Here is a 144,179-nt window from a genome sequence, read left to right on the forward strand (position 1 = left end):
CATCTTCCTTGAAAGCCAATATACGGACAGCAATATTGTTTTTAAATTATTAATTCATTATTGGTGTAGATTGCAAACCGTCATGGCTTACTCCTTGATTTGATAGATATTGACCGTGGGTGGGTGTGTGTGTGTGTGTGGGGGGGGGGGGGGGGGGGGTGTATCCACGTTCAAACCGGGGACCCAGAACAAAAGGGACAACGGGTCGACGGTTGCTATCACAAAGGAATACAATGGGGTCCACGGTTGCTATAAAAAAAGAGTTGAACAAAGGAGGGTCCCAAAGGCAGGCGTTTACACATTGTGTGTGTGTGTGGGGGGGGGGGGGGCTTTTTGAAATGTTTGTTTTACTTGACAACTTTTTCAAAACACTTAATACAAACTATTAAGAAACTTTCCTTCTGAATAACTGCCCTATGTGTCAAGTCTCCCGCGATACAGATTGCAGGTGAGCTTTTTTTGAATTAGCAACTGAAATAATAATTGCCTTTAGTTTATCTAATGAGCAAGTGGAAACAAACTAATGTACGGAGTACACCACCAAAACTTGTCATTTTCGTAATGTCTGTTTATTGCGTGAAAATGGAACTAATTAAAAAACATTTTTTTAACACGATTTCATCATACTTGTGAACATCAAAATACAAATTACTATGTACAAAAACATTAACATCTAATAACATGGTGATTTATGATACATATGATGGGCATTTATAAAAACAGCAATTACTTGTAAGGCACTTGATTATAATGATGTTTTACTACCACCCACCCACCCCCCCCCCCCCCGTCCCATAATTTTTTTTAGAGTAATCATGTGTAAATCAACAGTCCGAATACTGTGTAGAAACCAGACAAAGATAATTGTTCAAGTAGCTGTGAATAAGTACACCCAGTGCATCTGTTGAAAAACAACTTCAGCTGAAGTCAAATATTGAAAAATTAATGGTGGATGTCATGTGATGTGTAAATGGGATATGAATTGATAAAATACTCATTTAGACCATTCCCTTGTTTACAAAAATTTTGACCCTGTACATGTACATACAAAGACTTTTCCTGAATTGTTTTCAAGCTTGAGTTTTGTCAAAATTCAATTTTCAAGAAAACTAAAACAAAGATGGTTAAAGAAAATGTGGAGTTTTTAAACAAGTACATGTAGATGATGTCAACTTATACAACTTGTAGACGATATTTACTTACAATACTTGCAGTTCATGTCACCATAAAAATACAGGCAGATCATGTCACTTGAAAGTGACCTTGTGCATTCTGGGAAAAGCCTGAAAACTAAATCTTTTCTCTGACTGGTCATGCAACAAAAATCCATCTTCTGTCATAACTACCATAACAAATTAATATTCATATTCATTAATATTCAAATGCAATTTATCAAGGAACTTTCATCTCAAGAATCTTCACTCCTTACAGTCCAAGCTTCTCAGACCAATCCCATCCTCAATGTGTAGGAGATCTGGGATCCACACCAAAAGGAGACGGCATCTGGCGTAACCATGGAGAGTTCCGTCGGTAGCCGAATTCTCCGTTGTATCCGAAGTTTGGCTTTGCATCTGACAGGAACTGACCATGTCCGCTGATTTGATCCACAGAGTGTCCGGCTAGAAAGAAGTCAGAGTTGGAAATAAATGATTAGATGAATACAAAATGGGACAAGGGTAAGCACACATCCATAAACATATTTTTTCACAGGACTCAGAAAAGTACTGAGTATACCGTGCTAACACACATCGGTGTATGGGTAAAAACCAAAATTAATATTCTTTATCCCCGATATCTATTATATCGTTGCGGTACCCGCTGCCAAAAACATAGGATTCGAACTGCCTCTAGCTGCCGGGCAACCTCGGTAGTCTAGTTGGTAAGACACTGCTCTGGAATTTCAAGGGTCGTGGGTTCGAATCCCACCCGAGTAACATGCCTGTGATATTTTTCCACAGGACTCGAGATAGTACTGAGTATACAGTGCTAACACACATCGGTGTATGGGTAAAAACCAAAATTAATACACATAAACAGATCACATCATTGTGTAAATTGCAATGGGAGACATTTGGGACGCTTGATGGCAGCAGACTTACCAGGTAAATACTATTGTTCTTGGTAATAATGATGAGCATGCTCATTAAATAGTAGGTCTTCATAGGGTCGAGATTTCCCTAAACTTTTGGTTTTGTTTCCACGCTTCAGTCAGGGCTGCCCTCTCTAGGCTGTGCCCCGATGTTGTCTTATTAAAATATGAGTTACACCAACTTCACAATACATCTTGAGCCACAGTCACACCTGTGTCCAAGAATAATATCCATAGAATTGTCTGGTCCCCTCACCTGTCCCTTCCTGTTGCTATACAGTTCAGTTTTTAGCTGAAGACTTTAGTTAAAAGCTGAACAGGTTTATAATGTAGTTCTTAGCTGGATAGCTTAGTTCAAAGCTGAACAAGTTTAGTACTAAGCTGAACAATTTAGTGCTTAGCTAAACAGGTCAGTGCTAAACTGAACAGCATAGATCTAAGCCAAACGGTTGCGTCCAAGTTGAATAGTTTAGTGCTAAATTACGCAAATATTTGTGAGATTGGGTCTATAGTTTGCCATTGTATAGTTGAGAGGTCAGGGGAGGGCGGGGCTGGTGTGGGGAGGGGTTAGAGGGCTGGGATGTCTGGTTGGGGAGGGGGGTCATTCAATACCTCTTGCTGATCCTGGAGCAGCATTTCTTGCATGTAGATACCGGTATCCAGCCCCAGATTCAATAAATCTGTCAATCACTGGCCCATCAATCGAACATCCACCTTTGTCCTGAAATAGTAAAGAGTAAAGATCAAAATTGTTATCGTGATATCGCATGTATGCCGGGACACTTCAGTTCTCAAGAGGGTTTTGTGTATTATTCAAGCCACTATCTGGGACTGTACATTTCCAATGGAATGTAGCATAGAGGTTGATTTCAAACTGTCAATGACGTGTGTTTAAAGCAAACTTTCTACAGGGAGATATAATGTGAAATTTGTTTTAAACTTTTTTATCAATCACCTTGTTTTAAATACAGTAACTTATGCCTTTGATTGAACTTGTGTTGCTTAAAGGATGGGTCTGTGTGCGCATATACATCCAAATGACGCCCAACCACGTCACGTCTAGCACATCCCTCGAGTACAATCCAAGTATGGCAACCTCCTCTTAGTCATCCTTCTCGTTTTAAGTACGTTGCAAGGATCATAAGGTCCGTGGTCAGAGGCCAGAAGGTTATGAACATTGCACAATAGTCTTGGATTTATATGGGGCTGTTTGATCCGCTATTGTCTACACAAAGAATAGTGTACTGAACCTTAAAAAAACACGTTGCCTTGGATCGGTCGAGTTGGTCTTCGAAAAGTGTTCTTTTATCGTTTGTTATAAAATGCATATGGGTAGAAAGATGTTGTAAAAGTAGAATACAATGGTCTACACAAATAAGCCTTCGAAATTGGGTGGTTCTCGTTTTACCTCGTCAACTAACATGGTCAGCCATTTATGGGAGTCAAATTTTTGACTCTCATAAATGGCAACTGTGTTAGTTCGCGACGTAAAAGGAAAATCACGCAATTTTGAGTGATACTTGTGTGGATCGTTATATTCTACTTTTAAAACATCTTTCTAACCATAACAAACGGTCTCAAATGTTTTTTATAGACCAACTTGTCCGATCCAAGGCAACGTGTACCTTTAAGTTTTGGGGCTTAAACAACCACAAGGGTAGCCCAAGGGTAGACCCTACATGACATGAGCATCATAACGTCCACAAGTGATTTTTCTAGAAGCGTTCTTTGGATCAAGCATGTAATTACAATAATTGTAACGCTCCAGCGAGGGTCATTATGCCCCCGTGAGCAACCCTCCGGAGCGTTACAATTATTGTAACTAGTAACTTGCTAACAATAATAACAGTTACAATTTTGAACACTGCATTTTTAGATTCGTCCTATTTATACCAATTACCTGCTGTGTTTTGCGCAATGTTTCATCGACCTGTTCTCGCGAAAAATATAACTTGACATGCTTGTCTTTTTGCGAGTTATATGCTGGTATGGCTGGCCCCAGTTTGGGCTGACAGTGAGAAAAGTCCTTGGAGATTGTGTCCACGGCTATACAGTCTAACAAGAAACTCTTCTCCTTCTGAGCGATTTCTTCCGGGGTCGGTTGTGGGGGACCACGGGGCGACTTGGCCGGTCGACCTCTGGGTGATTTCTTGGCTGACTTTACCGATGGAGTCGGGCTCTGGGCTTTCTCAGACGGTGCTGGTGAGGTGGGTGGTTCGGATCCCTTATCAGACATGATGGTTGATTTGGTTGAGTCGATTTGGTTTCACTCTTGTTGAATGCTGAACGTGGTTGTGTAGACCGCTTGTTGTGTCTGCCAATTGTCGTGTGTTACTCGTATGGATTCGAGGTATGATGTTTCTACACTTTCACCAAGTACTTGTTTGTTGTTGTTGAATGTAAATAAGTGAAGTTTTGGTTTCACAAGTTTCTGCTGTGGGAGTCTGTACACTTTGTTGTGACTGCACCTGTTGCATATGGCCAACACTACACCAAGCCTATCAATTAGTTGCTAAGCGACGGGGACTGTGAGGTTGTACGGAAACTCAACACAGGAGGGCGCTATTGCGATTTGCACGGCAATTTTGCAGAGAATAGTGAATTTTATTGGGAAGTTTTTTTTCTCTCTAGAAGTGTCTTTACATTATTATGTATTTGTATGGCAATATTCGCGGTCAGCGGAAGCATTCAATGGACATTGAACAAAAGAAGAATATATCATGACTATAATCTAGCAGTACAAGTCATATCTCTATGACTGATTGGCATAAGTCATAAGTCATAATTATGACGGTTGCCAATCAAGTCACAATAATGATATGAAAATAAGTCACAATGAGATGTTTTTCTTTTTCTCTCTCTCATGTCTCTTTTTGGATTCTGTAGCGGTTTGTGTTGAAATCGCTTTAATGTTTTGCTTTTAGTACAATAATTATTCAGAATTTGGCAAATAACGTTTTTATGTTGGAAAAAATTACTTGGAAGGAATGAAAAAAAGGTAATCATATAAATTATAAAGAATTGACAACTTACCTTGTGTGTTTCATTCTTGCCGAGCGTGGTGAGCGCCAAAACTTTGCGCACCCCTGGTTTTTGGAAGTACCCCCTTGCATGCCAATCTCTGGTTGCATCGTAAGATCGATTCAGCGGTTTGTACTTAGTGACTTGATTGGTCGCCACGACACTGTCGATGTTGTAGCCCTCACGCCGCCCTGCGAGCACCGTCGCAGCCGGGGGTGGTGGAGCACGTCGTCTGCCCGATAGGGTGTTGAGACTACTCGACCTAGGTGAATGCAGTCCTTCGGGTGGGGTGCCTTGGTGTTTGTGACGGGGCGTGGTGTCAGTGCTGCTCCGCCTAGTCGCATAAGCTGAACCCTTCGGTCTTGGGGATGTGGTTGTTTCCTTTAGTGTAACCGGTAGTCAAATACAAAGAAAAACTTTTTTTAAATAGATTGAAATAATTGTCACACGAAGTTGTGTGCTTTCAGATGCTTGATTTCGAGACCTAATATTCTAAACTTGAGGTCTCGAAATCAAAATTCGTGGAAAATTACTTCTTTCTCGAAAACTACGTCACTTCAGAGGGAGCCGTTTCTCACAATATTATTTTATACTACCAACCTCTCCCCATTACTCGTTACCAAACAAGATTTTATGGTCATAATTCTTTTAAGTAATTACCAATAGTGTCCACTGCCTTTAAAAGGGAAAAGATTCTGAACTGAAAGATTATTGTAAAAAAAGGAAAACAAAACTTTCTCGTTGAATTTAACTGTCCATCTCGTGCACCCTAGTAACCAAAGTTCTATAACATAGACAGAAAAAAGTAGCACCGTTTTGGGGATCCCTTTAGCAACCAGGGCCCGATTTCATAGAGCTGCTTAAGCACAAAATTTGGCTTAAGCAAAACAATCCTTGCCTAGTAAAATCAGATTACCGACCAAGACTCCACTCAATTGTTATGCTAAGTAAACAACAGCTAAGTACCAGTCACAAGCAATGCAAATGGCATTACATTTTTGCCAGTAACGTGTGTAAAAACAGCAAGCTATTTTCGTGCTTAAGCAATTTTTTTGCTTAAGCAGCTCTGTGAAATTGGCCCCTGCCAATAATGGATAGGCGCTGACACTGAGAGTCTCGTTAGAATTATAGACCTTTATCATGCTGCCTACATCTTGGTCATGTTACTCGTATCGAATTACAATAATGAATGCTAATAATCATTTTGCAAATAGGAACCAGACTTTGTTTTCTTCCAGCCTCGGTTTGGTGACATTGATATAAATGGTGTAAATTCAAGATGGCTGCACCGTGTTAAAGGTCTACTGTGTGGTTAATCAAGCTTGAACATCAGACGTGACACTTCGAGGGCTCGTGATACGCCAGAAACCCAATATAAGAGACTACGTCATAATTTATTATTTTTAAAAACACTTTACCGGCCCTCAACGCCCGAACCTGCCGCGATAAATAATGATATTGATTTTTGGTTCCACACCTGACATGAGTGATCACCAAATCAAATAACTAGGTGTAATCTTTACAAGTTACAACTAAAGTCAATTTGCCCATCCTTTGTTGCACTAATGCACCGGTAAATACAGCACTTAGAATGTCATTGTGTCGTTAATCCCTGTACAAACTATCACGTGAAGATTCAACCGAAATGTCAATTAAACAAAGTCAATTGAAAACCAAACAACTCACTAGGACGGCTGATTGTATGACGAAAAAAAGATTTTTGAACACCTTTTCAAGAGAAAGTAACAACTTGTTGTTTTATCCAAAATTGTAGGCATAATCAAATTTCAATCTGAATAATAAACCAGTGGCAATCCTCCGGAGGAAAGTTCCGTCTAAAAGGGCAAAATAGATATAATACACTGAGAAAATAGCATTTGGAGAACCATAAAACTAGTCACTTGTGCTTATTTCAATTGCCTCAAGAGAAACAACCATTCAAAGTGAACACAATTTCTGATAATCAGTATTGTTGTTTTTCGTAGTTTCATTAAAATGTGAACAGCAAATGTGAAAACTAGATGATGGGATTGATTCAAATCATTTTGCAAAAACAAATGAGTACAAAAATCAGCATAATGGTTGACTAAACGTAACTTTATCTTTTACAACAACTGTTTTGTAAAGGAAATTGTGGCAACGAGTCTTCTTTTAGGCAAAAATGGGTCATTTTATTTTGTTTTCACATTATTTTTGGGAGTCAAAATAATGTGCTCAGAGGGGTCAATATATGAGTTTTTAAAAATTCACTTTTTTTTTTTTTTTTTTGAGAACAATGGTCCAAAATCAAAAACTTTTCTTTATACCACAACCCACGAACTGCATTGTGAAGCAGCCACGGAAGTGCGTAATCTTCAAGAGTTACAACTTAGCAAGTTTGTCCTTCTATTGTGCCACTAATGCATTGTTAAATACAACACTCAATATACCATTGTTTGATTAATCCCTCGACAAACTACCTCAGCATGAAAAATACACCAAACATGTCAATATAATGTATGTTACAAGCATTATGATGGTACGAATATTCTGGTAGTTGTCTGCAGGTGTCCTCATTATGCTTATTTTAAAACAACTGTTATATTATGTTTTAGCTTGCCTTTTTTACAGAAATAACTACTTATGACGAGAACAAACTCACGTGATCTTTTGGGGAACAAAGGGTACATGGTAAAGAAAAAGTAGGCCTACGCCGGTTAAAGAGGGCTTCAAATCTGTGAGCGGGTTTATAGCGGTTATTAATTTTGTATTTCCATAAAATGCTTTTGAAAGTAAAAATGACTGCTCTTGAAAATAGAACTACTTTTAAAAATGAAATTGAGATGGCAACACTGGGTTTTCGTTGAAAAAGAAAAGTAAAACAAGAAAAGAGGGAACTAAAAAACGCTGAAGTGCCCCCAGAAAACAAAGTGTCACAAGATTATACGAGAATATAATGTAGAATAGGTTTTAGGTCAAATTCGACAAAATGAGCAGCCAATTTTATTTTCATGCGTTCGAATTAAAGCTATTTTGCCTCTCCGGTTTTTACTGCGTTTCAAATTCAGAATTCGGCCATTCAATTTCGTTTTGAGTCGAGTCAAATTCCTTTAGCACTCTGTTCAATTTAATAGCATACCGTCATTCTTTTTCGTGACACATACGCCCCAAGAAGCGTCTGCGAATTTGAATGCTGCTTTGATGACTTGTTAAATTGAATGATTATTTTTGTTAAATCGAATGACGCAACATTGACTAATCATAAAACGAAATCGAATTACCCTTTTCAGTAGCATTCGATTTCATGCGAAATAGAATAGGCTGGTGGTTAAATTGGCTGCTCATTTTCCGAAATTGACCGAGAAAACCTATATTAGAAATATAATCGAATGATAAATGAAACTTTGGTACCTTGTTCGTCAACGTTGTACGAAGTAAAGATTGGACCATCGGTGACCGGAAGTAATGCCTTGCATACGGATCAATCTGAGCATCGTATTTAGGAATGATGTCCGGAGACCATTTATAGCGTAACTTCTCCACCAGGATGCAATCAAGTTTGAATTTCTCCTCCAACTCTTTTAGTTTCTCCTCTGGAGGATCAGGGAGGACCTCACGCTGTAGAATGTCCCTATGCCAGAGTGGACTAGTCATGATGACGTGTTGATGACGTTGATGTGCCATGGTAAATTGAGTTATTTTTTGTTTATACTGCAATCGGTATAAATAACAAATTTTTAATTCTGAATTAGTATCTCCAGTAACAAATTCCAAACACCAAAACCTGCGCAAAGGTGAAAAAAAGGTTTAATTCAAGCCACAAGCCGACAATAAGGCCTGTAAAGTTATTAGATTCCAATATTTATACCAAAGTTTTTTTTTTAAAGCAAACGCGTCAACTAACTATACTAAATTTATTTCCAGCGGTGATTTCTAAAGAAAACGAGCCAAGCAATGAATATTTCACTGATTAGCTTTACAATAATAATTGCTTGATTTAATGTATGCAATATCAACTAAAACCAAAAACAGAATGTTGAACAACTCTTGATTAAAATTGTTGTGACTAAAAAATATGTAAATGACGCAAGACATACAACGAGAATCATATCTGTATGCCGGGATACTATGGGGAAACGTACATGTACTTTTTTTGACTATTATACCACATTCGTTTTAAATTTGTGATTAAAAACCAGGCGTTTAAAATTAGGTCTACAACATGAACAATTATTGTTATGATTTAAAAATTGAAACATCGCAGCCAAAGGCTGAATTGCGTCTCAAACCAACCTGAACTAGGCCTACATAAAAACAAAAAAAAATTATTCAGAAGAAGAAAAAATATTATCAAATCCGAGAGTCTCGAAATAAATAACTTGGAAATAATTTCAACACTCACCTGAGGCAGAGAAATTAGTGTTGAACTTGTCCACACTTTGACCGATGACCACTGATCAGATCTGCCACTGATGAGCGCCCGAGGCTAGCGAATCATTGACGGACACTTGACAACTGTTACACCACAGTAACATCACCTTGTTATTATTTCATCTCTCTATTTGCAGACAACATTATAAGTCACTCACCGAGCTATAGCCCCGATCACTGTCACCCCCTTCCTCCGGTCGCCACGCAACCAAGGCACGCTAAAGTTTCGTTTACCCAACCCGACCCTTTCCTTCCATGACAAACTTTTTTAAAGGCACAGGGTCCATTTCACAAAGAGTTAGGACTAGTCCTGGGAGATATACAAATTGCATGGATAGTCCTAAGTTAGGACGAGTAACTGGTCCTAACTCGAGATAGGACTAGTCCTAACTCTTTGTGAAATCCACCCCTGGACACTATTAGTAAACCTCAAAATATTTTTTAGCATAAAAACTTACTTGGTAACATTACAAGCAATGGAGAGCCGTTGGTAGTATGACACATTGTGAGAAACGGCTCCCATCTTAAAGCACATTAATTTGTGCAACAAGGGTATTTTTCTTTCATTATTTTCTTGCAACTGCGATGGTCAATATTGAGTTAAAATTTGCACAGATTTTTATTTAATTGGATGCATGTTGGGATACTGGGATACACCAAGTGAGAATACTAGGTGGCAATTATTACAAAATGCGTCAGTTCCTTTAAGACGGGTGAAGCCCCCCCCCCTCCCTATCTCCAAATCGGACACCGTGACAAATCAGACACCACTGTTTGAGTGTAAACTGTTTCTATTGTCCGCACAGAACTAACAAAAGAAGGGAGTTTTGTTGTGTGTAGAAACAAACGAAAGAAATACTTTTATTTACGGGAAAATAAGAAAAGTTTACTTATGTGCAATACCATAGGGTGTTGAAGGGTAGATTTTGTTAGACTTTAACGCTAGGAAGTGTATGTTACAATTGGGTATTATCGGTCGTTGGTAAACCGATCGTATTCATTTATACTGGTATTGGTGCAGGATATTATATTATTTCAAACGAAACAATTCAAGAAAGTAATGTTGGTCAAAAGCATTTCAGTCGTATAACACCATTTTTATTAAATGCAAACAATATTCTGCTAAGAGTCGAAACGTCAGCAGGCCATTGACTATTTTGTTTGCATTTTATAGGTTATCCTTTTGGTTTTAAGCAGTTTTGCAACATCTATTTTTGGTTTTCCTTTTGAAGAAACATTCATATATACTGGGACGCACCACTGGGACGCTCAACAATATCCCCCATCCACACATTATACCTGAAAAGCTTTAATTTATTCAAACCATATACTCAATAGATGAATTTGTTTACAAAAACATCACAATACATTAAACTGCCACATTACAATAATGTATGTCTCGGTTTTCCCCTAACGTATTAAGATACAATTGGTAAAAATTCGTGTAGAATTTTATTAAGTTTTCCCTTTAAGGACTCCGTATGTTGTTGTTGTTGTTGTTTTTTTTTATTTAGACGGAAATCCGATTTCAGTTTGCAAGAGAATGACAGGCCGTTTTCGAAACTACGGATTTTGCTGTCCTTGAGCTTCGTCAGTAATTCCGAAAATGTGTGCTGTCCTATATGAGGCTTCGATCAGCGCCACTTGTGGTTTCAAAACGGCAATGACTTCCCAAAAGGTTGTTTTAAAGACCGTTCTATTTTTTACTAGGGGTGATTATTTTTTGTGTACAGCTCAAACTTAAAAAAAAAAGTTATAATTATTACAACCAGATTAAATCTAAATTTTAGTCTTTAAAGTATTTAAGACGTGAACGGATTATTATACTGCACCACGTTTTACTTTTAAAATGTCCTCCGAGGAAGCGATGTTAAAAATAATGACCTTAGCCTAGCAACTAATAAAAATGGTATTAAAGTCTACCAACTATTAAAATGGTATAGCCCAGAAAGCGCGCCACTTGTTGTGTGTGCAAATACGGATGTACACAGTGTAATCATGGGTCTGCTCAATCTCGAGATTGAGCCGGTAGCCGCGCAATCTCGGGATCTTTAGTCGTGTATTCAGGGCCCAATTTCATAGAGCTGCTTAAGCACAATATTCTGCTTAAACGAAACATCCATGCTTAGTAAAATCAGAATACCGGCAAAGACTCCACTCAACTGTATGCTAAGTAAACAACAGCTAAATACCAGTCATAAGCAATGTATATGGCATGAAACTTTGGCCAGTAAAAATAAATGTGTAAATAAGCAAGCTATTTTCGTGCTTAATCTATTTTTTGCTTTAGCAACTCTACGAAATTGGCCCCAGGGTCGAATGTAGCTGGTACACGCCGGGTATTTTTTCCTACGAAAAGAAGAATGTCTTTTATGAAACGAGTTTTTTGTAACCGATCTTAAACAATGGGTTCAAAGTTGGCATGGATGGTTACTGTTTCCACGACAACCGGATTGTTTGGTGGTTGGTTGCTGTTGTTGTTTTGTTTTGGTTTGGGTTTTTTTTTTTTTTTTTTTTTGGGGGGGGGGATTTTATTTATTTTTGTTGAACCTTTTTTCTTTAAACAAATCTGCTTCTAATGGTTTAATTACACACCAAAATGTTACATTGTTGTGTCATATTAAAGGTTTGTTATGTATAATTCAGTATTTAAACAATAGTTTATGTATAAATGGTTATAATGACATTCCATTCAAAAGAATTGTTCAATTATTAGTTTAAATGAATTTGAGTTATACTCCTATTATGCTTTTCGACAGCTTTAATCCAAGATGTCATCTTATCCGAAATAATGTTGAGTTATTGTTAAAGGAACACGTTGCCTTGGATCGGACGAGTTGGTCAAAACAAAAGCGTTTGTAACCGTTTTTTATATACTGCATATGGTTGGAAAGATGTTTTAAAAGTAGAATACAATGATCCACACAAGTTTGCCTCGAAATTGCGTGGTTTTCCTTCTACTGTGCGAACTAACACGGTCGGCCATTTATGGGAGTCAAAATTTTGACCCCCATAAATGGCCGACGTGTTAGTCGACGAGGTAAAAAGAAAACCACGCAATTTTGAGGCATGTTTGTGTGGATCATTGTATTCTACTTTTACAACATCTTTCTACCCATATGCATTTTATAAAAAACGGTTACAAACGCTTTTCAAAGACCAACTCGACCGATCCAAGGCAATGTGTTCCTCTAATGAGGCCGTTAAATAATGAAACATGACAATTGGTGACTTGAAGTTTCAACCCCGTCGGAAAACCAGTCTCATCTTATACAAAGTACTATCGGCTTCGACCGATAGGCTATACAAGCCAAGAAAAAACAAGAAATTGCGACGTCACCTAACAAGCTATAAGTGATGGGACAACATCAACAAGTTCATCGCCGGGTGTGGCGGGAGTCCGGAGGGGTTGGGTGGGTATAGGTGAGTTGGGGGGCGGGGACCTGCAAAAGAAATGGTTAGAGATCTTCGCTTACCGCATTGCTGTCTTCTCACACTATGTTCTTTTATTCTTGGCAGCATAGACACCTCACAACACATCCATAGATCTTAAATTCCAGTTTCTTGATAGTCAGCCACAAAATTGCCCCGAACGGGCGGACCTGCCTGCATGCACAAGAAATCGTTACAGATCTTCGTTTACCTTGCTGTCTTAAACGCGGTTATTTTAATATTCTTGGCGGCAATATAGTCAGCACTAAACTGCTAAACTGCTGATTCTTGCTGAAGATGGGAGCTCTCTGCGGGCTTGGTCCATGGTCCCGGGTTCACGTTAATTCTTTCTAAGGGTCTATGGTCCACCCCACCGTCATTGGTCTTAAGTCCACACCCAGTTACACACAGCGCCATGTTACTGATTAGAATGAGAAAATGACCCATCATTATCTAGCTGTGCTCGGAGATGTAAAACGAAACTGTTCATTAAAATTTCTGTTGAAAAGTCTGCTTTAAGATACTGTCACCGGTAAATGCTTTCTTGCAAGTGAAAAAATTATACAATGTCAATGTGTCTCGTAATATAAAATTGGCCCTAAAAATGAAGTTCACCAAAAAGCGCCGTCCAACTCCAGTAGAGCGCCGCTTAAGTTCGCCGGGTATACACTAGTACTCCAGTCTGGTATGTGCTCATGTAACTATAGTGAAACTGCCATACAAAAAGAAGGTATGGGCCAATCATTGTATTTTGAAAACAGGTGCACCAAACCTTCTTATTTGCATAATGATGTATTTATAAATCTTCTGTGACATGACTATACTCAGTAAACGGGTGTAATTAGAATGCACTGAATAAAGTCTGCTTCTATAGCCAATGCAAATTGATGACGTCATCATAGAGCTCATTCGAGCAGTTATCTTTTGAAAAGATAAATACTACGAACCTTTACACAAAAAGGCTCAGAAACCCCGCCCCCCCCCACCCCCACACGGCCCGACTGTGTTTTAAAGTTCAAAATCTACGACACTGCCGGGAAGATTTTGGTTAATTTTATACACAGTGGTGTGGTATACGTTGTCATTTCATGTACGTGCAAAATGTTATAAAGAATGTGTAGGCTCACTGAACCCCGCCCCGGCCGCATTTTTTCTGTACATAATTATTATTACCTCTGTCGTAAAAAAAGGGGGGTGTCATTAAATCAAAATTAATCAAGAACATTGAGGATGGCAACTAAACTACAGAAAATGCCCCGGCCCAGCTGAAATTGTTGTTCTTCTAGGATGTAAAATGGTAATGAAAACACCGGTCAAACCCAAATTGCCAACTACATCTACGGCTTACGACTGTTTCTAATGTCATTATTTCAACACATGGAGGTAGACACGCATACACAAACGATCCAGCCGTAACCGGTCGTAGATGCGGGACACAGTCCGAGATTGCGCTCAATCTTAAGATTGAGCACATCGCGAGATTGCGCTCAATGCAAGCGCGCACAATCTCGACGACGCGCGTGACCTCGAGAGGTCACAAGAGTCGAGTCCATGGCGCGGCGCGGAACATAAACACTGTCACTTGGCTATCCGTTCTGCTCAGTGTTCTTCAGTTGTATTTGGTTATATTTCCCCTCTTAGTTTCATCATATTAAATTAACAAAACATCGTCATTATGTCAGGTTTACTCGATAGCTGTGAAGAGCTTTTTGGGACAAGAAATCTGTACGAGATCTTGGCTTTGGTGAAGGGTGCATCGAAAAATGAAGGTAGACATTTTATGAGTGACTGACTGGACTGTAGTGTTGTCGACAATGCTTTTTACCTGTCACACAGCATGCACAGTGTACATGTACATTGTGTTGTAGAGTGTAGTCCGACTCTGAGATTGTATTTTTTTATACCGTGAACTACTACTTGCATTATCAATCGTCATCGTTTACGTTCATCAGGTCTATTTATTTATTATCCAATAATGCGTAACTTCAAATTCAATCATTTGAAGGCTGCACTTGTCAGCTTTGCTCTGTTCACTGTAGTGTTGACCACCTTTGTGACCTAGGGCCCAATTTCATAGAGCTGCTAAGCACAAAAATTTGCTTAGCATGAAATTTTCACCTCGATAAAAACAGGATTACCATACAAATTTTCACGTGATTTTCAGGATAAGCAAACGACAGCTTATTACCAGTAACAAGCAATATACAGCAACTGAAAATTTGGTTGGTAATCATGTTTTTATCAAGAAAGAAATTTCATGCTAAGCAATTTTTTGTGCTCAGCAGCTCTATGAAGCTGGGCCCTAGTAATAACATGAATAACGAGAGAGGTGAGAGGGGAGGGTGCCAGTAAAATCACAGAGGACCAGACTAGACCCAGTAACTAGTGCGCTGTCCTCTTTTTTCCCGAAATTTTATCATCTGTCGTACTATCGCCCCAGTGAAAGCAGACGTAAAATAATGGGGTGCAGGAGAACCAGTAACTGGGGCAATGACAACATTTCGAAATAAGGAGTACATCGCCCCGCCCCCAGTTACCAGTTACTGGGTCTAGGACCGGACCAAATTCTCTCCCAAGTGGATCGTTCAATTTCGGAAAGCATCGCTATTTAAAGTGCAAATGCACTAAGCACAAAAAGCTAACGGACCAGTGAAGGCTGACTGGTCCTGCTGGCTAGTCTCAAAAAGGTTGACCCCCCTGACCTGAGTTAGTTCAATGGCCTCTAAGGCACTTTCCCAACCCTCTAATTTTGACAACTAACATTTACTATATTAGTTTTATTACTTGATAAAAGAGACACGGAATTGCAACTGCTGGGAAAGATACTATAATCTTCTAAAAAGTTACCTGTAATACTAAAAACAAAATTAAATTCTACATTTTAACAGTGAAGAGAGGATACTACAAGTTGTCTCTGAAGGTCCACCCTGACCGTGTGAGCGATGAGGAGAAAGAAATTGCAACCCAGAAGTTCCAGGCATTGGGGAGGATCTATCGGGTCTTGAGTGACGATAATCTACGGTCACTGTATGACGACACAGGTGTGTAACACTGCATGGCATGTTCTAATTTTTGAGGCTTTTCATTATTTTGTCAGGATTTGTTCCTGATTTCACAGTGTTGTGACCAAGAGCAAGTTCGGGTGGCGACCATTTGTCAACCACTGGTCAATGTTCCATGGTTACCTATGCATTCAATACATCCTGGGTACCAGGCAAAATCAACCAATGGTCGACTATAGTCGACTATAGTGCCTCACTCGAACTTGCTCCAAGCTGTAACCTAAGAGCACCAGACTCAAGCTCTGGAATGTCTGATCAGCATAGTGTGGGTTTGAGTCCCGGTCGTGGCACTTTTGTCTTTGAGCGGGAGACTTTTTCATAATTGCTTTGTCAATGAAATGTTGATACTGTGTTCTAGGCTCAGTAGTGCACTTAAAAGGAAACCAGAACACTTTATCGTTGAAGAGTAGAGGTTAACCAGTCTTTCTGGTTCACATATCAAGCACCTTCTTTTACAGGTTTCCTGTGAGCTACAGGCTTGTGAGCTACAGTGAATAAGTTTACTTATGAGTTATCCTTTGTTTCATTACCAATGCCTTCACGCCCCTGATAAAGCTCTCATATAAATTTTAGTTTCCTTCATAAAACTAACCTTTACCTATGAAAAACTGCTTTGCCCGTACTAGACACGGAATCAGATCCATTTCCTCCTGCATCGATAATTTGTTGTATACATTGAACTAAAACAAATTTTTTTCTCTGAATGCGATCAGGTGAAGTTGATGATGACATGGACACGGAACAGAACAAGGACTGGTCGACCTACTGGAGAATTTTATTCAAGAAAGTTTCTGTGAATGATATAAGGGAGTTTGAGAAGAAGTACCAAGGTAGGAAAAGTGCTCATCAACATGGCGCCGCTAACAAAGAATGACAACAAACTATGCAAAGTGAATGCCAAATGATGCGTAAGCCGTACCATACAATTATGGTTGGTGGGGTCAGAGGTATAAGTCATTTTGATATATTGGACACCTTACTAGGGCACTATTTGGTTTAGGTAAGCTTGAAATAGAAAGTCGCATCCCCCTTAAAGTGATCCCGCTGCTGCCGCTTCCCAGGTTGTATCATAAACCTGACTGTTGGCTACAGACTGCAGTTAACAGACAACATCCCAGCTAAAAAAAGCTCTAAGCATCGCCATCAACTCAAGGGGAGGCCTAGCACCAGCTCCTGGCTGGAAGAGACCTAGAGGCCGCCCTCGATCATCCTGGGCCCAACAACTTGTCCGGCCAAACGAAATCTACCACATGTGGCATGAGGCTGTAGGATGTGGACACAGGAGATCGGCACGATGGACCCTTGCTGTCTCTGCGATTGATTGATTGATTGCAGTTAACAGTTGTGTTGCTTCTGACGGGCACCCCAAACAAAGATATTGACAAAAGAGGGAGACCGCCAACATAAGGGCTACATTGAGGTCTCCAGTTCAGGTCCAACTCTTGTAATTATTGCTTTGTTTAACTTAAAATGAATTTAAACTTGAATACATTTTAGGTTCAGAAGAAGAGCTGGCAGATTTAAAGGCTTCTTACATGGAGTTTGAAGGGGACATGGAGCAGATACTGGAGAACGTCTTATGCTGCACAGTAGACGACGAACCAAGATTTGCCGAGATTCTTACAGATTTAATCAACAAGGAAGAGCTGCCTGAGTATCCAGCATTCACAAAGGAGAATAAGAAACAGAAGACTGGACGGAGGAAAAAGGTACTTAACCCTCTTACACTTGGTACTATATTCAGCGAATTGAAAACTGTATACCCAGTTTTTGAAACCATTCAACTGCATGGGGTGTGCATGGCGGCACAACTGTGCAGCACAGAGCTTTCTTTACACTTGTGTTAACGGAACTGTACTGCATGCACTTTCTGCACATGATCTTATAATGAGAAGTTGTTTGTCATGGCGGTCAAGTACACTGGATTCAATAACCGGGTTTTGAGCACGGTCTTAATTCTGTTGTCCAATGCAGTTGTTAGACCGCAGAACTTGCAATCACAAGATTATGGGTTCGAATCCTACCAAGATAACCGCTGATTTCACAATCACTAGAATAATTATTGTAACTGAATCACAATTTCTTGATTGACGCAACTCATAATCATAGACGTTAAACGAATGTTTGTATGAGAGAGATTGGCTGTTGCCAGCTTGGTGTTTAAATCCTCTTGTGGGAGTTTGCAGAGTTCTCTTGACGGGAAGATCATTAAGATAGACAGATTCTTGCGTCCATAAGCAAGCACTTAACCATTATTGCTTCACCCTTTATACAATAAGGGGGGGCATGTTCCCCCATCCCCCTCTTAGTTTCGCCCCTGGTCTCAGGATACAAACAGGGTTGGGCTTAAATTTATGTTATTTATTCTTGTCATCAATAGGCAAAACAAGAGGCTGCTGAGGCGGAGCATCTTGCCAAGGAGATGGGACTCGGACAGGAAAATGGCGACGATGCGCTGAGCGCGCTCATCAAGCAAAGGCAACAATCTCGAGATCAACAGATGGATAGTTTTATGGCTGGACTGGAGGCTAAGTACTGCAAGCCGAAATCAAAGGGCAAGAAAAGTAAAGCGGCAAAGACAAAATGAAAGGAGAAAGTGTCAAGACTCTTTTGTACCAAACCTAAAGTAAAGCGTCGTTTATAGTAAATCTGAGTTGTGCATAAAATGTACAACGTTGGCCCTGAACTTCGCTCTCAAAGGTTTACAGTAACGAACCTCTGTTATAGGAACTGTACACATTTGGTAATTGTCAAAGACCAGTGCTCTAACTTGGTGTATCTCATCATAAGCATAAAATAACAAGCCTGTGCAAATACAGGCTCAATTGGTCATGGAAGTTGCGAGAAAATGATGAAAGAAAAAACACCCTTGCTTGGACGAATTTGTGTGCTTTCGATAGGAATAAAAGATTTCTAGCTAGAAACTCTTTTACTATTTTAGTGAGAAATTACCTCATTTTAAAAAACTACAATACTTCAGAGAGAGTCGTTTCCTACAATGTTTTATACTATCAACAGCTCTCCAATGCTCGTTACCAAGTCAGTTTTTAAGTTAATATTTGTTTAGAGTAATTACCAAACGTGTACCTTCCCTTTAAGGGGCACCTCTATGGGAAAAATGTAAGTTTGTTTTGGAACCTTGCACTTGCAGAGGTCACCACAGTAAAAGCACAGGGCACCATGGCAATTGCTGTGGGTGCCGTGGGTTATTTTTGAGGCCTGTTGGTCGTACAAACTCGAGACCACAGATTTATTTATAAGAACTAGAGGGCACACTGGCCTATATACGCGCTCCGGCATGCGCGCAGGCAGCCATTTTCTAAGTTGACAAAACTGGCATCCCACAGCGTGTGTTTGTGCGGCCATTTTGTAAGTTGAACAAAACAGCATCGCGTAGCGTTCAATAAACACAAACTCCAACGTGTGTTTCACATTCAAGGCGCGTACATAATGGCGCACGCGTGTCTCCTTGCGGTCCCGTCGCCTTTGTGCAAGAAGCATCACCCGTGCGCTCTCTAGTTCTTATATAACTCTATGCTCGAGACTGACTATGTGTTTTGAAAAAAACTGTAGGTGAACTGATAGTCAGCACTTAATGGAGTCAGGAGTCCATACAAGTAATGCTGATAGATGATGTATCTCATGAAATTACAAGTGCGCTTTAGAGATAATGTGTGCACAGCTCAATTGAAGAAAGCATAAAATCTTACGTTTTCAGAAAATTGTAAAAAGGGGGCACATTTCGAAACTGTTTTAAAAGCATTTATTTATAAAAGATAAAATAAATGCTTTTGTTTGGAAATTTGTTATGTGACTTTTGTATGTAACATGAGTCCGCCATGTAATGCAGGGGAATATCCAAAGTCTTTTTGTAAACAAGGTTTGGTCTTTAAGACATGGCAAGATTTCCCAAAATGGTTTTACATAATGTTACTGTAAAAATGAGGCGTCGTCATAGTAGTTGTATACACATGAAGCAGTGCTCCAAAAACTTCGGATAATAAACCTAGATTTGAGAAAGACCATCTTATAAGCTTTCTATTTAGGATATACCTATGCCGGCTGTACAACCAATCCTGCATTAAAAAGACTTATGAAGAAACTGACCAGGTCATATTAAAAGCCATGGCCAAGACCAGGTCATTGTCTCTCTATAGTTCCAGACTAATGTGATAACATGAGCGTTAAAAAATGTAGCTCAAAAGCAAGATTATTTCTTTTATTTAAGATAGTGATTTTCATAAATAAACCAATTTTTGTTTATAGAAAGTAGTTGGTAAAGTTTGGCCGGCAAGACGTGTACACAGGTTTAGGAAGAAAACAAAATCCATTATGTGTACAGTTATGTCTGTTATCTATTTATGAAAAAGGCGAGTCATTTCTTAAGAAAAATGTTTGGTCCAATGTGTTTTGGGTTTTCTTTTTTCCCCTCAACATTTATTTTAATTTAAACTAAAATTCACAGACAGTGTTAATTCACAGATAGTGTTAACGTTTCTAAATAAATGGAGGGTTGCTAATGCTATATAAATCTGCTTGTTTGTTTTCCACATTATATTGATGATAATGAAATTATTACAAATTTAGAGCTGAAAACAAAAGAATAATAATAAACAAAGAACAAAGCATTTAAATTTGTCAAAGCAGTATTTGTTGCATCTCTGAGGGAATTTGTTTGTGTCTTTGTAAACAAGAGTGAGTTTAGACATGGTGAATTTGTCAACCAGAAAATGTGGGTCAAAATTAACTCATTATTTCCAATGCTATTTCTAGTTTGATAAGAGAAAATAAGGAATTGAATGTCTGAATTTTTGTGGGCGGGGACAAACTTATGTGGGCGGGGGGGGGGGAATAAAATCCTTCTCTGTTTTGATCGGGACCAAACCAGAAGTTTTTTATATCACTTTGTTTTCTTCCCCTTTCATGATTGGGCTGTTGGTAAAATCTTTGATCAAAAAAACAACTCGGTCCAAGGGATATATGTAGCGCCCTCTATAGTTTACAAACGTAACAGCTGTACCTTTTGCAAAGTTTTGCACGTAAACAGGTAAAAACAAATACACGGAGGAGGGAAATTCAGTTTAATAAAATAACAAAAATCATTATGTGAGGCAGATTTTTTAGACTGAGTAACTTTAACCCCCCAAAAAATCATGTTGTGACTTGTCTAAAAGACCATGATCGATAGTGACGAATCGGAGACTAACATAACTGTTGACCAATCACAGCTCACCTTTGCGCGGCCGCAAATCGGTTATGAAGCTAGGCTGTTCTTGCAAACTTACTCCCTCAAAATTGAGTAGTAAAATGATGATTTTTGTAAGGTTTGTGACACCACACAATTTATAACCTTTGTAGAAATAAATTCAACATAAATTTTATGATAACCTAATAATTTTTGAATTAACAGATTTAGGAAACTACTGTGTGTCAAACAATTTATGTTTCTTCCAGTCATGTCAGCGATAGAAAATATAAGTAATTCTAAAAAAATACCAGACGTTATTTTTGACACAAGATGTGTACATGCAATTTACATGTATGTACAGCGTACACAAACAATACATGATTATTATTAATAGTTGGGCGTCGACAATGAACGAGTGATGAAGGAAAGTTTGTAAACATCGTATTTTTCAAGGTCTAAATTTGAGGCTTCTGCAAACCCTGTTGTTATTGCGGTTTGGACATTTTGAACAACAATGGTAAGTTGTTTTGCAAGACTCACAAGCTTGTTTTTTAATTTGAAATGAAGGAGTTATCTATCTTTTGAAAAAGGAAATGACTGTGTACAGTCGAGTCAGTCATGTCAGTAGTGTTTACTTCAAATGAGTCGTACATGGGATGATGACCATTGAAATTGTTTGTGTTCTGACTGATGACTTGTCATGCTGTGCGTCGTGGTGAGTCAATAATCAACACTAATAATTTTTAAAATAACAGAAAATCAGTAAAACAGGGATGAGATTGTTCAGTCTTTTGGTTGAATTCAGTCTTTTTATGTCGGACTGGTGAAGAAAACCAGACAATATTATTGTTTTCCACAAATAAAGAAATTGGTCTACTTCTCCAGCATATCCAGTTCTCTGGTGCTTTGGATACTGTTTCCAAAAGCTCATTGGAATTTACAAGCCCAGGGGTTACCAAACAGTAGAAATGGCATCATTTCAACATACCTTTGAATTTGTATTCAAGTTTCAGACTTTTTCGTTAGTAATGACTCTCACCCCTGGTAAAAGTAAAGGGCTCCCAGGTAGATAATTGGTGATTGTCAGTAAACCTGACTCGTACTTTTCAATGGCAGACCTACATGACCTACAGTACTATGCCTAACTTGTTTTACTCCACAAAATAAATTAAACTTTTAAAGACACTGCCACTGGACACTTGGTAATTGTCAAAGACCAGTCTTCTCACTTTTTGTGTATCTCAACATAAAAATGCATAAAATAACAATTCTGTGAAAATTTGAGCTCAATTGGTCGCGAAGTTGCGAGATAATAATGAAAGAAAAACAACCTTGTCATGCTTGTCACATGAAGTTGTGTGCTTTCAGCGCAACTCGACTTCACGCATTGTCTGCTGATCAGAAACACCAGAGCTTATAAAGTGGAGGATATCAAAAAAGTGTTAGCTTCTGGACTTGAATTCATGACAATGCAAAAATGACATTATCCAATTCAGATAGTCAACTCAATAAAATTTGTGTGTAAAAACAAAAACCTTGCGAGCACTTTGTTTATAGTAGAATGTTTTGACTTGTGCACACATTACAGGTAGATTTATTATCATTTTCATTGAAATTATTAAATTAATGCTAATTATCATGCATGATCGGTTAGATAACAATTCCCATTGTTACATCTCAAATCATAAGTCCCTGCGTGCTCAATGCTAAAACCAATTTTTCAATTTTTAACAGTCAAGGTTTGAGGTTTAAGTTAAAGGCTCAAATTTGTGTGTAACATCAAACAACTTTCTGCACTCTGCTTAAAAAAAAAGTGTTTGCGAGGTCAAATATGGTTAAAGGCCTGGAAATGTTTTGTGAAGACCAGTATTCTCACTTCGTTTATATCCTAACACTAATTACAGGCCTGGAATTTCATCTTTGAGCATGTTGAAAAGAGCAAGACCATTTTCATTTTGCAAAGGACACTTCTATTTGAAAATCTGTGTGTAATTCCAGGCCTTTCCTTATTCATGTAATAACAAACCTATGAAAATTTGTGCTCATCAATTGTTCATCGAATTTGCAGGGGAATATTGAAAGAAAAAACACATTGTTATAATAGACAATAAATTTGCATCGGGGATACATTGTTGCATTACTTTGTTTGCTTTCAGATGCATTTATAAAAGGCTTCAGCTGAAGTATTTTCTTATTTGAGTGAGAAATTACCTCTTTCACGTTAGTTCAGAGGGAGCCATTTCTCACAATGTTTTATACTATCAACAGCTCTCCACTGCTTGTTACCAAGTAAGTTTGTATGCTAACAACTACTCTGAGTAATTACCAATAGTATCAAGTGCCTTAGGTCATAAACTCTACTCAATCTTTTTAGGAACATGGCCAGCTTCCACCAAATGGTACTTTAGAGGGACATCATCAGGACCTTAACCACCCTTACTGGATGCATCCATCCCACAGAGCCAACCACTCATCTGGAAACAGGAAAGTGCCTGTGGATTGCCATGGTGATGGCGAAGCTGTCGTTGATGATTTACTTGACAGATCTGGACTGTTTGATGAGCTGGTGTGCCAGATTTTGGATGAAAGTCCCCCAAATACTGAGGCAGGAATAATGAATATTCAGCAGAACCAGCATTTCGATTCAGCCATCAAGGACCAGTAAGTTACAGATTTACATCCAGCCCAGTTACTGGGAACTCTAACTAACAGATCAATTTGGTTGATGCCATTTCTTGGTGCAATCGCTTTTGCTTAATTTACAATAATCCAGGGCTCAAAATTTACACTGGACCATTACTTAGCATTAGGCTTACTTAGTACAGGACTTTCATTTTTGAGAGGGCGAGGCCATTTTCCTGTTGCAAAGGGTACTTCTATTAAGAAAACTTTTGAATGGGCACCCCAAGGCCAAGAACAGGGGCAGCATAGGCCATGAATTCACATTATACAATTAAGAACTACACTGAACAAGTCCAATAGCCAGCAAATGAAGTTACATCCAAGTGAGTAGCACCAGTCATAGTTCATTTCTCTGATCAAGTTTGTAAGAGCCATGTCACAAAAGGCGATTTAGAAGTGTTAGTTTCAGGCAGTCTTCTTAAAACAAAAATTTTGAATTTCAGTTTTCTGAATTTTTTTCCAAGTGGATAGTGAGTTACAGCAAAAAGTGTATTTTGTGCTGCCATTGTGTTCCTTGTGCATGCAGTGCATCCAACTGTGCCATTTCATGTTAAAAAGATGGCATACTGTTGGTGATTTGTAGTAATGATTCATTTTATAACTTATTCCAGGTTTCAGGGTCTGCATATCAGAACTCATGCTGATACTGTCTCTTCTGCCTGGGCCAAAACTAAAGTTGAAAGAAGTCATGAAAGCTCAGTGCATCCAAGATTCCCTCCAGGTTTGTCATAGAACCATTAAATATAGATTCAATGTTGTATGAGATTTATCATTATTTATTACATAAAGCAGTTACGAATTGATGGCTTCTGACTGGCAACCCCGCACATAGACATTGATGAAATAGGGAAACCACCAACACCAACACCTCAGTTGGTAGAGCCCAAGGATGTTAGTCCTGAGGTTTCATGTTTAGGGGTCGATTTCACAAAGAGTAAGGACTAATCCTAACTTAGGACTAGTCCTAGGATATGAAGAACGTATGGCTAGTCCTAAGTTAGGATGAGTAACTCATCCTAACTCTAGATAAGACTAGTCTTAACTCTTTGTTGAATCAAAAATTATTTTAGATTCACCCAATCGGCTACCCTTCTGGCTTATTACTTAATATTTATACCAAAAATCATTGCTAGAGCAAATGTCTTACCCCTAGACATCCACAGAAACAAGTTGTCTTGCTGAAAATGCAACAAAACTCACTGCTAGCATTTATAAAACTAATCCGCTTGTTTTCTTGAGTGTTTTTTTCTTTTTACTTTCAGGGATCACAGAGAGACCTGAGCATCCAGCCTTATTTAGTGAGATGTATCCAGGCATCCCAGCAAATGAAGGCCAACAAGGAAACATAACACCAGCTACTGGTTCACCCCTACAGCAACCTATGGCAGCTGATGCAGAAAACCACAAGAGGATGCAAGATTATTTTCACAGCGCTCCAAACTTCATGAAGGGGGAGAATTCGGAGCCGCACGAATTCAAAGCGAACTTCCCTGAGAGGTCTTTTCAGGGTGTTTTGCCTAATTCAGGAGGGGACTGTAGGAATATCGTTTTTCCTAACTCAGAGAATCAGTACGGTGCTTCCAGGTTAAATCTTACAAGTCAATCCATGGGTAGTGGTCGTGGGGGACAAGATGGCGCTAGGGATACACAAGCTACGGAGGATCCCCACCAGTACTTCAGGCAGAGAACATCCGCAGCACAGCAAGCTCAGCAGTTTCCAAGACCACCAAGTAGATCAGCGCAGCAGTTTCCAATGAATGAACAACAGCAGGCTATGAACTTGCCATTTGCCAATCAGGACGCCAAGACCCACCTGATGCAGCAGATGAACATGGCCAACAACTGGACCAACTTCAACAATCTCTTGACCAAGGGTAATCTGAATCTCCGAACCAACACTATGGCTTTCGATCAAAACCAAATTCAAAGGAACATGAATGCATCTAACCCGTTTGGACAAAACCAAGTGCCCAATTATCAGTTCCCTATGCAGCGTATGCCATCTCCACATCAGGCATCCGGAAGGTATCCAAGTCACAGCCAGAAGACCCCAAGCTCTGGGGGTCATTTTCAAAATCCGATCTTCCCCGTGAGACCTCAAATTCACAATCAGTCTGGGAGTCCAAACATGGCTTTTTGGCAGCAGTCTCAGCAGTGTCAGCAAAATGACAACCAGAACTACTTGGGACAGTTGCACGTTCAACTGGAAGAATGCTACTACCAATTCTACAGCATCGAAAAAGAACGAAAGAAGGTAATTTTTTTCAAAAAGAACTGTTTTGAGGGAGGTTGTTTTATCTAAAACAGGTCATTGAGCAGTGACCTCATTGAGCGGGAATGACGGTGGGCATTATCTTTGTGGTGCATCATTCATTTCTACTATTGAAACCAAGAATGCCTCATAAGTGAACTTAATTCCTCACAAGCCTGAGGAATATTTAAAGTTGTAAATGAACCAGAAACACTGGGGTTTACCCCTACTGTTCAAAATAAGTGTTCTGTGTTGTTTAACGTGTACTACCAACCCCAGTCTACATTGGACCCATGGTTTAAGATCTCATCCGAAGGACAAAACAATAATGGTAAAGTTTCTTGCTGAAGGGAACAAGTGCCACAAAGAAGACTCAAACCCAAAACCTGATGATCGGAAAGACCGAACAAGGGTCAGGTGCTATTAACCAATCAGCTAGGCAACATGTACAATTTGCCTGATGGTGATGGATATACTCAGTGTTGTGTTAAAACTTGTAAATTCTTGTCATAATCTTTGAGATTGGGTGGGGCACTTAAATTTTGAATCAGTGCAAGTGCGCAAAAACAGTGACTAAAGCTTTAGACATTTTTAAACTTAAAAGTTCAGAGGATAACACATAGAAAAGAATATTGAAATAGGGACTACCATATTTTGGCCATTGTCATTGTGCAGACCTAGTGCTAATATTTAAATTTGAATGGTTTGGTTTGGTTTCTTTTCAGACTGAAGTAGAGCTAGCTCGCATGAATCCTGGTCGTCGTATTTCCAGCGCCAACACCATACAGACTCCTCAGTTACCAGATAATCCTACCAGTCTGGACAGGCTGATTGTTGACTTCTATAAAGAGCACAGTAGAGTAAGAAACACAATCTCTTTTTCAATTCAGGGGAACTTAACTTGCGAATCTCTGGCATGGGGATATTAGGGCAGTCTAGTATAAGCCTTGATCAAGGCGCGCCGGCTGGACGGAACGGTTAAGTTGCAATTTGCCTCACTTAGTTTGCCCTAGACTCCAAGCATACCCACGCTCGCTGCTTGGAACTGTTAAATGCAGTCATGCTCTTTACACATACACTGTGAGTATACAGGTGGCCATTTCTAAACATTCACGCCAAGAACTTTAGCAAAAAGAATCCAGGGAAAAGGTGTACTGAGGACTACCTCGCTTTGCATTTTGTGTACAAAACCAATGGTAATGGAGGAGGATGGTATAATACCAACTTTTTTTAATCCTGCTCCCCTCCTCCCCCTCCCATTGTGTGTGACTATTCGTCGTCGACCCTTGATCCTGCTACCCCGAGGCTTTACGCTACTGTTAACAACCATGTATTTTCGTTGGTTATTGGTTGATCTAGAAACTCCTTGCTGTGACATATAAGTTGATGAGTAAACGCACATCATTGTGGAGGTAACAGCTACGAGCGTGATTGGCCATTATAATGAACCCCACCCGGCTTGCCAATAAAACTCCTCTGGAAATCCAAAGTGAATATAAAGAAAAACACAAAAATGCAGCTACAGAATCATCCAGGCTGTTGTCCCCACAGGCACCATGCATGGATTGTGTGCATGTGTGCTGTGTGTGCATGTTGATCGTCCCAATGGACTCTAAACCTGGACTTGGGTTGTTAAATATCATTCTTTCTGCGCGAGGATACTCTACCACCCCCAAGAAAGACAGCCTTCATCGAGGCTTAGTTAATATCAAAAAATTTGACGCAGCCTCATCAAACTCAGGCAGATTAGTGATATTGGGTCAAATAATCATGATTTATTATCCAATTTGGTAATTTGCTGCAGGTCTCTACATTGATGAGTAAGATTGGCGGTCTGTGTGGTGATGCCGTCCACCCACGCATCGATGCATACCTTGAGAACTGGGTCGAGGCGATTCAGGAGGTTAGGCGAAGAGAGGAGCTTCTGAGACGAGGGCCGGGAAGACGTCAGCAGGATGACAGTGAAGAGGCTGCTGAGCACAAAGGTTTGAATTGTTCTTATTGAGTTTGATGTGGTGTGTCACAAAGAAAAATTGACGAGAGTAGGACTCCCTCCAGAAAAGGTGCCGGCGCTCTACCAGAGCCATCTGCTAGCCCTATGTTGGCGGTTTCCCTATTTTGTCAATATCTTTGTTTGGGGTGCCAGTCAGGTTCAGAAGCCATACAACTGTTAACTGCTGTGTAAGATCACACCCAACATTCGATACAACCTGGGAAGCGGCAGCCAGGGGATCACCTGAAGGGGATGCAAATTTTTATTATTTAAGAAATCTTAGAAACCACATGGGAAACTGGCTAGGTAAATTTTAAATGATTTAGGGTTGAACAAAGATTATTAAATTAAAATTTGTACATCACTCCGCTCCAGTGATACCTCATAACTCTTATTGCCAACTTTCTCCTTCCTTCTGATAAGAGAGTCACATGCCTGGAATTTCATCTTTGAGATGGCAAGTCCATTTTAATTTTGCAATGGGCACTTCCATTGGAAAATCTTGAAGTCTTTGGGAAACTTTTTGAAGGGGCAGGACCAGGGGCAACAGAGGACATGGCCTGTGTGGCCAGAAATAAATAACAAACAGTCCCGTACACACAAATTACCAGACTTTTGAACACAGGCTTTGATTCAGTGTTGATTTTGTGTATAATAAAAGTTAACCTCTGATAGGAATAAGAAATGAAAAAAAAAGAAAAAACAGTATAAAATATGTATTTGTAGGAGTTATCAAAAAGTGGAAATTGTGTTATTGCAAATTTTGCTGCAACTTTCAGACCTTTTTGTGGGGAAAGACTCTGTATTATTTGACTACATAAAAAACAGGTTGGGATGAATCGATTTGTCTCAACTCAGACAGTACCTCTTCGGGAATAAGGTTTTCCTTCAACCTTCTTGTCATTTTTTGTAGCTTTATACTTATACAGGGATGAGATTGTTCTGACTTTTGGCTGAATTCAGACCTTTATGTCGGCCTGGTAAAGAAAATTAGGCAATATATTTTTCCACAAATAAAGAAATCCTGCTCATTGGTCTACTTCTCTAGTGATTTGAATACTGTTTCCAAAAGCTCCTTGGAATCTATAACCCCAGTAGTTTTACAAAAGGGAAATGGCATCGCTTTAACATACTTTTTGAATTTGTATCCAAGTTTCAGACTTTTTCAATAGTAATGACTTTCAACCCTGCTTATACATTCTTTTCCCATTCCTTTTATTTTGTAGGCAATGTTTTGGTGGATGTTATTCAGAAGTTGGCCTTGGCGACTCGCTCAAGCCGCACAGCTTTGTGGTGTGCTCTGCAAATGTCCAAAGACAACCTGACTCTGCAGTCATCAGACTGACGCATTGATTCAAAGAACCCTCTCACTCGACTCAAGTCTTCATAGAGTTTAAGTAACTATCCATTTTTAAATTCGATTTTAAGATTGATCCAAACCTGTGAGTTTTTACGCAGTGTGTTTTGCATTTTGTTTGATTTTTTAAATGTGTTGGTGAAAGCCCGTTATATTATTTTTAGAGGCACATTTTCTTGTCATTTTGAACAAAAATCAGTGTTCCAAAATCGATGTTGATATAATCATTACCACAAATCAATTAAAATTGACAAGAGGTTTAACAAAATGTGCCTACAAGTTACTATATGGATGTTCATAATTTTGGTCGTTTCATTAATGAAGTTGATATTTTAAAATGAAATTAACTTATTCCTTTTTTTAGTGATATTCAAAATATGTGTACTTCTTAATGACTATTTAACTATTATTTATTGAAGCATGGGAGTTACCATATCAAAATTGATTTATTCCCTTTCAATCAGCGATTGTTTCAAATTTGTTGACATGATTAGAAAAGAACTTATAGACAATTGATTTAATAAACACAATTTAATAATGAGAAAGTCATGTTTAGAATTTGATAAAGCCTTTCTCCAAAGGATAAAACATTAAGTATTCCAAAGTGGTGTTTGAAGATTGCATGGTGTGGAAAATGAGATAAAAAATAACTTTAAATAGTAAACTTGCAGTCTGTGGTACAACGATGTGCAAAATGTCTTTTGGAGAAGTGTTGGCTCTAAAAAGAGCTGGTGTGGTGTCAACGTTTGAAACAGTATACTCTGCTCATCTCAACGTTTTAAACAGTATACTCCGCTCGCCTATATAGATGAGCAGAGTATACTGTTTGAAACGTCGAGAGCACCCCGCTCTTTTCAGAGCCAGTTACACTCCTAAAAATGAAAATTTACACTTGGCAGTACCAGCAAGTTTACTAGTTAATTCATCTTATGTAATCCAGCAGACATTAACAGGGGGGGGGGGGGTGGGGGAAGGAAGATGAAACACTGAATTACATAACATACGCCATTTTTACACTATGACATTTTACAGTTTTGGTAGATGTTTCTGTGTTAACCCTAACCAAGCAGTGCCCTTTTATAGTGACCACATTTCAAAAAGGCTACTGTAATTGCAATTGAACAAAATGATAACTGTCAAAAGACCGTTTGGACCAGTGGATGTTATTGGGTTTCTTAAGACTACATAGTGTCTTAAATGAACTGTTTTAAAGATATGCCTTCTATACAAAACTAATCAAATCATTATGGTACTTCAAAAGTTTACATTTAATTTAAAATGAACACATCACTTGGATTGTAGTAGTTGTACAATGTTTTCAAACTAATGAACTATGTATATTTTGATGAGAGTTTAAACAAAATGCAGTTCCTGTGTAAATCTGGACACTGGAAATAGAATCTAATTTAATGTGTTTTAGGTTTTTAATCTTGCATTAATTATTCACAGCTTATCCATCAATCATTAAGTTAAATTGTTATGAATTAGTCACATGCCAAAAGAACTAGGCTAACAATTTCCCAATTTCTGTACACCTCCTTAATTGATGGAGTTAGCTGTCTTCGATTTTCATGAAAACTTGAAGATATAAATATCACTGGCTTGCTGTTGTTCATAATTACTCCTTCAGTTATTTCGTCTTCCATGGTTTGATACATTGGTGCTAGAGTTTGCACACAACAATGCAAATGAACTAATAATATAATGCACTTTACATGTAGAGAAGACCACTATGACACTGCTAACCAAAATAATAGTAATACTAAATTTTAATCCCACGAATGAACTATGAGCTCATTAAAATCATATCAAATTTAGTTATAGATGATTAAGGACTCAGAACTTCGTACAATCATGTTTATATAAAAAAATCACACACAAACTAAGCAGGGAAAATGTGTTTGTTTCCTAAGAATTGTCAAGATGTAGGCGTTATACATTATAAGGTGTTGTGATTATCTTAGTATACCCGCTAATGTTTTAATTTACTAGATTTCCAGCAAGTTTATCACACTTATTTAAAGGTCCTTTGGGTAAGGATTAAAGTCTAAAATAAGAAGCAGTAATCATATTTCCACAGGTTTGTTATTTTATGCATATGTTGAGATACACTAACTGTGAAGACTAGTCTTTGACAATTACCGATAGTTTCCAGTGCATTTAAGCTTAATTTTAAAGGTTTAAATGCCGAGATGTTAGCTAAATGGCCCACAATTACATATTTATATATTTTAACAACTATTGACACAATATTTGTCAAGTTTTTTTCTTAGCGAATAGCCAATACTGTCACAATCCCTAAAACTTTCAAGGACAGCTTTCTTGGAACAAATAACGTAGGAGACCAGTAAATCATTAAATTTATGAAAATTCTCGTCAGCCGACATAAGTAATTTTTTTAGAAATATCAAGACCACCTTAAACTAATTTATTTGCCGTTTCCATCGTCCACACCCGACATTAAAATGTTTCACGCGTTGTTTTCAGGTTTTGGGTCAAAAATGTAAGCGAACATAAGAGCCAAGCCAACAATAATGTATTATACCGGAAAAGGGTTGTGAGGTGTTAATCAATGAATGAAAATTAACTGGAAACTTGGCAGAAAGAATGAATGATATTTCGGTTTAATCAATATTGTTACTGGCATTAGAAAGAGATGTTGGATGGAAATTGACATTGTTATTAATTGAGGACAGATACATGAATGATCGTTATATTACACATTGCTATAAATTGTGGTATTAATAATTATAGTTCGCCTGTTTCTCTTTATTGAGAAACACATTGTTTTAGCGTTCAAATTAAATGAGTTACAAATAAATGCGTTAAACTAAAACTTTTTACTTGTACTGAGTGTTCATTTCCTTGTTGGTATTTCATGTTATTTCGTAATGTGCTGACCGGGAGAATAAAGAAAACGTCCACAAGTACTTCAGTGATAAGTTTCAGATTTGTGTCTGAATGCAAATTTTAATGTGGAACATTATTTTCTTCAGATGCCTAATTCTGCTCTTGGATATACATCTCAAAGTGTTAAGATACTTTTCAAAGAAGCTATGACATCTTATCTATTAACCCCAAGTGTTATCAAAGGGTTGAAATTCCGTGAATAACTTTTTACATTAAGATCCTTATTGCAGACTTTTTTTAATCAGAGATGACTCTCACCCCTGAGACGTGTGGACTACCTTCTGGAGACCGGGGGGGGGGGGGGGGGAACGACAAGGGGAAAACAAAAGTTTCCAGGCTGGTAGATTTCTAAAGACCAGGGGCCAATTTCATAGAGCTGCTTAAGCAAAAAATTTGCTTAAGCACGAAACTAGCTCGCTTATTTTACACATGTTACTGGCCAAAATTTCATGCCATATACATTGCTTATGACTAGTATTTAGCTGTTGTTTACTTAGCATAACAATTGAGTGGAGTCTTGGCCGATAATCTGATTTTACTAAGCAATGAATTTTTTGCCTAAGCAAAATTTTGCGCTTAAGCAGCTCTATGAAATTGGGCCCAGGGTGCTCCACGAGGAATTTTGTGTACAAAGTCTGCGGGGATGACAAGAACAGGGACAAAGGAAAGAACAAAAGATGTCTCCACAGGGACATTACTTTATAAAAAATAAATGGAATGTGTGTACCTATAACAAAGCACGGGCTTAATGAAGCATCACTCTTGTACCTTTGGTCCCATTATGGTTTGGGCTACATTTAGACAAAGGCTTGAAACAAATTTTAGGGGGCGCTGTGTTGTGTTTTTCTTCTTTTCCTTATCAATTATTTCAAACATGGATCTCAAAGATTTAGCAAGATCAACTCGAATAAGGATACTTGTTAGAAGGAATGATCCTGCATTGAAAAGCGAAAAGTCCTAACCGTACTCCATACCTCACTGCTGACTTATTAAAGATTCCACAAACAATTGTTTTGGTTAACCTTAATTGAACTTGCCATGTATAGTTTATCAAAAAGAGAGGTCACCCAAATTGCGGTAATTTGATTTAATCAATTGAAAAGGTTTGTAACATGAAAATACAGAGGGAAAACATGAAATTGTCGTTCGAAAAGGGTTATTGGCGTTTATTTTGCTAACCAAGATAAAAAACAACATTGCTGAACTGTTTTATGCAAGTTTGATTTGAATGTAGACAAAAAACACATGGTGTCATTTGAATGCGTACGTTAAACCTAAGAAATCAATTTAAGCTTTGTTTTGTCTTGATTGGACTTGTAGAATGCGCATACAAATACAGGCTGCATGGTGCCCATAAAATGAAAATGGACAGATCGTAGAGGCTGAAATGTGTTAAATTTTGTCAAAGAAAATGTAGTGCCGCATGCTGCGTATACAAGTTATCTGCACAAGGAATAGTAGCCCACAAGAAAAACACCATTTAAAAACTTACAACACCCCCAACAAAACAAGCATTGACAAAGGAGGAAAACTTTCGGGTACAATCATTACATTCTGTGAATTATTGGATGCGTTCGTTTAGCTTCCCTGGGTCGACCCTGGTGTGTCGCTTTTTTTTCTAGGACGGACGTGGGTAATTATCTGCACACGTTCGTCCTAGGAAAAAAAAAACCGCCACACACCGGGGTCGACCCGGGGAAGCTAAACGAACGCACCTATTGACTCTTGGTTTCACAACAACATGATGGTATAGCGCCCTCATGCTGTTGCAACGGTTTAACGCGATTATACAACGGTTCGGTTGTTTTGTGTGATCTGTTGACATTGTTTCTGGTTGACATTTTGGAGAAGCCAGACCATCACCGAGTCTCAGTCATTTTTCTTATGAAATTACTTATGACACACTTTATTGAAAAAGATTTAACAATCAATTCACTCGATATTTTCATGAAGATGCCAGACAAATTAATTAAATCTAATTTAGAAATTCGGCATCAAAAACGTAAACACCTATTCACGGCGCGGTTAATTCATTAACAAAGGACTATTGTGAGCGTCATGTGTACAAAAGTAACGACAAAATGATGATAAACATGTTATTCAAGTAATTTGTAATGTCCGGATGGCTGGCGTTTTACCTCTTCACCCCGGTCGGAGTGTTGTGTCACTTCAAGGGGTGGATGCAGGGGCGGGAAAAGAATCCGGGGGGGGGGGGAGTATTACATATGATAAACATTTCTATTGCACAAAGTCACAGAACGAGTTTTTTCCAGCTGAAGTTCGACAATATTGGAAGGAAGCCATTGGGCTCTATTGCAATTAAACAGGAAAGCCACAGTTCGAACAATAATAGCACACATAATGTTTTAGCCACAGTTTTTAATGTTAAAAATAAATCAAAAAGTGTTGAATTTGTATGAAATAAGCAGCCAATCATGGGAGTTGGTTTTACTTTCATTGTAAATTCATTTGCAAAAAAAAATGTTGAATTTGGTTTTAAACATCAGTAGTTTTAACAAGATGTTTTATTAACGTTCAAACGTTCTGTATAGTACCAACAATGGGAAGGTCTAAACCCCGCCCTTAAAATCCTGGGTGAAATGAAGTCGAGGGACGGGGCTGAAGGCTGGCTCACACATGACGAATAAGGGGCTGCGAATCGCAATTTTGAATAGGCCGCCAATCATCGTGTGTTGCCTTCAAATTGTCGCTGACGAATCCGCTAGCGACCGCAGCCAGACGGGCATTGGGTCCTTGCCGCTACTACTATGTGAACCAGCCTATTATTATACTGATTGTTTTTGTTGGGTTTGGGTAAAGGATTCGGGATGAGTGGTTAATCACAACTTTTAAAGTTGTCCACAAGGATGTAATTTTCACGTATGAGATCATCGTAAAAAAAAGGGACAACTCCAAAAATAAACGGGGAAAAAAGAGCAACACATGACCTACTTTATTCTGTCACGCCTCATTTGCTGGCTGCTCTCGAGCTTGTTTATGATTAATTTTGCACTTTTAGCTGGACGATTCGCATGAACTGGGGAAAACAATGAAGGCGCAATTTTCAAAGAAACATCAAGACATGACAAACGATGCATGAACTGGAGATGGATGCACACATCATTGTAATGCACGCAAAAAAAAAAAAATGACGCAGTTTGTGAATATTTTTTTTGACTCTCCAAAAGTATATTATTAATCCAACATTTTTTTTCTATGTGTATTTTGTGGTCAGTGTTGAAGTAAAAGTAGGCCAGAGGTGTGTGTTTTGCGCCGGTTGGCCACTTTTCGCTGGTCGTTAGCGCCTGCCTTGTCGTGCTTTGTCCTTAATGACTGTATTTGACGCTGGTTCCGGTTATGGCGCGAGTTCACCTTGAACGACGATCCTCAACACCGTTGGCACAGTGTTGCTAATGGCTGAATATACGTTTACTAGAAACGCAGAACAAGACGTGAAACAATAGAGGTTTAGCCGTTGCAATTAGGTTTTGAAGGACGTCAAAACAGCGCTTTGTTTTAGTCAGCGTACGGTGGCCCATATACGAGGGTCGAGAATAATGTTGTTGTTATTATTGTTGTTGTTGTTGTTGTTTTTGTTTCGTGTTTTGGGGGGTCTGTATCTGGATCTTGATAAATATTCTCAACGCTCAAATTAGAGCAGAATGAGAAAAGAAGATGATGAAGAAATTTCAGTTTTAGATGTGGGAGGAAAACCGCAGAGAATTATTCCAGGAAAAAACCCACACAGTCAAGTAGGGACTGAAAACCCAATCCACACAGTGCCCCTGGTGGGAAACGAATGGGGGCGCCAGAGGTGGAAGGCGAGGCAAGTTACCACTACACCAACCTACATCAACCTGGTCTGAGTTGCATCACATTGCTTCATGACTGGTGTTTAATACATTTTCCCTTTTCAATCAAGATCCACGTAATATTTTTAATTCAACATTCGAAATTGTGTTTTTCAATATGTGAGCGTTGGTGGTCTTTAAGTTCACGCATGCGTACTATAGCCCTTTGAAACCGAGGCTTCGGCTTTGGATTCGGCTTCTGCCTAGCTTGGCCCCGCGAGTGTTTTGATATTTTGCGCACGCCTTGCGTATACGTGCTCTGGGCTTCAGACGAGAGAACGGAGCCTGAAGCCGAATCCAAAACCGAAGCCGTAGTTTCGAAAAGGGCCTTCACAAAAATGGCCTTTTACAGTTCCTGCCTACGCCATGGAAAAATAATTCGTCTTCAACAGCTTACAGTGTGACTTTAATGCCTTTCTCTCTTCTTCTTCTTCTTCTTTTTTTTTTTTTTTTTTTTTTTTGTGTGAAGAAGTTCCACGAAGAACTGAATCGTAAAAAAGAGAGAACAAATTCAATCAATAGAAGATGTCTTTAAAAACTAAGCCTGAAACAAAAATTATTCAGTCACAAAATAGGCCTACTTTTAAAATATAGGCATGCAATACCATAAAAACACGGCTCCGGGCAATGGAAAATGGCAATACTTCGGGGGAAAATTATTGTACTGTACAAAATCAAAAATGGATTCTTTCCAAATACAAACATGGATATCTGATTGTAGGCTTTTATTGAATTATTGTTCATCTTTTATGAAGGTCAGGGCAATTTCACGGAGTGCCTTCAACCGAATTCGGAAAGGGATAAATTATAGTGGTGAAGGTTCGGCCGGAGTGCTCGTGTTGTTTGTCGATAACGTGTAGGATTAGAATGATAATATTATTGAGTGCATGAGAGAGGCTTGCATGTGTTGGGGTGGAGGGGCGGGAGGGTGGGGGCGAGGCTGAAAATTATAAGCTCTAATCACTTAAAGGCAGTGGACACTATTGGTAATTACTCAAAATAAATGTTATCTTAAAAACTTTCTTGATTACGAGTAATGGGGAGAGGTTGATAGTATAAATCATTGTGAGAAACGGCTCCCTCTGAAGTGACGTAGTTTTCGAGAAAAGAAGTAATTTTCCACGAATTTGATTTCGAGACCTCACATTTAGAGTCACGAAATCAAGCATAAAGCACACAACTTCGTGTGAACATGGTGTGACAAGGGTGTTTTTTCTTTCATTAATATCTCGCAACTTCGACGACCAATTGAGCTCAAATTTTCACCGGTTTGTTATTTTATGCATATGTTGAGATACATCAACTGTGAAGACTAGTCTTTGACAATTACCAATAGTGTTCAGGTCTTTAAGTTGAAATCTAATTAATTAAATACAACATCAACTATTTCAAAGGTGTGTCTTGTAAGGTGTTTTTTTTTAGGATGGGGTTTGTAAGGGTGGGGGTGTCGTGTTTCTTACTAATTTGTGTTCGGTCGAGAAACGTGTACCCGTTCAATTATTTCAATTTCACTCAAGAACGATTGATATAAATCAATCGATTTAACTTTTAAAAGTTACAATAGAAACACTTCATAATACTGAATGTCAAACCTTTAAAGATGGTCAAAATCAGTACAACCAATTACAAGTTGAGGAATGATTTTTTGTTACGGCAATGATTCCAACCGTCATATTGCCTATCACAGTGATTGATATATTGACATAGCTACCCCCCCCCCTAAATAAAAACAAAACAAAAAACAGTACATTAGATTCCACAGATTTTGATATCATTAAAGGCAGTGGACACTATTGGTAATTGTCAAAGACTAGCCTTCAGAGTTGGTGTATCTCAACATATGCATAACATAACAAACCTGTGAAAATTTGAGCTCAATCGGTCATCGAAGTTGCGAGATAATAATGAAAGAAAAATAACCCTTGTCACACGAAGTCGTGTGCGTTTAGATGGTTGATTTCGAGACCTCAAGTTCTAAATCTGAGGTCTCGAAATCAAATTCGTGGAAAATTACTTCTTTCTCGAAAACTATGGCACTTCAGAGGGAGCCGTTTCTCACAATGTTTTATACTATCAACCTCTCCCCATTACTCGTCACCAATAAAGGTTTTATGCCAATAATTATTTTGAGAAATTACCAATTGTGTCCACTGCCTTTAATGTTTAGAAGTTGAAGATACTATTATTAAATAGGTTCCAAGAATAGGATGTACAGACAACTGTACCAGTTGTAAATTAGGCAAGTTCACATGATGGATTGGCTAACTATCGGATATTGAAAAGGTATAGGCAGCTCTATGTTAAACAGTGATTCCGTCAAAACAAAAATACGTCATACAAATGAATTTATTAATGCCACAGTTCTTTCACAGTTCTTTCCAAAAAAGAATGTAATGTAATTCCAATCTGAAACTGCTTCATTGCTAGTGAAATTAACGAGCATGGCACCTGTTAGGAGCTATACACATTTCACTGTGTGTGAAACCAGACGAAAAACAACAACAAACAGTTAAAGGCAGTGGACACTATTGGTAATTGTCAAAGACTAGCCTTCACAGTTGGTGTATCTCAACATATGCATAAAATAACTAACCTGTGAAAATTTGAGCTCAATCGTTCATCGAAGTTGCGAGATATTAATGAAAGAAAAAAAAACACCCTTGTCACACGAAGTTGTGTGCGTTTAGATGGTTGATTTTGAGACCTCAAGTTCTAAATCTGAGGTCTCGAAATCAAATTCGTGGAAATTACTTCTTTCTCAAAAACTATGGCACTTCAGAGGGAGCCGTTTCTCACAATGTTTTATACCATCAACCTCTCCCCATTACTCGTCACCAAGAAAGGTTTTATGCTAATAATTGTTTTGAGTAATTACCAATAGTGTCCACTGCCTTTAAACTAAATTTCTAGGTATCAGAACCCCCAAGAGTGGACACAGAACCCCAGTACCGGAATGTAGTGCGAACTTTAGTGATAGTAACAAGTTTGGGGAAATGATAGATGTACATTGCTTGGCGTGTACTCATTATATAGTAATGCGCAACCCCTTTAAAGGAACACGTTGTCTTGAACCGGTCGAGTTGGTCTTTGGCCGTTGGCCATTGGCCGACCGTGTTAGTTTGCAAAGCAAAAGGAAAACCACGCAATTTCAGGGCAAATTTGTGTGGATCATTGTACTCTACTTTTAAAACATCTTTCCAACCATGTGCATTTTATAACAAACGGTTACAAATGCTTTTTTATGCTGCCAACTCGTCCGATCCAAGGCAATGTGTCCCTTTAACGTGGAAAACAACTAGTTTTTGCTTTTCTCAACAAATCCATAGCAATGTTATCAATACAAATGTCAACAATTTACTTTAATATTATTCCCTTGTCGTCATTTCTGCCATCGTTGTCAAGATACAACGTCTTCACAATATTATTGGCGTCATTGTCACTACGGACGATGACGCGCAACAGTGCCGAGGCTGATAACAAGTGATGTATGTACATCATTAATTATCAAAGTAATTATTCTCTTTCATTACAACTAAAATTGATCACTACCTTTAATTGGGGTGCATCACTGCACCCACGTTGGATATCACCTAATCAAAATGAGGATACCAAAGGCCACCATTGGTGGTATCCTTTAGACATCGACATCCACCCTCCACCATGTTAACATGAAAACAAAAACAGGCCTAACTTCCGCACTATACTGTATAGCTACTTCCTCCACATTACAACTGACTGGTTTCAGCATGGAGGTATGGAGGTAGGTTTCATTAACCAACCCTTACGAATAAGACATTACACAACAAAAACAACTTCAGCAATGACTCTGTGTTACAATGTACGCGAGTGCCTCTTGAGTGATATTACTAGAATTTACTTTGACCGTACCGTCATGAATTACTTCCGGCGTTTAACAAAGGCCAGTTTTTTCAATTAAGATCGCCTTAGATAATAGTTAGGTTATTTTTCGTGCAGACCCGAGACACGTCTAATAAAAACAGGTCTCGTTTTTATTAATTAATGTTACAAGCTCAAAGTAGTTCTTTCATGTTGATTGGCTTTCAGGAGAGTATGCTCTGGGTTTTGTTCCTTTTCTAATGTCAATAAAAAACTCAACAATGGACCTGGGGTGGATTTCACAAAGGTAGTCCTAACTTAGGACTAGTCCTAGGCAATGCTAAGAGATAGGACCAGTCCTAAGTTAGGATGAGTAACTGGTCCTAACTTAGGACCAGTTCTGTCTCTAAGCATTGCCTAGGACTAGTCCTAAGTTAGGACTACCTTTGTAAAATCAGGGCGCAACTTGTGCCTGTTCCTGGCTATGGCCGCTGGATGCGCCGTAACACCTTGTAATGTGCTATATAATTGGGTCTCAGAATTCATCACTGCAATAACCTATCTTTCTGAGAGTTTGTATATACTCAGCGCCTTGAGTACCTTGTTTTGTAGATAACGTGCGAGAAGACTTCAATATTATTATTATCTTCATATAGAGCTATTAAAGCACGTGACACTTAGTCAAACCCCCCAAAATCATACAAAGTGCTCTTGATAAAAACGTTGAAAACATGTTTCTTAATTACAAAACAATAGTCAGGCTTGCGAGAGAATATTCACGATGTGAGTTATCCACTCGGCCCTTCCGGGTTCACCGGGTCTTTCCGGGTCCTTCCGGATTCTTCCGGATTCTTCCGGGTCCTTCCGGGTCCTTCCGATTCCTTCCGGGTCCTTCCGGATCCGGCTGATCCGGAAGTTTCCGGGAGGGTTACGTAACTCTTTACGTCAACGTCATCATTAGCAATCACTAATACCACTCTTCAGTATACACCGTGAATTTTAATTTCAGACTTCCACACTTTTCATCAATCAAGAGATTTTCATCTGGGGCTTCGTCTTATGAAGCCATCCTCTCATTTTAGAACACTGGTTTACAAAAATGTAATCGAAAAAAACAAAAAAATCGGAGCGTTGCAGTATCTTCGCGGTTTTTGTTTCGTTTTATTACTCATTTTACATATTCATGTCCCATTAATTTTGTGAGATTTGATTTTATAGGCTTTCGAGTAACCATTGTTTTGGTTTACTTGTATTAATCCTGGTTATTTAAGAATGGGAGGTTTTCTTGTCATCTAATCCCAATAGTTATGTTTGCATTGGTAACATCGGTTATGTATTTTGGTTTACAAATGTTCTGGTTATCTGAAGATTGTTAAAGGCAGTGGACACTATTGGTAGTTACTCAAAATAATTATTAGCATCAGTTACTTGGTAACGAGTAATGGGGAGAGGTTGATGGTATAAAATATTGTGAGAAATGGCTCCCTCTGAAGTGACGTAGTTTTCGAGAAAGAAGTAATTTTCCACGAATTTGATTTCGAGACCTCAAGTTTAAAATTTGTGGTCTCGATATCAAGCATATGATAGCACACAACTTCGTGTGACAAGGGTGTTTTTTCTTTCATTATTATCTCGCAACTTCGACGACCGATTGAGCTCAAATTTTCACAGGTTGGTTATTTAATGTATATGTTGAGATACACCAAGTGAGAAGACTGGTCTTTGACAATTACCAAAGGTGTCCATTGTCTTTAAAGTAAACATTTGTTTCTTGAATTGGTGTATTTTTGTTAAAATACTGGCCGAATAAAGTTTCATAACAGTACAATACGAGTGTACTGAAAACTGATTCAAACGCCAAGCAATTATTTTACGTAGCTCTTCCTAGAGTCAACACTTTAGTCAAACAGATGTGTCTTATGTCTTTTTATTTTTTTTCCATAAAAAGAAGACCTTTACAAAACTACGTCTTGAATTAACATCTTGAACCGGAGTTTGGGCTGTAAAACACAAAATACATACAATAGGTCTATGTCATAGCACACACAACACTTGTGCATGAACATAATTGTAACTGAGAAATAAATTCAGGAAGTTACATGGTAATAGTTTAAACCTGAAGCGATATGCACACCATAGCGGAACTACCATCATTTGTATGACAAAAAAAAACCTGCAGCCTTCTTCTTTGTTTTCAATATTAATTGACAAACGAAATAAAGAAACAATACTAGTTTTTCTTGTCTTAATTACCAGTTCTCCCAAATTAAAACAGAAGAAGGATCATTTTGACAGTGTTCGGTGATTAACCAGTAGCGCTTCCTAATTAACCATGACAAAAACTAATTATAATGTCAAAAGATCGTTACATGAACTCCACGCCAATGCACACCATGAGGTCCGCTCAATTAAACTCGATGTTTTTGTTGGCCCGTTATCAGCTGCCAGCAGTGCGCGTGGGAAGCGAACTATAAGAAACTTCGATACACAGACGGGTAAAGATATATATAATCGGCATACGGTATTATTTTATACTCAGATACCAGCACTAGTCGATGAGATACACGTATGATTTGTCATTACGCTTTGGTGACTACTGCTTGAAACTCACACACCGGGAATTTCGAAAGTATTGTCTTTTAATTGCCAGCGGTCTGTCCGCAGATGTAAACTCGAGTGTAGGTTGTAGCTTCAGCAGTCGAATTACTACTTCGTTCCTTCTCCCTAAAATTACAATTTTATAAATCAAGTGTGGTGCACAAAAGAGGCAGGCGTGTGAAGGCCACGTTATAATAATAATCGGCATGCAGCTTAACTCCAGTTTCCACCGTAACAGGTAAGTGTTTCAGTTGTTACTAACTAGGGTGTGCACAATACATGAATATAATTATGGTGTAATTATAGTAATCCAGAGATCTCGAATTACACTAAATCCTTGATGCAACAATTTTACTGATGTTTTTTCACCAATATCAAGGTTAGAACCTTGGCAATTATAACCCGATTAATTTGGCAAACTGCAACCCCTTGTAAGTAGGCCAACCATTCAAGCACATCGGCCATCGCAATTATTCGAGCTTGAAGACCAGTCTTCTCACTTGGTGTATCTCAACATAAATGCATAAAATAACAAACCTGTGAAAATTAGAGCTCAATTGGTCTTCGAAGATAACTATGAACGAAAAAAACACCCTTGTCACACAAAGTTTTGTACTTCCAGATGCTTAATTTCGAGACCTCAAAATCTAATTCTGAGGTCTTGTTGTGTCATTTCGCCATAATAATTTGTATTGTGACATGACACTTAGGCAATTAAGATTGATTCGCACTTTAAGATCATTTAGCAGCTCTTTGTGAAATCGAGCCATGATCTTACCTTGGGGGAAAACGCGACTTAAAGGAACACGTTGCCTTGGATCGGTCGAGTTGGTCTATTAAAAGCGTTTGAAACCGTTTGTTATGAAATGCATATGGTTAGAAAGATGTTTTAAAAGTAGAATATAATGATCCACACAAGTATCACTCGAAACTGCACGGTTTTCCTTTTACGTCGCGAACTATCACGGTCGGCCATTTATGGGAGTCAAAATTTTGACTCCCATAAATGGCCGACCGTGTTAGTCGACAGGGTAAAAAGAAAACCACGCAATTTCGAGGCATATATGTGTAGATCATTGTATTCTACTTTTACAATATCTATCCAACCATATACATTTTACAACAAACGGTTACAGAACGATTTTCAAATACCAACTCGACCGATCCAAGGCAACGTGTTCCTTTAATTAATGAGATGAAAATATTGTCATGACCGTTTGTAAAATGTTGGGAACGCCTGGTTCTGAATTGAATACGTCAGTTGCAATGTAGTTTAGTGGGTGGTTAGTTGCTGAGAGTTGGGCCTAGGCTAGGCCTGTGTGAACTTATTGATGCTAATTATGATAGGCTTAAAGGGTTTGGGTACTTTTTCAAAATGTCCACAGATTTACATTAAACTTACAGGGTTTGAAGACAATGATAGTGGAAAGCTTCCCTTCAAATATTACTAACTGAGGTTGTGTAGTTTTTGAGAAATGAGTAAAACAAGTCAAAATAATTTTCTTCTCAGGAAGACGCAAACTATTTTAGCATGTAAAATCCCATTAACCAGTTATGATATTACACCAAAACCATAGCATAACTGGCTAACGTTTTTACATGCTAAAACTGAGACGAAAATTATTTGTTTTACTCATTTCTCAAAAAAATCAGCACCTCAGTAAGTAAAATTTCAAGGGAAGCTTTCTACTATCACAATCTTCAAGCTGTGTAAGTTTTATGTAAATCTGTGGACGTTGTGTTTTGTGTTTTGTTTCTTATCATATTCACTAACGTTCTTAATTTTTGAAATCGGCTCATGAACTTAATATTTTGTTCCATTTGCTCATCGAACGTCTAGATGGTATCTTTCTTCGCCTTCCACATGACCCCGGTTCGAATCACGCCGGCGCACCATATGTTGATAGGGTTTTAGTTCCCGTATACCTGCTGACTGCGTGAACTTTTCCATGGAATAATCCTCTGGGGTTTTCCTCCACATTTATAGCTGAAACTCCACTCCTTGTCTCTTTCCATTGAGTTATTGGTATAACACAGTGATTAATATAATACGAGTGTCCTTGGCTTCACAACCAGAACTAGTAAATGAAATTACAAGAACAAATCAAGCCATGGATAGCTTTGGAGTATGGAGTTATTCGCTTCAAAGTGTTTTCAACTTTACTGAAATTGAGTTGTGAAACAACAATCTACATGTGATGGATTGGTAGCATATAAGGGCGTTGAAAATGCTTCTCTTTTCGGGTGTTATTTTGTCACCCTATCACGGAGGCAAGGGACTGCTGCGCAAATCCCCTTTGCGCGTTTCCAATCTTTGACAGATCGGTCTTTCGAAACTAAGGCCGTGTTTGAATTAGTGGCTACGGCCGCGGCTACGACCGTTGCCATGGGTGTTTCTAAGGGCGCCCTATACTTCAATGCATGACGACGCTGCGATCCGGCCGTAGCCGTAGCTGTAGCCGCCAATTCGGATACGGCCTAACTGAGGCATGCCGCGTGTATGACTTCCGCAATGGCTTAGGCTGAATCGCTTATGAGTCCTTGTTGTTGAGGCAAGCAGCCATAGCCAGCGTGTGCAATAACTTTGGACTAGAGTTCATGTTTACTTGTATAACAGACACATGTCTTGTACAATAATAATATATATATATATTATTTGGTTTGCGGTAACACCATGTGTAGGCCTACTTGCCAGGTAGAGTTTGTTCTTAGAGAACTGTCTTGCTTTAATTATTCTACAACCGCGGAGTAGATTGTTCGGGTGTTTGGGAGACTTCTCAGTTCTGAAAAGAACTGTCCTGCTTTTTAACTATTGCCCGGACGGATGGTATAGAAAATAGGCTGGGACTACTACTTAAGCTTATAAGATCGTACTTAAAGGAACACGTTGCCTTGGATCGGACGAGTTGGTCAAAACAAAAGCGTTTGTAACCGTTTTTTATAAAATGCATATGGTTGGAAAGATGTTTTAAAAGTAGAATACAATGATCCACACAAGTTTGCCTCCAAATTGCGTGGTTTTCCTTCTACTGTGCGAACTAACATGGTCGGCCATTTATGGGAGTCAAAATTTTGACCCCCATAAATGGCCGACGTGTTAGTCGACGAGGTAAAAGGAAAACCACGCAATTTCGAGGCATGTTTGTGTGAATCATTGTATTCTACTTTTACAACATCTTTCTACCCATATGCATTTTATAAAAAACGGTTACAAACGCTTTTCAAAGACCAACTCGACCGATCCAAGGCAACGTGTTCCTTTAACTGTACTACCGCGGATTCAGTTCTTAAATTGGACTTAACGTTTCGACTACCTTGCTCTAGTCATCGTCTGGAGACTGAATGATAATGATGGTACATCCCCTTTAAATCTGACACGCCGCATGAAACGATTCAAAGTGTACCACCACCTTTACACTACATTTAAAGAAAATGTCTGATTCCTAAATGTCTCATTATACAAAGCCTACGGAGCGTTTTCCTAACCCGTGAATCAAATAAGTTATTTTTGATGAAACGTGTATTTATTATTAATTCACAGTTTATGATTGGCGACTTAGCTTTCTAACCGGAAAAAATACGCTCAGGGGCAAAATCGAATCATTGATTTGATTACATGCCGGTATTGTTTGTTATCCCTGGTTCACCATTGCTTTACACATGAATAAGTAACCAGCTTCATATAAATAATCCCATCAACCTTTGCCCAATCGTGAATAAGGAGTGGCGGATAACAAACGTCGGATTGAGTAATTCGTGACGCCAGAAAGAAATTATCTCAACAAGTGACATATTATTGTTTCAAAGAAATAAATACTTGGTCAAAATTACTTTAACGCAGTGCAAAAAAACACAGTAGTAGTGCGTAATTCGTGACGTCAAAAAGATCCCAAACATGTGACCGATTGCGCAACACACTCGTTATTATCTCCAAGACAATCGCCTTGCAACCAACCCTCTTATTAATGAACCTCCAATAAAACAGGAATTGCGGTTAAGGCACGTCAGATAAACGTTATTTGTGACGTCAAAAATGTCTCAACGTGTGACCTTTCGTGTAACACAGTCATTACGGCCTCCAAGAAATAAATAGTAAAAATCTTCATTGCAGAACAACCCTCTAAAGGAACCTCAGATAAAACATAGATTAGGAACGTCAGATTGCGTAATTTGTGACGTCAAAAAATCCCAACATGTGACCTATTCAGTCGTTGCTGTCTCCGAGAAATAAAAGCTTGGTCAAAATTACTTCACTGCATTGAAACCCCCATAATGAATATCCGATAAAAAAGAACAACGATTAAGGAACGTCGGTTAAAAAAAAGGAATTGCGTAAGTCGTGACGTCAAAAAGATCCCTATTGCGTAACAGCGGTCGTTATTTTCTTTTATAAATAACTATAACATGGTCAAGATGCATTGATTCTTACAACCTTCTTAAGGAGGACACTCTGGACCGTCATCTCAGGTCGCATTATTAAAATAATGTAAGTTTACGTACTCCACTCCCAATCCGTGTTTTTACATCACCCAAATTGCTTCTCCAGTGACTCTCGAAAAAATAAAAAATAAACCACTTCCATCAACCCCAGCTCCTCTTATTGGAAAACTCGCTGCCAGTGCGTGGGGAGAGTAGGCGAATTTGAATATTTTGATAAAGTAAAATTAATATCTAAACAAATTCAATTATTGAACCCATCTCAAATTTAGCTGTGGACAAGGACACCATTTCGGGCCAAGGCACTTTATTGATTAGAGAGACAATTTTTAGATAATTATATGCCCTACTTGAAGATCACGTAATACAAGTAATGGATATTGTAGCACAGCTTACTGTTACACTAGCGGAATGTGTTCTACACATACACATACACCGTGTCAATGTAGACATACAGTGCGAGAGGGAGATTGCAAACAATATTTTCCACCCCTTTATCGTCGCATCGTAAAGAGAAAACAGTGACCTAAGGCATTTCTGGGTACAGCTTTTCCAGAACTACTAATTACAAATTGTGACTCGGGGTGTGTCGACCTTTACAATGATTATCCTAAATCGAAGTGCCGTGTTGAAAGAAAAAACCTCGGCGCCCCTTTGCTTTTACAAATCGGGGAAAAAAACTCCAAGCTAAAAATGGGATAATGGGTACAGTAATTTGATGGAAGACTTTGGCCTTACGGTTAGCACAAGGAAATGAAACACGGTAACTTCTGATTGTATGTTCACGGTCAGGTTTATCCCGCGTGACGCATACAACATAAATATTACAAATAAATAAACAATAATCATTAAAACTTTGTAAATCACGCTTATTCTTGGCTGAAAAATTGTTTTAATTCATCCGTAAGCATAAGCAAAAGTTATATCGTGTCGTCTGGTCCGTGATTCTACTTTTGTTTGACTCTTTGCGGGTTTTTTATCGATGGTTTCTGAAATTATTTTTTTCAAAACTAAAATGCTTTCACTTGCCATTATACATTTTACTCCTGCTACAATTTTCTAATTTCAGTGTGTTTTATGTTTTATCAATTGCTATTGTATTAAATGAGCAGTGTCTTAGAGGAAACACTTTTTTATTTGCAGTGGTTTTTTATATATATTTTTTTTTAACTCTGCCCTGAACGGCCTTTGTCCAAACAAAAATGACAATAATTAAAATAAAGAAAAAACAAAGAGGAATCTATAGTCTCTACTATGCAGTTTAATTTATTAAATTTCTTATGCCATCTTTCGTTAAACTGCTTACACGAATAGACTTGTAATAGTGTGTTTGTCATGCCAATATTATTTTTTATGAAATATATACAAGGTTAGCTAGAGTACGGTTTTGAACAGAGAATTATATTTCCAGTTTTCGAGAAATATAATTATGGGATTTTCAGGCAATCCAATTAGGCTTATACACTCAAACAAACAATTAAATAAGTGGTAAGGCACCTTTTTTCCTATGCAATTTCGAAAGGTATTTCGTCTACAATTTTTAGTGAAAAGAAAAACAATCTTGGAATAAAAAGAAAACAGAACCGTGCATAAATTATTTATGTGCCGTTTTCATTATCTTCCGCATCAATATTTGACCAGTTTCATCATGGATTACTCTTGCTTGAGCCTGATCATTTCACAGGAGAGCGAACAGCAAATTAACACCAATAAGCCACACATGTCTTTTCGGTGCTATCATCTTCATAAAATTAATAGTCTCTATTCTTGTTTAAAGGCACAGGACACTATTGGTAATTGCTCAAAAACAAATTTAGCAGAAAAACTTACTCGGTAATGAGCGATGGAGAGCGGTTGATAGTTTAATACATTAAATATTATGACCACTCGTGGAATTAGTTCGAGGTTTGTCCTTTAGGATGGTCGATGTGTTTGTGACATTTGTTCCATGAAAGAAAATTACCTTTGCGAATGCTTAAGGCGTATTCTCCCTCCTGACACTGGAGACTATTGGTAATTGTCAAAGACCAGTCTTCTCACTTGCTGTATCAATTGGTCGTCAAAGTTGCGAGATAATAATGGAAGAATAAACACCCTTGTAAAACGAAGTAATGTGCTTTCAGATGCTTGATTTCCAGACTTCGAAATCTTATTTTGAGATCTCGAAATCAAATTCAAATATTTTAGTAGAAATTACTTCTTTCTCGAAAACTACGTTACTTCAGATGGAGTCGTTTCTCACAATGTTTTATACTATCAACAGCTCCCATTACTCGTCACCAAGTAAGTTTTTTACGCTAACAATTATTTAAAGTATATTTACCAATAGTGTCCAGTTAAATGCATTCTCTCTTAAAGACCAGTTGAAGGAAAATGACGACAAGTGATCTTTGCTAAAAAATTCAATTAAAATGTGTTCACCGACAAGGAAGTTGAGTTCAAATGAGGTTAAACAGTTTTTAATTGTAAAAAAGTCATACCCTTCCGCTGTGCATTTTAGAATAACTCTCGACAGTTCCCGTGACGTCATCACTTATGCGACGTCATTTGTGGGCGCTCCAATCGGCCTAACTGCTTTGTTGCAATATAGCAACTCCCACAGATGACGTCAAGTATTGTCATTTTGACGCATGCCGTCAACGGCCGAGGTGTAGCTAGTTTCCAAAACAAGTTGGGGCCTAATTTCGTATCGCTTATTTACGAAAAATCGGAAGTGTATTGTATAGGCCTACATTATCAAAATTAATGACAAACAAACACTCGGACTCATAAACAGCTGTAAATAGAATTCCCGTTCAAATCTTCTTTCGCTCCACAAGTAGGCCAAAGCTGTTAAAGTAAAAAAAAAAGAAAAAAAAAAAAAGTGTTTTTTACTTTCGCTCAATAAAACCAAGTTAGGATCTTGGTTTTTAAATTCTACATCGACTGCATGTTTTTTAGCAACCTACCGGAGTCCCTCGCGTTTCCTTTTTACAGATTGTTCCCCCTCTTAGTGCCGTATAAACGCACATTAACTGTTCCCATAAAAACACAATCTATCATATTAGTTTATCTCATGGTATAAATAAAACATCTGCGTCTGAATGTATATCAATTTACTTTTACAAAGTGCATACAACTCTAATAAGGAATGTTGTTTGAAAGACAATTCACCCTGATTTTTTACTATTATACTCTCGCGCTCCCATTTTCAAGGAACTGGACACCTTTGTTAAATGTCAAAGCCAGTATTCTCACTTGGTATGTCCCAACATATATAAAATAACAAAGCTGTGAACATTTTGGCTCAAGTCATTTAAGCTGCAAGAGAATAATGACAGAAACTGTCGCACTATTTGTGTGCTTTCAGATGTCTAAAAAGGGCTTTAGGTTGTTTAATATTTTTAGTGAGAAATTGCTACTTTTTCAAAAACTACGTTACTGCAAGGCCATTTCTCACAATGTTTTACGTATAACATACTATCAACAACTCTCCATTACTCGTTACCAAGTAAGTTTAAATGCTAACAATTATCTTGAGTAATTAGCAATAGTGTACAGTACCTTTAAAACCTCAGCTCGGCTTAGACTGAAAATGATGATACCAGCTCTCCTCTAACTGTAATTTTAACATAGGCTCGTCGGGCCTCGTAATCATGTTAATAGAAGAAACCTATGAAAACAAACCACTGTATTCCGGTGCAGTAGCAGCGATAATGCACAAATGTTTCCACAGGTGGAGAAGACACAATGTTGTGTAGGCTGAGTTTTTTTTTATTCGATTAGCAAGGGAGGATGGCGATGCGGTTTTTAAACAATATTCCCTCCTAATACTGCTCTCCAAGCTTCGGTTCGAGATGGGATGATAATTACTTCCGAATATAATAATTTTCCCTTAATCGGACGTTTAGAATTCGAAAATATTTTGCTAGTTACGCAATTTGTTATAAAGATCTGTGTGATGAAATAATGTAAAATTTGTTGCCCGCGTGAAGCAACTACTATTTTTTAGGATAATCTTCGAAATTACAGAATTCAGAGACATGTGTTTATATTTCATTTTGGGGGCCGATTTCAAACACGTAAGTATGAGAAAATCTTGCTAGACTTATTCTACTAATGTAAACATAGCGAGTCAATCATGACCAATGTACTTAGTATGTTGGCTCCTGACCCTTTTCCACCAAGTAGTTTTTGTTGTGTTTGACGCCCGTATGAAACTGGCCCATCGAGCAGAACCAAATTTGAGTAGATGGTAAGCAGAAAGGATGAATAAACATATCTTAATATTTGCTAAGCTAAACGACGGAGCACCATATCTGCTAATTAATTTGTGAGAGCTATAAGGACATGTGTGTGTAGCACAGCTCATTAAGGCACTCACGTGTGAAACTTTCAACTTTTAGAATTGATCTTAAAGGCTGTGGACACTATTGGTAATTACTCAAAATAGTTATTAGCATAAAACCTTACTTGGTAACGAGTAATGGGGAGAGAATAATGGTATAAAAGATTGTGAGAAATGGCTGCCTCTGAAGTGACGTAGTTTTCGAGAAAGAAGTAATTTTCCACGAATTTGATTTCGAGACCTCAGAATTAGATTTTTAGGTCTCGAAATCAAGCATCTGAAAGAACACAACTTCGTGTAGGGGTGTTTTTCTTTCATTATTACCTCGCAACTTCGACGACCAATTGAGCTCAAATTTTCACAGGTTGGGGTTATTTTATGCATATGTTGAGATACACAAAGTAAGAAGACTGGTCTTTGACAATTACCAATAGTGTCCACTGCCTTTAAAACAATATTGTTTTCCGTCCTAACCCAAAATGACTGTAGCTACCGAATCCTCAAAAATCGGTCACTCTTAAAACCCATTAATGTTTGGACCACTATTCTCTGCACGTCCTTATATTCATTAACTGGATTAAGTTTTCCTTAGTACAAGTTATTATATGTGTTCTGAACAATGTTATTACAATGTATTGATTGATGTTGACATGAAGTAAATGTATCTGAAATGAAATGAAAATAGTTGAGCTTCAACCGTTCCAGTCCAATTCAAAATGAAGTACGTGATCTCATATTGCAAAATGTCCCTTTTCTAGTCTCTTTAATTGACTTGCATTCTATTTACAAGACAAACGTTCAACAGTTTCGTAGAATCTCATGGGACTCGCTTCTTTGAAATAAATTATAGTTCACTGCAAAATCTCCGGTGTTAAATTGAATTTCTTGGTATCTGCGTGTGACAAATTAACACAGATACGATAATGGGATGGGTGGGACACGACATAATTGCGGACAACAGTTGCTAACACCAAGTCAGTTCTTGTCATTTGTTGATTTTCACGACTGTGGGAAAATTAACTACAAACAGACAATGAATGATTGCACTGTAATTTTGTATAATATGCTATATGACAACGCTTTGAAATAGGGCTTAGTTATCATACACTGAACTTACACAATATTATTAATTTCATTTCCAAAGAAAAATATTAAGATTTTCACAAACCCTCTTCACAAACTTTGCCCTCTGCAGACTAGAAAATGGCCACATTCATTTAAGCTTTTATTGCATAGTTCCCTTTTGCCTTGTGATAAGTTACAAATATTACCGTGAACCTTTTGCTTACCGTCGGAACAGGTTTTGTTTTCGTCTAGATTTTTATTGTTTTTATTATTATTATTCTTTACTTCCGGGTCAACTGGAAGTGGGCCCATATCTCAAAAAGTACAAAGCCAATGTTCAAACCTCAGTTATAGACTCTTAGGCAATAAATATTATTTTTGGAAAACTGTGACCCCATGTTGACCTCTACTTCTAGGTCAACCGGAGGTGGGACTATATATCAAGATCTACACAACCAATTTTTTTTTTTTACTTTTTCAGTTTCAGACTCCTTGGCATTGCAGATTAATCTTTGGTAGCTGTCAGCCCATGTTGACCTTTACTTACGGGTCAACCGGGAAGTGTGACCTTATAATCAAGAGCTACACCACTTTTTTGAAACCTTTTTTCATTTATAGATTCCTTGGGCAATGAAGCACATAGTCCAAGCAAAACAACACGGAACAGCTTCGTGTTTGTTCACAAACACTTAATGTCTAGTTTATGTTATCTCCATTAAGGCTAAACTCAGATCAGCGTCCGGCACTGCTTTCCATGGACGCCCTCAGTACAAAACTTGTATTTAGTATAAAACAAACCTTTAAAAAAAAAAACATTAAATAACTTTATCAACATTTTAAACAAGGAAAGACACCATGATATCCTGCTTGTTGGAGTAATCATGTTTGTAATTTTCTGTAAATTATACGATTAAATTTATTTTGTTCTGTAAATACTTTACGTAAGAGGACATGGAGCAGCATAGCTTCCTACAAAAATAATAATACCATTACTATAATAAATAATAACAAACTGCACAGCAGCATACCCACCGCATAATTATACGCAACTTCATTCTGGAAGTATTATTACCGTTAGTGAAACACAATCGATCGTTGAGATATCGATTGCGAGAAAGACAGATATAGATGTTTCTTTAAGGTATAGTTCATTTTCTTTGCCGTAGCCCATACATGATTTGATTACGACGTACGGCCGGTAAATTGGGTTCCCAGTTACAAGCCCCTGGTAAATAAGAAACCTACGCATTTGGGAATGAATAGCTACTGCTATTATAATATGCTAGAGTTAAATTATAATATGGTTTTATGAACAGAAATTTGTAAATATCTTGTCGGATAAGATTACCCATGGGGGTCAAAACAAATGACACTGTATTTTAATTACAGGTGTAAACCTGTGTTTTGCCCTTGATGAAGAATTAGTTATTCCATGGGTTTACTAATGATTGGGAATTGCGCTCACTATCAGTTAAACTTAAAACTATTGTCTCACATGGAAGCAGGCGAATTTTAATCGTTGAGCAGTCCTGTTTAAAACAAAATTGTCAGGCCTTAATATTTTTAGTATCATTTAATGGCGGAAGTTTCTTAATTTGTTGTCTTTGTTGAAAAATTTACGATGTTTTTAAAAAGGTGGCTCAAAGGTCATGTCCAATTTTCTATAACCATGTACTTATTTTCCAACAATATAGAAGCATGTCCATTAAAACGGAGTCGTTAATTCATTCTTTCGTCTATTGCAAGAAACCGTTAATGTTAGTAACCATATTAGCCAACGAACTAGTAAATTCACATTAGTAATAAACAAAAAAGGGACATTAACAGCTTAATATTGTTCTTCAAAACATGTACCGCAGTGAACATTACAATTTAAAATGTTTTTTAGTTAATTAAAAACAAAATTATAATTTTTTATTAAGGCTTTAAAATCATACAAGGCCACCATCTAAAACGACTAATCCCATAAAATATAATTTAACAATGGCCATGAATTATTGACTTAAAACTCAATTAAGAAAATACAAACATCACAAAAAAAGGACAGCCCTATGATGGGTAAAAAAACCAAAATAAACTCCATAAAAAATGTAGGCCATAAAACGAAGAAGGTCATATTGAAAACGAGGCAGGTACCAAAACAAAAACAAACAAACAAACAACGCCCCCCAAATAAAACAAAATATATATATATATAATAATAATAATAATAATTAAAGAAAAAAACAGAAAAAAAAACAATAAAACACTTTGAAACTTAATTAACTGTTCGCCTTTAAAGTAAACGGCGAAGGTCTTGATTGTCAATTTGTTCAATTTAGACAAGTCTTTCTCTTTTAACCCGTAGTGTAAACACAAAACCATGTCAACTCTAATTGTCGAGGACAGGTATATAAACACCCAATCAAATAAAGTAACAAACAAACTATTTGAATATTCATTTTGCCCTTTAAGTACATTGGCGAAAGTCTTTGATTGTACATTTGGTTAATTTAGACCAAGTCTTTCTCTTTTATTCCACAGTGTAAACACAAAACCGTTTTAACACTAATTATCAAGAAACACCCAATCAAATCAATAAACAAGCAAACTATTTGTAAACCGTTATATAACTTCTCGCCCTTAAAGTGCATGGAGATATTCTTTCATCGTCAATTTGTTAATTTAGACAAATGCTTTCTTTTAACCACTCAGTGTAAACATAAAACCATTTGTAACACTCATTGTCCAGTCAGCATTGACCACTCTAATTAGCAACAAGGGTACAAAATAACAATAAACACATTATTACCGCATCTGTTGTCTTCAGTCAGTCGTTAGCAACTGTTAATACAATAATATGGTGTGAATTGGAGCTTGCGGCTAATTAATTGCTCATTACAACCTGTCGTCATGGGTTAAGGACTGTAATTAAAGGTGTCATTGTCCGGGGAGGTATTGCGGGGAGAAAGAAAAACAGAGGTTTGTGTTCCCCTTTGTGAGGTTTTCCTTCGCTTTCTCTTATTGAGTGAGTTGTTATAGAATGACACCCATGTATCAATATGTCTTGTTGGAGTTAATGACAATTAGTAGAATATTGCTAGTTATGGAAACAATCATTAAGTTCAACCCGGAGGCAAACTGATTAAAAAGATCGCTCCATAGTGTATAATTCCCCAGTCAGATATTTGTCAAGTATTGTCAAAGTCCAGGAAGCTATTAAGGTTGAGGGTACAAAATCTCTTCTTTTTTTTAAATGCGTTCCTCCCGGGACTAAAACTTAGTCACTGATGAGTTTGATTTAATAATCACAGTTTTGTTAGAGGGTTTGTGTGGTTGTTGACATTGAAAAAAAGAAAAACTTTCCCTAAAACAATGATGCCATCAATATCTCAGACCCATGTTGACTCGATTATAGAATCTAAAATATCGAGGAACATAGTACTTGACTTGGTTGTTGTGCTCAGCTAGTTTGTGTGCTTAAGCAGCTCTATGAAATCGGGTCCTGGTCTAAAATTGAAGCATGAACTACGTCTAGACAAGCGATTACGTTCCCTTGGATATCTACAGCAACGGGCCACAGTCTTACTCAGCTAACTTCATAAAACAAAACTTTACATTTCATGAAATATTGTACTCTCTCTAGCTTAAAAACGTCAAACCCTTCGAATAAACAAAACCCGCATAAAATACACAATATATGACTAAACCCTCTAGGGAAACAGATTTATGTCTGAATGTAAAACGTGTCATTTGGACGAATGAAATCATTGTTCATGTCATTTCGATCTAGAAATTGTCAACTTGAATTTATGTTTGTTTGTCAATGATCTGTCATGGTCGTGTTTGCCATTACAAGCGTGCACGCGCACCTATGCAACCACTCGTTACGGAGACGACTCGACCTTTGGTTTGAAAAACAGATTGATTTTAGCCGTATGCTGTCACGTATTTTTGTGGAACGACTTTTACCTTAACACGTACAGAGGGAAACAAATAATCGAATGCTATTTTCTCAACTTTGACTGTCTCACTGTAGGAATCGATTTCATAGTAAAAAATATAACTCCTTGGAAACGAACGTTTAAATGGTTCAGATGTATTTTGATCAAATAATTATATAGAGTGAATGATTTATATTTATCAGAAGAAGAAAAAAATCAAAATTGGCAGAAGTTAAAGCAGCTTTTCTTTCATGATAATTTATAAAACGGAATTTAGAAGAGCATGCTGTTTGTTTTGGCTTTTAAATTGGTGTAACTTAAGATTTTACCAGCCCTTGACTGCCCTAAAAACTCAAGGTCTTATTCTTTTGAAATGTGGAATGTTAAGAAGAAGTCAATGAGGAATGTTCAGAGGAAGTCAATGATTGAAATTCACTTTTACCAAATTAAACCAAGGCTTAAAATGGAAAGAACATAATTTGGTTTGGGAAGAAGAAATTAGCTCTAATTCTCTTTCATAAATGTTAGTTTTGCATCGGTGATAAAGAATATAATTTGGCTGTAACCACCCCAACGCATTAAGCATTGTACACTTTCCCCGAGTTCTGGGTGAAACAAACCAACAGGCAACTCGGATTCTATATTTCCCCTTTTTACTATAAACCAAATACAATCAGCCCACGAAAAAATATCAAATCGGAGGATACGGGGGCAGTGATAGCAAACAACGGTGACTTGTGGGGACTTTCGATTTTGTTCTCAAATTTTGAAAATGTTTCAGATTGAAATAGTTCTCTGCAGGTTTGCCACAGTCGACTGTTTTGACCCCGATCCAGATTCAACTATTTGTGGGTGGAAATTTGAATATCCAAATTGTAGTACTTTTAAAGACAATGTACACTATTTGTCAAAGACCAGTCTTCACAGTTGGTGTATCTCAACGTATGCATAAAATAACAAACCTGTGAAAATTTGAGCTCAGTCGGTCGTCGAAGTTGCGAGATATTAATGAAAGAAAAACAACCTTGTCGCACCATGGTCACACGAAGTTGTGTTATTTCGAGACCTCAAATTCTAAATCTGAGGTCTCGAAATCAAATTCGTGGAAAATTACTTCTTTCTCGAAAACTACGTCACTTCAGAGGGAGCTGTTTCTCACAGTGTTTTATACCATCAACCTACTCCCATTACCCGTAATCAAGAAAGGTTTTATGATAATAATTATTTTAAGTAATTCCTAATAGTGCCCACTGCATTTTAGGGAATCCTTTCACAAAATAGTTAAAGGAACACGTTGCCTTGGATCGGACGAGTTGGTCTATAAAAAGCGTTTATAACCGTTTGTTATAAATTGCATATGGTTGGAAAGATGTTTTAAAAGTAGAATACAATGATCCACACAAATTTGCCTCGAAATTGCGTGGTTTTCATTTTACTTTGCGAACTAACACGGTCGGCCATTTCTGGGAGTCAAAAATTTGACTCCCATAAATGGCCGACCGTGTTCGTCGACGAGGTAAAGGTAAAACCGTGCAATTTCGAGGCGTGTTTGTGTGGATCATTGTATTCTACTTTTAAAACATCTTTCCAACCATATGCATTTTTTAACAAACGGTTACAAACGCTTTTCAAAGACCAACTCGACCGATCCAAGGCAACGTGTTCCTTTAACACTACCGATGCTCTTCATTTAGTAAGTAAATTTATGGCCATATTTTTTAGGAGTATTTGCCAATGTACATAACCCTTACTTTAAATTCCTTTGTGATAACAATAGATGTGCATTTTAACAGAGCTTCATCACAACAACAAAAAACGTTTTAACAATCGGAAACTAACAGAAGAACTAATTGTTAATTTAACTACATTGTTTGGACTTCATTGTCAAACGCCCACACCCGCCTTTATGAAAAGCGAGTCGATATAACAATAGAGAGGAGTTGACGTAAATAAATACTTCTTTTTAAAATACAAGGGTCATAATATGCCATCTAAACACGTCGTGTCTAAATGTGGTGACGTAATAGAGAAGACAATAAATTGCATTTGTCTAAATATATATATATGTTTTTGTTTTTTTCTTCTATACGGAAACCTTTCTAACGAAACACTTCTTTTCAGAAATTGCCCCAAGGAAGGTTAGTTACAAACACCTTTCAGGCCATGGTCAATTTAGATGCTTGTTTGTTCGCATCAGTGGCAATTTGTCATTATCTGTGGTCAACACAGGGGCATGGTCTGTGCACTTGCCTTTAGATCCACGTAGTGTAGCATTTAGAGAAACCCCAATATTGAAGTATGTTATATATACAAGATCAAAATCGCCTTATGAACATGTCATTGTCTAAGTCCCGCCATGGGTGGTTGGTTCCATTGTCATTGTCTGAATCTTCAAAGGAATGACCATATGCATTTCATGACAAACGGTTTCAAACGCTTTTGAAGACCAACTCGTCCCGATCCAAGGCAACGTGATCCATGAAGACGAGCAGAGAATACTGTTCGAAACGTCGATACCACACCGGCTCTTCTCACGGCCAACACATACACACAACAGAGATTTACACATGGTTTTTCCCGCAAGTTTACATTTTACTTAAAGTTTCTTCCTAAAAAAATCATTTTTATAAAACTGAGGCTGGTCCCTCCCTTGTAAATGAATATCACTTTATGTTACGGTTAATACCTACATGGTAATAGTAACGTTGGACATCATGATCCTTGATATAAAGTATACTCAGCCCTAGCTTATAACGGAGACTAAAAGTTTAAACTATTATAGTTCTCATGTTTCCGAAATTATAAGAACAGTTCGCTGAAAATTGTTTAGCTCAGTCTGAATCAACACGTGACTCGTGATGATTGGTCGTATTGTTTGTGCTCGTTCTCGAAATGTCGCGCACATAATTATAAAGCTCATTCCAGCGTATCGACTTTTACACTTGGCGCTGACCAGTCAAGCGTAATGTATCACCACAATAGAGTCTAATTTCCTGCTGAAATTTGAAATGTAAAAAAGACCTATATATTGCAGTGAAGGCCAATTTATAGCCGGGGAAAAACATCCCAGATATAGGGAAGAGTAGAAGCTCGGATAGCACGAATTGTTTTAGAGGGGTTGGGGTGTTTTTCCAGGGTGTTTGCGTCAACACTGGTCCCGTACAGGTGCGTTCCAACCTCGGCGCTATATCAGTTGTAATGTGAAACCCAATAATGTCTTATTGTGTTATCTTCTATTGTCTTTATGTCTCCGGATCTGTTACCGTTTCACAAGTCACGTTTTTTATTGAGTTTATCGTGACAGTAAGAAGCTTCTTGTGCAATTTCTTCTATGTTAGATTTGCGATGTACGTGTACTGTTTTATTCTAAACACAGCTGTCGCAATAGCTTAGAACATTGACGTCGGAATAACAGGTGAGCGGCTGGCAACTTTTGTATTTTATTAGGAATGTCCCACATTCAACCAACTTATTACTTAATAACCCCTTTTCTGTGTGTGTGCCTTCTGAGAAAAGTTTGATGTTTGTTCTTGAGTTTGATCTAATGATTGGAAGTTCACTCGCTTCTTTAGAAAGAACTGGATTTAAGTGAAACCTTGTTTAAAGTAGTTAAGGAAATGGTGGATTTATATTTACGGAACATTTAAAGGCACTGACTATTGGTAATTATTCAAATGAATTGTTATCATTAATACTTTCTTGGTAACGAGCAATGAAGAGCTGTTGATTACATTATCAGAAATCACTCCATCTGAAGTAACGTAGTTTTTAAGAAAGAGGTAATTTCTCACTCAAATATTAAAAGACTTCAGGCCTGAAGCATTTTATAAGGCATCTGAAAGGACACAAAAAGTTCGGGTTTTTGTCTTCGTTATTCTCTTGCCACTATGGAGACCAATTGAGCCCAAGTTTTCACAGGTCTGTTTATACTGTATACATATGTTGGGATACACCAAGTGAGAATACTGGTCTTTGACAATTACCAAACGTGTCCAGTGCCGTTAAGACTTTAATGAACAGTTATTTAACTTGCTATGTAACCTTGGGAGCGACACTTGACGACAAACAAAACTACTGGGTACACTACGAAGTTAAGAGCAGTACTTGAATGTGTGAAAACACAGGTGGCCTTTGATTAATTTGAACCCTTTATTAATTGTTCTCATGATTCTAAAATGACAAGCATTAAGGAGGGATTAGCGTCCGAGGTTGTCTGGGGACGAGGCTGAAATCCAACTTAAGTGTCACTTGAAATTCATGTGAATAACATGCAACGCGGACTAGACATAAATAGGGGACACTGCTCGGTAAAATGGCAAAAGTTAAAAGTTCATACGGGCAAATGTTGAATTATAAAATACAATCATTATTATTGTGTATGATAATCTTTATAGCAAGGGATTTAACCAGCCTCTGGCCAAATTAAATCTCTGAAAATGCGTGTGGCATTACTACAGTCCGTGGATCAATGTATACAATGCAACACACCGTCCAAACCCACGTCTCACGCAATTGTTCAGAAGTGACGATAATTGTCAACGTTTTTTGTTGTTGTTGTTTTTGTTTGTTTGTTTTGGCCCCAAGGTATGTACATTTGAAATTTGTCATTAATTTGTCTTCTTTGTCTGTTTTTTTTTGTAGCAATTGTTGTTTGTTATTTGTGCCTCGTGAACTTTAAGTGTTTTTTCTGTATTTTTGACTAGCTTTCCTTATATCTTTTTGACTTGATGTAGAAATTGTCCGCAATTCAGCCCTTTGCTGCAATGAAATGTTTAATGAATAAATCATCAATGAGTGAATGAATGGCTGTTTGATTAAATAGGGAATGATTATTTCATCAACAGCAAATGATGTTTTAATCTCTGTTAATACTGTTTCAAGATGGCGTTTTTCTTCCAGGAGTTTATTGTAACGGTATTACCGGGGGAAACTTGTACATTGGTTTTAATCCCAAAGTGCAATTTCATCAGTTGCCATGGTTTTCCCTTTTTTAAACAGTAAAAAAAAAAAAATAATAATAATAATAATAATAATAATAATAAACATTATTATCTTTAAATAGTTTAAATGTGTAGGGTAGATGGCCTTAGCTTTCGATCCAAACCGGAAGGCAAGCATATATAGTTCATATTTCCAACCCCATAATGCGTTTGATGCAAAGTAGGAGATGACACTTTCCATGAAAAGGAGTCTAAAATCACAACATATTAAACACAAAATGGTATCAGTTTAAACACAATAAAATCAGTTTTCTCCCATTAAACCCATACTCACTGACACTTAAAGTGTTTTTCTATTATATTAAACTTCATGGGAGTGTACGGGAATTTTAATATGGAAAATATTGAAAAGGAAAAATAGGTCAGGACTCACTCTCACGGATATAAAGGGCAGTCTACACTCAAAATGTGTTTTATTTTTCTGCCCCCGGCGTTGTCGACTCGCAATGTGGGTCAATAATGGCACAATGATTGATAACCTGTTCTATCTTAATGGACTTTACTTTGAATCCAGTCTTCATAAAGTGTCAACTCTGTCATCTGGGTGATGTAAAAGGAACAGTGTTTGACAGTAAAGACTGACCTAACACCCTTTGGAACGCCACCTGTTACACAAATAATGACATTCACTGTACGAAGCTATTTGAATGTCCGATGTCCAATAACAAAACATAGATAATAGCTGTACAAACCTATTTGAATGTCCAATGTCCAATATTGAAAAAGCAAGATTGATATTCGCTGTACAAACCTATTTGAATGTCCAATGTCCATTGTCGAAAAAGTAACACCGATATTCACTGTACAAATCTATGTGAATGTCCAATGTCCAATATCGAAAAGCAACATTAACATTCATTGCATAAACCTATGTAAATGTCCAATATCTAACTAACTTTAGTCTCACACAAAAACAAAAACGGGGCATGAACGGAGCTCGACTTTATCCGTTATAGCAATTTGAAAACACTTTTTACACTTTTTTTACTAAGATGTTAAACTGCTTTTGCGTATACATATTTATTTTTTCAAATTTATACGAATTTTTCAATTGAGGACCTTTTGATCATAATGTCTATTATAGTTTACCTTATAGTTTGACCAAACAATTTTTATAAATATATAAATATAAAGAGCTGATAATTATGGATGTTTTGTTATTGGTTTAACAAAACCCATCCATTATGAAGTGAAATTTTACAGCTCGTTGCGTTTGTTTAATCGGGCAATCGATTCCTGGTGTGTGTCCTCGCACACTAAAATGTCAACTTCATAATTATAACACGATCACTTATGTCTTCGTGGATGATGATTGTTTCCAGTCCGTTTTGGGGTTGAACTAATGACCAGACCAAGGTCTTACTGTGTTTAATTAAAGACGGAACAACTGCCTTTGAATGTCCAAAATGTCAGAACTGTCCTAAATGTTAAAGGCACTGGCGTATTACTAAAAATAATTGTCAGGATAAAAACTTACTTGGTAACGAACAAAGGAGAGATATTGGTAGTATAAAACATTGTGAGAAACAGACTCATAGGTTTTGAGAAAGAAGTAACATAAGTTTTGAGAAAGAGGTGATTTCTCACTCAAATATTAAAAGACATTAGCCGAGGCCTTTTATTATGCATCTAAAAGCAAGTTGTGCAACAGGGGCGTTTTCTGTCTTTATTCTCTTGCAACGTTGATGACCAATTCACAGGTCTGTTATTTTATGCATATGTTGGGATACGCCAAGTGAGAATAAAGGTATTTGACAATAATTACCAAACGTGTCCAGTGTCTTGGAACAGCGAATGGCAAACGAAGAGCTGCGTGGTGGAGACTTGCCAAGATTGAGTGAAAATGTCAGGGAACGAGGAATGAGAACTGCTGGGCACTGTAGTAGGAGCATGGAGTCTGCATCAAAACTGTGTTTTGTTTTTGTTCTTCGTTCTTGTTGTTGTTGTTGTTCTTGTTCTTGTTCTTGTTGTGAGGTGTTGTTCTTGTTATTGTTTGTTAACGTACATTTTGTATATAATTATGATATATCAAGAGTCAAGCAGGGACACAGTACGTGGCGCTTGTGTCCTTAGATACAAAAAGTCATCAGAAATCAATATGAATAATTGTCCTTAAAGGCAGTGGACATTAGACTAGCCTTCACAGTTGGTGTATCTCAACATATGCATAAAATAACTAACCTGTGAAAATTTGAGCTCAATCGTTTATCGAAGTTGCGAGATAATAATGAAAGAAAAAACACCCTTGTCACACGAAGTTGTGTGCGTTTAGAGGGTTGATTTCGAGACCTCAAGTTCTAAATCTGAGGTCTCGAAATCAAATTCGTGGAAAATTACCTCTTTCTCGAAAACTACTTTACTTCAGAGGGAGCTGTTTCTCACAATGTTTTATACTACCAACCTCTCCCCATTACTCGTTACCAAGTAAGGTTTAATGCTGATAATGATTTGGAGTAATTACCAATAGTGTCCACTGCCTTTAACCACATTAAATATTCCTTGTGCACTACAATGGTTTGGAACTGTACAGAGAAGAAGACTAAACTGTCAGTGTTTTAATACATACTAAAGAGTTGTCTTATTTTCCGCATAGACTGCATACAAATCTCCCGAAACACAATATAATATTTCGTCAAAATTATGGAATTACTAGGATTTGCAAACCTGTTCTTTATCATGGGATGCCGAATAGCTATTTTCCCCGGCAAAAACAGGAGAATTTTCAGCGACGAATCCAATTTAGCAAAGCCGTGCCCCCGGCAGCATTTGCTTTATTGAGAAGCCCGGGCCCCCGCTTGGTCTCGGCTTGAGAAAATCACATGGGAGAGACGGAACAAGTTGTCAGTAATACATGATGGCGTGTAATCGCTGACACTCTAACCAAAATGGGGTATAATTGCCGCGGTTGAAAGAAACTGTCATGTATTCGATATAGTAATGTTTAATAATAATAACCGTATTTATAACGTGCCTTTTTTCAAATGATACAAAGCGCCAATTATTTTACTGCAAGGTGAGTGGGACGAAGTTTGAATTATGAGACCTAATCCTTAGCACTACTTTGTAATGGTTTTCAATGTGCTGTGGCGCAATATGCTGCCGATCCAGCCAGGAACACCGGGGCGAACCCCTTCTTGTTTCCATAAGTGCACTGGGTTCTTTCAAACGTGCGTTACACAACACACGGGACCGACGGTTTTACGTCCCATCCGAAGGACGAAGCAATGGTTATTTGTCTTGCTTAAGGAAACAAGTGTCACGACTGGGGCTCAAACCCACTCTCTGCTGATCAGAAACACCATAGTTGAATTCGGTGCTATTAACCTTTTGGCCACGACACTTTACATCTATAATAAATGGGTTGGGTGGTTCTGAAAAGAACCGTAGGTTTCAAATCCAACAAACGGTTCTTTAAAGAATCACCCCAACTCATTTTTTAGAGATTGTTATTACATGGTATTACGGCAAACCTTACGTAATTTCACCATGCAAAGTTTCCAATCCTACATGTCGTGTACTCGATTGCCTTACATGGTATACGGTGAGCTTGAGAAGGTAGTTTTTACGGGGGTAGCATTGCTTGACCACCCCCTCACTTTATGCAGATCGATTGTATTGATAGCTTGCTTCTGACAAAAAAAAAAGTTAATTAAGTGTGGCGAGTTTAACGCTTGAAAGAAATACGAATAACGCTTCAATGGAATATGAATAGCGAGTTTTGTGTTAATGAATTAATTAACGCGATAAGCTAATTTTAACTTGCTAAGTATGGATTGAAAATTAGCTAATCACCAAAAATAGCCAGGATAAAAGTTGAATGAACTTTGAGTGCAACGTCATGAAGACTCTACGATGGTCGAAACGTCGGGCCATCAACAAATGTTTGCAGTTATATGTCCTTCAAGCTAGTTAAGCAGTTTGCAACAGCTAATTTTCTTGTCTTAATTATGGTTTTCGTCACAATCAGCACCATGTATCGCTCATCCCTATATGGTGTTTTTGCCTTACACGGAGTTTTGTCAAAACATTGTGCATTCTAGCACATTATTTAACCAAACCCTGGTGTCTGGGGCACCGGAGTGTGGGTTCGAATCCCGGTCGTGACAGTTGTGTCCTTGGGCAAGACACTTAACTATAATTGCTCCTCTTCACCCAGGAGTAAAAGGGCACCTGTGAGGGTAGAGATTGTTGATGTGAATGATTAACAAGTTAAAGTCACATTTGGCTGCCGGTGTGCGTATCCCCAATGAGTCAAGTTCTTGTCAGGATTGCTTACGGCAAAAATGAACAGGTTTTAGTGATAATAGGGTAAGATAATTGGTAATTGGTTGAAGTGCACTCTCAATGTTTATAGTATATAACTGTACATGCAAAACTTCAAAGCTTCAAAAACAATTGTTAAGGGTACAAAACAACCACAAGTGAATGAACAAGATAGTAATAATAGTGTAAGACGCTTGGATAATTGGTTGAAAAAGGCACAACTAATGTCAACAATATTCGTGTGTAAGTTTTTATAGATGGAAACATCAAAGCTTGAAGTAAAATTGAGAAGGTACAAAACAACCACAGGTGATTGAGCAGGTTAAAGCAATTGCAGTGTAAGATGCTTGAATAGTTGGTTGAAAAGTGCACAATCGAAAGTCTACAAATATAGGTCAAAGCTTTTAGAGATGGAAACACCACAGTTGGGAATAGTTTTAAAGCAATCGCACAACATCGGTAAGCAGTATTGTCCAAAGGCCCACACTTCGTGTATCACAACTTATATATAAAATAACAAACCTGTGAAAATTTAGGCTCAATTGGTCATCGGAGACGGGAGAAAATAACGGGAAAACCCACCCTTGTTTCCGCACGTTTCGCCGTGTCATGATATGTGTTTAAAATAAATCCGTTATTCTCGATATCGAGAATTGATAATTGTTTTAATGTTTTCCCAAAAAGTAAAGCATTCCATGGAATAATATTTCAAGAGAAGTCTTTCATCATTACCTTCTGTAAACCCTGTAAGTTATTTGTAAATCTGTGAACTTATAAGTTTTGTTCTGTTCAGAAAGTGTCCAATGGCTTTAAGGTACCAAACTACTACCTGGGTGTGAGGATTCAATACGCTTTTTAGTCGTTAATGTTCACTATTAGGATAATTTAAAAGTAGTGTGTATTGGCGTAATCTTTACCATACAAAATAGACCCATACTTAGTTGTAAGGATAACGATGAGGATATTATATCCGTGCAGTTTTGTCAATTTGTCAGTGTCGTGCCACTAAGCAACAAAAGTTCAAATCAGCACGCTTCTTTTAAGTTACTACCTAAACACTTGAGACTTTTATTACAATTACTTTTTTTAACTAAAAAAACCCAAGCCTTTTTGAGATATGAAGAACACTATTAGGTTTGGGTTAATTGTTCTGCATACACCCAAACCAAACAGTGCACTCCTATTGCGTCCGCAAAACCTCAAAAAAGCTAATAGACTATCACTTTAACAAAGTTTTGTTCTGCCTCAAACATTTGTCACATAAAGTACCTGTCAGCTATGTATTGGAACGTATCTCGGCCATCATGCTCGTTTCAATAAATTAATGTAGTGTTTAGAGCAATCAAGGATGAACATTTACATGCATAGCCGCTGATTGCTAATGATAATCGCCTCTTTTTACAATGGAGCTAATCGTCTGTGACGCGATCTTTTTGGGAAAGTATTGCCGACGGTTGTCAAAAACCTTTAATATCCTGCATGTCACTTCAGCCAGGAAAGAGTCGTGTCATTCGTCTTTCCCCTAGATTGTTTTTTAAAACAGACATTAAAGGCACCGGACACTATTGGTAATAAATCAAAATAATTGTTAGCATAAAACCTTACTTGGTAACGAGCAATGGAGAGATGTTGTTAGTATAAAAAATTGTGAGAAACGGCTCCCTCTAAAGTTATATAGTTTTTGAAAAAGAGGTAATTTCTCACTCAAATAAAAAAAAGATTTCAGCTGAAGTCTTGTATTATGCATTTCAAAGCACACAAAGTTATGCAAAAAGGGTGTTTTTCTGTCATTATTCTCTTGCAACTTTGATTACCAATTGAGCCCAAATTTTCACAGGTTTGTTATTTTATGCATATGTTGGGATACACCATGTGAGATTACTGGTCTTTGAGAATAACCAAACGTGTCCAGTACCTTTAAGACAAATTGTTAATGTCTGCAACTTTTTCGTAGCTCAAGATATTTCTTGAAATCCAAGCTCGAGAGCGCAGGAAATTAGCTTTTAATAAATAGTTTTTAACGGACGTTTTTTTTTATTTAAGCGGGATATTTTTGGCGGGAGGATCTAGCGTACCTTTCACAAAAGGCACTCGCTCGCTCGTCCTTTAAATCGTCCGTGCAGTCAACACATTTAGAATAATCAAACTCGTCCGTGCAGTCAACACATTTAGAATAATCAAACTCGAAATCGGGTATGGGATAATTTTGATTAATCTTTATAGTTGGATAAATTGTTGACGCTTGGTTCGGGGTTGGGGTTGATTTTTTGTTGCCAAGTCCCAGTTGTCCCGACACGCCACACAACAAAAAGCACTCTCTCCTCTCTCCACGCGCGCCAAAGTCCGTCGAGACCCACACACTCGGCCATTAACGCCAGCCACAACGTCATGTTTCATCACGTACAAAAAACGATTACCTTTCAATACCAAGGCATTTAACAAAAAGTATCCCCAGCAAGTTTACACGCGCTCCCACGATGCCTAACAGGTTTAGCTGTTTGAGATCAATAGTGAACAGCTCGACAAGTGTGATGGAAAGAGAAGGGGGGGGGTGATTGGATGGAATTTGAAAGCCATGTATTAGATACTCTCCCAGGTGGTTTGTGCTGACAGGTGAATTTGTCCACCAGAATTTTCTTGAAAGCTATCGTATTTTAAAGGAGTTTAAGCCTTTTAAGGGCTGTTTAGCATCTTTCTATTGTTGTTTAATGTTTGTTATGTTTTTATAGACTAAGTGTAAGTAGTTGAAGATTTTTAACATATGGCCAGGGTTATTGGAATCGAAGGCCTTCGGGCTACGGTTTGGGGGTATTTGTTAAACTTTTTTATTCCAGGCATATGTCACTGGATTTTGTTTTGTTTTTATGCCGAATAAAAAATAATAAAAAATAATAATAACATGTAATGATCTTTCACTTGGTGTGGTGCTTAACTGACAACTAAGTATGACCATCGTGTATTGATTTCTGAAATTATTAGACGTCAAGTCGCTGGCTGTAATATCAATCTTCTTGACAAGACTCTTATGAGTGCTTCAGAACAAGATTGAATACATTATCTTATAAAATAAGAAGGTTATGGAAGCACTTAAAGACTAACCAATTTGCATTAAAAAAAATCATAATTAAGCTTTCATAGCAACAACTACTTCATTTACTACGTGTACAAGACGAACAGCTTATCGTCTGATAAACAGTTTTTTCAAGGGAGTGCCATTTGCGGCTGCTTTTTCGCAAAATTTGATCAATTAGTCTGACACCTTACTCGTAAGAGACAATGCACCAATTGTTTAGCATCTTACACAATATTGATCAATTATTGTTAAATATAAGTGATTATTGTTAAATATTTAAAACAAATGGACAATGCTGTTATTGTTTAATACAAGTCTGAACAATTGCTATGTATCTAACACAATTTACCTGAATAATACGTACAAAATTCACGTTTGGTTTTGCTTTATTTCACACAATGTTTAATGTTCACGTAAATATTCGCGACTAATGCACAAATTGTGAATAATATGCCACAAATTTCAAATTTGTACGTAAATGTTAGCAAATTTGGAAAAAAAGTGAACACATTTTAATCTTTGCACGTAACTTAAATGTGGTATGTCCCTTCAGGGCCACCATAACTAACAGAACCACTCCAAATCTCCCTTTTTCTCATCCGTTGTCTTTTTCAGTCTGTACTTTTGTCAAACGTTAAGTAGTTGTCAAGGACAACTTGTGGTTTCAAAGTATACGTAGTTCAAGTTCACTTCCTCAACAATATCCACACAACATGGCCCGAGTAGTTATTGACGTAGAGGCAAAGTACGCCTTTGCTTTTTAGAACTTTTTTTTCCTTTGGAGACATACAATTTAAGCCAACCATTGAAAAATTTCATTTAGAATATGTAGTAGCGTTTTTTAATTACCACCGAATATCTGGAGCGGTTTGTCTATGCAGGAAGAATAATCCGTGATTGAAACACACACTCTGAGAAACGTTTTAAAGGGAAGGGACACTATTGGTAATTGTCAAAGACCAGTGTTCTCACTTGGTGTATCTCAACATATGCATAAAATAACAAACCTATGGACAATTGAGCTCAATTGGTCATCGGAGTTGGGAGAAAATGATGAAAGAAAAAACACCCTTGTTAGACGAGTTTGTGTGCTTTCAGATAGGAATAAAAGACTTCTAGCTAGAAGTCTTTAATCAGTTTTAGTGAGAAACTACCTCTATTTCACAATCTATGCTACTTCAGAGGGAGTCGTTTCTCACAATGTTTTATACTATCAACAGATCTCAAAATAATGCTCGTTACCAAGTCAGTTTTTAAGTTCATATTTGTTTTGAGTAATTACCAAACGTGTACCTTCCCTTTAAGCAAATGCGTTTCTCGGGTAAAATGTTTTTGAATCATTCCCTCTAAAATTGCATTCCTTTAAGGAATTGGTTCTCAAAATGTTGTACATTATCAACAGCTGCAGTGTTTCTTATAATTGAAACGGTTTGGATACCTATCTTGAAAACTACAATCCTAAGAAGGGAAAAATTGTCTCTCAAAATGTTATACATAATCAATAGCTGCAGTGATTTAACCAAAATAAATTGTATTTTATAATCATGCATTCTTTGAGTATTAAAAAATAATAAAACTACCATAAGGTATACGCTCCGCATATGATTTTAACTAATCAAAGTATTGTGTATAATGTTGTGTCTGTCTTCACGCTTTTGGTGTAAAGACGGCACTAAAGATACAAAGCCTCCTCAAAATGGAGATCCTTCACAAATTAATGACAGCCTTTCCAAGTCCGTCTTATTCCCCCGTCGTCACTTCCCCTCTCTCATCTTCCGGTAAATGTTCTCGTTCTACCCCCTTCGAAATCGCCTCCATGCGCGGTGAAATAAGCGCTCGTTAAACAGAGATTTGCACGATACAAGCTCAAACTGAGAGATCTGAGATGATATACAAACTCTCCACGCAATGACCGCACTTGCTGAAGGCATTTTTTTTATATCACATGCGTCTTTACTATTTCATGATAGCCTGTAATAAAAACGACCATGGAGCTTTGATTGGTGTTAACACGGCGTATTATCTGTCTCAAACACAGGGAGGCAACACGCACTGAATTATTCAATTATTTATCCATTTGAACACTTCAGTGTAGAGAAACGAGAGTTAAATTCAAGCGTTTCCTGCGTCTACATCGGTCCCAAATTGAGAGTTGTGATTATAGATAAAAAGGTTTGCCTTTCTCTTTTTGTTCCCCTGTATCTCTCTCTCTCTTTCTCTACTGGCGGGCACTTTATTCTCGAAAGTTGTTGCATCAAGACATCATATCACTCTTTGTGATTTGAATCCCCCGGTTCACCGCAATTTTTGTGTATTTGTTTGGGGGTTTTCTTCTTTATTTCTTACCGATTGCAAAACAGGTCAGGTTTTTTCTCCCTTTCGCCTCGGGTGTTGGTTATGAGAGTGAACGCTTCGAAAACAACTATTGGTTTCTCGATTCCTTTGAGTGCCTATCTGCGAGAAGGAGAAATGTGTTTTAAACGCAAGGAGAAGAGGACCACGTGGGATTTGGCCAAGACGGATTCAAAGGGGACAGACTGAGTAAGGGGAAGGTTTAGGGTAAGACAAAACTGCAATCTATAAAAGATGAGGAGGTTTCGACATCGACGAAAATGCCGAGGTGGGAATGGGGGCAGCATGGTCCAGGCTCTTGTGCCTCGAGGTGCATTTTAGGGGCAGTGCACTCGGCTGAAAATGACTTGAATTGAGCTCGATTCAGGATGATTTACAAAATATCACAGATACATATTTCCTCTGGCTGATTTTTTATTTTGGCGTAAGAACAAAGTTTTTTTGTTTTTAGTATACAGTGCTAACACACATCGGCGTAGGGGAAACAATTAATACAGGTAGGCTATTTACACGGTATATAATTCGTGGGTTTGTTGGTGCTAAAATATGATTGCTTTTAATTTATTTTAACTCAATTGGATTGAATGTGGGTTATTGCGAAATTGAAATCTAACACGAACATTTCAAGCCGTCGTTATTGCGAAAATCCATTCATTTAAAAAAAAAATCACGTTATCTACCGTTTACCTAGAAAATCACGCCCTGGGTATGAATCATACATAAATTAAACATCAATTTGAGTAATGAATAAATCATTTAATGAATAACTTATTGCAATAACTAAATTAATTATTAAATAAATAAATAAAATCGCTATGGATTTGCACTTGGCAAATTTAGAAAATATAATCCTCTGTTGCTTTAAAGAGAAGGTACGTTTTGTAATCACTCTTCAAATCAATTCAATTCAATTCAAGAATATATTTATTTCCATACTCCCATAAGAGAAACACGACAGTTAAAGCAATACATTTTTTTTTAAGGAAGAGTTAACATTAATAAATTAATAGAGTACGGGGCGTTTTGGTAAGCATGAGCTTGTAAAACAAACCAGCCAGACAGACAAGAAAACAAGACAATTAGACAGACAGACAAAGGGACAGATGAACATAATACATGACACAGCGAGTTCGTAATAAAAGCGACAAGATGGCTGAACAGTTTAAGCTGAAAATAAATCAGACATAAGATACACAACAAATTAACAGTAACAACTTTTGGGTAGAAGTAGTGTATCCTTCAATAACATGAAGCATTTTTTAGATACATTTCACTTCGAAGTAATGTGGTTATGGAAAAATATCAATATTTATCTTATCAGTTATTTGTTTAGTTGAATCTGGGAAACGTAACTGTCATACACGTTTCTCACATTGTGTATTCCAATGGAAGACTTTGAGGCACTAGGTGGCAGCAGACTTACCAAGTAAATTTTCATTGTTTAAATAGTTCTGAGCTTGCGCACATTACCGAGAACAATGGATTTTACCTGGTAAGTCTGCTGCCACAAAGCGTCCTGAAAGTCTCCCATTGCGGATTATTCTTTCTGCATGGACATAACTGCTCTAAAATGTGATTCAGTAATTATAATACGCGACAACACCTATTCTACCCATTGTGAACAACGGCGGTTAGCTTGGCAGGATTCGAACCAGCCCTCGTAATTACAAGTCATGCAGTCTTACCACTTGACGAGACGTAATTGTCACTTCAACACAATAGATTTTTTCTGAACAATGGAGCTATATTTAGCTAAAGTAAACAATGGAGCTATATTTAGCAAGTGAAGCACACATAGGATCCCTCTTAATGAAAAAACGTTTGATGTACCACAGGGAAACCGGAAGTTATACTGAGACTTAAAGCGAGATAGCGTTTCATGACCATAATTATGTTATAATATAATATCGGTACTTCAGAGACACTTGTTAATTTTTATAGTGATATTTCAATACCGTTATTAATGGGTTTTATTAAAAAGATATGAACTTCAGAGCCGCGCTAAGTTAATGTTATTTCGTTGAGTTATCCTTGTCTATTTTTACTGATCTGATGTTTGTGTGTAGTTTTAGATTAAAGGCCAATCAACTCTCCTAAATAAATGAAATTACTCATATTCTTAAAGATATCTTGTCGGTCTGGTAGTATGGATAGGAAACCTCTGTTATTACAAATTTTCAGGCCCCTATAGATAACATACCTCTATTATTAAAGGTATTTTAATACAATACCTCTATTATTTAAGGTATTTTGCAAGTCTAAATAATGGATAACATACCTCATTTATTTAAGAGGTTTTTTTCATGCCTATGGTATGGAATCTAAAAGGTGTTTTAGGACGGTCCAACAGTATGGTAAAATACGAATAAGTATGAATAAAGTACCTTGTTTCAAAGGTGTACTAGGTCTAATAGTAAGGGAAAAATGTTAGCAAATTGTTAGATTATAATAATCCAATGATCCAATGGGTTGGGATCAGTAGGTGTTTCCCTGCATACCTTCCGGTCCGAATCACTCAAAACTTACTACCTTTAAAAAAAAAAAAAAAAAAAAAACATCCCCTCCTCCACTAAAACATCAAAAACCACTATTCCCTTACTACGTCTCAATCTGATATGCAGTAATTCTGATGAAATAATTATTGGTTGATGTTTAAACCATAGGCTACAGAAAAATGTCAAATGTGGGATTCATCTCTTTCATTCAACATTTACCGTAACGGTTGTATTCTGCTATATCTTTAACTTTCTTAATACCGGACTGTCTTAATTTTCTGGCATGATCATCTGTTTTAAGTATTATTAAGCGACGGCCAATGCTTTTCATGTATACCACTTGAATGCATGTAGAGTCAACATAAAAGTGTCCTAGATACAACAGCGCATGTCCGTTAAAACAAAACTGTACACAACCCCTAAACAACAAAAAGAACAACGTGCACACGCGCGCACGTCATAATGGGTGTGTCTTTGGGAAAGCACGGTAAGTTAAAAGCGCGCCAACACAAAAGCAATTTGTCTGCGGACACGTGGGTGTCACTTCCCCATCCGCAGTACGTATAACTCGCTCCGTAAGCTGCGGACAGACTGGTCGACAGTGTGCTGAACAGATTGTTTCACGACACAGGTAGAGCATGCGACTTCGCGAGACAAGTATATAGCGCGAGACAATAAAGACATCCTGACTATCATCAGTTTGTTTCTTCTTCTGTCGTGTAGTTCTCCATCAGCTGTCTGGTTTATACATGCTGGGAAACCTATCGTGCTGCTCTGAGAACTAAATCCCCGGGACTTTAGGAATCTTTCTCCGTTCTGACTTCTATGTTGGGTACAGGCAGAGCGGATTGACACACGGGGAGCGTTTTCCTAAACACCACATAAGCTCTGCCAGAGACTATAAACGTCCAGACGGAGTGAATTTGTAACATAAGAACAACTTGGACTCGGTTGCTCGTTCAACGCCAGTTCCTTATTCGGGGTTTGTTTCGTTTTTCGCTTCAGAATGCTACCGGCGGAGAAGTGTTTTGCGTACTGGCTTCTCGTCACACTACTGATGGTGTGTCTTGCAACGAACTGTGACGGTGGTGGGTGCCCCCCGGCCCCGATCAATTGCAACGGTGAAGGGATGGGAGAGATGCGGTGGGGGAAGAGGTCGCTATCAGATCACCTTAGGTAAGTACAATTAGCTTTTACCCTCCCTCCATCTTCAATCACCTATAACTGTGTAATGTTCATGATTGGGTAAATATCAATTTTGTTCCAGGGCAGACGTTCATACTTATAGCATACCGCATTTTACACGCAGGAAATTGTCATGCCCCGGTAAACCTTACAGTACTCGACTAGTATAAACTCTTTAAACTTTGACGAGTTTCAAACTGCCGGTTTAAGATGAAACAACAAGCACTGCATTCTGAATTTGAATAGTGCATCTGAACCATTTAGTCGCCAAAGCATCCTTTAGAAAACATCTCACCAACCTTTTGTAGAAAAGACCATGAAGAAACTTAAGTTTTAAGAATGAAAACCTTTTGGGAAAACCAAAGCAGTTAGGTATAGGGACTGAAAACCCCAATCCACATACAAGGCTCCGGTTTCGGGTATCGAACCGGGGCCCACAGAGGTCAACTGCAGGGACAAAAACCACTAACCCAACCTGACTGCATTTGCACTCTGTTCTTGCTGTATGGTGTATTTCCATCCACATGCAAGGCTCCGGTCAGGGTATCGAACCGGAGGTCGATTTCACAAGGAGTTAGGACTAGTCCTATCTTATGACTAGTCCTAAGTCATATTAAAAACGTACAGCTAGTCCTAAGTTAGGGTGAGTTACTCGTCCTAAGTCGAGATAAGACTAGTCTTAACTCTTTGTGAAATCCACCACGGGGTCCACAGAGCTGAAAAGCATGGAAAGAAACCACTGAGCCAACCTGACTGCCCATTGGTTGCAAAACATCGAGTTCGTTTTAAGGTCATTTTTTTCAACTTAAGAACCACGGCGAAGTGGTTTTGTTTGTAACCCCTTATATACCCTAGTACGGAAGACGATGCCGAGTGCATTTACTATCTTTCTTTTGATACGGGCACGATCGTCAAAAACGGAATGGGTGCTTTTCCCTGCGAGCATCGTTAGACACACGTTCTGTGTATTTTTTCTGAAGCTTATTTTAAGTGACCACAATTACAAATCTCTGAGTACTCTTTGGGGAAAACATACAGCTCTAAAGGTGACCGTGGGCTTGTAATGGTGACCGGTGGTTCGAAATGTCGTCAAATTCAGTTTAAAAAAAGTATTTTGTTGTTGACTATAGTGAGTATATGAGTTGAGTAATTTTCCTCCGTAAAGTAACAATGAAATGGATCTGGTGATGACGTATTTGCGTCTGTATAATTTGACTTTGGAGCCCAAGTTGTGGACGGCACAGCCATTCAGAGAGGATAATTGGGAGCTGAAAAATATTTGGGGTTTTGGTTTCCAATTCAAGTTGAAAAGCATAACAACCAATTAAATTTCAAAATTTTCTTGTAAGGACAAAACACAAAGGGTTAAATCTGAATTCACTATTTTATGTAATATAATCTCCTTTATAAAATTTTGTGACTACATTTCAAAGTCCATATGCAATATTTTTTAATCATTTTTTTACCAATTCATTTCAGCAGATTAAATCGAAATGTTTACATACATTTTTTTCAAATTAAATCAATTTGTTGTATACCGAACCCCAAACCACTAGTAATTGAATCATTGATGATTATTGTACTCGACTGTCCCCGCGCAAATTGTAAAATCAAATGCCACTGGAAATTAAAATTCTGTTTCGTTTTTAAAATTAACAGCAGAACTATAGTGTACCTCAATCTGTATGTATGTTGCAAAACAAACAAGAGCAAATTTAATCAAACCGAATCAGTTAAAAAGCTCCAAGCTGACGACTCGTGCGTGAGAATTAGTGTAATTTTTTATATGTCTTTCCCTAGGCCCTCGTGTAGTTACTTTTTCGGTTTTCAAGTCGTGCTCGCTGAGTCGGTGTTTGTGTGTGTCTACAGGTGCAAACTAAACCACCCATTCCGTTTCGGGACACGGAAAATATGAAGCTCTGTAAACATGCTTTGATAAGTATTAAAGGCACAAGGCACGTTGGGTAATTGTCGAAGTCCAGTATTCGCACTTTGTGCATCTCAACATACATATAAAATAAAATTAAAATTAGAAAAAATGTGAAAATGTGAGCCCTATTGGTCATCGAATTTGCAAGAGAATAGTAAAAGAAAAAACACACTTGTTGCATGCCTTCAGATGCATAATAAAAGGCTTTAGCCGAAGAATTTTATTATTTTATTGAGAAATTACCTCTTTTTAAAAACCTTTACGTTACTTCAGATGGAGCCGTTTCTCCGATGTTTTATACTATCAACAGCTCTCCATTGCTCATAACCAAGTGAGTTTTTATGCTAACAATTATTTTGAGTAAAACACCAACAGTGTCCACTGCCTTTAAGAACCAACACTCCAAAGAGATATGGAAAGTTTTCGATTAAGACTGAAGTGTCTTCGCCGACTTGTCACAACAAAATGCAGTGTTGAAAATGGCGGCAAAGGGACTAGTCGAGTTTTCAGTGTTTGGTCAACAGTATGGTCGTCAGTGAATATTACAAATTGGCATGCGTACAGCGAACTCGTATATGCATACCTCATGCTTCGTGATTTTATCTTTAGACAGTTTATATCTTTAGGATACTTGTATTTGGGAAAACAACAATTTGATTGGATCATTATTATGGAGCACCACGGCCAGTAGCAAAGGAGGTTTTTTACTGTCTTCTTTGTGGCGTATTACATGATACATAAAATGATAAAACACATCAAACGCCACATTTCAGCAAGACTACATTTTCAGCTATAACAAAATAAAGACTAAAATTCAATGTAAGAAACTTGTATATACAAAAAAGGAAATTTCTTTTCACTAAAATTCTATTACGACTTACCGCCACCAATTCTTCCACAAGATCCTTAAAGGTTTAATTGTATTACAACGTCACTCAACTGTGATTGAGTTGTATTCTTGTAGACCATAATAACAATTTAATATTTAGGTTAAACTAGACTGGGCAAAACAGAAAATCAATTACGTTGTGTTTTAAAATTACTGCATCACTTTTTCTTGGATGGCAGAAATTATCAGTTGAAAATGTGGTACACATGGAATTTGAGGCATTGCATGGTGAGGTATCAATGTATACTGTTTAAGGTAACACCATGTGTCGTGCTGGGTAGATTGTGTTCTCTTGGGAAATTGTCTTGCTTTATATTCTACTGCCGCAGAGTAGAATAAATAACACACGGTGTTACCACAAGTACAGTGGTACATTTACTTTCAATTTGAAAAAGGTGCACACTGAAGACAGCGATCTAATTACTTCATACGGTAAGACTAATTGTAAATGTCAAACCAAAACATTAAGATTCAGGACTGTATAGAGCTACACAGATTGTGCAAATGACACGGGTGAGATGAAGCATCCAACGTGAAAATCACGACAGTAGATATCTGGATGTTTCCACACACATGTATAATAGATTAACTTCGTCACGGATGCCGAAGCCGACTGGCTGCCCCCGCGACTTCCTTGAACTGTATTCAATATCCTTGCAATAAATACAAATGAATATCTATTAGCATTTATTACGATTGTAGTTTGTGTTATAATGCCGCCTAAACACGTGGATATGTAAATAGATTTTAAAATTGTTTACTAAAATAACTGTCATCGCAGCCCAAAGGGTGATTTACAACAAGTTTACATTTTAAAAACATTGCAATTAACTGAGGGGACGAATAAGCCACTAGTCATTGAACCATGGGTACATTCTAGAAAAACGAAAGGCCAATAAAAACCAAGTAACAATTAGATAAGCAGGTCATTTTCGTAGACAGCTGTTTAGAAGAAGTTGGCATTTTTGTTCTTTTGCTTTTTGAATACCTCCCGATGAGGCAATTTACAAAATTACATGCTGAATGTTGTGAATAACGGCTACCTCTGAAGTAACTTTGTTTTTGAGAAAGAGGTTTTTCTCAATCAATTAATACAAGACTTCAACTGAAGCCTTTTGTTATGCATCTGAAAGAGTGCACACAAAGTAATGCAACAAGGGTGGGTTTTTTTTTTTCATTCAATTCTCTCGCAACTTTAATGACCAATTTAGTTCAAATTTTCACAGAGTTGTTGTTGTGTGCATATGTTGGGATACACCAAGTGAGAAAACTGGTCTTTGACAATCATCAAACATGTCTAGTGCCTTTGAACCGCATGCACCTTTAATTAATCCGGTGGAAATCCATTCGACATGATGAGGGGGAATAAATACTTTCCAGTAATCAGAAACATAATGCCTCAATCGGGAATTAACAAATTCCCTTTTTTTTTACCAATCATACATTCCTTGAGGGAAACTAATCTAAGCTATTGAGTGATGATCGAACCAGAGCAAGGGAGGGAAATTGCTTTGCTCGCTTTTATCGTGAGTTCAATGACAATTTGTACATTATTCTTATTGTGGACTCCGTAACATTATAGGAATCTAATGGACGATTAAAAGGTATTCATTCCGCAATTGCGCATGTCTTAATTTCAATGAATGTTATACATCTGTTTGTACCAGACGAATGTTTTAAGTCGGATAACTGGGTCGCGAACGGGAGGTTCAGGTCGTGTCAGGAAAAGACATATTTACAGCCTACGTGTTATTGTAAGATTTTCATTATTTCATCCTCCTTCAACTTTTAAATGAATGGCAATGAACATCTGTGGTTAGAAGTCTATCAGCAGCGATAGTGTAAAGTGTTTTGAGAAAATTTAATTTCGAAAGAATGTGGTTATGTAAAAAGGATAACAGGTTTTCTACCTTAACATAAACATAAGAAGCGTTTACCGCTCAATCGGGGATTATACGTCCTGCTTGGACAAAATCACTCTGGATTTTCGACGATATCTCAAAAACTTGACCCAAATTTTTGGTTTTATATTATATTAAAGTCTGATTGTGATCTACATTTTTATAGGATTAAACCGATCAAACGGTTCCAAATACCAAAGGTATACCTTGTCTTTAAGTTAAAATAAAAAACGAAATAACAATGTGTCATTGTCAACGGTTGGAAAGAACAATAAAACCAGGAACTGATTAATCAAATTGCATGATCTTTGTGTCTTTGGAACACGGTTTTTGGTCAATGTAGGAGGTTGGGTAAAAAATTATCTATAAATAATGTATCAATAATTGTTTTCGTTTCATTCGAAAATGAGAACAAGGAAACGCTAAGATTATATTTTCATGACATTTAGGAATAATCAAGGATATTTTCCAGTACAATATACTACTATTAAATGTTATGTTTATTAATGTTATTATGGATATGAGGCTATACAAATACATTAGGGATTACAAAATATATATAGTGAGGTTTAGCGACACGTTACACGAGCAAAAACGTGAACGTGAACGTCAGAAGATTTTGTTGTAAATAATCTCATGTTTTTAGCATTGTGAAGATACCATTTCTCACGTCAGGTCCGTACGTGCAGATGTCATACGTGAGCATGAAATAAGCCCAAAGTGTGACGTCACCTATAGAAACGACACAATTTTCTGACGTTTACGTTCACTATTTTGCTCGCGTTACGTGCAGCTAAATCTCCGTATTATTTTACAAAAAGAAAATCCAAGAAACATTACAGTAAGAGATGAGGTGTACTACACTAAAACTAATATACAGCTGTTGTGTTTGTCGGTTTGTCCTGTTTGTAACTAAACAGAGTTCGTCAGAATTTTTTAAATTTTAAGTAATTTTTTAGATAAGGTCATGGGTTTTAATTTATTCTCACTAGTGTCTGAATGTCAAATGCATTAGGGGCAGGACTTTGCTCTTTTAATGTAGGCCTATCACTTTTGTATAGGTTCGTGTTTTTTTCCCAAACGCATTTAATTGATTTTTGCGTATGCCTGTAATTGCGTGGAGTCCACTGGGGCCCTGGCCTATGATGGCCCCGGTCTCAGCCTCGTTCACTCCCTTCAAACTGTTCCAATTATAGACATCATGCAAGCTCGTCAAATGTAAGTGATTAATGCAAAGTGAAAAGGATCATCCAGGAATGACTTTGATTTCCGGTTTACCTTGTGTTTCAACACGTCTCTGTTGCACCACTTGTTCCAGTAGTGGTATAAGCACGTGCTTTGTAGCACACTTTAAAAACTCGCGCGTCAGAATCGAGATGCATCTTTATGGCTTATATGGTTCATTTATTTAAAAATTACTGCTTCATTGGGACATAATTCATAATCATTAAAACAGAAAATACATTCAATGAAAATATGATGAAAACCCCAAATAAAGACCTGGGCCAAATTTCATGGCTCTGCTTACCGTAAGCACGGAATCGGCGCAAACGGAAGCAGGGAATTCTGTGCTTACGGCAAGCGTATTTCACGGGTTAGCGGCGAATTTGGGCTTCTGCGCGTGCGTACTCCACTTTACTAGGCATTCTACGCTTACAAGGCTAGCGCAGAAATTCGGCGCTTGCACGTAAGCGGGGAATCGTGATCGTATAAGCGCAGAATTCGGCGGTAAGCAGAGCCATGAAATTGGGCCCAGGAAGAATGTACTAAGAATCTTAATTTGCAATGAAAACAAAACAACAAAAAAACAGAAAAGAATATCATTACAACTTTAAAATTTGATTTAAGTGTTAAGGAGAATGTTGTGGTTGGGCAAGGGGCTGTTTAAAAAACTGCTCCCCTTACAGTTCAACCCCAAGTATGATGTGGCTCCAATTGGGGTCGATTTCACAAAGAGTTAGGACTCGTCTTACCTCGGGTTAAGACGAGTAACTCGTGCTAACTTAGGATCAATCTCAAGGTCTGCCTGCTACAGTGCAGGGTCGGGACTCGTCCTAAGTCCCAAGATTAATCCTAAGATAGGAATAGTTTTGTGAAATTGACGGCTGGGTCAGACTGCTCCTCGGTCTAACCTTCTCTATATTCTTGTATATCTCTGTTGTGTGTAATTTAATTGAGCTTGTGAAGAGAAATAAAATAATAATAATAATAATAATATAATAATTCTGATCCGGAGTAAAAATTCATGTAACGAGTTTCGTTGCTAAATGCCAGGGACTTTGAGACTAATCCAGCTTGTACTTCGCATCCATACAATCCCTCAGAAAAAAAATATATACACACTCTCCACAAAGAGGCCTGAGTTTCGTTGCTAAATGCCAGGGACTTTGTAACTAATCCAGCTTGTACTTCGCATCCATACAATCCCTCAGAAAAAAATATATACACACTCTCCACAAAGAGGCCTGCCCATCCTTTTCAGTTGCAAGGTCCAAACACAAGATGGCATTTTATGCCCGGTTGGAAGTGCCCCTCTCATTATATATTTAACACAGAAATCGAACCGACGTTTATATTTCGCACGCTGGAAACACCAAGAGTTCTCAAGCTTCAACAGTTGTGTAAATCCACATTTCACACTAGGATTGTGTCTTGTGAGGTGTTTCGATTACAGTGAGTTGTAAAGAGAAGTAGACAGGCACTAAATGCTTGGAAGGTTTTATGGTCAAAGGATATCAGTTTGAGGTGGTAGTTCTTGTAATACAGGCCTTTCTGCAGCAGAAATAATCTACCATAAAAAAAACCACTTTTTTATAAATAATTTTGTTGGTTTTACCCTTACACCGATGTGTGCTAGCACTGTTTACTCAGTACACATCGGTGTATGGGTATACCTAAAATTAGTATTCCGTATTCACTGTGCAAATAACATCTATTAAACTTGTGTGCTTAAGTCAAGTGATGTCCTCGAATCACGATGGTTCTCCAAGCCTGTCTGTCCCCCATTGCCGACTTCAAATCTGTTGATTCAAATCCTGTGTCTAGTTTGAGAATGTCAATGTCAGTGTAACTTGTGTAAACGTTATTTATTATGGATGACTAAATTATTACGAGAAGTAAAAGTAACCGACGAGCAATTAAAAGAGGAGTATACAGGTATTGGTACAGCTGATAATTGTCGAAGACCGGTGTTCTCACTTGGTGTATCCCATCTTAAGCATAGAATAACAAACCTGTGAAAATTAGGGCTCAATTGGTCATCGTAGTTGCCAGAAAATGATGAAAGAAAAAACACCCTTGTCGGACGAATGTGTGTGCTTTCATGGGAATAAAATACTTCTAGCTAGAAGTCTTTTAATATTTTAGTGAGAAATAATATCTTTCTTAATAACTACGTCACTTCAGAGGGAGTCGTTTCCCACAATTTGTTATACTACCAACAGCTCTCAAATGCTTGTTACCAACTCAGTTTTTAGTTCAATATTTGTTTTCAGTTATAACCAAACGTGTACCTTCCCTTTAATCCGTTGTGTGAATCCGGAGAAAATAGTGAAAAATCAAGCACAACTTGTTTTAGCATGTTTATAAACACACTGTCCGTAAGTTTGATTGAGACAACTCTTGCATTCTATAGGTAAGGTTATACATAGTTTTCTCGAATATTACTTCATTTCAGAGGGACATTGTTCACAGAAAAAAGGTTCCAGTACGACCTTCACAATCAGAAAGAAAAAGAATCAAACAATGAAGGTTTTTATCCTTGCTAATCCTGTATATTTATTGATTTACATGTGAAAACTTCTTCATTTATTCGGCGGTTTTGAAGGATTTTTGAGTTGAAACTATACAATTTCCATGAGACTATCAAATCTATTTGCACAATAGTGTTATTTGATAAGGTTTGTGAGGTTTTAAGGCAAAGCAAAGTATACCTTTAAAAAAATTCAACCGTTGGAATATTTTAATCCTGTGCAAATGTTAACATAATACCAAAGTTTAACATGTGAACATTTCATTTCAAAAGGTGGTAGTGTTGTTAAAGGAACACGTTGCCTTGGATCGGTGGAGTTGGTCTTTGAAAAGCGTTTGTAACCGTTTTTTATAAAATGCATATGGGTAGAAAGATGTTGTAAAAGTAGAATACAATGATCCACACAAACATGCCTCGAAATTGCGTGGTTTTCCTTTTACCTCGTCGACTAACACGTCGGCCATTTATGGGGGTCAAAATTTTGACTCCCATAAATGGCCGACCATGTTAGTTCGCACAGTAGAAGGAAAACCACGCAATTTTGAGGCAAACTTGTGTGGATCATTGTATTCTACTTTTAAAACATCTTTCCAACCATATGCATTTTATAAAAAAACGGTTACAAACGCTTTTGTTTTGACCAACTCGTCCGATCCAAGGCAACGTGTTCCTTTAAGGTATCGTCGAATATCTGGAGTGGTCCACCCAGGAAGAATAACCCTTAAATGTAACACAGAATCGTTTCGTGCATGAAGAGTTTCTCACATTGAAATGTTTCTGAGAAAACGACATTCATGAGATGGAAATTGTTTCTCAAAATGTTTTACATCACATCAACAGCCGCAGTGCTTCTTACACAGTAAAATTTGATGGACATAAACGTTTTGGAATAAATACCAAAAAAGCTATGGTAAAATAATCTATTCCTCCAAAAAAAAGCTACTCATTAAAACACTTGATGCGGGTTTTTTTTTAATATGAATGCCGCAATATTTTGCGCAGAGTAGCCTACAGTGAAAATGACTGGATTTTGTAGTGGAATTGGCATTATTATAATAATAACTATTGGTATAACTACTTGAGATTAAAATAATAAAATATAACGAGACATGATGAGGGGGGAACTACACAGGCCAAATCATTTTATTTTATATTTTTAAATCATAAACCTCATCTTCAATCACTACCTAATGCTCAACCGCACTTTTAAAAACGCAGCGGTGAACCGAAATAGCCTACTAGTCAAACAGCAGCGCATTTCCACTTATTCCCTGATAGTAATCCGTTGTATAATAGAGCCTCCTGAGATGAGTAATGTCTGAATCCAACGGTTAAAATCGAATTATCCTTGAAAGATTGTGTAGGCTTTTCCTGAAATCGAAATAATAATGAACGCTTTATACGTCTCGTCATTCTGTGTTCTTTAAGACGCCGACAGTGACAGATAAAAACCGAATCTTGATATCCCAGTGATATCCAGTTTGTCTTTTACCATAAACCTTTTACCAACACCGTAAAGCTGGTGAAATAATTGAAAGGACTAAAATTGAATTAGCCGAAAAGTCGATGCGCGTGATCGGAGCAGGGTTTTTGTTCTTCTCTTCATTTTACGTGTCATCGCGATTTTGTGGGTGCGACAACAACGAAAGAACATGTGGTTTGATCAATATTTGAACGTCAGATTATCCCACTGGTTCTCCCGGTACATGTTAATTTGGGTTGAAATTAAGTGTAAAATTAGTCTTCTAAGCACATTTCTGCCGAGTAATAATTTAAAAGGGCCGTGAGCAAAACATTAAAGAAGGGTCGTACGTTTGGAGCGTTGATCAACCATTTTGATATAGCAAAGTGAACGTCTGCGTGGTAATTCAAGGAAAACACGCACCATTAATAAAGAAAAAAGATTGCGGCAGTTTGAAGTACTTCTTTTAATTAGTTGTAAAAGAAGCCTCCCCCCGAAAAAAAAAGAATAAAATAAAAAAATCAAAGAAAACAATCAAATACATAAGTATCAATATAAAAAGGGGATCACAAATGTTATCCCTATGTCTCGTCACGTTTTTACGCATTTACAAATGTTTCCATCAGGGTAGATGCACGTTGCCGCTCCTTTTATTTTTTATTTTTTATTTTTTCATTAATAATGTCAAAATCCTCCTCTACTTCAGGACATCCCAACACTCCACAAGACAAACAAACATTGACCCAAGGGCATCCACTCGAAATCAAGAACTGCTCATTGCCTCTACGTTTTACTGATATCAGTGAATGTAGTAAAGATAACACTCACCGATATGCACTGACTACAAGACAACCTACAGATTTGAGGTTAGGGTTCCCAGCTATGCATACAACAATAACATTGCGATGAAAAACCCCTATGGCTTGGCAAAACTTAAATATTAAAAGTGATATAAGATGATCACTTTACTGCCGAGGTTACTGCACGGATGTAACTCCACTTAAAGCCCGGTTCATACTTCCTGTGAATGCGAAGCGAATTTTGGTGACGCAATAACCTGCACGCACCCCCTTTCCAATAAAACTGTGACGCAATTATACTTGCTTCGCACGAAGCATTCGCAGGAAGTATGAACCGGGCTTCACTCGATTTCCTGGTAAAAACAGTTTACCGCAACGCACTTATTGTTAAAAACAAATTGCGGTTTCAAAACTTGCTTTCTGAAAAAGAGAAATTGTTATTGATGTTTGGATACAAATTTAAATTGTCCTTAGTCTGTATTGTTGTTTTACACATTTACCATCCCCTAAAGCCATTGAATTAGCATCGGCCTCCCCTATCCTCCACTCCCCTTAATTCCTTGATCATGTTGCTTCCGTTTATGCCCCGGGCTTTATACTCACACATTACGGTTAGGCTTTGCACCAATGTTGCTCAACACACAAGACTAAAAAAGTAAAATCTGTAAACTATGTCCACCGCCCCTGTGAAACGAAGTCTGAACTTCCACTCTTGCCTGAAATCTGTGTCCTTAGCCGAAAGGTAAAGCGAAGGGTTTCTACATTAATCAGACATGAACTGGCTCAACCTTCGCCAACAAAAAAGTAATGTAATTTTGTCACAGGTGAAAATCGCATCAATGTACGAGAGGGGGAAAAGAAGGAGACGAGTTGCACAAACCTTTTTTTGATTCAACAATGAAACGGAAAATGTAGGTCATGTCTGTCGCACGGACCGAGTTCGGGCTTCGTTTAAAGTAAAACAGAAACTGGGTAAAATTATGATATGAATGTTTATGAATCATCTTGAAGATGGATCCGGTTGGAAGAACAATAAACAGCTTATAATTGTTTCACCAGCTTCAAATTTTTAAACAGCTTCTAGTTTTTGATCACCACAGTTTTCATGAAAAACCATGACAGAGTGACGCTCTAAAGCCACACCAATGCTGCCTCCCTGATTGGTTGTTTAAGCAATGTTTTACACTGGTAAGAAACACTGTTTATGATTGGCCTAACACATCAATAAGACTTGACAGAACATACCTGTGATTGGCAAAAGTTTATGAATAAGGCATGGAACATTAAAGATGCTATGTCAGATTTTTGGCCCCAAACGAGTATCACCCGCTCTAACAAAACAAATTTTTACTTTTACTTTTAATGGTCAGGAACCATGACAAAAATTTAAAACGTTTCTGATAAAACACATAAGAATTGGTCACGTGATATATTGTCGGGATCCCGACAAAAACTAATTTTGAGCACTTTATTTCACACAGCATCTTTAACCTTGATTTGCATGAAGCTGTTTGGTATGCATACCAATAGTGAGATGGGCAATGAACGGCTGTGTGTGTATATAACAAGTTGAATAAAGAGAATTGAACATTGTGCATGATTAAGTGCGCACGTTCTCGTCAAGTATAAAGGACTGTATCAAATTAATTTGATAACAATCTCATATTTTTTAAGGACGCTGTACTCTCAATGCTTTTAAGCCGAGGTTTCTAATGATTACGTGCGATACAATTAAAATTAAAATGTGGTCGAGGTTATGGCGGTTTGTGCATTACTTTGCCCGGTACAGCGCTGAAAAGGGTAAAAAAATTAAAAGGCACAAAAGCGTGTACCATTTTTTTTCTTGAGGGGGGAGGGGTGGGCCCATTAAAAACGTATTTTCCGTCAGCAAAAGAGCGGATCGTGTATTTTTAAAAACAATGACAACATTGTTTAGCTGTTGATTGATTGATTGTTTTGTGCCAATCAAAATAGTCGATAGTGGGTGATCCACAAATGCTATACAATCTAGGCTTGGGCAGAAGTGGGGAGGACATTTTTTATTTCTCTTGAATATCGTTACAGCCGGCATTGATCGGTCTATACACTTGACATCACTCAGCTGGTTGTTTTCCGTGCAAACAAAGTTTCCAAGCCACATAAGCATGTAGTGTAGGTGGACCAATGATTTGTAACCATCTTCCTCCTGTCATTAGTAAGGGAATCTGTTACTGTTAGTTTGTCTCAATTTTCATAAAGCTCTTATAAAGCCCCTTCCACACGAGAGCAATTTAGCAAGGCTCCCTTGCTAAATTATAGTATTGCTCACTGTCCAAGGTCCCTTGTCCAATTGTGTCAAACATTGCTACACCTCCATCCATGTCAATTTCTGTTACTATTAGTTTGTCTCGGTTTTCATAAAGTTCTTTTAAAGCCCCTTCCACCCTTCCACACGAGAGCAATTTAGCAAGGGTCCCTTGCTAAACTAAAGCATTCATGTGAAATTGTACAATCTCGTGTGAAAGGACAAAAATGTTTGTACTGTCCACAAGGTCCCTTGTCAAATTTGTCAAACATTGCCATACATGCACCTTCATCCATGTTAATTTCTGTTACTATTAGTTTGTGTCAATTTTCAGAAATGTAAAGCCCCTTTCACACGATAGCTGCTATGAAACAGAACTAAAAGTGTTTAACTGTCCAGTATCCCTTGCTAAATTGTAGCATGGCTGTACAATTTTACAATACGTACCAATGTCCCTTTTCAACATCCATGATAATTTTTGTTATCTAGTGTCGCAATCGAAACCGATCGTTTTTTTTTTATCTATGATGTTCACCCACTCTGAACTTCTTAAACACAAACAAGGGGGTGGAATCTTCTGTATCTTCAGCCCACACGTTCATTTTATAAAGGAGAGTGTTCTCACAAACATCAGCTGATCACATTTTCAGATGGAATTGGCCTAAACCTTATCCTGGCAAAATGGCAGAGTCCGTGAAACAGAACACTGTGTACAGACGGCAATGTTGTTCTTTCAATCGCGGTGTTCGATCGGACGCCGAGGTGGACGGGTGTGCTAGGCGTGTAGGCCAACTCCACGCTAACACACAGGGCTCTGGCAACTGTTTTAAACTATGCAATAGAAATACCGTGACATTGGATCATCCAAATTGTCGAAATCATACACTGTGAGTATTTGAAGTCTGTGCAAGAACTTTTTGGATTCACAAAAATGTTTGCTGATAGATACCCCTAACTTATCACGATTTGTTTTACCTTCAAGGCAAGCCCCTGAGTATACTTAGTTCGAAACGTTGAGATCACATCGCTTCTTTTCAGAGCTAACACTTATTCCAAAGGAGTGCACGGTTGTGTATCCGCAAGTTTACTTACCATGGCTTTTCAAAGAATTTTCGAGTGTACAAAAGACAACAGCTGCGAACCAACATTTCACTTTTCACCGTGAGGTGTTCACAATGTCCGGGCGTTTTCATCCCTTTGGCGAGGTATGAGCAACATTTCAAGCCGTGTCTATTTAGCGTACCTTGGAGACTGAAGCGTGTACAAGTAAAGATCAATACCTCGATGGCTTGACGGACAGCTGGTTGTTAAGGTTGCTGTGCCAGGGTTACAATGTGCGTAAGGGGAGCTGGGAGCGAGGTTGAGGTACCCCTGACCCAAGTCAGGAGATTTAGAACTTGAGGTCTCGAAATCAACCATCCAAACGCACACAACTTTGTGTGACAAGGGTGTTTTTTCTTTCATTTTTATCTCGCAACGTCGACGACCGATTGAGCTCAAAATTTCACAGGCTTGTTAATTGAAGGCTAGTCTTTGACAATTACCCATAGTTATGTTACCAATGAGCTCTAGAAAACTCTAGACAACTCAAGAAAGAGTGAAAACAAAAACCCTACTCTTTCAAGATTAAGTGTGTTTCTAGAAGGTTCTACAAAGAGTGCAGATAAAAACTTACTCTTTCGAGAGTGCAGATGTATTTCGTGAGTTGCGGAGAGCATAGTTTTAGATTTTTTCCAACCATTTCACTCTGATAAAGTCACCGAACAGATATTTCTTCGACGTAAAGGCAGCTGGTAGTAACCTGTGTGAATATTTTATAAGTTTAGGTGAAACTCTTCCTTTGATTTGAAACCGCAGATTGTCTATGGGTTGGCATGTGCTATAAATATTTAACGCAATAGTTTGGGTAATAACAAATTACGTTTGTTTAATAGCTTTTAACCGCTCTAGAATTGCAAAGGTCGTGGGTTCAAACCCCACCCGAGTAATTACGCCTTTGATTTTTTTTTTTTTTTTTTTTTTTGACAGAGCTCGGGAAAGTACCGAGTATGATAATATGCTTACGCACACTGGTGTTTACTACGGGTAAACCAAAAAAGTTAATAGCTTTTGGTATGTAATAAGTTATGCAAAACAGAATACAGAAAGAAGTCTGCTTAATTGTTGTGGGTTATATGGAATTGATGGAATTGTTGTATCATAAGTTTTTAGACCTGTGTAAGTTCCGGTGCCAGCAGCAGGGCGTCGGTTCGATACCCGGTCGTGACACTTGTGCCCCTGAGCAAGACACTTAAACATACTTTTTTTCGTAACCAAGTTTGGAAGGCAGTGCATTCTACTCTACCAGCCAGGCTCATAGTGGATGTTAAACATCCCATATGTTATACAAGTTTTTTTTTGATGCGTATAAAATCCCCGAACAAAGTATGTCCCCAAATTGACAACATTTATATCTTCAAAACAGTTCGCGCGGAGAACTCATTGAAAACTTAATGATGATAAACAAAAAACTCTGCAAAAAAAATGAATATTATATTCCCTTTATATACAGAATTCAAAAAGTGTCCCTAAAACGGGGGTTTATAATTATACGGTGTGTTTTGATCAATCAGTCTTTCCCGTTGAAGAGTCACTCAATCAACGAGTGAAAGCAATCGAATACCAAGACGCCGTTAAATAGAAAAACCTGGCACCTGCAAAATGTGCATCCCATGTGCACAAATGCTACATCGATTGACGTGCTATTTAAAGGTGTATAAAGCCCTTTTCACACGACAGGGATTTAGCAGGGTCCCTTGCTTAATTTGAGCATGGTTTACAAACTACAGACAATGTTTGGACTGTCCCAAGTGAAATCTCCTGAAACAATCCGTCCTTTATCGACAGTATACAAATTGTTGGTCCACACGAGGTGCAGTTGGTTAATTTTCACATCCATGCTAAAAAATAAACAAGTGACCCCTGCTAAATAACTGTCATCTGAAAAGAGTCATACAGTGCAATTTTGTTCAAACAATTTGGAGGCAACCAACTCACTGACTGCTTATTGGCCTAGGGAACGTTTCATCAGCACAAGACATTCTGGTATAGTGTAACTCGACTCAACCCAAGAAAAAAAAGTGAGCAAGCTGGCGGGTCAATGAATTTTATCTATCGGAGATTGCCTGGAACTGGTTGCATGTTAATTGCCACAATGACCTTAAGTCTTCCTAATCATTGAGTTTTCAGTACGTTCTGCGAAACGTGTTCTCAAAATCTGTGAAGACAGCGAAAAGGTTGTGACGTTATTTGTGTGTGGTTATGCTCACGTTCATAATGCCCTTATTTCGAGCGTTGCTATCAAAATAAGAATTGTGGTTTTAGAGATATTCATATTCCTTATTTTGGAAGCGTTTGAGAAGGGAATAGCTAAACCTATGGGGTTTCGGAGGTGGAAAAATCTTAAAATCAGCGAGATCCCAGCTTTTTTCGCAGTCTACCATTTATAATTTTTGTGAAAAGTAACACTCTATAATTTATGTTTAATATTTACTGATATTAACGTCAACAACGCACAAAGTGTTAAATATTATGGTTGTAAACATGGGTCACCCCTTATAGATGTATTTAAAGGCAGTGAACACTATTGGTTATTTCTCAAAAGAATTATAAGCATAAAGCCTTCTTTTGTCAAGCGTAGTGGGTAGTGGTTGGTAGTATAAAACATTGTGAGAAACGGCTCCCTCTAAAGTGACGTAGTTTTCGAGAAAGAAGTAATTTTCCACCAATTTGATTTCAAGACACCAATTTGATTTCAAGACACCAGATTTAGAATTTGAGGTCTCGAAATAAAGCATGCTGTTCTCTTTTTATAACCATTGTAATATTGCTTTTTCTTGTAAATCTTTGATGTGCAATTTTTTAATACATGTTTGTGTTTGTTCATGTTTGCTGGCAAATAAAATGAAACGAAATGAAATGAAATGAAATCTAAAAGCACGCAACTTCGTGTGACAATGGTGTTTTTCAGTCATTATTATCGGCAACTTTGATGATCAATTGCGCTCAAATTTTCACAGGTTTGTTATTTTATGCTTATGTTGAGATACACAAAGTGAGAAGACTGGTCTTTGAAAATATTATTACCAATAGTGTCCATCTTTAATGGTTTGTTTTATATTTCCCCACAATTCAAAGACTCCGTGTCTTTAGTTTTAAAACCGTCTCAGTACCCAAAGGGGACTCGGTCATTTGATATTGTGTCTCATTCTTTGGCCAAAAAGCGCCAGAGTTATTCTCCTCACATTGTTTATACTCTCAACAGCTCTCCGTTGCTTGTTGCCAAATAAGTTTTTATGCTAACAAATATTTTGAGTAATTACAAATAGTGTCCATGCCTTTGAAACTCTTTTCAAATCACGAGGGGATACCCTATATCCAAGGGAGGCTAGCAGCTGTTACATCAAGATACATGACTTGCCGAGAGAATCTCTCTCCCCCAAACACACTCTAGACTAGAAAATATTAGTGTAGACAAGATTTGCATCAACGACGTCCTCTAGAGGTTTTCCTTCACAAAAAGTGAAGGAAAAGGATTAAAGAGATAAACTTTTCTTTCAGCGGCTTCGAAATCTAATAGCAGAGGAATATACCACGAAACGACAAGCACATTGTTGTCAAAAATTCAGAAGGATGGTATACATCATTATTCTTCTAAAGAGAACATTATAGAAAAAAATACAGACCTGTAGTTTTCAATAAAACCATGATGCAGAAAATCGCATTAAACAGTGAAGGAACAGGATTTGGGAGATTAACCCTTCTTTCAGCCACTTCCTAATTTGGTAGCCAGATGAATATACCATGAAATGACAAGCACATTTTTAGTCATAAAATTGATAGGAGGTTATACATCATTCTTCTTCTGAAGAGTACATTATAAATTAATTTTCGTCTTCTGGTTTTCAATAAACACCTGATAGAGTCAACTTGTGAAATTAATGACAATTCTTTTGACAAGCTCATTTCAATTGAGTCAATCGAAGCAAATAACGGTGATAGAAGTCTAAAGTTAGTCTGCAATATCTGTTGACGTTGACCATAAGACTTAAAAAGTTTGGTGTGTATGGGGGGGGGAGGGGTGTTTCGGGGGATCGGTAGGCCGATCGGTAGGCCAACTTATATAATCATATTTGGATTGAACCTTATACATGTGTTTTATGCAAAAACAAAATTGTGTACTTTTGGAGTCATTTGAAGACGTGAAAAACATCTTCGAATGTTCGACATGGCCTTAACTTTGAGCACCGGACTCAATCTCTGTTGTTTCTGGTCAGCAAGAGTGTGGGCTCGCGTCCCGGTCGTGCACTTGTGTGACTTAAGCAAGATACTTGACCATGGATGCTTTGTCCTTCGGATGGGACATTAAGACGTAGGGTCCCGTGTACTAAGAGTATTTAAAGAACACTTGTCTTGGAAGAGTGGCCTCCCAATGCTCTTGTTTCACCTACACTATAGCAAGCACCCTTGTTTACATGTTTCCTTGGGATTCTACGGTACAATGATTAAGTTCACTTATGTGTCATTCTTGGGTGCATTACCGGAAAGTACTTCACCTTTAAAGGATTTGGGTACTTTTTGTACGACACAAAACACAGTCCACAGATTTACATTAATCTTACACGGTTTAAACATAATGATGGTAGTAAGCTTCCTTTAGAATAGTACTTGCTGATGTGCTGTAGTTTGGATAAAACGAGTGAAACAATTTCAAGAAAATAACGTTCGACTCATGAGTGAACATTGTTTTAGCTCGTAACAACGGATTTACGCGACTCTTCTGAAATCATTGCTCTGTGATTTTCACCTTATTTCCAAAAACTTGACAACTAATGAAGCTGAAACTTCTACAGGTAAATTATATTACATACATCTTCATTCACAGTGAGTAGGGATTCATGTCATGACCAAAAACTTGATCTTCAAAGGTATCAGAATGCTGTAAAATGAGCGATGCTGAACTACCGTCAACCTTCTGACCATAATCGATAAACACAGGCATGTTAGAAATAAGAAACAGCAGAAAGGAATAAAAGAATCCATAAACCATTGGAAACAATGGAATATTTGTTTCATTTATATAGGCTAGTAAAACAGCGACAGATATTCCTAATTTGATAATAGCGTGTTTTATTCTGATTAAAGATCCGCTGCATTGCATCCTGCAGTAATGAGGCGAGCGGCGAACAATGACCGCTCAGATCACTAATAAATTAAAAAGGTATAATTAATATTAATGCTTGTTTATTATTCCAAGGTAATCTCTTAATGATGGCCTATAAAACAAGGGAAATGGACGGAAGTTGATTAATGATGACAAGTATTTCATTAAATGATCCTATAATTTATGGTTAATTAGCATGTATAAACGAGCCATGTCTGCAGGTTTTGCAGACATCATTGAACAGCTTGGAACGTCATGACAAATCCCACATGTTAGAGTAATTTTGGCGTATTGAAACATCTTCTGTCTACGAGAAAATCATAACAAAGTTGTCAAAACAAAAATGAATTAACCAGAAAACGTATTGCGGAGACAGTGATGACTTTACCAGTGTAGCACAGGAAACAAGCGTTATCTTAGCCCCTAAAACAGGTAAAGTAATAAGACAGTTTAAAGGAACACGTTGCCTTGGATCGGACGAGTTGGTCAAAACAAAAGCGTTTGTAACCGTTTTTTATATAATGCATATGGTTGGAAAGATGTTTTAAAAGTAGAATACAATGATCCACACAAGTTTGCCTCGAAATTGCTTGGTTTTCCTTCTACTGTGCGAACTAACACCGTCAGCCATTTATGGGAGTCAAAATTTTGACCCCCATAAATGGCCGGCGTGTTAGTCGACGAGGTAAAAGGAAAACCACGCAATTTCAAAGCATGTTTGTGTGGATCATTGTATTCTACTTTTACAACATCTTTCTACCCATTATGCATTTTATAAAAAACGTTTACAAACGCTTTTCAAAGACCAACTCGACCGATCCAAGGCAACGTGTTCCTTTAATACAGCGCTTTATATGGGCGTCTGAAAGCGCTTATCATACTTCACTTCCAGACAGGTTTTGGACGTTTTTAAATGCCGAGACCCAATTTACGCGCGTTATGCAACAAACGGGACCAACAGCTTTGCGTCCCATCCGCAGAGTAGGTTTAGATGAGTTATTCGTATCCGAAATCGGTATTCGCTAATCTTAGGTATCAAGGCCGAGAGCTTGAGTCTTGTGAGCTTAACCGCGTTTTAGGTTGCTTTCGTTGAAGCAGATTATTGTTTTCACTTTTAGATGTTTGGACAGTTCAACCAGTATGTACAACTCAACATGCGTCTTATTGTGCTCACCGTGCTCTTGATTAAATGAATTTTAAAAAGCTGATTACTTTACTTTAAACCACGACGTACCATAGGGGAATGCATAATGAAAAGGCAAGTTTTGTTTTTATTGCCACGAGTAAAGATTCTTTCGAAACAATTCCCGGACTGCTTTGCGTTACTTGCACATTTCGAATCCGTGCCATGTTCGAGTCTTCAGGAGTCCCAACTAAACCATCGCTAACTTGACAATTGTTTAAATCTTTGCTTGTTCAAGCCGCGTCGCCAATCATGTTTACAAACCTACAAATGATGTCCAACAAAACGACAAAAACAACCACAAAGATACGGAAAAAATAATTGGGTAAATGTAGACCAAAGGCGCCATGCTTGCTTGTCCATGTCTTTAAAACAGGATGTAAAGCAGAACTGATATTTCCTCCTCAACTAGTGAAAATAAATTGGAAAATAAATTTGATCTTGACTGACTAAAGTGGCGATCGGAATTCTTAATCTATCCGTGAATAAATTGAAGGCCAGATGTTTATACCGGTCAAAAAAATACAAGGGCGGAGTTATCAAGACTTGAAGAAAAACAACTGTTGGATATGAAACCATTATCTCTTGACTGTGCGACGAACTGGGAAATAACAGGTCCTCGGTTAGAAAAATAATCCCAAAAGGAGTTATGTCCCCAAATGAAGTGGGGATGCAACCAATTTTGCTATGAAAAAAAACACTAAATGGTTTCAATTAATTTGTCTCTTGTTTAACCTTTTGTTAAATGTCCTTTTAACCTTTTTAAAATATTATATCAAAGTTGCAATTCAATTTTTATGCTGTGATGGCTATTGTCAATAAATCTTTTATCTTTCTATCTATCTATCTATCCATCTAAATTGATCTTGTTTCAAATTCTTCACAGTAGATGGTGCTACAATACTTTTGAATTATCAGATGTTAGCTCGGTGGGATTCGAACCCACAACCTTGTGATTGCACGTCCTGTAGTCGAACGACATGACCACGGTGACATTATTCCTGTGACAATAAAGCCATTAGACACTTTCTGAACAGAACAAAAATTAAAAGTTCACAGATTTACAAATAACTTACAGGGTTTACAGAAGGTAATGGTGAAATACTTCCCTTGAAATATTATTCCATGAAGTGCTTTACTTTTTGAGAAAACATTACAACAATATCAATTTTCGATTTCGAGAATAACGGATTCATTTTAAACACATGTCATGACACGGCGAAACGTATGGAAACAAGGGTGGGTTTTCCCGTTATTTTCTCCCGACTCCGATGACCGGTTGAGCCTAAATTTTCACAGATTTGTTATTATAGACGTTGTGATACACGAAGTGTGGGTATTTTGACAATACTGTTTACCGATGTTGTACGATTGCTTTAAAAGTGTTTGGGCAGGTGTTTTTTTTATGAAGTACACATGCAGAGAATGAAGTCGTGAAGTATATATCAGAGATTGAAGTTTTGAGGGGGTTAATTCGGAATATGGATGAAGCTGTGGCCACAAGTTGAAACCCAACAAGTCCTTATTTTTGCATGGGAAGGTGACTGTCACACTGACATCAAATACACATTCTTGCATTTGTTTAATGAAAGTTTGAGCACATTCGTGTGTATAGAAGAATGGTAATTGTTGAGATATGGTTTGTAGTTTACCATCAACAAAACATGATGTTTTAAAAAATAACATCTCAAACCGAAACCCTACACTGAGTGAAAGAATGTACAATCACACCATGCAATTATCAACACAATAAGACAAATAAACAGTTACCCAAAACGGTTTCATCAATTGGAACAAGCCAAACAAGTGACACCAAAAACCACGCATTACTTAACCACGTAAACAATCAAAAGATACCACTATTTACAACTTCAAGCCCCAATTGGTGTCTGGTTTTGAAGAGTTCCAGTGGGGGATGATGAAGATATCTTGTTATACCATGCTCGATTTACATAACTTGAGAAAGCTTGTCCGTCAATGAGTCGAGACTGAGTGTAGTTTGTCACAGATTTACCTCACCGCCAATAGCAGCGAGACGTTAAGACAAACTCCCGGTGTTGTCAATTGATAATCCTTCAAATTAAAAAAAGAGGGCGAGAGAATGTTTGACTGTTTGTGATATAGAGCGTGGAAAGACCAAGGAGGGAAGAGGGGTTCGGCATCATCACTGGGCCCGGGGATTCAGCTCCTCCGGGCGGGTGGTTGACTGACGATGATTGTCATGTTTGCGCCCTAAATAAACGTGACTTGATGGCTGATCTGTTGATCATCATCACCCGGTAGTGGCGAGGTATTGGGACTCTATATACGCTACTTACATTTTTCAGCTTGATACTTCGCAGTTCATCAGAGGATAGGGAAGAAGAAAGACTGAGTGAGAAGGAGAGATGGGAAGACATGAAATGGAGATTGCTCCAAGTCTCAAGGGATTGACGGAGAGGGAAAAAATCCTCACAAAGTGTCAAGTCAAACTCTACAAAATGCTCACATAAGCTACCAATTACACCATGGACAATAACCTCGAAAGCCTCGGTTACAATTTGTACATCAGAGGGGTAAAATCTTCGATGTTCATACTCCAGACGTTAGTGGCTTATATAATGATGGTTTCAATATCTTGCAGATTACACTTTCTTCGTATTCCTCAGAGACTTGCATAATCAAGTTTATATAATTGAATTCAATGTAGATTGAATTATAAGTCCACAATAGACGTAATATCCGGTTGAAAGCTTTGCATGTCTTAAGGAGCTAACATTTCTATCTCTCTCTCTTTCTCTACTCTCTTTTACTTACTTGTGGTGTAAAGAGTAAAACAATGTTCGAATAGACACTGCTAAAAGGATAATTTTGCTGCTGTTGATTTAGACAGTGCCTGACAATTCGATGTTTTACATCGTTCGTCCTTCGGATGGGACGTAAAGGCGCTGGCCACGTGTGTTGTATAGTGCACTTAAAATAACCCAGTGCACTTATCGAGAAGAGAAGGGGTTCGCCCGGTGTTCCTGGGATGGATTTCACAAAGGTAGTCTTAACTTAGGACTAGTCCTAGGCAATGCTAAGAGATAGGACCAGTCCTAAGTTAGGATGAGTTACTGGTCCTAGATTAGGACTGGTCCTATCTCTTAGCATTGCCTAGGACTAGTCCTAAGTTAGGACTACCTTTGTGAAATCCACCCCAGGTTTGATTGGCAGCATGTTGCGCCACAGCACATTGTAGACCATTACGTGCTGTGTAAAAGGAGGTAGATCTCTTGATTTAAGGGTGGTCCCGCATACCTTGTAGGAAAATAATGTATGTTAAAGCGCCTTCAGCATCACACTGAGTGATGGGTTTGCGTGCTATATCAGAAGCCACTATTATTGTGTTGGTAACCTTAAACTGGTAAGCATCATTGGTTGCGCTTAGCTATTTTTGGTGCTTAAGCAGCTCTATAAAATCAGCCCCTGGTCTAAAAGTCCATTTTAAGCACCTTGTAATATGAGACATATTTTCTGACTAGATTGTCGCCGATGATGCCTATCCGTCAAGTTCCCATGTGATGTCGAGTGATCAGTCATACATGTCCAGAAACTAATAACGTTCAAGCAATCCATTATCTCATTGACATACGTGGTTAACGAAATCAATGAGTGAACATCGAGGCTTCTCACGAAACTTTTTTTGCATACTTTTTTTTTCATGTGTCTGTTTTCTGAACACCTTTCTATTGCAACGTCACAGCCCGAGTTTTTGCCAACAAAGATTGGGAAAACTATGGAAAGCCATTAAGGCAAATCAAAAAACAGGTAACTATACTGTTTGTTACCATTTTACACACAGATTCAAATGTATATCTAGTGTTTAACTTGTCGGAAACAAAACAACCAAAAGATAGGAGGTAGTCAATACAGAATTTTGTCACACAACATCTTTTACCAAAGTTGAGTGTTTTGCTTGCATTTGGCCGTCTATATAACCAGCTCAGTTTGGTTATGAAAAACGGATGGATTTGGCCCATGCCATAAATGCTAGTTATAAAGGCATCGTGACGAGGGGTTCGAATCCCACCAAGACACATGTGGACTTGTGAAAACCACCTGACTATCAAATCTCTATAAATGGGTGGCTAAACGAGTAGAGATAGTTCTTGTAGCAGATGTTGTGTAAATCCCATGAGAGCTAAGGAGGTCTTGGCCCAATGATCGTGAAGTTCATGTGCCATGAGCGTTATTAATAGAATGGTGCTAATTAAATCATACAACTTTGTAATTACTATTATTTTGAACACCCAATTTATTGATAACTGACCCTTTGTTGTCAGCTGATTATTTCAGCGACTTTCGTCTCTACACGTACTTTGTCTGTGTTGGTGTTAGTTTGTTTGCTTGTTTATATGGAGGGTTTTACCCCGTTTTCCCCCTGATTTGGAATAAAGAACATAAACGACATTAAAACACGCTTTTTAAAAATACTATTCTACTTACGAAAATAGTATGTGGAAAATAAATTAATCCAGATTAATTCAAGTATCACCTGTTCCCATTCAAACATCAACCATTTATGACAGCTGCCCTGTAGTCCGTAATATGAGATCGACGCATTACAACCGAAAATGAAGAAAGCCGAGAGGAGGAAACAGAGTAAAAGGGCAATTCATACGACAAAACAGAATCGGCAGTAAAGGTTTTATTAATTCTCGACTTACGTAGGTCTTAGATCTAAGTGGTTTAACCCAGAATTCGTGATTGTCAGGACGGCCCCTTTAAAATGTGTTATTTTGTTATATTGGCCGTAATATAGATAAGAGTACCGGTATAAAACGGTTAAGTTTTAAAGCACGGGAGCATACCTAAGTTAGATCGTTACCTGTAACTGCATCAATGGGATTTCTGGTGATGTGGACATTTCATCTGGAGTTAAAATAAAATATTTGTTCTGTGTGTGGGCTCGACAACCACTTATACTGTTAGCGGTGCTCGCTCAAGAGAGACGAACACTTCTGGAGATTTCCTAGTATGTACATGGTTCGTGTATTTCGCGTATGTTTCAGTTAAAGTGGAATGTATCGAAAGAGTAAACATCTCGGGGTTGGACAAAGAAAAAAATATAGAGCGGGAACAAAGACAAAATTATTTGAGCAGGATGTGAACAAACAACCTCCGTAAAAAAATAGCCAGTCAGTTTTCCTTGTGGTATTTCTTGAAATAATCAACACTCCTTGTGGACTTTTCCTCTTGGTTCGTCAATTGCTTTGTGATGCAACCACTTTTTAGCGGTGCTCGTTTTTAGACGCAACTTCTCTCGAGATCTCGTAATTTAGTTACGAGAACATACCTGATTCGTGTATTTCTGATTCGTGTATGGTTTCATGTTATTGGAATGTTTTGAAATAATAAACAATATGGGTTGAATAAAGACAAATACTAGAGTGGGATTTGAACCAATGACTTCCGGAAAAACAAATAATCCAGTATGTTTCCCACGTGGTTGATATGCTTAAAATAATAAACAATACGTCAATATGAAGTTTTCTGCCCACTGGCAAGTGATTCCGTTTCGTTTCAAGACAAGACAATTATTTCCACTCCAACAGAGAACAAACTAAAATCATCTTACCAATAATTTTGAATAACAATATTATTTGGAAATGGGGACATAGTCATACAAGCCAAAGCTTGTAGTTGGTGTTCCCGGTCAATCAAAAACAGAAATGGATATCATTAACAAATAAACAGAAGTCATCCAATACACGGACGAGGGGTGTGTCTATCGGGGCTTTTTTGTCATATGGCCAAGTTGAGTAAGCAACTGCGTCACACCGAGAAATGAAAACAGAAACAGTAAACGTGTTTCAGCAGAGGGGTTGACTGAGGGGTGTACGGTCATCAGTCTAAGAAAGAGAGAAAGAGGAAGCGAGAGAAAGATGAAACCTCTTGTCTCTTCTTAGAGTGTTATTGCTGAGTGATAGACAGGTACTTGTAAGAAAAGCCCAGTGGTGTAATCACCCCCCCCCCCTCCCTCCCCCTCTCCCTCCCCCTCTCCTCCATGTGTTGAGTGAATCGCTAGAAACCAGTCTGGCCCAGGAGTTCAGACGGCGCAGCTACCGGACCCTCTGTTTCCGATGAGGACCGGGGAGGGAGGGTGTTTGTTCGCGATTGGAGAGGGGGTAATTTGACTGTCTGTCCCGGTCTATCCTGTTGATACAATCCTCTGTTGTTGACGGATATCTATCTTTCGTTACACAACACCGAGGCTCAGCTTCCTGGGGGTAAGAATGCTAAGAGATATCGCAATAATATACCAGCTCAGAGGCAAATGATACAACAGCCCCCTTACGGTATGTTATTATTATTCATTTTAATTTCTGGTCATGACACCGAGGAAACCTCAAAACGCAAACGTAATCACCGTATTGCGTCTGCGCCTGGGGTACCCTGTAAACAAGGGTGTTTATAGGAACGATGTTGTAAGCCTATACTCCTCGGTGGTGTTCTACTCGTTTATGTGCACCACCCATCCAAGTATAAGGGACCTACAGCTTAACAACCCATCCGAAAGACAGAGCACTTATGGTTATTAAAGTATCTTGCTCAAGGGTACAATCGTCTTGACCTGACTCAATACCGTAACGTGGTTCTCCTTAGACTTAAAGGAGTATATCTTTGGTTCTTGGAACCCTTCGATTGTTTCATCATATAAATGTAGATGTACACAATCAAACTAACAATCAATCTGAAAATTTCATTTCAAAAGGTGGTTGCATTTTTGAGATATCGCCGAGCGGCACGAATATGTCCAAACGGGGCCCAATTTCATGAGCTGCTAACCAAAAAAAAACTGCTCAGCATGAAATTTCTTCCTTGATAAAAACAGGATTACCAACTCAAATGCCATATGTTGCATATTGCTTGTTACTGGTATCCAGCTGTTGTGTGCTTATCCTGAAACTCACGTGGAAATTTGGTTTGGTAATCCCATTTTTATCAATGAAGACATTTCATGCTTAGCAATTTTTTCATTCTAAGCAGCTCTATGAAATTGGGCCCATGATAAATAATCCCTAAAAGGACTCCACAGTCTGAGAAGCGTTACGCGATAATGCTTCTCGGATTCAAATGTTGGGGCATAAAACTGTTTAAAGGCAGTGGACACTATTGGTAATTACTCAAAATAATTATCAGCATAAAACCCCACTTGGTAACAAGTAATGAGGAAAAGTTGATAGTATAAAACATTGTGAGAAACGGCTCCCTCTGAAGTGACGTAGTTTTCGAGAAAGAAATAATTTTACACAAATTTGATTTCGAAACCTCAAGTTTAGAATTTGAGGTCTCGAAATCAAGCATCTGCAAGCACACAACTTCGTGTGACAAGGGTGTTTTTTTCTTTCATAGTTATCTCGCAACTTCGACCACCAATCAAGCTCAAATTTTCACAGGTTTGTTATTTTATGTAATGTTGAGATACACCAAGTGCGAAGACTGGTGTTTGACAATTACCAATAGTGTCCAGTGTCTTTAAGAAACGACATTACTTCGAAGTAAAATGTTTCTCAAAATACTTTACATGAAACCATACGCTGTTGTAGGCTTCTATAACCAAAGTTATTCATTGCCATTAATGTGTAAGAGCGATTACCAAACGTATACATTCCCTTTAAATTTTTAATTCGAACCCTTGGTTTGCATGCTCTGCGACCAACAAATCAGAGAAATAAGAAACAAGGTTTGGTTGTTATCTTTTTATCTAAAACACACAGAAAGTTATTATTATTGTGTGCGTTCACCTCGAACATTGTAATCTAGAAATATTTCTGCTACATGCGAAACCAATGTCTGAAATGAAATTATTTCATTCTTACTGTGTTCAGTATTGCATCTGCCCATGAGCTCAGGAGGCCGTGAGAAAGCAATTTTTGTCCTCAATTGTCAAGATTGGAATTCATAACCGTCTTATAATGAGCAATGTTTCACTTGTGTTAAGTGCAGAAAACTTTAATAGAATTCCACGACCAAATGAATTTTGAGAGAGAGTACTAATGAAAAAGTGTAGCCTATATTTTTATCTTCGGGAACCATGAACAACGAGAGAATTGCAAACATGGTTCTATGTTGATACAGAATTCGTTTTGTCTTTTCGTACATACGCAGTGGAGATACTATGACTTATAACATGACATTAACAACCCTTTTGATAAATGAAAATTAGCAGGCTATAGGCCTATTTTTTCTGCAGACTTTTTATTTTGGGTCCGTTCACGAATGAACTTGGCACTTCGCACAGATGCATTTGGCACTTCGCTAAACGTGAATGGATTTGACGTTCTTGTGAAAGAACCAAGAGAGTTTTTTTGCTGTTTTCCGAACAAGAGCAAGCAGCCACTATATTCAATGCAATTGTCACATGTGACTTTCATTTGCCTCTAAATCAGCAATACGTTGACAATAAGCAATCAATTACCCTACCTTAAAGACACTGGACACTATTACTCAAAACAATTGTATAGAACATTGTGAGAAACGGCTCCCTCTGAAGTAACGTAGTTTTTGAGAAGGAAGTAATTTTCCACGAATTTGATTTCACGACCTCAGATTTAGAATTTCATGTCTCGAAATCAAGCATAATTATGAAAGCACACAACTTCGTGTGACAAGGGTGTTTCTTCTTCCATTATTATCGCGCAACTTTGACGACCAATTAAGTTCACAGGTTTGTTATGTTGTGCATTATGTTGAGATACACCAAGTGGGAAGGCTGGTCTTTGACAATTACCAAAAGTGTCCAGTGTCTTTAAACGAAGATACGTCTAGCATGGTTACAGCGCGACTACACCTAGCAAACATTGAACTAAAATCACACTGCCAGACTTTTCCCCATAATACTGGTTGTTCTTTGGGGAGCGGTCCTCTTTAACTTCAATCCAGTTTTCGCGGCACACTAATCTAATCGACCAGTGATTTAGTTCCCAGTCAGGATGATTAAGTATAAGTCGCCGAAGGAAGCCATATAGAGGGTTTACCCGTCTTGCGTGGGTTGTGATCATCACAACCAGTGGGTAGAATTCCTGAATAAGATTACTATTACTAGGATTATTAGACGCTAAGGGGCAAGTATGCGAGATGCGATCACGTAATTATGGAATCTCATTTACGTCTTAATGAACATCCAGAGGTCTAGCCTTTGATAGGAGTGTATGTAATTACTTTTAAATATAATTGATTTAGATATTTGATTCTAAAGAAACCTTTGCAAGTATCAAAAATAATAAAGTGTGTACAAATTCAAAAAATTCCAAATCGGTTTGCCTAAATGTAAATTTTCAAAAGCATGGTGGCCGCTTTTTACTTCTTTTATGTTGTTTTCCTCTTCGTCCCAATTTTGTGTTCAAGCTCAAAAAGGCAGGATCAATCATAAACGAATTGCTCATCTGAAAACAAGTCAGGCTGCTCTTGTTGTTGAAATACTGAAATGAGTTCAGCATGACGAACATCTGCGTTGCGATAATGTCAGTTTCAAAATTACAGCCACCCACATCACCATCATCAACAACAACAACAACAACAACAACAACAACAACAACAACAACAACAACAACAACAACAACAACAACAACAACAACAACAACAACAACAACAACAAAAACAACAATAACAACAACAACAACAACAACAACAACTGCAACAGCAACAGCAACAAAAACAAAAACAACAAAAAGCAACAACAACAGCACCAACAACAACAACAACAACAACAACAACAACAGCACAACAATAACAAAACACCATATGCAGCTTGTGAGTGTACAACCATTAAAGGAACACGTTGCCTTGGATCGGACGAGTTGGTCAAAACAAAAGCGTTTGTAACCGTTTTTTATAAAATGCATATGGTTGGAAAGATGTTTTAAAAGTAGAATACAATGATCCACACAAGTTTGCCTCGAAATTGCGTGGTTTCCCTTCTACTGTGCGAACTAACATGGTCGGCCATTTATGGGAGTCAAAATTTTGACCCCCATAAATGGCCGACGTGTTAGTCGACGAGGTGAAAGGAAAACCACGCAATTTTGAGGCATGTTTGTGTGGATCATTGTATTCTACTTTTACAACATCTTTCTACCCATGTGCATTTTATAACAAACGGTTACAAACGCTTTTCAAAGACCAACTCGACCGATCCAAGGCAACGTGTTCCTTTAATCGCTGACGGGTAATTTGTACGCATGGCCCATCCATTACAAAACGTATTTACTATGAAACAATATTTATTTTAGCTTTTCGACTAAGAGCGAACACAGTTTCCTGTTTTGACGTTCCGGTTTTGACGTTAAAAGCCAATGTTGACGTGATTGAACGTTTTATAATCTCAAAATGAATCAATTATTAAAGCTGAGACGAATGTATTAACATCTTGTGTAATACCCGACAATGGATTCATGGTTTAGTTATGGCTTGTTATTTTATGCCTATCATGGGATACACCAAGTGAGAACACTGGTCTTTGACAATATTACCAATAGTGTACAGTCTCCCACATCAGTTCGAAATTCGTCACATAGTACGTCCCTTAAGCGATTTAGACCCATGCTAATGTGCTCTCTGCAGCCGATTTCACGAAACGCTAGGATTAATCTTATCTCGAGTTAAGGCGAGGAACTCGTCCTAACTTAGGATGGGTTCATTGCATTCTAAAGTCTTTGGATACGGAACATAACTCTAAGATTAACCCTAAGTTTGGAAGAGTTTGGAAAAGTTTGGTGTATAAATCGACGGCTGCTCAAAACTGAACTAGCGTCTCTTAGTCTAGATTTAAGATAATATTTATGTCGCAAACGGGTCATGTCTTGCTTTATATGGTCAAACTTAAGCAGATACTGAAATAATCACAGGTTCGGTTTCTGAGTAGAGGTATTATGCTAGTAAGTGTTTATTAAGCAATATTGTATAAAACCACTTTTTCAATCAACTAAAACGGCTCTAGAAACGGAACTCTTAATTTTGTTGTTTTGAGTTGATTCCTATAACGGTATGACTAACCATGTACTTTATCACCAGCAGGCGACGTTAAGGAGTTACGTTCATCTACAAAGTAGTCACATTACGGCACCAGTATATAGTCTCGATTGCTTTAGGGCATTCGTGAAAGAGATTAAAGTGGCCAATTACGTCTCAGATACATCTAGATGATACCAAATTAAAAGGGTATCCACCAATAATGGGATTCCCTTTACAGTTCTATAAGACTGACCGAGCCTGGCCTCGATTCTACGCACTGGGAACGGTCTATAACTCGACTAAACCAATTTAACCTCTCAGTTTAAACTGGACAGTCTAACAGGCTAATAGGAAGACAATTAGGAGTAGGCATTTTTGGCGGGAAATGTCCTCTTTCCGGAGGTGGTTTCAACTCGAAAAGATAAAGTAGAAGAATAAGAATAATAATAAGAAGAAGAACGTACAGACAAATAGAAACTGGGCCGTAATAAGCGACTAACCGGGTTGCTTAGTAATTTTGCAAAAACATTTTTGTATTTTTGTTTTCTCCCTCGAATGTTTTGTTTTGTTTTGTTTTGTTTGTTCTTTATTATTATGTATATTATTTTTGAAAGAGACTGATATCATAATGTATTTTGTTATTGTGCAATTCTTCGTTGTTTACTGGTGAATAATATGAAATGAAACGAAATGACACAACCTTGTACTTCTTAAGATTTTACACACACCGATGCCTATAGTAGTACTTTCTATATATGGGTTTTAAAGTATGTTACTTCATTTGTTTTTGAAATGTCAAAACTCATTTCCACCCTCGGATATTAGTTAGACACCATTTGTTCTGTTGTCACGTTTTAGTGAAAAGAACAGAAAGTGTTCACGTGCATATTATTTTGATTATTTTGACTTCACCAATCGATAAGCAACCATTATTATAGGCGTCTTCAATTACTACTCATTGGAAAAAAAAATTGCAGAATACAATTATTTTCAATGTTTCTATCGACTTGACACTTGCGCTTTTAATCAATCAATCAATCAATCAATCAACCAATCAATTAAGCATCCAGCGTGTGTATAGAGCGCCATCACTCTATTGCCTATTCCGAGGTGCTTTAAAAATGTGAAGAACAATTTGTGAAGACAAAAGGAGTTCACAGAGATATGACAAGTGCAATGAACTGAAATGCAAACAGATTCGATGAGTTATTTGGGGTTGAACAAATAGAAATTACCGATAGACCTCCAGATTATCATGCCAGCGCTCTACAAATTGAGCTATCTAGTCCCTCGTTGGCGGTCTTCTATTTTGTTTGGAGAATCAAACGGAGGAGCCTTAAAGGCACTGGACACCTTTGGTAAATGTCAAAGACCAGTATTCTCACTTGGTGTTTCCCAACATGCATAGAATAACAAATCTCTGATTTTTTTTTTTTGCTCAATTTGGTAATCGAAGTTGCAGGAGAATAATGAAAGAAAAACACATATGTTGCACAAATGTGTGTGCTTTCTGCTGCATATTAAAAGGCTTCAGGCCCGAAGTATTTTAATGTTTGAGTGAAAAATTACCTCTTTCTCAAAATAAGTTACTACAGAAGGATTCGTCTCTCACAATGCGTTATAAACCAACAGCTCGTCATTGCTCGTTACCTAAGTCAGTTTTTAAACTTACAAGTATTTTGAGTAATTACCAATAGTGTCCAGCAGCCGATTTCACTAAACTTTACGCAACTACGTAAGTCCACTTGCGCAACGCTTAAAGTTGGCTTTTGAGGGCCTGTGAGGAGTCAAGTATACGGAGTTGATAGGGGAGATTATTCCATAGCAATGGGGACAAAATACCAGAGGGAAAAGGAAGAAAACACGAATATAAAATGTGTAAAATGTTTATGAAAGAGTCTGTTGATATCCTAATATATTTTTGTCTGTTTTTAAAGCAGGGACGCCGGAAGCCAGATGGTACGGCCTCGCAGGAAATACCCTGACAGCCAGTCTAACCCCAAATACCGCTTCAGAGAACTGCTTAGAAGGTTTACAAGAAATGCCGACCACTGAGACATGTGAGTCAACTGACCCTATAGGGTCGACATTTTACAAATTCGGTGTGTGTGTGTTGGGGGGTCGAGATTAGAGGGAAGGTCTGGGAATTGTTTTGGTGACAATACAATTTTTGCCTTTTTTAGGTTTTCTGTGGCTGAAATGAAAGCACGCAGCTTAAATTGACACGAACATTGGTTTTTAGAATGTGAATTGTATTCGGATCCTTCGTATTGACCCTTTTCTGGGACATTTTTAACAGATTACGGGTCATGCCGACCCAGTGGGTCAGGCCACACGGAGCCCGGGTCGGACCCGATTTTCAGAGTGTTTACAGTTTTGCCACATATAGTTATTGGTTTGACGTTTCAGAGCAGAGCAAATATTAAATTTTTCATTTTTTCTTTTAAAAAATTGTTTTGTTGTAAACTGTCAACAAAAGAGGAAGTAAACGGGAAACGCCAGTTAAAACCACCTGCACGTTTCGCGCCTAAACCCACGCCATAGCGAGATACCACGTTCACGTTTTATGCTTGGGTCCACTAACGCATTTCGACGGCATAGTCACAAACTCTCTTTTGTGTACCACTGATGGATACCACACTGTTTTGACAGCCAATGGCGTCCAATGAACAGTCTTATGTTAACGTCAGTTAGTCAAGATATGCAAAAGGACGTAAATCACGATTGTTATAGACCGTATTGAATATGACGTCACGGTTCAAATATCTGCCCTATCCAAGATGGCGTCTGTGAGTGTGGGTGGGGGTGTGCGTGCTTGTGCCGTATATCAAACCGAGACATTGCGTGCTGGGTTTTTGTTTCCTTGATGTACGCGGTTATTCAATACGGTCTATTAAGAAGCTCATTTTAGTTTGGTAAAACAGTTTGAAGACCACTGATGCGTCAGGCATTTTCACTTATCGCGCACTTTTAAAATTGAGCGAAGGAAGCAAGTTCTTATGCAGATGCCGTATTAACCACCCACTCTGGATATTGTTTTATATTGATACAAACCAAATTGCTATGATATTATGCGCCGGGTCTTTATTTTAGTACCTGGTACGTCTAATTTTATAGAAGTTTATAGGCAAAACGATGGTTAACAGTTCAAGAATGAATCACCATTTTCCCTTGTGTTTTCAGTTTACTCCGAATTTCAAGTTGTTTTATTTAAAATTGAAAAAAATTAAAGAGTAATTGCACGTTGCCCTGTCTCGCTCACGTACGCATCCATACCTGAACTGCAGCTTGAACTCATCCCGGCACAATCGACTATATTGTTCTGAGTTTTTCCTATTCAGGTTTTTAAATTTTAGGTTTTTTTTCTGTGTCATTTTTGCAGGAATACGGTAGCTGTCTTCATACGATCCCAACTGTTACATCTCCCGAAACATCGCCCCCAAATGGAGCTGGTCCCCCGTGCGATTTCATCAAGACAAACTTCCCCGATATCGCCCTATAGTTCAGTCAGTCCCTTTTTACTTTTAATTTTAACGATAATTTTACCTTTAGACAATAATTACCCCCTTTTATAGTCAGTATACACCTACTCAGAGTTAGATTGAGAGAGCTGCGACAACTTTCGATCAGAGGCCATTTTGGTATCAAAAGATGCATGGGCGAATACAGGATGCCAGACTGGTTACGCATACGGCTTTTCGAGGTATGGTTGACACAGTAGGAGTGCACTGTTTGGTTTGGGCGTCTACAAACAAATATACACCAACCTAATAGTATAATGGTACAAAGTGGTACTGATCAGCAGAGTGTGGGTTCGAATCCCCAGCCGTGACACTTGTGTCATTAAGCAAGACACTAACCATTGCTTCGTCCTTCAGATGGGACGTAAAGCCGTTGCGTCCCATGTGTTGTGTAACGCATGTAAAAGAACCCAGTGCACTTTTCGAAAAGAGAAGGGGTTCGCCCCGGTGTTCCTGGGTGTGGCTGCTGTATGCGCCGTAGCACCTTGTAAACCCTTATAAGGTGCTAAAAAATTGGGTCTAAAAATTCATCACTGCATTTACCTATCATTCTGAAAATAGCTTATTGGGTTGTGCTGCATTTGGACCGAACAAGGCGTCCAGCAAAACGCGTCACAAAAGAAAACTGGTCCCTCATGTCGCAACTCTCTCAACACACAGCTCTGCTCCTACAAATTCCCAGTTTCTCTTTCTTTAAATACTGCGTTCGTCACCAGGAGTAAACAAAATTTACGGCTCAATGCGAAACTCTGCTCCTACAAATTCCCAGTTTCTCTTTCTTTAAATACTGCGTTCGTCACCAGGAGTAAACAACATTTACGGCTCAATGAGAAACTCTGCTCCTACAAATTCCCAGTTTCTCTTTCTTTAAATACTGCGTTCGTCACCAGGAGTAAACAACATTTACGACTCAATAAGAAACTCTGCTCCTACAAATTCCCAGTTTCTCTTTCTTTAAATACTGCGTTCGTCACCAGGAGTAAACAAAATTTACGGCTCAATGCGATAAGAATTATTTCGTGCTTTTGTGTTGAGTGATTGACATTTCACTTCTGAGACGGTGACGCAGGAATTACCAACGCTGGGGTTTTGTTGAGCCAGCCTATCAAGGTTTCTCTTTACAATAAAAACAAACTGCACACAATTTTACAGAAAGATTTTCCTCTTTAAAGGCGATGTAACGAAATAGTAAGTTTTAAGACAAATTATTTGCGCAATATTTTCGCAAATCTCTCGTACACGATTTGATTTCTAACCAACTGAATGTTTAGACCCAGTTCGAATACTTTCTATGAGAGTTGAACATTTTGTTAGTATAGGAGAAGCACTCATTTAAATTGCCAAAAGGGCAAGTTTATTTAATAAAAACAAATTTGAGAGCGCAAACAAAATCTGCTATTAATATACAAAAATATTGCTGAACTTTTTTGTGCTGGTACTTTGTTGTACGGACAAGTTGCCCTTAACATTTATGTCATGGTTTATTTACCATTGTTACCCCCAAAAACTTGCCACGCAGGGAAAACGACGTTTTGCTAATCACACAAACATTTATTAATGTTAACCATTGCTTTGTTATCATAAAGGTATTCAATTAAACACACTAGTGAGGAGTTTATTTTAATCTAGTAGTTCCCCTTTTTTATTTTATCTAGCTGTAAGAATTTAATCTGATTTTATGCTATTATATTGGCCTATCCTTTCGGGCAGGTGCCTACACATTGCACGACTTTTATTTTAATGATATTGTTTTCAAACTTGGTAATAGTAATGTCTGATGATGACGTCAGTAGGTAATCGTTATTCAAACGCACCCCCACCAGTGATGTATCAATTTATTTTTTAAGGATTTATTTTTATAACGACCCGAAATTATTGGGTTTTTATTTCATTCATCAGTTCTGACAATTAAATGTCCAGTGTTTCGAAAGAAACTACGGAGGTGTTGCATTTTAAACACAACAAGCAGCCCGAGATTTTAAATTAGTTGAAATTCATTTGACGAGCCCCGTTAACTTGATCGTTCAATTTTCTTTTCTATTTGCTGTAAAGCTACTAAATATAACGACAGTAAGAAAATCCCACAAAACAAATGACTTACTAAATAAATTAATAAATGTATAAAAGCTTAGACATTACATTCATGCTTACGGCATATCTTTTGGCTTGTAAATAATAATAAAGATATATTTAACTCATTGAATAACAATTACCTCTAGTATAGATAGATTAACCACTTCAGCTAGCATACAAAATTAACTTTATAAATTATAATTTATTTTTAAGCACTTATAATAAGGCAGGTTATTCTTCACAAATGTTGGTTTGTAACTTCGGCGAATTATTTCTCATTCTTCTTTGTAAACGTAGGCTTAAATAGTACAATTTGCTTTAAAATTAAATATCAAGTAATAGTTCCGAGACAATCATAAAAATGTGTCAACTTATTTTGTGTTTCGTAAAAAGTTTTTGGTTTTCCTGAAAAGGAATGTAGGCCCTTTATGTTTGGTAGCACTCTTAACATTAAAGGCAGTGGACACAATTGGTAATTACTCAAAATAATCATTGTCATGAAACCCTACTTTGTAGCGAGTAATGGGGAGAGGTTGATAGTTTAAAACATTGTGACAAACAGCTCCCTCTGAAGTGACGTAGGTTTCGATGAAGAAGTATTTTTCCACGAGTTTGATTTCGAGACCTCACATTTAGAATTGGAGGTCTCGAAATCAAGCACACGCAAGCACACAACCTCGTGTGACCATGGTGCGACAAGGGTGTTTTTCTTTCATTACTATCTCGCAACTTCGACGACCAACTGAGCTCAAATTTTCACATTGGTTTGTTATTTTATGCAGTTATGTTAAGATATACCAAGTGGGAAGATTGGTCTTTGACAATGATCAATAGTGTCCAGTGTCTTTAATGGCGATGAAAACGAGAATCGTTTCACTTCGAAGGAATGTGGTAATGAGAAAAGAAAAAAAGTGTTTGTCCCCCACAATTTGAATCTGAGAAACGTGTCTGCCAGATACGTTTCTCAGAACTGATATTCCAAATACAGATGTTTCTTCCTGCGTGAACTTAACCGCTCCGGATTTTCGGCCGTTTTTCAAACGCGACCACGGCCCAATTTCGTAGAGCTGCTTTAAAAGCAACAAATTTAAACTTGCTTTAATTAAGCACGAAAATAGCTCGCTTATTTTACACATGTTACTGGCCAAAATGTCATGCCATACATTGCCTGTGACTGGTATTTAGCTGGTGTTTACTTAGAATAACAATCGTGTGGAGTCTTGGCCGGTAATCTGGTCTTTCTAAGCAAGGATTTGTTTTCGCTATAGCAATTTTTTGTGCTTAAGCAGCTCTATGAAATTGGGCCCACCTTTTTGAATGAAACTTGCATGGGCGGGCCTAATTTTTATTGTATTATTTACAATTATGTATCTGATTAAAACAATAAAACGGTGCAAAAACCAAAGGTATACTTTCCCTTTTTAAATTTTATCCAGAGTTGCTAATTGAACATTTCAATAGAAGTAAATCTGAACCACATTTCAATTTAATATGAACTTAAATATAAGTCACTTTGACCGGGAATCCATGATAGCTTGATATGTTATCCGGTTGACCCGGAAAAAGTCCTGTTCACGTAATATTCTGACAAGGCATGGTTTGAGCGAAGCGCTGCATATTTGATTGGCCGTCACAACAGACTCAACAAAGACTAACCAAATAAGGATTTGCCAATATTTTTTTTTTTATATTCATTATAATATTTACTGAACATCGCCTAGTAGTCTAGCTGACAACACTGTCCCATACAAATTTGACGTAGTGTAACAAATGAACATCTAAACAAAAAGGTGCATTTGTCAGTAAGTATTGAAGAACACCTCACGACATCAAAGCCAGTGAAACCCACTCTGTCTCAACATTTTAAGCCAAAAAACACGACACCCCGACTCGCTATTATGTAAACTGTACGTCACTTCACGTGTTTATTAATTTCAAAAGTTAATAATATGTGACGCTCAATACCAGCTTGGCATCCATTTAACGGCAATTTTAGATGCTGCTTTCCCAGAGAATATGTAAAAATTAAAATGATTTAAGGCGCGGAATTCTTGAACAGCAATTTCCGGGGGAAACAGGGCAAAATGTTGCCGCGAGTTTCTCAAAGACAACAATCTGTATAATTTCGTAGATGTGTTTCGCTTGAAGATGATCAGAGCATACTGATTGAAATGTCGACTTGTTAGAGCACAGGTTTCTTACCACAACCCCCATAGATCCTCTGTAACATCAATACTTATCCACAAACAAATTCAAAGTTTAGGCTGCAGGAAACTGATGACACAGGGCTGCTTCAGCAACAACAAAATAGCTAAACAAACAAAATGTTGCTAAACCAGAAATAGATAACCAGCCAAACCATGTCTCATACAATATATGGCCTATTCCCTGCCCATTTCTGCTTACTAGACAAACTGTTACGCAATACTGTTTGACTTTAAGTAGTACCATGAAACCGGTGTCTCAGACGTTCAAATATGATCGACGGACCCGCAATTCATCAAATCATTTTTGACATGTTTTATACGATTTGAATGCTCTTAGTGAAATTTCAATTCATTCGTCCGCCATAGAGAGATCTACAGACAAAACACACCAGACCACGTTCGTCTAATTACACCGGATACGTCAACCACTCAAGGTAAATCCATTCATAAGACGGGAATGCTTGCAAAATGGCTGAATCCTCCCACAAAAGCATGTCCAAAGAAGAGAGAGAAAAAAAATACAAATTTGATTGGAATATTTCTCCAAGAACTCTTTGTCTAAACGTGAATACGAGGAACTATAAATAAATAGCAAACTTGCAGGTGGTTGTTTAAGTTTACTATTGTTTTTATTTTTCTAATTTTGTTTCCGTACAGTGGTGATGTGCATTTATATTTATGGTACTCAAACAGACACATTCACATTACATGACATTACAACCACCAAATGGTAAAAGTATTTCCAAAAAGATAACATTATTTTACTTAAAAACAAGACTGAATCCAGTTGAGCTATTTAAACCAAAAACGTTCATTGCCACGAACTTTTACTAACAGTAGATTAAACTAAAATGAAAATCGACATTTTGTTTCGAACAAAAAATCCAAATTGAAAATCAAAACATGAAAACCAGATTATCTTTTTCCAAATCGCACAGGCTAACTACTTTTATTTTATAGTTTATTACACCATGCGAAGCTTCAAAACATACTTAGAGACATTAACATTGTAAAGGAAGACCGAATGTATTTCAATTATTCGATTGGGTTATTTTAGTGAGCTGAGGAATTTTCTTATCCAGGTTTTTGGTTTATCAACAGGGGAGACCAAACGGTATCGAGGGGGAAAAGTGCACCCTTGTTTATAAATTTCCTCCCCTGCTTCCTTATCTCCATTGAAAATTAAATTCACTGCATCTGAATAAATTAACTTAGTCTTCCTCCCCCAATAAACCATAATATGAATTAGAGCGTTTCTCAGTGGAGACAGAAATGGAATTGGGATACCCAGGGGCTTTTAATTTTGTTAGTTTCTTTTTTTTTGGAAGACTTCCAGAATTCAATACAATAAAAGAAATTCAAAACAAACACAGTTTCTCTGCGAACGTTTTCAATTCATTCTAAATGGATTAAACACTTAAAAATCAGGACGACTGTTGCATATCGCATAGGTTTGGTTGCAGGTTCGATTTCACAAATGAATTGTCAATACCACTAAGTTGATTTTATTTTGACGACGTCCTATTTTTTCTGATTGTTTTGGGTTTTTTTTTTTTTGGGGGGGGGGTGTTTTAAACAGGTTCGATTTCACAAATGAGTTTCAATATTACCAAAGTGTTTTGAATGTTGACGGCATCACATTTTTGTCCGATTATTTTGGTTTTTCGTTTACACAGGTTTGATTTCGCAAAATGAATTGTCAATAATGTGATCACATTTTCTGTCTGATGGTTTTCATTACCCCTGCAGTCTGTTTGATTGTTTGTGTACGGTGCAATATGGCATCGTGGCTGCTGACTGTTGCGCAAAGATTTAATGTCTTCAACTCAGTATTTTTCACATCCCATGAACTTCCTTTATGGAATCCTACAGACCTTTATCAAGCTGCCTCCATCTCGGTCATGCTCCTCGTATCCAATAACAATAATGAATGCTAATATTCATTTTGCAATTATGAACCAGACTATGTTGTTCTTCAAGCCTCGGTTTGGTAACATTGATATCAATGGGAGAAATTCAAGATGGCTGCACCGTGATGTTTGTCTATAGTCATGCGCCCCATCAAACAACACTATCGTCACTAAATTACTTCACGTGTTTGAATTGCGTCTTTGATGCTGGTATACTATATTTCCCATTGATCATCCCCCGCAAACAAAAAGTACTTTTTTAGGTTCTAAAATCCCATGTAATAGTTTATTTTCCAAACAGTACTTTAGAACTGCCCCTCTTTCTGCCAGTGGACAAGTTTTTTTCATCAAAAAAAATCAAACACTTGTAAGTTTAGAGACAACTCGGACTTTGACGTTTTGCCCAAGCGGTTAAGTGAAGGGTAAAACATGTACAGACTAAAGGACTCCAGTACCGTAAGTAACGCTAGCTGATCCATGTCAAGTAACCGCCTCCTTCAATTAAACGTGTCATATGAATACGACGTCTATAGCTTTGAGGTTATAAACTAAATGTCATTGATCCTGCTTTGCAAAAAAAAAAAAAAAAAATTAATGACCTGACGTTTCGACCCTAGCAGAGTCTTTCTGGAAGACTAAAATTACTCTTGTTTTCAACAAGCACTGTGCCATCGATTTGTGACCTACGTTAGGTTAATAGTCAAATTCATATTGTGTTCAGAGAGGTTACACTGAAGTCGAGCAGAGTATACTGTTCAAAACGTCGTACCACACCGGCTCTTTTCAGAGCCAACACTCCCTCAAAAGAGATATCACATGGTTGTCTCCACAAGTTTACTATTTGGTATAGTTACTTCTTATTCTTAAAGACCTGCTTGACATGACATTTGTGATGATGTCCATCAGAAAACCAAATAGTCAAGGCAAAAAAAAGATATTAAAGTTTTCAGGCAAACCTTAACTCGGGGTTCTAGGAGCTATTACTAACGATCATTTTATAATTTTTGCATAACGGAAAATAAATGTTTATGAAGAGAAACCGAGAAAAAGTGAGTACGTAACGAGTTGCAGGTTTTGGAATAGAATACTTTACTATCACCCAGTAAGAACTACTGGACGTATACAATGGACCCTAATTCCCAATCGATCTCAGTGTCCCTCTCCTGTACTAGCAACATTGAAGATATTGTATTACTCTTTCAAAATTATAAATGAAATTTCCCCTTTTTTTTTTTTTCTTTTTTTTTTTAGGAACAATACAAGGCAAAACACCTGTAATTACCCATTCACGAAAGAGTTGGGGGAAACGAAGAATTTCCAATCAAGCATGCAGACAGCGATGATTTTTGGGTGTGTGTTAAAACATATGTGAAAAAAAGAAAAAGACAAAAGGTGCCCACAACAACGCAACTTCAGATGAAGGCTTGTTTGATTTCGGAGTGAAAGGCGCAATCAATGCACTCAACTTGAAGGTGTTGTGTAAAGTGCTTGTACAAATGGACACACTTAAAACAACTCCATAGCAAATCAAGCAATGGTTAATTACGATGACATTAGGTCTCTATAAAGGCAGTGGACACGTTTGGTAATTGTCAAAGACCAGTCTTCTCAGTTGGTGTATCCCAACATATGCACATAACAAACCTGTGAAAATTTGGGCTCAATTGGTCATCGTAGTTGCAAGAGAATGATGACAGAAAAAAAAAACTATATGTTGCACTTTTTGTGTGCGTTCAGATGCCCAATAAAAGGCTTCAGGCCTGAAGTATTTTAATATTTGAGGCAGAAATTACCTGTTTCTCAACAACTACGTTACTTCAGAGGGAGCCGTTATCATAATGATTTATACTATCAGCAGCTCTCCATTGCTTATAGTCAGTTTTTATGCTAAAAAAATATTTTTGAGTAATTACCAATATTATCCAGTGCCTATACAACGTTCTTACATTTGAAGTGAGTATCTAAATCTAGTCATGGCTGTCTTCCAAAATCAGTAACAAAAACCTAAATTTACCCTCAGCAGAAACTGTAATAAAACAAGGCATAAATAATGGTGTATGACCGTCGCAGCCCGAGTTTTTGCCAATCTAGGTTGGGAAAACTATGGGAAGTCATAAATTAATGCAAAACAAAAACAGATACAGCAACATTTTGTAACAATGTCACACAAAAAAATCAAAAAACGGTGTTGAATTTGTCGGAAACAAAGCAACCAATCATTTTACCAGTTATTTTACTTGGCTAAATTTTGCAAATTTTAAAATCTGGTCAAATTATTTGAACCATACGAATGTTTCACAACAGTCAGCCTTCAATGCCAATCAGCGCGGTTTTAGAAAGGTCCACACCAACTGCATTTTAGTATAGGAGTTTCGTATAGCTACACAAAAATAGAGAAAAATGGGTTAACGAGCCAATAATGAAATAATGTCAAAGCTTGTAATTTTTGTTTCAATTTATTTTAGTAAGTAAAAGATTCGTAGCTACAAAACAAAATGAAGAAAATATAGGTTAACGAGCCTTTGTATAGTGAGATCATGTCAAAGCTACGTGTATATTACCTTCCTTTTGATTTCCATTCCTTAATTGGAGCAACGGTAAATAAGGGGGGGGGGGTATGGTCAAAACAGCGTCTTTTCCTCCACATTAATTTGTCATAAAAATGAGGCAGAGTTTTAAGAATCGGAATTCCCTGTGGATATGGGTACGTAAATAAGAAGACAACTCAGCAATTAAGAGAGACGAGTGCGTGCTTCGGGTTGTAATTGTGTTCTAAATGAGCAAGTAATGGCTCTTTCATCAAGTAATGGCTCTGTTCAGTCAAAGCTATGAGACCATCTCGATCCCTGGAGTGGTTTGTAAAATGACCACAAAGGGTGAATCTTCACGCATAGTGTATCAAAGTAAAGCTTGAACACATGGTTTTTTCTTACTGAAGACGTCGAATTGATAACCAGCGTTTTTTAGCAGAACGAAAAGAACTTATAATAACAAGATGTTACCGAAAATATTCTGAATTCCATTGCAGATAAAGTTCCTAAATTATTTTTGTGGCTATACTTCATAATAATCATGACCACTAGTCGAATTCTCACTGGTCCATTCACATCACGTGTCAAGCTTTACTTTTGCTGTTTCTAAGCACATGCACAGTAATGCGTGGAGACTATCGCATGCGCAACAGTCACGCACAGGGTAAATACGCATGCGTAATAGTTAACTATCGCATTATGCAATAGTCTACTACCTTGCGCTTTACAATTGTTCGCTCCTGAGTATGTGTATTACACACGTCCAAACAGCTGAAGATGGCGGCACACGTAAATGTCGGAGCTTTTTTGATGAGCTTAATAAAAAAATAAAACTAGAGAAGTACGAGGTATGTGAGTGCGCTCGATTAGCTTCCTCGTGTCAATCCTGGGTCTCACTTCCGGTTCGTCTGAATAGCTTCATTGCGTCATTCTCGTGGCTCATCCGGGTCAGGTCAATAACCTGTTTGTGGAGGGTTCACTTACTGCTGATCGAGGTGCATGACGTCACGACAACAAACTTTCTCAATAGCCCCAATTTTGTTTGAAATTCAGCGAGACACGTTCAGTAACTATGGCATACATGTTTTCGCCCTTAAAACAGCGACTTTGTGAGCTTTGAGTATTTGTTGTATTTGAACACAACCGGGGTTGGCCCGGGAAGCTAATCGAACTCACCAAGTAAAACGAGTATAACATGGTTTGTTCCCAATTAAACAGTTAATACGTAGCTCCCCTCAGTATTGGAAGTTGACAAACAGAAATAAGCTCATAAACCGTACACCTTACCATGTTACAGTTTAACATATATCGATTACCGTATCCAGCCCTCCAACCTATTTCCAAAATATTTCCCGCTACAAGTGTCCAAATTGATTGATTAAATTGATCCTAGAGTTGACGTTCGTATCGGTGACCGGAGAAAATGCCAATCTAATTAACACTTTCTAATAACTTACGTATTCGTAATTTTGAATATCGATTCTAAACAGGAATAATTCGGTCAAACCGGATTAGCCGGATATCAATTCGGAACAAGACGAACTCTGCAAATCTCATATTACCGAATAACGATTCTAATAGCAAGAGGAACTCTGAAAGCCTAATGTATTATCCGAAAATCAATCCTGAACAAAAAATAACTCGGCTAAACCTAAGATTATCTGAATACCAATTCTGAACACGAAGAAATCAACTAAACCTAATAAATGTGTCCTTATTAAGCAAGAAACGTAACCATGGTGTGTCCTTCGGATGGGACGTAAAGCCGTTGGTGCCGTGAACTGTGCAATGCACATAAAACGAACCAAGTGCATTATAGTCGAAGGTACAGAGGAGCTAAAGGAAGATAATGAACGTTGAAGCGCCTTGGGCGTCACCGTGAGACGCAAGTGAGCGCTGATAAGAAACCACTATTTTTATAAACTAGGGTTCAGTTTTAAAATGTCAAAATATTCTGGACCAATCTATGGATGCGTACTAACAAAACATTGCTAGCCCTTTATACGATGCATACGTTATATCAGTGCATAATACAAGAACATATTATCATAAGAAGTCAGTGAATGGACTACAACCTCGTACACCATAGGAATTTCCCCACGCAGTAACATAATCCAATAACGAACCCCTCCCGGGACCGTCCTATCGTGTTTTAGTTCACGCTGTTGTAATGGGTATTGGCAATTGCACAGAGAGCAAAAGCTAGCCATAAGAAATCCAGCAAAAAAACAAAATATCAGCCATGAATGTTTGTTGAAGCCTCCAGTGTGTTTTTGAGTTTTATTGGAGATAGAGGGATGCATGGGGCCTTTCTCAAACCACGGCTTGGGCTCCAGCTCAGGCTTAGGCTCCGCGTGCTGTGTACGCAGAATGCATTTAACCTGCATTTTGGAGCAGCGCGTATTGCACGGATATCAGCACGCGGAGCCTGAGCCGGAGCCCAAGCCGTGGTTTGAGAAAGGCCCCAGGGCTCCTTTCAAGTGTCATAGACCTTTCTGTTGCAACGTCATAGCTCGAGTTTTTACCAACCGGGGTTGGGAAAACTAATGGAAAGCCATAATGCGAATCAAAAACAGATAACCATAGTAGAGTGTAGAAATGTTGCAAATTCGTACTCAACAAATCATAAGAGATATTTCAGCTCATTTATTTTTACAGAAAATTTTGAATTTTGTCACAATTTCTTTTAACACGCGGCTTGACACACTGTTTGATGTCCAAAGGACCAGTTAAAGCAGATCAGAAGGAGCTCATTTTGACCTTAAATTTTGATGAATTATATTTCTAGTAGAATATTAACAGCTTACGTCACCACTACCTTCCGAGTTATGTCACACGAGGCAATTTACAAACAATAAGGCGCGCAACTTCACGTAAATTGTTCACTGGTGTTCACTGGTGCTCGTTTTGCTTGCAGTGCAGTGGTTTGCCTCAGAATAACATGCCTGTGTATAGGTCATTTATAACGTATATTGAACAACTGAATACAAAATGTAAATATCATCCATTGTTAGACCTTAGGTAAGATGCACTTAAAAGGCTTACGTATTTATAACTTAAAGGCAGTGGACACTATTGGTAGTTACTCAAAATAATTATTGGCATAAAACCTTTCTTGGTGACAAATAATGGGGAGAGGTTGATGGTATAAAACATTGTGAGAAACAGCTCCCTCTGAAGTGCCATAGTTTTCGAGAAAGAAATAATTTTGCACGATTTTGATTTCGAGACCTCCGATTTAGAACTTGAGGTCTCGAAATCAACCATCAAAACGCACAAAACTTCGCGTGACAAGGGTTATCTTTCTTTCATTATTTATCCCGCAACTTCGATGACCGATTGAGCTCAAATTTTCACAGGTTTGTTATTTTATGCATATGTTGAGATACACCAACTGTGACGGCTAGTCTTTGACAATTACCAATAGTGTCCACTGCCTTTAATACTGGGGAATCATAACAAGATAGTGTGTTGTATACAGTGACTGCGTGTGAGCTTGATTGAATACCAAGCAGTGAAGAAGTAACAATGAGATGTCTACGCATTTTTAAATAAGCATGTGGAGACATCTTTTGTTCTTTCCTTTGTATACCTTGTACATAACATCTTCATAAATACTTTGTACAAACAAATTCTTGCGCAGTACTTCAATCTTTAGAATTCCCTTGTGGGGACCTTTGATGTTCCCTTTTATAAAAATATATATATACATGTGACTGAAGAAGATTCCATTTGATAATTTTTAACATTTCTCCATTAGGTACCAAATAAACTGCGCCAATAAAGTATCTAAACACTTACAAATGGTCAGATATATCGGAACCTGAAATAGTATGCCAAAAAATAATTATTCATTTCTATTCACCGTTAATTTCTGCACATTTTGACACATCTTGTGTTGCGCTACGATGTTGTTTAGTGGATTTATGGGCACTTGAGTGGCTTAAGGTCGAATTTCAAAAGTTGCAAAAGCCCCTATTCAAGTTAAATCGTAGTATTGTGACGAGTAAGATCAGCGTTTCTTTTGCCCGCCCTTTATAAATGATTTGTTTGTCGCGTTTTGGATAAATCGGTTGCGATGAACATCAGCAATAATTGTCAGTAACCAAGCAAAGGGGTCAAAGATGGGAGGCATACAACAAAATGGGTTAACAGCCAGAATCCCTGATTATGGTAAGACAGGGAAAGGTGTTTCAAGATAACAGGAAAGATGGCTCAACTGACCAAACAGGAAAGAGGACGGATCGTTGGTTTGATAGAAGCCGGTATGTCGATTCGAGCTGCAGCTCATCAAGTTGGAACGTCACCAGCGACGGTCAGTAAAATGGTGGAATGGCTACCAAGCTCAGGGAAATGTGGACAACCTGCCAAGGAGTGGCCGCCCGAGTGTGACTTCTGCAGCAGAAGAAAGTGAACAAGTCCATCAAGCCTGACACCACTCTCGAGGGATTGCGACGCATCCTGATCAGGAAATGAAAACACCTGTGTGTGAGGCTTGTGTGAGTTCCCTTCTGGAATTGGGGTGAATAGGGGCTTTTGCAACTTTTGAAATTCGACCTTAAGCTACTCAAGTGCCCATAAATCCACCAAACAACATCGTAGCGCAACACAAGATGTGTCAAAATGTGCAGAAATTAACGGTGAATAGAAATTAATAATTATTCTTTGGCATACTAATTCAGGTTCCGATAAATCTGACTATTTGTAAGTGTTTAGATACTTTATTGGCGCAGTTTATAATAACTACTCATAATAAAGGGTATTGTGACACGAAGTGAAAAAATCTACAAAATGGCTTCACTCATGGAAAATATAACATCACTTTCTTGAAAATGACTGTAGTTGTTGTTTTTAAATGGTCCATGGCAAACATAAAACAACTTCCAATGGCATCAGGAAATGTTTTAATATCGACCTGTTATACCACGACAATAACACAAAGCGCAAACAAAGATACGGTGATGCAAAATGAACAAACTATATAAGAACAAAACTTACGTCATTATTCAAGATGTCATTTCGTAATTGATTTTGTGTAGGTCAACTTGTAATATTGGCCAATCTTTGCGTCTCAATTAAAGTGTTCAAAGTGGCATGTTTGGTCGGTGATAACTGTATTGTTGGAAGTCTTTGTTATTCTTTATTCTAATCTCAACAATATTATCCAATAATTGTTTACAACTGGCCTGGGATACAACTGGTCAGTTCTTATAGCGGATGACAACTGTCTCTCGGTTTTATACACATTTCCTCCTGCAAAAGGCCGTTCAACTTTAGAATGAATGAGTCTCAACTGTTATTAAATACAGCATAGAGTAAGGAATACAGCAATCTTAATTTAATATTTCATTATACATTAGCAAAACAACTCCGTGTACAAACGCTTTGTGGAAGGGAGTGTATCTTGCTGCAATTTTGTCTATAAAGATTAAACTTCTGAACTACCACGAATGAACTTTTCACCCGGATGAAATCGTCTCACGGAAACAAAGTTCACAAACAAAAACATCAACATTTAATTTAACACCGTTTTTATGTACCTCAAAAGTAGTAGCAGATAGTTCAAAATCAATTTCCAATCGAGAACTTACTATAAACATTACATCCTACCTATAATATGCTTGGATTCGCGATAAAAAAAACGTTATAAGTCTTTACTGATGTTTTAACGCTACGTACGAAGTGTGTACTTGAGAACAAAAGAAGCCCATCTAATGAAAGCACTTTAAACATTGTGTGGACTTACATAATTATGTCCACACAGTGTTACTTACAGTGATGTTGAAGTAAAGGAATATTCTTACAGAACATAGGAATGTCCCCACATGGCAAAACAGCCAAAGGTAAACTGAGGTAAATGCCAGGGCTACACAAAACCATAGGATTAAAACCGAAGATAACACACACAGCTCTGTTTTGCAGTGACTGTATGAACAATCCTTTGTTCAGAAAAAAAAACTCAGGAAAGTAATATTTTACCAAACTGTTAATTTACACTGTGTGGACGTGTGTGTATAAGTCCACATAGTGTCTAAAGTACATGATGTGGACTTTATTTTGTTATCGGGTCCACACTCCGTATAAAACGTTAAAACACCACTCACATGACATTTAAAGTCACCACAAATCATCGTCTTACACAATTAAAAAATAAAAACATCCTACTGAAAGTACAGGGCTGGAAGCTCAGCGATTGACGTTGTCAATTAGCGAGCCCGCTTTAGAATTGCTTTGTCTTACAATTTGTCCACTTCAGAGACTTACAACATGTGAAGTTCACGCTTGGTTGAAGGACAGGTGAAGTTGTTAAGAAGCGTGTGGGGAAAAAACGCACCATTACTTATGCGGAGGAGTTGTTATATAACTATGCGACGTGTGGATTATGTTTGTTACATTTACTGTAATCAAATAAGTTAATTTGACTATGTTTTTCTGCTCACAGACCATCTAAATCCATCTTCAATCCACCAAATAGTAATACACAAAATGTAGTTAAAAATAATCAAAGTTATGGTTTGCCTTTAGAATTGATGAAGACGAGCGTAGTCGACTGCTCGAAACGTCTAGAAAACGTCAACGATACTCCTACAAAGGGTTTTACTAGCAAGTTTACTGGTGAAATAATTTCGTTCCCAAATAATTTTACCATTTACTCACTTCACGCCTTCAGTGGCCACCAATCGCACAAAAAAAACGATTTTCACTATTTTGAAAATTGCTTTAACAAAAAAGCGTTCTTGGTAGAGAAGCATGTGTTAAAAATAACACCACACCGTCTTTGGTTAACTGTGGACAAGGTGATAGATTGTGTGATGTAACGAAGCAGTTGACAAAGAGTGAGGTATAGGCCTAGCCTATGAGCGGATATTTCTATTCATAAAGGTGCCACTGTAACTTTACACAAAAGGAAAGGTCAAAATGACGCACCAACCACAAAGGAACACTATAACAGCCTTCACGATATCAACAGTGAAGGCACCGAGTATATTTTGGTAGTTGTCAAAGACCAATATTCTGACCTGGTGTTTCCAAAAATTATGCAATCAAATACAAAGTAATTTTATGTGACAGTTTGATTCAATTGGTCATCGAAGTTGCAGGAGAATAATGACTGAAAAAACCTTTGTTGCAGAAATGTGTGTGCTTTCAGAAGCCTAACAAAAATGCTTCAGGCCTGAAGTCTTTTAATATTTGAGGGAGCCGTTTCTCACAATGTGTTATACTATCAACGGCTACCCATTGCTCGTTACCAAGATGCTAACAACTATTTTGAGTAATTACGAATAGTGTGCAGTGCCTTTAATGTTGAGACCTTCAGTACTTCAAATGAAGTACAAAATAGAACATTTGTAATAGACTATTACAAATATATTTGGACGCATCTTCCGTGATATTAATGTGTTTACTATCAGAACTTGACGACCACATTATCAGGGGAGAGACCTTAAAAAGATAAAGAAAAACCCAAGAGATGTTTGTTGTTCGACCCCCTTGTTTGAATGCGGTGTATTCCTCTATTTATTATTACTATAAGAAAAACACTTTCTAAATCGGGCACTTTCTGTCTCTAAAAGAACAAGACGTAAACCTCTTCCTCATGACCTTGACATATCGCTCTCTGATGGCCAATTGAAGACGGTTACCAATTGCTTAGAGACAAGTCTTTGTATAAACCGAGGTTACTGACCTGGCTCGTTATAACATCGTATGAGACGAGTTATACACTTAACAAGTGTGTGTGGAGATGGCGTGATGTTAGACTCTATGAGGGATGGTGTGAAACTGTTGGGGAGAAGCACTTTTCAAAATAGCGAAGATAATTCTGGGTATTTTTTATTTATTAATCAAAAATTGTGACAGTTCTCAGAGTGACATGACAAAGGCAGTGGACACTATTGGTAAATACTCAAAATAATTATTAGTTTAAAACCTTATTTGGTAACGAATAATGGGAAGAGGTTGAAACGAAGTGACATAGTTTTCGAGAAAAAAAGTAATTTTCCACTAATTTGATTTCGAGACCTCAGATTTAGAATAGAGGTCTCGAAATCAAGCATCTCAAAGCACACAACTTCGTGTGACAAGGATGTGTTTTTCTTATAGTTATCTCGCAACTTCCGCATTCTCCTGAAGACGAGCAGAGTATACTGTTCGAAACGTCGAGACCAAATCGGCTCTTTTCAGAGCCAACACTTACCCTAAGAGATTTACACATGGTTGTACCCGCAAGTTTACTATTTATTTATAGTTTCTTCAAAGCTTCAAACAATACTTAAGTTGAAATTTGTTTATGAATCTCTCTTTATCAGTCTTTGCACCTATCTTCTACGACTTTGTGGATTTGCTATTTTGTTTCGTAAATTCAAAGAGATATGTCAATTGACCGTTTCACAACTCAGGAAATGTTGCATAACGGAGTAAATTTCTTAAAGCGTCTATTATGTATCCATCAATGTGTGAAATGTTCAAAACGAATTTGTGCATCTGTCTCTTGAGGCTCAGTGAGAAAAAAACGGATTGCCAAACACGTCCCCGTTTTTTGCTGCAAATAAAACAACGAGAAACTTATACTGTTTCATTTCCCATTACAATTAGATTCACTCGAAGAATCAGAAAGGCAAAAACTGTTCATGAGAGATTAAACATCTGATGACCACCCAAGTTTCTTGAAAGAAAAAAAATCTAAAAAGTCACCTAAAAGTAGCTGACGTTTCTGAAATGTCAATGACCTGAGCTTGTTTCTCGTTCGCTCCGGTAATTTAACCGAGAGTGGACTCAACCATAGGTTTCTTTCTTTATTTTACAGAAACTGCACCATTTTTGTTGTTAACTAAACGGAAGCTGCACAATTCTGGCGGAAACATTACAGTCAGCACAAACAACAGTTATTTTTGTTCTCAATGATCGTGAAGACAGACGCAGTGAATCTTGAAATACTCTGTTCTCTGAATTGGTCGTGTTTTTGTGGACAAGCACATTGACTTTTAAGTACACAACATCAAATTGAGTAAGTCTTCGTGTATGGTGCCTATGACGTGAATTTCGTGGTTAGTCAATCACGCGAAATCTTTGGCTGATATTTTTATTGCAGCAAGCTCGAGCAAAAACAAGAGTATAAAAGATGTAATTTCTTTTCATTTTATTATAGGCAATGTTCATTTGAGTGAATGCCATTATATATTCCTATTTCTCCTGGTGTTATTGTTATTTCTGCCAACATTCATGTATATACTCTGATAATAAAGACACGCACATGTCAGACCTTTGGCAGAAATGTCTTCAATGGTTTGGTTCCTGTACTTAAACACACTGGACTCTATTGGTTATGGTCAATTACTAGTCTTCTCAGTTGGTATCTAAACATGTGCACAAAATAACAAACCTGTGAAAATTTGAGCTCAATTGGTCGTCGAAGTTGCGAGATAACTAGGAAAGAAAAAACACCCTAATCACACGCAGTTGTACCGCTCGATTTCGAAACGTCAAATTCTAAATCTGAGGTCTCGAAAAAAAATCATGGAAAATTACTTCTTTCTCAAAAATTACGTTACTTCAGAGGGAGCCGTTTCTCACAATGTTTGATATTATCAATAGCTCCCTGTTTGTTCTTTACCAAGTAAGGTTTTATGCTAACAATTATTTTGAGTAATTACCAATAGTGTTCACTGCCGTACAGTGCACACCACGGTTAATCTCGGAGAACAATAGGAACACAAAACACCTTTATACGATGATCAAACATAACATTGTGCGGGAATGTACCGGATGGCTGCTACATTCAGACACTGAACATTGATGATGTTTATTGAGGTTCGTGTGAAACAAACAAAGTCTCGCATTTTAACGTGTCCACACTTCGTAAACTCGTGAGGCTTGCAGATAGTTCTCTACCAAGCTTAATGATTAGATAACGATGAGCTAAGCAGAGTGCAATTTCATCAAAACTATAAGTACCGAAGTATGCTAATAATATTACTGCGCTTATAAAATGCTACAAATTTGGTAATTTTGCAACAAATAGTTTCTCATAATGTTTTATACTATCAACTTCTCCCTATAACTCATTACCAAGTAAGGTTTTATGCTAATAATTATTTTGAGTAATTAACAATAGTGTCCACAGCCTTTAAATGACAACGGAACACTGTCGTAACAGATGCAGTCAGGTGGCAAAAGTATCACAGATGACAGCACACAGGGAAGGCAACGGATGAATAATAATTACAGATACAAAAAATTAATAGTTTCAATCGAAAAGTTCATTCTTTCATAATGTAAAATATTTCCACCTCGAGTATTGTCAAAATTCGTTAAAAATAACATGTTGAAGCCCCATAGACCTAACTCGCTTAATTTGATTGCCACAATTGAAATAAGCCTGGACTCCCTTGCAAAAAAAATCAACAAGCTGGTGAAAACCCATTTATTTATTTATTTGACTGATAAAAATAGGACTAACTTAATTGACACATCAGAAAGCAATAAGCACTTTTAATTGCACTCAATTAAAACGGGTTACGATGCCTAACAATTAGGTCTGTTCTTCAAAAATGTAATGTGAGTTTGAATTGAATGTGTGTTCCTGTACTTTTGTTACTATTATGGAACTGATTATTGGCAATGGTTTACAGTTTAAGGTTTATTTATTTTTCAAATGTCATCGCAGCATACTGCTGATTTTGCGACATAATTCACAATCGTTAAAAATATGACAATAGTTTATAAAAGCTTTACAGTAGAAAATACATAATGAAAATATGGTAAAAATCCAAAACAAAGGCCTGACAGAAATGCACTTAGAATAATATATTTACAATTACAGACCAGAAAATGAGAGAAATGTGCGCATCCATTTAAAAGTTGCTCTCTGTGAACATTGTTTTCGAAAAATGTTCTCCACGAATTTCATATTTCGATTGCAAATGAAATCAAACTGATCAATATGATGAAATTGTATTAATTGATTGATTGATGGATTTGGTGTATATGTCTATTTACATATAAGGACTCATCAGAATTGGCCTTGGATCTCACGCTTAAAAAGACATTAAAATACAGAAAATAATAGGTAAGTGTTAACAATTAAGGAATATCTTATATTCTATTTGGGATATTATTATGTACATGGATAGCTTGCAGTAAGCATTCTGCTCATTAAGTTTTCTATAGACCTTTATCACGCTGTCACCATCTTGGTCATGTTCCCTGTTTCCAATAACAGTAATGAATGCTAACATTCATTGCGCATGGCACCAGACTATTATTTCGTCCATCCTCAGTTTGGTTAAAATGAGTTGGAATGAAGTAAAATCGAGACGACCACATCGTGATCAAAGTCTGTACAGCCTACTTTTCTACATGTTTTGTATTAATAATTTTTTCACTTGCGTGGATGTCTTTGTTGCTTCCTCATGATTGTTTACTACTAAAATTTCATATTTTTTTTTACAATACCCATTTCATGTTATCTTGCAGTTGATAATAACGTGGCCTTCATCCCGCTCCATTTCGAAAGTTGCTCTTAATTCTCCCTCATTGTTACAGTACTCTATAATTCCAAATCGTATTACAAGAAAAGAAGAGCTCAGTTTAGGTATACGGTGGAAAGAAACCCAATCGATAGTGATTACTCTGCCGGACTTATTATTGTTATGCATGTTCGTCTACTATCTTCCGCCCAACTCATTTGACATTTTCTCCCGTTTGCAGATTGGAATAATTCCTCTACAACAGGAGAGGGAAAAGAGAGAGTAAAGCACAAGAAGGAAATAGGTAAATAAATAATGAACTAGATTGCCAAGCTGTAAACTCTTGTTTGTCAACAGAGAGTTAAGTCCCGTTGTTTAGTTGCAATGGTTTTATTATTTTTTCAGAGGTTGGTGGTATCTTAAAGACACTGGACACTAAATGGTTTATTGTCAAAGACCAGTCTTCCCACTTGGTGTATCTCAACATATGCACAAAATTACAAACCTGTGAAAATTTGAGCTTAATTGGTCGTCGAAGTTGCGAGATATGAATGAAGTAAAAAAAAACACCCTTGTCAAAGGAAGTTGTGTGCTTTCAGATGCTTGGTTTCGTGACCTCAAACTCTATAATTCTGAGGTCTCGAGATCAAATTCGAGGAAAATCACTTCTTTTTCGAAAAACTACGTTACTTCAGAGGGAGCTGTATCTCACAATGTTTTATACCATCAACCTCTCTCCATTACTCGTTACCAAGTAAGGTTTATGCTAAAACTTATTTTGAGTAATTACCAATAGTGTCCACTGCCTTTAAGAAACACACGCTTTGATGTGAGCCTTCCACTGGTAAACACTCTTACTGTTTTCAACCTAAATCCATGCAGTTATCCCCCTGAATAAATATCGCAGGAGTTATGACGTCATAGTGGGTATTTTCATAGGGAAGGATAATTGATTTAATTTGGCGCGAAGGACGTGTGGTTTTTAATTTCAATGACTGACGTATTCTCTAGTTAGTTGGGGAGCCCTTATTCACAACATGATCATTGAAGGTCTACTAACGGAAAGGGAAACTTTTGTTGTCAGATTTTGGTGCTGGTTGTTTAAAGACAGTGGACAATATTGGTAATTGTCAAAGACCAGTCTTCTCACTTGGTGTATCTCAACATATGCATAAAATAACAAACCTGTGAAAATTTGAGCTCAATCGGTCGTCAAAGTTGCCAGATAATAACGAAAGAAGAAACACCCTTTTCACACGAAATTGTGTGCTTTCAGATGCTTGATTTCGAGACCTCAAATTCTAAATCTGAGGTCTCGAAATCAAATTCGTGGAAAATTACTTCTTTCTCGACAACTACATAACTTCAGAGGGAGCCGTTTCTCACAATGTTTTATACTATCAACCTCTCCCCATTACTCGTATACCAAGTAAGGTTTGATGCTAATCATTATTTCGAGTAATTACCAATATTGTCCACTGCCTTTAATGTGGCCGTGCAGGCCTGTATGCTTCGTTTTGGAAAGGACAATGACACCAAGGCTTTTTCTATTTTGGTAAAGGGCACATTATGGGCATGTTTCTACTTCATGTGATTCCAAGGGCACCAAGGCAATGAACAGGGAGCATGGGGGCAATCGCCCGTGTCTACGTGAAGTTTCAGGCCTTACCCTGTATAAATGCTATTGGATTAAGGTGCAACCTTGTAGTATGATCGCTACTGATTTGCAGAAGAAAAATACGTGGGGGACGTGGTGATGTACACCAAAGAGTCTCTCACACTTTTTGTGTAAAACTCATAAAAGGTTCATTCGACAATTATGTCCGGCCTAACCGTTGAGTCCGACCCAATGTGCTCGACAACCATTAAGTCAATCACAGGCTTACTGCCAATGGTTTTTCGACAATTTATGTCACACTTACAGTTAAGTCCGACCCAATGTGTTCGACAATCATCAAATCTAACTCTGGAAAAATAATTATGAAGTCATATAGGCCTATACTGCCTTTGGTCTTTCGACAATTTATGTCAGACCAACCTTTTAAGACCGACCCCCAATGCGTTTGACAATCAAGTCTGACCCACTATACAACGAACAGTTATATAGGCCTAATGCCAAGTGTTTCAACAAGTATGGCCGACAAACCACTATCCACAACCCAATGTGTCCGACAACATTCGACAAACCAAAAGGTCCGACAAACCATGTGTTCGACAAGTCATCGTGTCCAACATATTTGTCCCGTATATGATATTCCGTGTATAGATTGCGTTCGGATCACACATACATGACGCTTATTTTATAACGTTTTGTTTGAACTATTTGCACCCACATTTCAAGATATCTTTTCATAAACTATTTTACATGTTCTCTTTCATGTTTTTAACAATACAAACATGGTCGTTGATACATTAATGTGATTACAGACGTCATGGCGTCAGTGGCGATTAATTCATGTTCAAGTTTATTGGTGATAATGCGCGGGAAACCACATCAAGGTCATATAAGCTTCATCTTTTGCTTCTGAAATTAACAGAAGCAAACAACTAATTGGATTATTCTCCGATTCATATCCTACTGGAACTGGGGCTTCGAGTGAGTTCGAAAAGCTTTTTGAATAGGATAACATGTTTTGATGAGAACGAAAGTACTTGTGTTGTTGTGAGCTGGTTGAACTGAATTTATTCTTTTGGATGTATTTTTAGTACAAAATGGTAGACTTCTGACCCCAGATTGTTAATCAGGTGTTAAAATTCTCTTCACTTCTCTCAAAGCCAATGTATAAAATAGTATATAATGTGTTGTAGTTTTAATTAACGATATTTGTTGTTGTGTTGTTGTTGTCGTTGTCGTTGTCGTTGTCGTTGTCGTTGTCGTTGCCGTTGCCGTTGCCGTTGCCGTTGCCGTTGTCGTTGTCGTTGTCGTTGTTGTTGTTGTTGTTGTTGATTGTTTGTTTGTTTGTTTGGGTTTTGTTACCAATAGTGTCTACTGCCTTTATTGAGAGACAGATACAACTCGGCATAAGCAAATGATGATTTACGCAACCTCGAACTGGAAACTCAAGACGGGTATAAGACACATTAAAATACAAACAAACGAATCTGGTAACAAACGTTTAACAAATAACTGTAGTTTTTATATGTTGTTTTTATTAATCAACGACTTCAAATAATTTTACAGAGTGAAACCCTTTTGTTGATTTCCAGACACATCATATCGACGACAAACTTGGCTGCCCCCATAAAGACAACCTCATAATAAAACATGAGATAATTATGCGCTAGCGGGACGACAAACTGGACATAAGCCTTTTGGAGCAATATTTGGCTCCGAGGGGAAATGAGCACATTCATGGCCTGCGGACACCGTCAACACTTCAAGAGAGGAATCATAGTTTTTGAAACTAATCTCCGGATTATTTGTTGAAACAGTCTTGTTATTTACATGTTTTCTGACGAGTTATACCTCTTTCGTTACAGCGTCTAAAGGTCAGACTATGGTAACTCAACAACCACACGTCACTCGGCACTGGTAAGATTGGTACAATGCGCATGCCTGGCACTAGACTTGACTCAAGTCCCAATCCCGTGCTATCGCCAGAAAACTATTGTTTTGTGATGCTCTGCATAAACCTGTTCCGCATGCACGCGGGACCACAATAGCTACATTTTGACGTAGGATATGCCCATAGGGACCTCTCGCACGAGAAAGGGACTTGAATCGAGTCTAGCCTGGAACCAGCACCACATCCTCTAAAATCAGAAAACAGACAGATTTATGTCGGAATACCTTGATATAATACGAACTAAAACTCAGTTTGACCCGGACACTTATCTTAAAATGAGAGTTTACTTCTGATTCTTCATATGATTTAAGGCATTGCATGGTCAGGTATCAATATATATTTGTTTGCGGTAACACCATGTGTGTATCTACTTGCCAGGTAGAGTTTGTTCTTAGAGAACTGTCTTGCTTCATTCTACTACCGCGGAGTAATTGTTCGGGGGTTCGAAAGAACTGTTCTTTTCAGAACTGCGAAGTCTCCCAAACCCCTGAACACATCTAATATACTTCGCGGTAGTAGAATAAAGCAAGACAGTTCTCTTAGAACAAACTCTACCTGGCAAGTTAGATACACACATGGTGTTACCGCAAACCAAATACATATCCGGATTCTTTGTTATTGACCCATTCCTGTGTCATTTAGAAACAGAGACCGGGTCATACTGATCAAGACATTGGTCAGGCTCCACGTCACCCGGGTCAACTCTAACCCAGAGGATTTTATACTGTCGTTTTATAGATTACTTGAGGCTGAAGAGAGCGTGCTATGTACCAGAAGGTTGTATGATGTGCTGTGATTGTACCCTAGCTACTTTGCGGTACTCCTTAGCGTGGGACTTCGGGCACACCATCTCACACCAGCTGATCGGGATCATATTCACACCTGCAACACAAAATACAAAAAAAATGAAGGAATTTGGCATTATCATCATTTTCTCCTTCACGTCAGGGGATACTTAGAAAGTGATTTCATTTACCATACGGAGACCGAGCGAGCACACAATGTTGTGCAACAAGGATGTCACTTTTCTTTCGATGACCAACTCAGTCAAAATTTTTTACAGATTTGTTATGTTTTGCATATTATGCAAAACATTGAGATAGGGATGCACCAAGTGTGATTACTGGTCTTCGACAACTACCGAAGGTGTCATGTGTCTTTAAGCGCCAGCATGTCATTACGGCGGTGTTGCTAGTCGACCATCAACATTAATTTATGATAATTTATGATAATTAAACCAAGACCTTGCGACCCACTTATAAGAAAAATAATGTCAACAAGAATAATACAATTAGCCAATGCTTGAATAAAAGAGTTCATATATTCCGCCAAGAGTACACGAGTCCCACGTGGTGCCCACCTGTTTAGTTCTATACGACAGCTGAGTACATCTACCCTTAGCCCCTTGAAACAAAAAGGTAAATGAGGCCCGGCTTTGAGAAAGGGGAAATACTAAAAATTTATGTATCATAAATGATGAAGTATTTCATGTGTTAACATAAACTGATGATCAAAAGAGACGTTGGGACCGGGGTTTATGGCCGAGTACCTTCTGATCCTATGATACGATCAAATTAACGCCGTCTGGAACGAGCTCTGCGCGGTCTAAATCTAACAGGTGTGCGGTCGTATAATGCGCTCGGGCAAGACTCGATGCCTAAGGTGTTGAGTTTGGCGCAATTATGGAGGTGTTTTTTTCTCTTCTTCTTCTTCAAGTCTTGGTGTGTTTTTTTTTCTGAATTCCTTTGATTTTATTTTGACTTATCTGTTTTATCAGGGAGAGGGAATTTTACTAGTTGGCGAGGAGGTAGGGCTGGATGCTGTCAGGGGCGATAGGGGAAATTATTTCACGTGTGCACGTACCTGTGTACCTGTCGTGGGTGATGTTATTATGGCGACATGAGATATGCCACATGGGGTAGAGACGTGGGTTTGTGAAGCTGGAATTGAATCCATAGTACTGTTGGCGCTGGGGTTCGGGAGTCTCTTTGGGAGCATGGGAGATTATGGGGGACTTGAGGTATCAAGAGGGAATCTGAGGGAATCTGAGGGAATCAAGGGGAATCTGAGGGAACCAAGGGGAATCTGAGGGAATCAAGGGGAATCTGTGGGAAATTAGGGATCCTGGGGATTACAGGGCCTCTAGGGAATCTGGGGATAATGGGGAAATCACATGGGATCTTTGGATATATTTGGGAATTACAGGGACTCCGTGGCAAATTGGTGTGATCGGGGGATATGGGGGAATGTTTGGGAATCTGGATTGATCTTTGGGTAGGGTTCAAGGGGAATTACAGGGAATAGGGGAATCGGGAGCATCGGTGGGAATATGGGAGCACCTTGGGGAAAACACTGGGAGTTAAAGGAATCTGGGTGAATCGGGGGACTTTGGGGAATTGCGGGCACTCGGGTGAATCAGGGGAATGAGGAATCTATGAGATTTTTGGGAATCGGGGCATGTGGGGTCGAGGAAACTTGGGAAGAATCTTGGGAAATATCAGGAGTTCTTGGAGCATATCGGGAAGTCATGGAACTGTGAAAGCTGGGTGCTAGATGTTTAAATCCCTTTAACACTAATACGCAAATGCTGTGAGATAAATTTTCAGTAATTACAATTATGTAAATAACTCCAGGCCTGTTTACTTCATCGGGTAGTGTTTAACCTTTGGTGATGGGGAGGGGGTGGTGCGTGGGATACATGAATGCCAACCACACCTAGCCTTTCCGTCCAGCCGTCACCTGTTGTGATAACCACTTAACACTTCTACACAATAGAACCTTACCAGCTTCGCTCTGAGCGAGGACAACCCCTAGCTCATTCTCAGCAGTCGACAAGAGATACGACTGAGCATCACCCAAAGACAGCTGCAAGTAGAGACAGTGCTAAGGAAACCCACGAGTTTACGTGCACAAGCAGACATCTTCTTTTCTTAAAGGCACTGGGGTGGATTTCACAAAGAATTAAGACTAGTCTTATCTCGACTAGACTCGAACAACTTAGGACTAGCCATACGTGTTTAATATCTCCTAGGACTAGTCCTAAGTTAAGACTAGTCCTAACTCTTTGTGAAATCGACCCCAGGACACGTTTGGTAATTGTCAAAGACCAGTATTCTCACTTGGTCTATCCCATTAAACTCTATGAAAATTTGGACTTAATTGGTCATTGAATTTGTAAGAGAATAATGAAAGAAAAAATACCCCTACTGCAATACTTTGTGTGTTTTCAGACAGATGCCTAATAAAAGGCGTCAGGCCTGAAGGCTTTTATTATTTGAGTGAAAAAATTACCTCTTTCTCAAAGCTACTTTACCGCAGAGGGAGGTGTTTCTCACAATGTTTTATACAACCAACAGCTCTCCATTGCTCGTTACCAAGTAAGTTTTTATGCAAACAATTATTTTGAGTAATTACCAATAGTGTCCAGTGCCTTTAAAAGCCACACACACATAGAGAAATTAAAAACCAAACAACAGGAAACGGGGGCGTCCAGTTCATCACAATGACGCTCATGCGTCCATTACGTTCAGGTTACACACTCGGTTGTGGCTTCGTGGGAAGGGTACAATTAATGTGCTTTGTATATAAAATGGCCATGTTGACACTGACATCCCATTACTAAGTATTTATTTCTCGGGTGAGGGGATGTTAAAATACTGATTTGGGAAAGTTTATAAAATAGTTTTGTGGACATGGACACTTGAAGGTTTCCGTACACAATGGCATTGTACACAATTTTAACAAGAGGTTTTGTAGAGACTTGTAATTTTTGTTTTCATTTTAATCAGGACTTTTTCTATTTGAAAATGAGTGCAGCACAAAAAAAGAATCTCACCTTGGAGCCCCTCTTACCAAAAAACTTTTAACTATCCCTTTTCAGAAAAAAAAACATTGCTTAAGTTTTATCTTTGGTTGGGGAGGGGTAAGAAATAGAATACGGTTTTGGGAAGAGTGTGTTCATCAAAATGTTTTTTTAAACAACTGTCATGAACCGATGCACATTCGATGGAAGAAGATGGTCATGTTACTTCTGATGAGAGACAGTAAAAAGAGTTTTCTTAAGGGGGACTTTTTAAGAAGGTCAGATTTAGTTTTGAGATACACTCATTTTCCCAATAGACAGAGTCATTATGAAAAGTGTAAAATTCCACTATGTGTGGTAACCTTCAAGTACAAATGTTTTTGTCAAAATCTTAAAACGTTTGATGACATCACATCTTAAATAAATAACACACCTCTTGCTCGTTCTGTATTCTGGTTGGCTGAAACACGGTCACATGGGATGAACTAATATAGGCTAATGATCGCGCGCGCATGTTTTGCGGGAATAGTACCAGAGCGGGCAATAGTCTTTGAACACATGTATAGTGCCCGTGGTAACAGCGCCCTCTCTTGACTTGAACCATGAACAACAACTACAAAACTCCCTTTTCTGTTCTTATTTGACATATTTTAAGACCGAGCTGTGTTATAAAACACATATTGACTGGCATAATTCGGTAACTAGTGTACGTCTATTCCCCCTCGGGCCTGTGAGTGACCAGAAGAGGGGCCAACTTCCCTCGGCCTTCGGCCTTGGGAATTAGGTCGCTCTTCGGGTCACTCAAAGTCCCTCAGGGGAATAGACGTATACTAGTTACCTCGTTGCCAGTCAATATGTGTATAATAGTCTGTTCATTTCTGTACAGAGAATTTTTTGTCAGTACTGCAATTTTACGATATTCATGCACAACTGTATTGAATCAGCCTTTTGACTGGGCTGAAATTTCTCTTTGGAAAGTACAGACTCATTTTGTTGTCGCTGTACAGTGATGAAAATAAATAAATCAATCGCAACTCCTTCACTTATAAAAGGATACAATTCTTGCAAGGACCACATCTCCCGGCCTGAAGGACTTGTACACCTCTATTTTATCTTTCTCCGTGGCTCTGATGTCTTCTTTGCGTATCATCCCTCTGAAGCTTTGGGTGAGTTGAGTGCGCTCTACCCCCACGATGGCACAGCGACAGAACCGAGGGTTCACATTCACTACCTAATAAAACAACAAGAATTTGTTAACATGTTTGACCAGTTATTACAATTTCTTAGTTAAGATTAGAAATTATGATTGATACTGTTTTTAAAAAACGTTTACATTTTTGAGGGTTCGGATTCACTACCTAATTATACGCAAAAATAATTTCCTTTCTAACTAGTTTTTACAATTTTCGTTAAGAAGGTGTTACAAATAACTGTTAGGCCTACTGTTTTCAAAAACTTTAAATTTTTGGAGATTTTACTTTAACTACCTAATAATACAACAAGAATGATTTGCTATTTTGGACCAATTGTTACAATTTCTTTGTTTAGAAGATGTGATTCATGATTGATACTGTTTACAAAAACTGTAACACTTTCGAGGATTCACATCGAGTACCTAATAATACAACAACAAGGTTTTGATATTTTAGGCCAATGATTACAATTTCTTTGCTTAGAATGTAATGACACATAATTTATAGGCCTACTGTTTAAGAAAAATTGGCTCTGTTGGGCCAATGGGAGACTCTGGAACGCTAGGTGGCAGCAGACTTACGAGGTAAACAACCATTGTTTATGTAGTTCTGAGTATGTGCACATTATTGAGATTAGCCTGTTGCTACATACATCCCAAAAGTCCCCCATTATTACATTTTTTTTAAGATATCATATTCCAGATAATTGATGTTGATTTTAAAAACATCTTAAATTATTTAACCTCACAAAGTTAGGCCTATTACTCTTGACAAAATTGTCCTAAAAAAGTATGTCATCTGAAATACTGCAGTGTGCGAGCAAAATTCGCCCCCCCCCCCCCAAAAAAAAAAAAAAAAAACTTTTGGAGTTCTCATTTGTACAAAACACGCGCTGACAACCGCATGCAATGGTTTTCAAACAGTTTCAGCTGAAGGGGGTTGTGTCTTTTGTGACCAATGAACAACAGAGGGCAGTGTTCACTCTGTGTGGTCGCTGATGTGATGTCATCATTGTGAATAATATAGAGTGAAGACCTTTGCATCTGTTGGCTTGGAAACAAAATAAACTCCGCTAAAGTATGGAGCGAAAACTCAATACATTTTCTGGGTCAGAAATGAATTTATCTAAGATCTATTTGGCAAATAGTAGATTGTTTTGGCCAAGTACAGAAATAATGTTTTTAAGTCAGGAGTTTATGTCTGACATTAAACAACAACATACAACAATTTTGCACTAGGCTTGGCTACCATATAAATTTCCTATTTATTTTTTACAAGACACAAATTAAAATAAGTAGTTTTAGTCCTTGAAACTAAAATGTTCAGTTAGTGTGCAAAAAGTACCAAAAATACTTACAGGAGTAAACTCAATCACGAGTCAGGGGTAAAAAGGAACTTTTAGAACAAATCAAATACGATTTAAAAGCCATTATACACTTTCGGTACAGAAAAAAAAAATAAAAACAGTTCACAGATTTACAAATAGTTTACAGGGTTTACAGAAGGTAATGGTGAAAGACTTCTCTTGAAATATTGTTCCATGAAATGCTTTACTTTTTGAGAAAACATTAAAACAATATCAATTCTCGATAGCGAGAATTACAAATTTATTTTAAACACATGTCATGACACGGCGAAACGCGCGGAAACAAGAGTGGGTTTTCCCGTTATTTTCTCCTGACTCTGATGACTGATTGAGCCTAAATTTTCACAGGTTTGTTATTTTATATATAAGTTGTGATACACGAAGTATGGGACTTGGACAATAATGTTTACCGAAAGTGTATAATGGCTTTAAATCAAACAAGAGGATAGTTTAAAAGCTAATAAATTGAATGGGAATTCAATTTGACACTTGAAACACAAAATTAAATGCAAAATGGCTGAACAGGATTTTAAACCACCAATCACCAAAATATGAATAGCAGTCACATCTGTGACAAGAATGTTAAAGCACACCTTCTAGCTACACAAAAAGGTAAATAAAATGTATCTCACCTTAGCTGTGACGACAGAACCTACTTCTGGTACCATGGTTTGTTGATCTTCCAGAAGAACCTGAATTTCAGGAAGCTCAAAACAAAAACAATAAAATTAAGTTAAAAATCAATTCTTGCGTTGGTAACTCATGATCTGCATATTTAATTATTTATTTATTTGTTTTTATGTTTTACTTATTCATTCAGACTTTTCACAAACACAACATTACATTAGGCCTAAACAGAAGATTTAGAATAAAATCAAACCAAGCATTACGATAAAACAGAGAAATGTTGGAAATACACAAAAGACACAACAGCAAAGTGACTGCCCCCAAAAAACGGACTAAATCACTATCTAAAAGAGCACTCCTCATAAATAAGAAAAACATTACAACATACAAGCAAATATGAAAAACACAATATAGGATAATACACACTTTAAATACAACATTTTAAACACAGTCTTATAAATTTATATAAAAACATTATATAAAAACATATTTCAAAAATTAAAAGGCAAAGACTGGGCAATGGTTAGGGATTAAACGATGAATGAACATGAAAAGTACTCTAGGCCTATTACTATACCCAGCTCCAGTTGAATCAATAACTTGGTCGCTTAACGAGGACGGTAAAAACATAAAAAATGAAAGGAAAATATTTTCAAACAGAAACATAGAAATGAATGCAAATTCAATATTGATATTATAACAGTTAATTATGACAGATACAGTGAAATTCTTAACTCACAATAGTAATGCAATGGTATGCTCGATATGTGGCAGTGTGTACCCCCCCCCCCCCCCACACCCCCATTGTTATGGTAATCTCAGAATACACCGATGTATGGTTTTTACCCATCGGTGTATGGGTAAAAACAAAAATTAATATTCTTTATCCCCGATGCAAATTTAACATCTATTATATCGTTGCGGTACCCACTGCCAAAACATAGGATTCAAACTGCCTCTAGCTGCCGGGCAACCTCGGTAGTCTAGTTGGTAAGACACTGCTCTAGAATTGCAAGGGTCGTGGGTTCGAACCCCACCCGAGTAACATGCCTGTGATTTTTTTTCACAGGACTTGGGAAAGTACCGAGTATAAAGTGCTAACACACATCGGTGTATGGGTAAAAACCAAAATTAATATATGTACATGTATACTCACATCTTCTCCCTTTTTCACTTCATGTTGAAAACCAGCCAGACTCGAGTAGATGAAACCTTGTCTCGTAAACGTTCCTCTCCCAGATTTATATTCTTCAGCACTTCCAAGACGCTGTCCTGATGAATAATATGGTGGAAAAAAGTCAAAGTTTACTCAGAATAATACAAAACTCGACATAAATTTGCGGTAACCTGTATCCTTCATTAATCCCGACAAAAACTTATATTCAAGTTTTGTTTTGAACAAGGCCTTTGTAGTTGTACACAGGTCCAACCCAACACATTAACCCATTATACCCCACATGACCACTCACTTGGACATTATACACTGGATAAATTGTCGGACTAGCGAGGACACGAACTCAGCAGAGCTACACCATTGATTGATTCTACTGAATGATGCACTGTGACTGATAAATAAATGGAAGTCTGCAGAGTGCAAACATACAACAACCAATGTCATGTTGACACAATCGGATTGGCCAATATTCCACGTTGATTTTGAAAGAATGCTCAAGGCTTCTGAGGTACACATAATTGTATGTACGTAAAGAATTATAAGTGGCTTAGTTAGTCACACAGTCACGCCCGCAGTACACATAGTACACACGCTTACGAGTCAACTCGGTCCCAAGTCAACTCGGTCCCAGTCAACTCGGTCCCAAGTCAACTCGGTCCCAAGTCAACTCGGTCCCAAATCAACTCGGTCTCAAGTCAACTCGGTCCCAAGTCAACTCAGTCCCCAAGTCAAGTCGGTCTGTATGGTTGACGGGAAGTTCTTGTTGGGCGAATAAATTTCAACTGTTTCTTTGCTTTCAACCAGAGTATTGTTTTTTGTATGGCTCTCAACAATTAACATTAATTGACAAACAGTAACAATTTAATCCTCTTTGAGATGTTTATTTTATCAACAAATTTTTTAAATAATATAAAAAAGTACGATTTCTGAGAATTAAAACATGAGAAAATTGATGTTTGGTTAAAAATAATAATAATAAACAGGAACTTTCCAGTTAACTTACACGTAATAAAAATCAAAACACATAGGCCTACCAAATAAATAAAAAAAATAAAACCAAAAATAAGGTTGGTTGAAAACACTTACATTCAAAGGAAGTAAACTTTTACAAGAACATAATAAATATAGGATTTGAGCATGATTTGAGGCATTGCATGGTGAGGTATCGATATATATTTGGTTTGCGGTAACACCATGTGTGTATCTACTTGCCAGGTAGATTTTGTTCTTAGAGAACTGTCTTGCTTAATTCCACTACCGCGGAGTAGATTGTTCGTGTGTTCGGGAGACTTCTCAATTCTGAAAAAGAACTGTCCTGCTTATTAAGGGCATGCTTAACATAATAAATATTATTATTAACTTACAGTACACGCACGAAATAGTACCAATTAAATAATTCAAAAAAAGTTAAATTTGGTCGAAGAACCGAGTTGACTTGGGACCGAGTTCGTTGACATGGGACCGAGATGACTTGGGACCGAGATGACTTGGAACCGAGTTGACAGGTACCCGTACACACAACCTATTAACACAATAACATTAACAGTAACACACACACACAACACACGTGCGTGTCACTCTCCCTCTGTAAAAACTTTACTTGATTTATGATTTTAGTAAACAAAACAATCAAAATTGGGGAAATTTTCAATCCAAAACCCCGCAAAACTGAGCTATGTGTTCATGTTACAAACCAGAACTGTTTAAATCGTCCATATCTATTCACGTTTGTAATAAACCGTGTTATAAACAGGAGTATCACTCACCAGGAATGCACACCGTGGGGGCTGCCATTTTGTTTATCGAAGTATGACGCAAGAGGGCGCCCTTTATCAGCTTCAATAAGTTCTCCTGAAAAAAGACAATAACACTGTCCATTTACATCGAGATCTACACAGGGGAAAGAATGAAAGAATGCTAGCAATGTTTTCTAAATAATAGACTATAAGGATTATTTATTAATCTGATTACAAAGTTGTTATTCTCAAAATGTTCCAGCCAACAGGATCAGTTTATCAGCGATGGCTGGAGAGGTGGGGGCGGGGGGGGGGGGCGAAACTGACACAGAAAAGAGGAATACAAAGTAAGGGCGTAAACTTCGAAATGTTCAAAGCAAGTTTACACTGAACCACAGGCTCCGGCATGAGATTATGTTTTAAAACGTCGATTTTGAGTCTCAAGATCTTTCAGTTGAGCTTTACAAGTCCTGGCAGTCTTGTAGACTTTTCACCTAAATTCGAACCCTGTAAATTCGAGCCATGTAAATAGAAATGTTTATACATTGTTTTGCTGGTTATCTGGCATACATAATACTCATTGTTTGTTTTCAACTGTAGGCCTATGCTAAATTGTTACTGTCGACATGAACAATAAAAATAATGTACATTGAATTGATTTATTTAATTGAAATTGAATTGAACTTCTCAGCAGTGAGAATGACCTGCTAAAAAATACCAACAAACACTGTATGACGCCATCTAAAGGCACTGAGTAGAAATTTTCTCCGAAGGCAAAATGACAAAACGAAAGGGACAACATTAAAATAATTAAAAAGTGTGGTA

At 37.8% G+C, this 144,179-nt stretch overlaps 6 protein-coding genes across 7 annotated transcripts; 3 read left to right on the forward strand and 3 right to left on the reverse strand.

Moving 5' to 3' along the window:
- Positions 1-688: 688 nt before the first annotated feature.
- On the reverse strand, positions 689-4,578 carry LOC139937383 (sperm microtubule associated protein 1-like). Its single transcript, XM_071932505.1, has 3 exons — positions 3,990-4,578; positions 2,702-2,810; positions 689-1,619 (listed from the first exon to the last, which is right to left on the reverse strand). The coding sequence occupies exons 1-3, from the start codon at positions 4,323-4,325 to the stop codon at positions 1,459-1,461; spliced, it is 606 nt and encodes a 201-aa protein (XP_071788606.1). The 5' UTR covers positions 4,326-4,578; the 3' UTR covers positions 689-1,458.
- A 263-nt stretch (positions 4,579-4,841) lies between these two features.
- On the reverse strand, positions 4,842-9,613 carry LOC139937341 (uncharacterized). Its single transcript, XM_071932445.1, has 4 exons — positions 9,492-9,613; positions 8,501-8,800; positions 5,123-5,491; positions 4,842-4,847 (listed from the first exon to the last, which is right to left on the reverse strand). The coding sequence occupies exons 2-4, from the start codon at positions 8,771-8,773 to the stop codon at positions 4,842-4,844; spliced, it is 648 nt and encodes a 215-aa protein (XP_071788546.1). The 5' UTR covers positions 8,774-8,800; positions 9,492-9,613.
- Positions 9,614-14,508: 4,895 nt separating this feature from the next.
- LOC139937761 (dnaJ homolog subfamily C member 9-like) lies at positions 14,509-20,633 on the forward strand. Its single transcript, XM_071933059.1, has 5 exons — positions 14,509-14,721; positions 15,841-15,993; positions 16,728-16,844; positions 17,512-17,723; positions 18,395-20,633. Exons 1-5 carry the CDS (start codon positions 14,628-14,630, stop codon positions 18,599-18,601), a joined length of 783 nt encoding a protein of 260 aa, XP_071789160.1. The 5' UTR covers positions 14,509-14,627; the 3' UTR covers positions 18,602-20,633.
- A 971-nt stretch (positions 20,634-21,604) lies between these two features.
- On the forward strand, positions 21,605-31,787 carry LOC139937722 (uncharacterized). The gene is made up of 7 exons (XM_071933006.1): positions 21,605-21,719; positions 23,577-23,863; positions 24,496-24,605; positions 25,147-26,138; positions 26,861-26,995; positions 27,940-28,120; positions 29,355-31,787. The coding sequence occupies exons 1-7, from the start codon at positions 21,717-21,719 to the stop codon at positions 29,471-29,473; spliced, it is 1,827 nt and encodes a 608-aa protein (XP_071789107.1). The 5' UTR covers positions 21,605-21,716; the 3' UTR covers positions 29,474-31,787.
- Positions 31,788-42,658: 10,871 nt separating this feature from the next.
- On the forward strand, positions 42,659-112,804 carry LOC139937273 (uncharacterized). 2 transcript variants are annotated; one of them, XM_071932375.1, is made up of 4 exons: positions 42,659-42,919; positions 74,622-74,792; positions 108,121-108,240; positions 109,563-112,804. In XM_071932375.1, the coding sequence occupies exons 1-3, from the start codon at positions 42,888-42,890 to the stop codon at positions 108,233-108,235; spliced, it is 318 nt and encodes a 105-aa protein (XP_071788476.1). In that variant the 5' UTR covers positions 42,659-42,887; the 3' UTR covers positions 108,236-108,240; positions 109,563-112,804. The 2 variants fall into 2 exon arrangements, with proteins under 2 accessions (XP_071788476.1, XP_071788475.1); XM_071932374.1 differs by having other exon boundaries at positions 108,118-108,240; positions 109,563-112,802.
- Positions 112,805-133,854: 21,050 nt separating this feature from the next.
- LOC139937203 (exosome complex component CSL4-like) lies at positions 133,855-143,424 on the reverse strand. Its single transcript, XM_071932279.1, has 6 exons — positions 143,385-143,424; positions 141,601-141,716; positions 140,450-140,524; positions 138,316-138,489; positions 136,240-136,321; positions 133,855-134,338 (listed from the first exon to the last, which is right to left on the reverse strand). Exons 1-6 carry the CDS (start codon positions 143,410-143,412, stop codon positions 134,220-134,222), a joined length of 594 nt encoding a protein of 197 aa, XP_071788380.1. The 5' UTR covers positions 143,413-143,424; the 3' UTR covers positions 133,855-134,219.
- Positions 143,425-144,179: the final 755 nt, after the last annotated feature.

The sequence above is a fragment of the Asterias amurensis genome, chromosome 5, assembly GCF_032118995.1.
Source record: "Asterias amurensis chromosome 5, ASM3211899v1".
In the NCBI taxonomy this organism is placed as follows: domain Eukaryota; kingdom Metazoa; phylum Echinodermata; class Asteroidea; order Forcipulatida; family Asteriidae; genus Asterias; species Asterias amurensis.

Bases quoted from the DNA above. Each gene is read 5' to 3' on its own strand.
- LOC139937383 (XM_071932505.1), bottom strand. From the start codon at position 4,325: ATGTCTGATAAGGGATCCGAACCACCCACCTCACCAGCACCGTCTGAG. The intron at 2,811-3,989 runs GTAATTGGTATA...TTACTATTTCAG, and splicing joins CATTGCGCAAAACACAGCAG to GACAAAGGTGGATGTTCGAT. The intron at 1,620-2,701 runs GTATTGAATGAC...ACTTCTTTCTAG, and splicing joins TGCTCCAGGATCAGCAAGAG to CCGGACACTCTGTGGATCAA.
- LOC139937341 (XM_071932445.1), bottom strand. From the start codon at position 8,773: ATGGCACATCAACGTCATCAACACGTCATCATGACTAGTCCACTCTGG. The intron at 5,492-8,500 runs GTACCAAAGTTT...GTTACACTAAAG, and splicing joins GTACAACGTTGACGAACAAG to GAAACAACCACATCCCCAAG.
- LOC139937761 (XM_071933059.1), top strand. From the start codon at position 14,628: ATGTCAGGTTTACTCGATAGCTGTGAAGAGCTTTTTGGGACAAGAAAT. The intron at 14,722-15,840 runs GTAGACATTTTA...ACATTTTAACAG, and splicing joins GGGTGCATCGAAAAATGAAG to TGAAGAGAGGATACTACAAG. The intron at 17,724-18,394 runs GTACTTAACCCT...TGTCATCAATAG, and splicing joins AGACTGGACGGAGGAAAAAG to GCAAAACAAGAGGCTGCTGA.
- LOC139937722 (XM_071933006.1), top strand. The intron at 24,606-25,146 runs GTTTGTCATAGA...TTTTACTTTCAG, and splicing joins GCATCCAAGATTCCCTCCAG to GGATCACAGAGAGACCTGAG. The intron at 28,121-29,354 runs GTTTGAATTGTT...TTTATTTTGTAG, and splicing joins AGAGGCTGCTGAGCACAAAG to GCAATGTTTTGGTGGATGTT.
- LOC139937273 (XM_071932374.1), top strand. From the start codon at position 42,888: ATGCAGCTTAACTCCAGTTTCCACCGTAACAG. The intron at 42,920-74,621 runs GTAAGTGTTTCA...TTTTCGCTTCAG, and splicing joins TCCAGTTTCCACCGTAACAG to AATGCTACCGGCGGAGAAGT. The intron at 74,793-108,117 runs GTAAGTACAATT...CTGTTTTTAAAG, and splicing joins TCGCTATCAGATCACCTTAG to CAGGGACGCCGGAAGCCAGA.
- LOC139937203 (XM_071932279.1), bottom strand. From the start codon at position 143,412: ATGGCAGCCCCCACGGTGTGCATTCCTG. The intron at 136,322-138,315 runs GTATCCTTTTAT...CTCTACTTGCAG, and splicing joins ATGTGGTCCTTGCAAGAATT to CTGTCTTTGGGTGATGCTCA. The intron at 134,339-136,239 runs GTAAGGTTCTAT...TTTGTGTTGCAG, and splicing joins CCTCGCTCAGAGCGAAGCTG to GTGTGAATATGATCCCGATC.